This window comes from Amblyomma maculatum, unplaced genomic scaffold, assembly GCF_055883805.1.
Source record: "Amblyomma maculatum isolate TAMU_Amacu unplaced genomic scaffold, ASM5588380v1 scaffold_13, whole genome shotgun sequence".
Classification (NCBI taxonomy): Eukaryota; Metazoa; Arthropoda; class Arachnida; order Ixodida; family Ixodidae; genus Amblyomma; species Amblyomma maculatum.
Genome location: NW_028146738.1, coordinates 29,423,677 through 29,567,855, shown reverse-complemented (window position 1 = coordinate 29,567,855; position 144,179 = coordinate 29,423,677). Strand labels below are relative to the sequence as shown.

Here is a 144,179-nt window from a genome sequence, read left to right as displayed (position 1 = left end):
CTTCTCTGATAAGGCAACAGAGTGCTAGAGAAAGCAGCTGAAACATCACTCTGGCATAGTACAAAGCATGGGAACTAGAATCTTCCATCCTCTCCTGCTCCGAGCCCTCAATCGCCTTGGGCATAGAGGCTTTGCAGCCATTTCTGTTATTCTTGGCAGAATACAATCATGAATGACAGGTTGAAGCGCATCAGTGGAAAGAATTGGTTGACCTGGGATTCGCATGTTCAGGAGTTAATAAGCTCTCATCAGTGACAAGTGCAATTTCTCGTTGCTGTACTTTTCTTCCTTCTAAAATAAAACATAAGATATATAATGCCTTATTCGTCTCGCGTATGAATTATTGTTCTTTAGTTTGGCTCACAACTACTAAAACAAACATAGAGAAAATTTATCTCCTTCAAAAGATAACCATTCGTCATATAGTAAATCTTGGTTACTTAGCGACCATACTCGACAAGCTCTCTAGACATATAATGTAGTAAGGATTCAAAATATGTATAAGTTTCGAGTTCTGTTATATTATTTTCCTTCCAGCTTCAGAACTCTGATTAAAGATGCCACCTTGCTGAAAGAAAATCAGCATCTAGTGAACACATGTAACACAGACAAATGGCTGGTACCATTTCTTTGCATCGACTATAGGCTGCAGACATTAGGATATACTCTTCCCTCAATTTTAAATAAAATAAAAGACATAAATCAGTCCATTAAAGCTGCACTGCATCAGCGTTTTGTAATTATGTAACCCGTTGGTATCTTCCACAGTTATAAAGTTCTCTCTTATTTTCATTCATGGCCTCTGTTATAATTTCGCACTTAAAGCATTGTTAAAGTCGGCACTATCTGCGGTCATTTTTTTTGGCGATTCTGTGAATATATCTGCTAGTTTGTTTTGCTTGCAGAACTGATATTTAGATGCTGTTGTGATATACCTATGTTTCCATTTCATTACTTACATTAGTGATCCGGTTAGCTCATTTAAGACATTAAAAAAAAAAAGTATTTGCTTCTTGATATGTATGTATATTATTTTATTGTATGCTGGCCTGCCTTATAACAGCTGCGTGGGTCTCGTCAAGCTATTTACTCGCAGCTTTTAGCCCAGGCAGCCGACCAGAACATTCTGGGAAATAAAATAGGAATTGAATTTGACTAGCAACACGTGTGTCGATGGGGCTACAGGGTGCAGGAGGTAAGTGAAGACAGCCTCCTGATGGGAAAGGGTTCTATACTTTACCGGAGAAAGTGCTGTTGTATTTGTTTTTGATGTAGTTCATATAGTGGGGCCCTGGGTAGGGCCAGGCTAGCAACACGAGTTGACTTGTAGGCCAGACCACTGGAAATTACTGCCCTTATTTCTTTGTTGACGAAGTGATTGAAGAAAGGGTAGTTCACACCATTGAGAGCTTGGACTCCATGCTTAGTCATGTAACATGGTTAGGTTGTAACCATTTAGGTGCTTAGGACCTAACCAGTTAAGTAGCAGAAAGTAGTTGTTTTTGCTAATTCAGTCTTGGTCCTTCCAGCTTTACTCTGAAATATATTATGCTCTAAATATATGCTCTGCTACCATCATCTTCAAGCATGCCTCCTGGTCTTCCATGTCGAACTACACGACTGATATGTATTCTGGTGTTTGTTGAAGATAACATCTTTGACACTGAATGGTACTGTGCTCCTTGCTGAAAGTGAGGGCAGGGCCACTTTATGTGTTTGTCATAGTGTTCAAAGATCAGGACACAGAATAACAGTGCAACTGTCACGGAGAAAACTAGTTTATCATTCCGTGGTTTGTAACATAAATATTTCATGTATAATGTCTGAGTGTGCGCTCTTATGAGAAAACAACACAGTTCCTGCTCACTGGAAGCTGATCGCTGCAATGATGGAGTTGTAGCAGGAAACCACTGCTCTAAAAATTAAACATTGATAATACTCATGTGTCAACCCAAAGTGAAAGCTTGAAGTGTGGCTTCAGTGACAGTGGAAACACTATGTTCCAGTCAAAGGCTGTGCTGATTATGTTTCTATACGTGGTAAGTAGTTTCGCCTTTCATATAAGCTGCACGGTAGAGCAACTAATAAAATTTGTACTTATGCTTTATGGTACATAGCTGCCATATCTTTTGTTCTTTCTTTACCTGATGCTCATTTATAGTTTCACACAACTCGAACAATGGCACGCTTGCTGCTGTTGCCTACATACCTTCAAAAGATGTAAACTGGAAAAGTGAGAATGGTGCAGAAAGCAATAAGTTTCAAGAGAACTATATGTCGGGAACAGACTCAGTCATGTACAGTATGTTGTTACTATATAGACATTGATGCAATAGTGCTTTGTTAACACAAGTGTGCAAGTTTACTGAAAGTAGTTTGTGACACCTTTCAGAGCTAATTTGTTGCCGAGACTGTGTGGCTTATTTACCACTTAGCAGGATGCAACAAAACGTGCGGCTGGGTGTAAATGTTGAAAATGCTTTGCTGTAAAGAGAGCAAGCAATCTGATATCAGGTGCAGGAGGCACACGGCAATTACTGCTTGTGCCAGATGATATGCCTTCAACCTTGTATTTAGCAGTCTAAAAATAGAGCATTAGAAAAGTGACATATGAAAGTGTTGGACATCTAGTATCAAAGAAAAACAAGATTTGAGGGGAAGCCTCAGTTCACAAGCAAATATTTCAACAAGAGGGCTTCTCTCCATCCAGGTGAAGACCGATCCTGCTTGCATGTAAACTGATCGCTCATGCTCAACCCTTGTTTGGTTTTCTTTGATGCTGTGTATACATCTTGCCTTCAGTCTGGTGAGTGCTTATGCACATTTGCGATACTCTTGTGCACTGCATATGCAGAAAAACGTTCAAGTTGTGGAATTACGTAAATACTAGCTGCTGCCAAGAAAGCCATCTCCTTTAATAGTATGTCATCAAACATGAAAAACTAATGAGTGCGTTGGCTTGTTCGTACAACTGATAAAGCTCCTCTAGACAGCTGTTTTATGAAACAGCCTTTAGAGCAGCCGCAAATCGTTTCTTGCAATGAATTGTCGGGTGTCCAAGAAAGCACACTCTACCTATATGCAAGGAAGTTTGTGTGCATCAGTTTTGTATGGCCAATCTGCATTCACTTTCACTTATCCATGGGGGTTATTTATGCTGCAGTTGACGAGGTGTTGTGTGGATATACCTGCAAAATCATTCATTTGTTTTATTGATATCCTTTTCTTAATGTGCAATGTTTACTTCACTTTTTCTTCAGCATATATCACATGTATGGAATATCCTAGAACTAAACTTGATTGTGGCAAGAGGTATGAAGGGCCATCAGGAGCTTGACTTCAAAAGATGAGCTCATCTAAGTTGCATTTTGAGCACAGATAAGCTGTTGATTTCAGCATCATTTTGAGTTAATTCAACGACCCCTTGATTGTTTAATATATAGTAATTAAGCTAATTCTGGATCTGATATGTATGTATATGCATGTATAACTACATTCACTGCTGCTTTGGTAATTGGCGAGGTGTGATATGCATGCGGGCACTTGACCAAATGAGCGCCCTGAAGCGAGCTTTGTCCCTGGCGAATTACCGTTTGTTTGAGAATACATTAAAAAAAAAAAGGTGCCACAGCTCGACCGGTTGACCGCGCGTAATCGTCACAGACCTGCCGACAAAACTACACCGATTCAGGGATCTTATTCAAGTGTGATAAGCTGCAACGCGGAAAGTGAGCGGCTGCACATAGGCGAACGATCACGCAACAGGCCCAATTCTCGTAACGTGCGCCATCCAAGATCGAGCATAGTGTCGCACGCTTCAAGGCCTACAGATCTCGAGATGCCTGCTTGACGGGGCGAAGAATTCAGCCGATTGTCGTAGACAGCTCCCTTAAGTGCATTTGCTGATGACTTCCTTAGCAGAACGAGGTTAAAAAGTGCCATGATCAAGCTGTCACGACTAAGAGTTGTTCATACGTGCGCTGATATCGACTTATGTATGCGACGCGAGAAGTTGAGCTGCGTAGTACGTATTTTTTACTGGTACTTATCCGTAGGTGTTCCATGCCTGTAGAAGGCAGTTGATACCAGGAAAGAAATTGTACAACAAAAACTGACGAGACTATATATAAATTGTCGACGGCACTTTGCGTTCCGCGGAGATTGGAAATGCATCAATTCTCCGGCGCCGATCGCTAGAGCACGAAGGAAATACATGAAACTATGTGCCACTGTGCTGACAAGCACTGCGGAACTCTGCTTAAGGCGGGGGTCCCACTCCGGCAGCGCGAATGTGCCATTTTAGGCAGTGTTTGCGTGAGCACTCTGCGAGTTATTTTTCGAACATCACACTGTAGGCATCATTCGAAAGATTAATATACGCTCTGTCAAATGATGTGCGCTGCTTTAGTGTGCCAACGTTATCAACTGCATGAGAGGTGGTATTGCAGATGACAAATTCGCTAGCGTCATTGACATACCCTACTTCGGATCAATTTGCTGAAGAAACTGCTGCACTTAGAACAGTTTCCTTTGGCCTACACATAGAATGGGTATATATTTTGTTTTATAGAGCAAAATTCTTTTAATTTAATCAGTATTTCATCGGCTGCCTTTTAAACATGGTAAAGTTTGGCTATTTTGGGCACGAATAGCTGCGCTTTATCAATGTGCACAGCAGTAAAATGTTTACCACTTCGGGCGCACATTATAATAGTTCAGTGTACGAAGTTTCATAGAAATTTATTTGCTAGTTCGTTTTTTATTACCTTTCCAATTTGAAGATTTCCGTAATACTGCCTCACATCGCATAGCTTGACCAGAAAAACCGCTCATTCTACAGCCTAGGAATCATGCATGGTGAAACTAGAATAGTAGTTCTTGGTCCAAATAAGCGTAAGTTGTGCTTTATACAATTAGCATGATTATACTGAGCCTTCAAATATAACCAATTTTTCCTACACGACATTCAATCGAGAAGGCCGCCATACTCAACAATGTGAGCCTTGTTTGAGTCGGCTTCCTTTTAATATTGTATTACTGTAAAATAAAGTTAAAATAAGAAGCACGAACCATGATAATTAGTATTTGCACCTGTATTCGCTCATTAAAGGTTTTTTGCTGCTAGTGCCATCTAGGTAAAAGCAGCGAAATTGTGAGTTCATTCAATTACCAGGAGAGGAGCGCGTGACTACACTCCTTCAAAGTACTGAAGCCAGTCAAGAAACCTAGAAGTCAGCTTCTCTGCAGTGCAAAAACCCCTTCACCATGGCGGCCAAACCTGTTTTGGGGGCAGAAATCAGGTGCAGTGCAGGAGACGTCTATTGTGGCAATAATGGCCACCTCCATTTCCTGCACCCCTCTTCTTCTTGTCTGAATTCCCCTCCGTTTGTGAGTGCCATTCATAACACCTCCCCTGCCCCTACCTCCTCCAGGCTCTCAATGTTGAAGGAATTCTGCTCAACACGTTTGCGCATGACATCAGGCTGGACATAGAAGTATTCTGCGTTGCACCCAACTTCTGCCCTCAAAACAGGTTTGGCTGCCATGGTGAAGGGGTTTTGCTCTGCTGACTTCTAGGTTTCTGCAACCCACCTATTACTACTTATGTGCTGTGAAGTGCTGTGAAGCATTTTGCTTGTTGCTATTTGCATTGCTTTTTGTGAGGTGAGTGTCACACCTTTCAAAAATTCATTGCCTCTCGAAACAACTTTTTTCTGCAGCAGATCGGGTTTCAAACATTCCATAGAGGAAGAATTTCGACAACTGTCACCTGATGCAGAGGCTACAATTCGTGATCTAGAGGAAAGCAGAGAGTGTCAGTGGAGTGAAAAGAAAGAATGAATACCTGGAGGCACCACTCGATCGAGACCGTGGTGCGAGACACCGCTAGTTCTTAGCACAAGGAGACGCATCTACTCAAAGTGGAAACACAAACAGTTCATTAGGGAAGGACCGCGGAGTGAGTTTTTTTTAGGTGACAAGACATGACACACATGCTGCATGCGTGCACGTTTTGCGCACATACATTGTGGTTTATGCAGGGGCTATTCGCGCACACGAAGAACCTGCACATGGTCACCACATCAACCTTCGCACCCCTGTATTGTGTGCGAACAGTGGTAGCTGCTAACCTTCACGCCCAATCGCTGAGGGGCTTTGCGCTATTTTGTGCTTTTCTGAATATACTTCTGGTCCTGTACTTTTTCCCTCACGCATTCATATTTCGCTAGGCGCTTCAGGCTCGGATAGCAAGTGACACGGCTAGCAAAAACCAAACAGAATGCGCAGAATCTTCCAGTAAATTTACATGTCTCGGGCTTGCTTTTTGGCTGGCGACAAAAGTGCAAATTTATCAAAATTAAGACATGCCTTGACAGATTGCAGGTTGCTTGGACAAGGTTCTTCATCCGTGCGCGCGGTTGGTCCAGTGGAATTTCTTGCAAAATCTAGACATTATGTGTTTGACAGCGAGTGCTACGGATATCGCCACATTATGCTGCATGGTGTGCAGGCAAAATGTTCGCACGTGACATCATGATACGCCAGCTGACGTACCACGCGTATGATCCACCGTTTAGATGTTATGTGCATCATGCGACTCTCAAATATTGGTCGAAAAAGAAATAGGACAGTAGACTAAAAGAAATAGTTTCGGCCAGCGGCATCGAGCGGTTGTCTCCTTCACATCTTCGTTGGTGCGTGCTCTGTTCCCTAGAGCTTTCAGTGGCACACGTGTGCTTAGGTGCAGCTGTCCTCTCAGAAAGCACCGTTTTGAATGTAGCTTCGTAGCCGCTACAAGAAACACAACTGCAAAAGGACGACGTCGCATACGGAGTACAGATGAAAAAAAAAAGAAACGAAGGAATTCGACGCTGCTGAACCGAATGTCGAGCATTAGCTGAAATGAGAATGTACACTGTTTTGGTTCAGTGGTTTTGTCATGCTTATAAACATTACAAATATGTGCTCAAAGATAATCAAAAACCAGACATCACCGATAATCACCGTAATGAAGCGATAATGAAACATAAGAGCCGTTGTACGTCTGTCTAATTGTATTTGGTCACTTACGAAGCATGTATGGACATCTTCGCAAAGGTGGGACAGTTTACCACACTACGCTGCGTGGAAAGAGAGAAGTTTCGACTGCAGACAGCGTAACATAAACAAAGTGACGCCGAGAGGGCAGCTGGGCACATTTCACTGTGACAAAAGAAAAGTGCTTGCCTACATGTAAACCAAATTACCGGATTCCTTCGGCGCACACGCAGTGGCATTAGTGGGGCCAAGTAGGGCTAATGCGCGTGTGCAGCCGGCACTCTACTCTGTGCGTCTACGCTATGCTCAAAATAGTAAGCCTCGAAGCCGTGGATTTATATTTCAAGGCCAGGGGTCTGTTTTAATATTATTATTATTATTATGCAATGCACCGTAAACGCTTTCACGGACATTTAGTGCATGTGGTCGGTTGACGGAATGAAGCGCGTGTCTGTATCGGGCGGTCGTGCAGAACTCAGTACTGATATCCATCGCGGCACACGCACATCGCCGCTGTTTTTAGACTGCCGCAATAAAAAAAATCGAACGTATTTATTAGCCCAATGACAGCCTCCCTTTATGAGCGCACATGGTCATTCCCGATTAGTCATCGCGGTGAAATTCCAAGCTTTTTGGGTGTTTCTTGCACCTCATTCTGGTTTTGTACCGAAAAAAAAGTAAATAAACGTTGCGTGTGGTTTTGACATAGGACATCGTTTTCTTCACACCTTCGAACACGTCAGTTGGTTTTAGTAAAGTAAGTAGAAGAGGCTCAGAATTTTTGCCTCCGAATGGCTGAATGTCGATTGACACCACCGAAATGAAATATGCGACGATGTGTGGAGCGGAAATCCCATGACAGTCTGATTCGGCGCGCAGTTCTGACGTCGAGGTCACCAGCGGCATTTTTCTTTTTTTACTGAAAGCATTTCCGGTAACAAACATGCAAAGCAGTAAAAGAAAATAAAACCAAAGACTAATGCTTTGCTTAGCATCAAGGAGCCACGTGGTCTTACTCAAAAATATTCAGAAATATAAGCGTAGTAGCACAGCTAGCAGTGCTAAAGCAATTCCAAGCAAACACGCAGAAGACACGTGGCAAGAGCTACCAAGGCAGCAGTTGTTGCTTCCCTCAGGAGATAGGAGTCTGAGTCTTGCACGAAGGCACATTCACGAACTGGGCTGAACCTGTTCAATCCATTTCGAAATGATTTTTGATAACAATACCACGTCAATTTGATGTAGACTGCTATATGTCGAGACCTTGCGGTGAAACCCACCGTTGACTGCGTCGTGTTATTGAAATAGCTTCGTTCCCACGTGTAGCGAACATCACCCATTTTTGCTGTGCACAGATAACAAACGGCGACCATGCCTTGCAGACTTTTTTTTTAGTGATTGAAAGGCAAATTTCCACTCCTTTGCAATGATAAAATCGGAAATAAATGGGAGAGAATGGAACCATAATGTTCAAAAAACGAAATGACTTGAAACAGCATCGCCGCAGAAGAAACTGCATAAATATTCGGAGCATCTGCCATTTTCTTGGTTTAGACAAATTGCTTCAAGGGTCTATCAACTTGCATCTTGAACGTTCATGAGCATACTTCAGCCGACTGATTGGAAAGTCATTCTAAGGAGTTCTTGTGTGGACAAAAAAAGCAGGAGGATAAGGGTTAGGTGTAACAAGTGGCCCTGAACCAGCTCTGCCAGTGTTCAACTCAAATCTTGCTGAAACGCTGCATGACATACTGAAACAACAAAACATTGGGGTGAGGTCAACGAATTGCCACCATGATTGATCTCATGATAGAGGAAGAGAGAAGGACAGGGACTTGTCATTTTGGGCAAGGGCTCAAAATATACAGGCACGAGGGACAGCTAAAGCGCTCTGTCCCATGTCTCTCGACCATCCCTGCCTCTTTTTTGTGCTTTGTCAAAATGAGCAAACTCCACCAACTAGCCCAAGAAACAGCATTGCAGAGAGACCGTGTGCCTAAAGCTCACAGACACTTTTTGTAAGCCTACAAAAGCTAGTAAATTCAGACTAGATTGACCAAAATTGACCACAATAATCTGGGCATGCACTGGGAAAATGTTTTGTCAAACATGAAAATGAACACATTCCGATGCCTGTGCTGCTTAGCATTTGTCAAGTTTTTTCTCTCAGTGTGGCGATTGAAGAAAGTATAAAGGCATACCACTTCCCCAAAGTACATCCAAAATTGCGTCATGTTGGGGGTATAAGTGGCGTGGTGTGAAGGGAACTACTGGAATACATAAGCCCCGACTCCAAACACACATGCGTCATGCACTGCGACGCTAACGTCGTCGCACGCATCAGCCAAAGCCGGTCTGCGCATGCGCGCAGCGCCTGCGTGCATCGCGAGCTCTGATGCTGTGATCTGTCGCTACCAGATATCTGGCGCGTGCTACACGCGTCGGAAACTAGCGAGGGGTTGGGACCGCGCGGCTGTCCCCTATTCCGTTCTCATCCTGAAGTCCACTTAGCTCCCCCTGCTTCTTTTCTTCACAGAATAGTTTTCTTCAGGGTTTTCAAATTTTCTCAGTCTGCGCGAGAGGGTGAGTGAGCCAGCACCACAAACATGCAGGTGCATTCCCTTTTTGCGACACCTGCCGTGACGGCGGCGTTGACGTCGCGGCGCATGGAAAAGTGTTGGAAAACCCGTTTTAGTTATGGCAGTTACGAGGGTTTACCTACCGAAGGAATGTGAGGATTGACGTTTGCAGTTCTTCGATTTTCCGTACTGTTTCCTTGGGCTGTTTTTCTTTTTTTTTTTCATCAATGATGAAACAAACCCTTCACACATTGTTGGGGACAATGTTTGCAAACAGTGCAGGTTTGCCAGTACTTGTCTAAATGGGGCGATCCCACCCCCTTCTTCCCCCGTCTTCATTGGAACCGCAGATAAATCAACAAGGGTATCTTACTGTACGATCCCCAGACATGTAAAAAGAATTCCGGGGCTGCTAAATTTCAAATTATGAAATCATTGTCAAGAAACACACGTGCTAGTTGCAAAGCGGTGCATATTTAGATAACTGCTCGTGATGCCTCACTTTTCTGGTCGTCTTATTGCTCAGAATATGTTTATTTTATTTACATTACCCCTCAGGGAGGCATTACATATATTTTGCATATATTTCAGAAAAATCATGTTGCGCTCACGCTCTCGAATGCTGCTGGTATGGCAGTCCGCTTTCTCAACGTACCTTATAGCTAAAAATGTCGCAACAAGAGCGCAGACTGACTTGAAACTACAGCTCGCGGTAGTTATTATAGCTGGAGTATCATTACCAATGTATGCTTACTACCAGCGCTGGTGCATTCGCCTTCAGCCCACCTGCTCATGTTGCTATATATAGCCCAAGGAGCTCAATCTAAAACATCAATCTATTCACTGTGTCGTCTTCTGACCTTGTGCTCCCGTCCACATTCCGCGCTGTTACCTCAAAATGCATATCCAACATGCCCAAGCTGCTATTCTAAATAAAAATAAAAATGGGGTAGGGGGAGGGGCGGTTAGCTTACCGTCAACACTATATAGCCTCGTGTGTTTCAATGAAAATGCCTCCACCTCCCCCCCCCCACCAGGGAAAAAAGAAAGCGGTCAGCGCGTTATGAAAAGGAAAGTATGCACACCCCTATATATCAGCGCGCGCGTTTTTTTTTCTACTTTTATTACAACAGAAAAATTACCGACGATTATGTTACTTCCTAATGCGAAATTTGAGCATATCTCATTGGCTGTTCCAGCTTTTCGATAGATTGAGGCAAAGATTTCGAGCAAGACATGTATGTACAGTTACAGACAACTTTTTTATTTTTCACACGTATTTCTTCAAGAAACACTCCACTAACAGTTTTTGACTGTCATGAAGGAAGCTTTGTGGATCAGGAGTTCGCGGAAGGCAGCGTGTGGACCTGTAGGTGCGTTGCACAGCGAAGAAATAGCAGCGACTGACTGATGCCGCTGACGCCGCTAGCGAGTCAAGTCAACGTGGCTCTGTGTTTCGGCTTAGGATGTATCCACCGTGATCCACTTACACTTGAGAATACCGTCGCCGCCACAAAGGAAAAAGGTGGGGGGGACACGCAGCGGCGAATGGTGGCAGGAGCACGTGCTGCCCTGGCTACGGAGCTGGTTACGAGGGACAACGCAGACAGCGACGCGAAATGCAGGAACGGGTGCCAAAGAGCTGGGCTCTAAAACAAAAAAAAAGAAAGCTGTTCAGCATGCCAAATCGCCACATCAGGGCAGCACGAGGAAGTACATGTCCGGACAAATTCTAGGGGCAGTAACCGAAGGGACGTCTTGCATTATTCTTTTGTTGCACATACGACAGAAACGAATCCTTTGACTCCAAAGAATGCCTCAGTGGCAGCCAGTTATGCATTTTACCGTGGTTAGCACAAGTGATTGCCGTTCTATGCTTGTTATGAAAGCAGGTGAGGCTGGTAGTGAATAAATAAATAAGTAAATAAATATATAGAAAGTACACTGGATTCGCAATGCAGCAAAGACGTACCTCTAACCAATGAAGAGTACAGAGGAGATTTAAAGGGGAAGGGTCGAGAAGGAGCGGTCTAACGCGCTTGCGAAACTAACCCACTTCTACTGGCGACGTTGCCTCATAACTGCCTGCTACCCTCCCCTCTCCACTTCATTTCCCCCAAAATTTAGCCTGAATGCATTGCGGCAGCTGCGTGGTGCTTACCCTTTTGGTAGGTATTTCACACCTATTTTGCAATGCTGACTCTCCTCTCTAAGGTAAAATGAAATTGGCCATCGCCCTTTTCTCAGCTGATTAGGTTACCAACGTCAGTTTCTATGGTTAAAAAAGCCCGAACTAAAAAAGAGAAAGAAAATGATTACTGTTGATTGAAACCGACTTTATTGCAATTTTATTATTTGTAATAATGTTTGATAAAAGTAGTTCTGTGCCAGACAGCTCGCAAGAATATCCTACTATAATTTCTATAACTTCAAATGTGATAACAGCTCAAAAGATGGGTATCAAAGGAAAGACAATACAGGTGTCGATTTCAGCCAGAGTTTATGACAAAACCACCAAAGATGTATACTTCGTCTCACAAAATGTTTTTAGTACTGCAAAAGGCCGGGGCGCCATGGACCAAGAGCACTTGGACACTTGCGCGCGAGCGAGGCAAACGCATTTCCCTTTTTTTTTGTACTTTGTAACTAATGTACAAAGCTCTCCTTGTACTTTCTTGCTATAGCTCCCCTCTGCACTTCCCCTCGCTTTCCTCTCCCCATCATTTTGCTTTCCCGCTGGCTGCAGCATGGGCGCTTCAGATTTTAGATAGCAGTTGAAGCGGCCGGCAGCACTCTTTTCCTTCCTTTTGTTTGAATAACCACTATCCACACCACCTATAATAGGCAATTGTGCTCCCACTGTCGCCCTTGCCAATTCGAGGGGTGCACCGGAGCACAATTACCTATTACAGTGCGCATTTGAATGGGCTAGGGAGCCCGTTTTTCGCAGTGGTGCAAATCTCTTGTGAGTCAAAGTATAGTATACAAGGCCCACATAAATATCTTCCATCATATCGCACCTTTCCATTTTTGGTATCCACTTGAGCTATCGTGAACATATGTTGACGATGTATCATCAACTCGCTCAAACTTCCACTCTATCCAGAACAGTGAACAACAGCAAAACGAGGTGGTACTTTTCATTTACGTTACGCACATTTGGTCATGGCCGAATCGAACGGCAGCAGTCCGCGTCGCCGCTCAAGTTCAGCCGCGGTAAGGCAAGCTAGCACCCTGCAGTCCTGCTATCCGCTGTAGTCAAGCTAAGAACAGGTGAACGCTTCCCCCTGCGCACGGCGGGGAGACGAATGGGGCTTTGAAAACCCACCCTCCAACAAAAGAAAGCTTCTCTACAAAGCAAAGGTTGGGTCCCTCGGCCAACTGGGGGCAAGGCCAATAGGCACTTTCTCAGTCCTGAATAAGTGGCGTAGCCTGGTGGCAGAATTTGAACTAATACCAAGATGGCCACCGTGGGACCCCCACCTTAATCAGTTTTCCGTTGTTTATCTACATTTTTCGCGGTGCTACGAGCGCTGTGCTAGCGGATTTCCATAGCGCAGGCGAGGGGCGTCTGCTACTGAACCTCTTTGGCGCGTTGCATGGTTTCGCCGGCAGGTGCCGCATGGATTGCAAGAATCGCGAATTCCCATCCTACCACATGCTCAGAAGTAGATAAGACCAAATTTCTTGCCATGATTAACAAGTCCCTGCCAACATGTGACCGTTACAGTTTAGTAGAAGTTCTGTCAAAACATACTGCTGGATTCGATTTCTCTCGGGACTCACCACCACGGATTCCTATTTCCCGTACTCCGCACCGAATCAATACTGGGACTGCTGATCCAATCCGTCAGAAGCCTTATTGTGTATCCCCATCAGAGCGACAAACAATCGAAGAACAAGTTTGTGATATGTTGCATAAGGGCATCATTCAGGAATCATCTAGTCCGTGGGCTTCCCGTGATACTTGTTAAAAAGAAAGACGGCACATACCAATTTTGTGTTGATTACCGACGGCTGAATACTGTTACCAAGAAGGACGTGTATCCCCTGCCACGTATTGATGACGCCATTGATTGTTTACATTCTGCCTCCTATTTTTCCTCAGTTGACCTGCGATCAGGCTATTGGCAGATCCCCATGCACTCGGAAGATAAAGAAAAGACGGCATTCATCACCCCAGATGGGCTGTATGAATTTAATGCAATGCCGTTTGGATTATTTAATGCTCCAGCCACGTTCGAAAGATTCATGGATACAGTTTTGCACGGACTTAAGTGGCACATTTTTATGTGTTATTTGGACGATGCAGTGATATTCAGAACTACTATTCGTGAACACAACAGTCGATTAGAGATTGTCTTGGAGTGTATTAGAAGCTGGTCTGGTACTCAATTCCGAGAAATGTCATTTTGGAGAACGCCAGACTGTGGTACTTGGACATCTCGTAGACAAGGATGGAATCGGGCCTGGTCCGAAAAAGATCGAAGCTGTCACTTCTTTTAAACCGCCGAAATCGTTAAAACAGCTGAGGAGATTTTGGGACTTTGCTCCTATTTCCGGCGTTTTGTTCCGAAGTTTGCGGACCTAGCATATCCCCTTACTTGTCTTCTGCAAAAAGATGTACCTTTCAAGTGGACTGCCGATTGTGACTCCGCCTTTCGCTAGTTAAAATTTATTTTGACATCTGGGCCTGTACTACGCCACTTCTGCCCATCAGCTCCAACAGATCTTCACACCGATGCCAGCGCAGTTGGAGTTGGTGCTGTGCTCGTATAGTGCCGCAATGGCAATGAACATATCGTTGCATATGCAAGCCGTTCTTTGAGCAAGGCTGAGCGTAATTACACTGTAACTGAACAGGAATGCTTAGCTGTTGTTTTCGGTGTGCAATGGTTTAGGTCATATCTTTATGGATGTGCATTTAAAATTGTGACGGACCATCATTCCTTGTGTTGGCTTGTAAACCTTCGTGACCCCTGTGGACGCCTTGCGCGGTGGGCTTTGCGCCTGCAAGAATTAAATTTTACTGTGCCTTTTCACACCGGTCGTAAGCACGGCGATGCTGACTGCCTGTCAGGGTTGCCGCTTGAAACTACTGATTGCGACAATGAGATCTTGGACGAATATATAGCTGCCATCTCTCCAAGCTTCTCCGATGATGGTGAATTCAAGATTGCGCAGCAGAACGACGAGGAGTTGGCACCACTTTTTGATGCAGCAAGTTCCCGGAACCCTCCGCCCTCATTCTGCATTCGTGATGGTCTACTATACAGGAAAAACTACTCGTCAGTAGGTGCGCAGTTTCTTCTGGCAGTTCCTACAAGTCTTAGGTGTCAGGTTCTTCGGGTAATACACGACGATGCCACAGCTGGACACTTGGGTTTCGCCAGGACATTGCACAGGACTAAAAAACGTTTTTATTGGCCGAAGATGCGTCAAACTACTCAACGTTATGTGGCCAGCTGCCTCCAGTGCCAGCGTTTCAAGCAGCAAACCTGCTCTCCGCCAGGCCATCGTCAGCCTATAACGCCACCACGAACCCCATTCGAACAAGCGGGAATTGACCTTCTAGGACCATTTCCTCGATCCTTTAATGGAAACCGCTGGGTCATCGTGTGCGTAGATTACCTTACGCGGTACTAAGAAACTGCTGCCATACCGTCAGCCACTGCTTCTGATGTCTCGGCTTTCCTCCTACGGTCTATCATTCTTCGACAAGGGCCTCCTCGTGTGTTAATAAGAGACCGTGAGCGACAGTTTACGGCAGAAGTTGTAGAGGAACTTCTTCACCTCTGCTCATCCCATTTTCGCCATTCAACTTCTTACCACCCACAAACAAACGGTCTTACCGAATGCACCAATCATACGCTTAGCAATATGCTCGCAATGTATGTCGACTCCCGCCACAAAAACTGGGATGAAGTCCTTCCGTTTATAATGTACGCCTTTAACACTACTAGGCACGAAACGACAGGCTACAGTCCGTTTTTTCTTCTTTACGCACGACCTCCACAAATTACTCTGGACACGTTTTTACCTTTCTCACTCCCTGCTGAAAGTTCCCTCACGCATACTCTCTTTGGCTGAAGAAGCTCGTCGACTCTCTAGAGTTCGCACACTTGCCTCCCAGGAACGCTATAAGCAATGTTACGACAAGCGTCATCAAGATGTTAATTATACTCCTGGTGATTTGGTGTGGCTTTGGATGCCACTGCGTAAGCGCAGCTTGTCCCAGAAATTGTTGCACCACTATACTGGTCCGTTCGTTGTACTGGAATGCCTCAGCGCGGTCAACTTTGTAGTCTCTCGCCTGACCACCCGAGGTCGTCGTTCTCAGAAGACTCAAATAGTCCACGTGGCCCGCATGAAGCCCTTCTATCAAAGTGACGAACCTTGACACGCCCGGTGGGCATCGTCTACGAAGGGGGCAGTGTCACGCACTTCCTGCGGTCCTATATTGGAAGAATAGGTTTGGCGGGATAAGCAGAAGAGGAAGCTGGTTCTGCCCCGCTCTGGTGTGCTAATCTCTAGCGCATCCTAAGATCTGTCTAAATAAACCTCGTAAAAATATAATTTATGGACATTATATGGATATCAGATATCTTCATGGCAATATTAGGTGGATGTACAGAGGATACCACCTGGTTGTCTGGGTTAAGGTGAAAGCCTTTATTGCCTCATCATTGTCGTCAGCAAAAGTGTCAGGCTTTGGACATCCACCTAATATTGCCATGAAGATACCCGATATCCATATATCCATAAATGCCCACATGATGTCCACAGGACATCCTCTGGACACGTGTTTTGTCACAGAATGGAAATCCACATGTCCTGGGAAGACCCATTAAGATGACAAGAATATCCTGTCAACATCTACAGAACATATTTGAACTTTCCATGCAATGTCTTACTGACATCTGTTCTTAGTCTTCTGGATGCCCAAAATGAATGTTCTGGACATGAAACAAACGTGTATTCTGAACACCCCTTCGAACTTAAGCAGTTACTTCATGCACATATAAAAAACGTGGACCAGCTAAAATTCGTTTGAATTTTTTTATTTACTGCTGCTCAGTTCTTTTGCTTGGTCCTTTGCTTGCTCCATTTGCTTCATTCACCACTTTTAGTGAGCTGCGAAAATAATAAAAATCACAAACTGATGACAAGTAAGCCATGGAGGAATTTTAAAGTAATGACTGATTCCAGGAAAAGAGGAAAATTGTTAATAATATTAATAATAAAAAACAGCCAAAACAATCCATCCCCTTCCACCATGTTCTTCTTGCCTGAAAGACTGCGCACCAGCTTTTTTACTGAAAGGTCCCCAGAAAGGGGTCACCAAGAAGGGTAAACAACGCCATAACACTGATAGTTATTGAACCACCCATCATTCTCCCGCAAAAATTTTCGATCTAGCTTCTGCAACACCAGAGATATCGGCGATTAAAAATGACCCTTCCAATTTTCCCTCTCAACTCGTACGCCGAAGGGAGCCATAAAAAAACAAAGAATACAAGCAAGTTCAAAGCTCCACCCAGACATACGTCACTTCGACGAACTTCCGGTTGCCGCGCGCTCGCTCTCTGGCGTACTCTGCGTACTCCGCCAACCCGTCCTCGCTTGCACACGCCTGAGGAGTTCGCCAGTTCGCGCAGCGACGGTTAGTGTAACCGCGAACCCGTGGTTATCATATGTTACACGGCGGACCAAACCATGGTTGCACCACTAACCGCGGTTACCGCAAACCGAGCTTGATGACCTCGGTTTGCGTCATTAACCGAGGTTATGACGGCGTCTGTTGACGGAAGCTACTCGTCGGCGCCCGAGTGCGCGAAATGTACGAGCGGGTCTGCTTCACAAAGTTATTCATTTGCCCACTGTATCACGTTTAAAGATCGATGTATAGATTATGGTGCCGCCCGACGTCTTCGATTACGGCCGACAGCGCAGCGACTGCGTACTGAAGCCTTGTCGTGCCTACAGTATCGTTTGAATGGCTTGTTGCTGAGCAGAACGCCAAAAAATACGCGGCCTTAGCTATGAAAGTAAACGAGTTTGCAACGCTTGCAGCACGGGATGCCGTGAGCAGGCTGAGGTAGTACGTTACACAATTACCGCGGGGGTGGAACGTGGGAGCGCGGCGAACGCCGGCGCCGTGCGTGACCGTCCCTAGTCGTCGCTAGGCCTATTGTTTCGCTTCGAAGCCGCGGCGGTCGACGCTTTGGAACATGATCAACGCTGTCGTAAATAGCCTACTTATGAAACTGCCTTATAGTGATTCCTATCCTGCCATAGTAAAATAATTATAGGATTAACTCTGCCAACGCATTAATCGCAGAGCTAGTACAAGCAGATCGGATCAGCCGAAATGCACCAGCGGCAGCTGGCTTGAGCAGAAACTAGCTTGTATCACTGCTATCGCTCTTACCAGCAATTTGCTGCTAGTCAGCGATCCTCACGAGGGCTTCATACTTGATATTCGGTTCAGTATTCCAGACGCCAACAAAGTTTAGCACGCTTTATTTCGGACATCGGCGCTAACGATCCGCCGTGTCGTTCGCGAACGGCATGCGGGAGGAGGGGCCACAGCGGCGGTGTTTACGGCGGTCGAGGAGGTGCTGCCATCGTGCGGTGCTTGACTGTGCTATTGACGCCTCGTCGGACGACACTCCGATACTCCTGAAACCACATTATATAAATAAGATATTTGTAAATGCAGCTTCGTTCTGCCGATCCCTGTGTCGCTTCGGTTGTTGCACTTAATGGGCAATGGCCACCTAACCGATAAGGGCGGCGAGCTGTAACAGCCCGCACAGAGTTCGAGCAGACGACTTTCGCAGCTACCGGAAGTGTGTTCGTGACGTCATGGTTGCAGTGACCGCAGCGAATGGCAGCTTCTAGCAAGCCTTGCCAGTCAACCGACCCGTGACGTCACGGGATTAGGAAATAGTTCCATGCGACACCGCCAAGCGACATTTCCTCTGCCCGCAAATTTCAAAAAACGCTGTTTTTAAAAATTAATAATAAATCGCTGGCTTTGTTCCAAGGAGTTATACTTTGCGTTAATGCTCAAAAGGATGTGTTCTACACACTGAACACGTTTATCAGTGGTTTCTTGGGGGCCGTTTCCGTGGACCTTGAAGTGAACTAGAAGCTGCTTTGCAGCTTTTTTGTCTTTCCCCTCGTTGAGGTCACATGTCCAAATGGCGGGAAAACACCTCCCGCGGGAGCAAGACGCCACTCACTCAACGGCCAGCCTGTGCAGCCTCCGTGTGGGCGCGATGCTTAATGCCTAGTTTTATCGTCAGCTTTTATTTCGCACAAATTCAATCAGTCTCAACCTCCTGCAGCAGTCACCATTCAAAAGAACAGCCCACATGTGCAGCTGATAATCACAGCCTCTCTGTATGGATTCTTCGTGCCGAAGTTCATCAAAACATGTGTAAGTACATTATCTTTCAGTCTTTTAGAAGAGCTTTTTTGCTCAATACGATAATATACTGCTTTGAAGCATATGCTGACCTTGTTAATCCTTGCATCTTTTTTTTTTTTAAATTGGAGTGTGCGCTGATTGCACAGGAAGACGTGCTGAACCGATTTGGAAACAAGGCCACCAAGCTGCGGCGGCGGCAGAATTGGCTCATTTCGCTGCAGTCTGTGGACCTTCCTATCGATCAGTTAAGTCCAAATTGCCCAGATTTTGTTCGATATGGCAATATACTAGCTGCAACTAACAACTGCTTCTGGAGCGTGTATATATATGCGCATCTTAATTGTTACTACGTGCATTTTTTTTCATAATCACTATGTGCACATTTTGCTCTGATTGTGCTGGAAGGCGTGCTGAGTCGATTTGAAACGAGCTACGTAAGTTAAATTAGCTCGTTTCACTGCAGTCCGAGGTCCGGTCTCCTCTGCCCCAAAACACGCATCTTTCACTTCTTCCTACGTGTATACCGATTAGGTAAGTCAAATTAGCGCTGATTTTCTTTGATACGACAATGTGCAACTAATTATGTATTGTGCTGAGACTTATGCGCATGTTGTTACTGTAAATGCATATTTTGTTATTGGTATGCGGGCTTTGCCGCTGATCGTGCAGGAAGATATTAGCCGATCTGGAAACTGGCTGCAACAGTGGAAGCTCGTTTCGCCAAAGCCTGAGGTCCTTGGTCTCCTGTATACCAAACTGCTGGCTTTTACTTCTTCATGGCAGTGCACTTGCCGGATAGGTATTAGCACTGATTTTGTGCAGGAAATTCGATGTTAAACAGGGCGCCAAAAATTATCCGACTCCCATCGATTGAACGCATGCAACCCAGTTAAATGTCAAATGCTATCATTGATGAATATTGCAGCACCCCTCGCCATAGGAGCGATCAGAAGCTGTACAAGGATCATCGCTGCTGCCAAGCCGAAGCTCTGTGCCAGGGTACAAGATTTATGCAAAATTATTTTGTATTTGCTGCTGTAGTGATATATATAGACAAGCGTCAGTCCGTGACTTTAGTGGAGATGCGGTGGCACTGGCAACAGCAGTGACTTTTGGCTGTAGGCAAAAGGCCGAGCCGTCTGCATTGGATGCGCGGCGTTTGCTGTGTTTTGGAGCATAATTTGTGATATATTCCTGCAACCTGCGGTGCGTAGGTTACGCCACTAGGCAAAAATAAAACGGCCCCTGTTTTCACATGTTTCTTGTGGTCGGATAAAGATAAGAGCGGAGGGCAGCAGCGTTGAGCACTGCAAGTAGACCCTTCAGTGACGGATTGCCTCCGCGGCTAACGAGCGTTGCATGAACGTGATCAATTCGTCTGCAACTCTTAATTTTCATAGTTGCTCTTCGGCCGCACAACGAAGAGTGCAATAGCAAATGCCTGCAGCTTGTACACATTTTGTTGTATATATTATCAAGTCATAAGAAGTTCTGACACGATATAATGTGTGCGTATGTTCTCAAGCAAAAGTGCAGGAAAGCCATGCTGAGACACCCCATTCACCTGCAGTACTGTCCAAGTATATGTTCGTACAGAGAAGGACGCAAAAGCTGCTACAAGGGAGACTGCAGTTACTCTGAGCGGTCACTGCAGCACGATATTGCGGAAACAGGCCTGGTCTTGTGAAGTTAAGCTCAAGATCTGTTTTCACTTTCGTGAGTTTCAACATGTGACTTCATCACCGGTCCACAGAAAGTGAGTAAACATCGTTAGGATCCCGGCAAGGTCACGCAGCGTTTTCAGATTATTAAATTTTCTTTTGAAGATGATTAGGAACCTGACGAACGAATTAAATATTGACATACAACCTAGCACTGATCAAGCAGGATTTAAGTATGGTATATATTATGGTGTTTCATGTCCCAAAGTGGATTTGGCTACGAGGGGTGCAAAATAAGCAGAATAAAATCACATGGATTTAAATAAAAATGTTCCAAGTATATGAAAAAAAAAAGATCAACAGATTGCTTAAATTTCATTGCAAGCGATAATGGAGAATGTTGCATTTACACTCATGCACCTCTCCTGTAAAGCAGAGAGAACAAAATGAGAGCATTCTTAAGAACCTTCGTGCATTTATAACCCTGCGAGTGACCTTGATGCATCCATACAAATCGAAACAGGCGTGAAATTTTTTTTTTCGACCAGGACAAAACAAGTTGACAGCGCGAATGCTACAAAGAAGATTGAGTCATTATGCGATGGAATTCTGTCACTTAAGTTGCAGGTACAGTGAGCTAGAAATATGATTTCTAGTTCCCTATAGTTACTGGCAATATTTTCTTCAGAGTGAAGGTGCTTGGAGAAGTGGAAAGTCCATCTGAAGAGTCTTCATATGAAAAACGTGAAGAGGCTCTAAAATGTAGCTGCTGATGATGAGCAGACGAATTATTCCCAACCAAAAGTTATTTGTTATTATTATTCTGCAATTTACAATAGTGAAAGGCTGTTATTAGTGTTAAAGGCCGGCAAAAACGTCAAGTTTACTGAAAATTAGAAGGGCACTGATGCCAGCCTCAGCTTAGCTGATACTACCAGCTGCGAAACTTCCATAGACCTCATGTATCAAAAAGTGGCAGTTTTGATTGGTCGAAATTTGGGTGTATACGAACAGTGGCGGCACCTGCAACCATTAAAGGTCCACAGAAAAGGTCACCAAGAAGGGTAAACAATGCCATAACACTGATAGATATTGAACCATCCATCATTCTCCCACAAAAATTTTCGGTTTAGCTTCTGCAACACCAGAGATATCAGCAATTAAAAATGACCCCTCCAATTTTCCCTCAACTCGTACGCCGAAGGAAGTCATAAAAGAATAAAGAATACAAGCAAGTTTAAAGCTTCGCCCAGAAAAACGTAACTTCGATGAACTTCCGATTGCTGCACGCTCACTCACTCGCTGGCGTACTCGCGTCAACCTGTCCTTGCTCCCCAGTTCGCGCAGCCCCTGTTCACAGGCAGGGTTAACCACGGTTACGCGAAACCGTGGTTAGCCCATGTTACACGGCGGACCAAATCCTGGTTACACCACTAACCGCAGTTATTGCAAACTGAACTTGGCGACCTGGAACTTGGTGCGCGAAACGTATGAGTGGGTCTGCTTCACAAAGTTATTCATTTGTCCACTATATCATGTTTCAAGATCGATGTATAGAATATGTGGTGTCTACTGTGCCGCCCCACGTCTTTGATTATGGCCAACAGCGCAGCGACAGCGTACTGAAGCCTTGTCCTGCCTGCAGTATCGTTTGAACGGCTCGTTGCTGAGCAGAATGTCAAAAAATGCGCAGCCTTAGCTGTAATGAAAATACGAGTTTGCAATGCTTGCAGCACGGAATGCTGCGAGCAGGCTGAGCTATGTTATACAATTACCGCGGGGGTGGAGCACACGAGCGCAGCGAATGACGGCGCCGTGCGTCACCGTCCCTAGTCGTCGCTAGGCGTAAATGTTTTGCTTCGAAGCCACAGCGATCGGCACTTTGGAACTGATAAACGCTGTCGTAAATCGTCTACTTATGAAACGCCCTTATTGTGAATCCTATCCTGGCATAGTAAAAGAATCATTCGATTAACTCTGGCGACGCATTATTCGCAGAGCTAGTATGAGCAGATATCAGATAAGCCAAAATGCTCCAGCGGCAGCTGGCTTGAGCAGAAACTTGCTTGTATCATGGCTATCGCTCTTACCAGCAATTTGCTGCTAGTCAGAGATCCTCATGAGGGCTTCATACTTGATAATCGGCTCAATATTCCAGACACCAACAAATTTTACCACGCTTTATTTCGGACATCGGCGCTAACAATCTGCAGAGTCGTTCGTGTACGGTATGCGAGAGGGGCCACAGCGGTGGTGTTTACAGCGGTCGAGGAGGTGCTGCCATCGTGTGGTGCTTAACCGTGCTGTTGATGCCTCGTTGGACGACACTCCGGTACTTTTGAAACCACGTTATATAAATAAGGTGAGTAAATGCAGCTTCGTTCCGCCGACCACTGCGTCACTTCAATTGTTGTACTTGGTGGGCAATGGCCGCCTAACCAAGAAGGGCGGCGAGCTGTGTAACAACAGCCCGCACACGCCTGAGCCTGAGGCGCCTGAGGAGTTCGCGCACAGAACGAGCAGGCGCCTTTCGCAGCTACCAGAAGTGTGTCCGTGACGTCATGGCTGCAGTGGCCGAAGCGAATGGCAGCTTCTAGCAAGCCTTACCAGTCAACTCACCCGTGACGTCACAGGTTAAGGAAATAGTTCCATGCGACACCGCCAAGTGACAACTTCTCTGCCCGGAAATTTGAAAAAAATGCAGTTTTTAAAAATTAATAAATCACTGGCTTTGTTCCAAGGAGTTATACTTTGGCTAATGCTCAAAAGGATTCATTCTACACATTGAACACGTTTATCAGTGGCTTCTTGGTGACCATTTCTGTGGACCTTTAAAGGAAACTGAGTCTAATGACAAACTTTCAGATTGTTCATAAATATGCAATTTGGAAAATAAAATTAGTTTAAGGGGGGACGCGGGCTTTGAAAGTCGAAAAATCGCGAAAAAGTCGGCTTTTCAAAAAGTACATATCTCGGCTGTATATGTTATAAACAACCTTTCCTAAAATTATAAATGCCTAATTTATCGTGGAACTGCTTTAAATTAAATATACAACTGGGCGCGGCAGTCCCAGAGTCGCAAGCGAATGACAAAAGTACCCAAATTCGTGCGCGCGCCATTTCTCTGCCGAAGAACCGAGCGCCGCCATCTTGGTCTTGTTTTGTTTGTGAATGCTTGCCCTTTTCCATATTGCCTTCGCCGACGGCGTCCGCAGCGTAGCAGAAGCATGGCTCGCTTGTGATTGGGGGCCTCACAGGGGTTGTTGGGCTTCCCGCGTCTCGAATTCGGGCTGTGATTGGACAAAGCGCGCGCTCCGTGAGAATGCGGGGGATCGTGTGACTACTATTGGCTGCTGCGCGCGCTGACGCAGTGGCCCCTCCCCGGCGCGTCGTCTGCTCCGGCTGCCTACTGAGCTGGCGTTCTTTGTGCGCTCGCCAAATCGCTTCACGTTTCACCCTTTTGAGATCGCCGTGATCATCGCTCCTTACGAATTCTGGTGGCATGTTTTGAACGGTTATGTGCACTTTGTGGATTATTGCACAGTCAACCACGATGCACGCTAAGATGTTCAAAACACTGCGTATGTCGTCGTTCTGTGAATGCCGTCCGAATCGTGAAGTTAGCGAAGGGCGTTGCCAACGGGCGCAGAGACGCTACTATTAATGCTGCTTCTGCTACATCACTACTAGGCCGACTGCGCTGCCACTTCCAACTGCTTATCTTTCGCGTCAACGTAAGGAGCTGGCGTTAGAAGCGTGCCTGCTGTACCGACCATATCAACCTCGGCGTTCTCGACCTCCCGTATCGCGTCTGTCATCACAGGCGATAACGCGTCGTCAGTGTCGTCCGGTGTTTGCATGAAAATGCACTTTCCGAGGGAATCGGGGAGGTGGAGGCACAACGTGCTGCAGTGAAAAACAAACTTTAGACTTGAAAATGCTGTTTTAAACTTCAAGGGCCATTTTCTCAGAGTGAATTTTTTTCATGGTATGGTTGCTTATTCCCGCAGTATTTCTGGAACTGCTAATCGGATTCCCACCTGTTTTTTTTTTATTGTGTGCCTGAATAAATTTCCGAGGGCAAGACAAGCTCATTTTTTCAAATTATTGAGTCTGGAATTTATCATAAACAATCAAAATTAGGCTAATGCAAGTCCAATTAGTGGCACTAACCTCAATGCACTGCTAAAATTTTTTGCCAGGGAAATTAAAAAAGGGGCTCTGTTTTGCCCTGTGGTACCTATCAGGAACCTTCATAATGAATTTCATAGTGCCAAAACATTTTGCAAGTTCACCAGGCATGGTACAAGGAACCCATGTGAACCATTCTGATATACTTCTCTAACTTGAGTACGAATGTGTGCAGCTCCTTGAAACTTTGCAGTTATTCAAATGGCTGTGCCATGAGTCTACCCTGAAATTTCAGTCAATTATCTAAGAAACAACAAAGTTGGTATTCAAAGGTAGCCTCCCCCTTAAGGCTTGCAGTAGCGAAAATTGTTAAAGATAAAAGCCATGGAGTTAAGGGGAGACGCGAGTCTTAGAACAGTCGAAAATGGTCAAATATCGATTTCGAGAAAAAGTCATTTTCGAAATGTTTATCCTTTCGAGCACCTGGACTGATATTATTAATGTTGAATTCAGTCAGGAAATGTGATATCGGCTTTCAATACCTCATGCCAGCCACGAAATGCCCCTTAAAAAAGGAACTTTGTTCGAAATTCCCACGTGCGCTGTGGGCATTGCAGTTGGCCGCTTGCCGCCATCTTGAGTTTCTTTGAAGTTTTCTTTGTGCGCAATTTGCACTACCTCAAAATAGCATCACTCAAGCGTACTGGCTGCGACACCAGTTTTTCCGAAGGCTGTTTATGGTCTGATTAGTTCTCTGGCGGTGCACTTTTAAGACCCTTCTGTTGGGCACCTGGATTTTTTCCGAGCGTTGGCACGCATATGCCAAAAGTGGCCTAAGCACAATGCGGTTGTGAAGCACTACACCAAAACTTGCCGGGCATGCCAACATCACCGACTAAGCCAGCCGGACTACTCCAACCAATTGATCAGCCATAAGTCCCATTCTATCAAGTCAGCATAGATTTATTCGACCCGTTTCCGGAGTCCTCGCTCGCTAACCGGTACATAGTGGTTGCCACCGACTATATCAGCAGACACTGTGAGACGAAAGCTCTTCCTCGTGGAACTGCTGCTGAAATTACAACCTTCTTCATGCAGAGCATAATCGTTTAGTATAGCACAGCATAGTCGTTATAACTGGCAGGGGAACGGCTCTCACCTGGGCACTCACAGGAAGTTATGCGACACAGTGGCACAAGTCACTAGAGAACAACTGCTTATCAGCGCAAACAGGACTCACCGAACGGCTTAATAAGACCATCGCCGACATGATTTCAATGTATGCCAATGAGGACCATCAGAAATGGGACAAAATACTTCCCTATGCCACCTTCGTATATAACACTAACCGCAAGAAACGATAATCTTCACTCCGTTTTGTTTAGTCCATGGTTGCGAAACCATGACTGTGCTGGATGCAATGCTGCTTCCTGATATGTTAATCCGTCATGGATGCCGATGAGTTCCGTTCTTCATGCTGAGGCCGCCCACCAACTTGCACGACAGCGTATCCGGCGCCAGCAAGAAAGACGCTCACCGGTATGATCTACACCACAAAAATGCAAGTTACGAGCCCAGAGGACAAGTTTGGACATGGAGCCTAATCCGTTTGAGGGCGGTCTGAAGAGCTACTTCATGGATATTTTGGCCCGTACGAGGTGGTCCGCCAACTCAGAGAAGTGAATTATGAAGTTCTTCCCCAAGGAGCTGTTTGTTCCTCTCAACGGCCGACATCCAAAGTGGTACACGTCATTTGAATGAAGGCTTAGCTGCTCGTTCGTTTCTTACCCCCCAGCCACCCGACACTACCGTTGTTCCTTGTTGCTCGGATCCACTTGTTAGCGCCGAGGCGGGCGCCTTTCAAGGAGGGGAGTAATGCCGTATTCCTAATTAATTTCGTAGTGCCGTCATGTGGCCGTACTGCAGTACCGGATGTTTTAGCTGGCTTTAGCCATGCTAGTGACTCCGGTGCTTTGTCTTCCTCAAGTTCCCAGCTGCTTTGCCACGTCTCAGTGCCGTGTCACAGTGATTAAACCTACCTTCTGACCTACGTTGGCTGCTCTGGCTGACAGTGACATTTGGCACGCTTTTCAAGTGGCCGTTCCATGTCTCCCATTGGCTGGCACCATCAGCGTGCCATTTTACTTTGCGTTTGCTGCCATAGCTGGCGCTTCATGTACGCATACATTTATGCTCGTGTTCCTCGATTCATCGCTTTGTGCAGTTTTTCTTTGAGATCGAGATGCCGGAAAACAGTAGAATGTAACCGTGGATAAAACGAGCCTTTGGAAGCCGTCAGGAACGGGCATGGAATAAAGACCAGAAGGCGTTGGCCACAAGCGTGCAGTCGGGAGCTGTGTTACAGCCGGTGCCAGACTTGTTAGATGTGCAAGGAACATCAACCACACTGCCCAATGAAGACACCGCCAGTTCAAATTACAGCACGAATTGCATCCTGGATCATGGTACACCTCGTGTTGACACTGCCGCTACATACTACCCTACAGTGGAGCCGGCAAAATGTCAAGTGGCCAGTGCAAATTCCGTTGACAGAGAAGTCACCTACCCAACACGAGTTTCACCTCGGCGTCAGCTTGAAAGGCAACGCCAGTACTGAGTTCGTGATTGTGGACATGAAAGTGTTAAGCAATTTGCTTGCACACACGAAGCACAGAACCTGCGACGAGATCATGAAGAGATGAGCGGTCAACCACTTGAGTGCTACAAAGGACCTTTTCAGGGCCACACAACAGTGTTTCATGGTGGGGCTCGGACCTCCTTGGCTCCAGACTGCTAGTTCCCTAAAGAAACTTTCAGGGCTAAAATACTGTGCTTGCAACTGGGCACACCTAGCCCTGTGCTCTCGTCAGCCAAAAATAGTTCCACCCATAACTTCATGAAAATGTCTTGCAATTTCACCATGCACAGATATTCAACGTTCTTTAAAACATTTCCTTGCATGAAATAGGTGTTTTGCAGGGGGACAGATAATGAACATTCAAATAAAATTTCCAGTTGACTATTCCACCTAAAAGTTTCTGCAGTCAGTGTCAAAACCTCAAATGCAATTTTCACAACTTTATATTTTTTGCCAACATGACTTACCTTACGGAAGTTTTCATTATCTTATTGTGGCATAATTCTATAAGTTTTATACTCTTGAATTTAGGGAGAATTGAACTGTGCAGCTATGCTATTTTTATGATGCTAGGTACATATCAAATTTTGGTTAATGTCAGGCTGACAGTTTAAGCGTTTCTGTGGCGGTAGGACCAGGCCGCGGAAACTCAGTGGCACTTCCGTCCCGTCTAATTCTCCCAAGCGGGGGCGAAAGGAGGAAAGAAAAAGCTGGGAGGAGGACTTCTCCTTCGCGCCTAAATTTTCCCCTCGCACTGACGGCGCCGCCGACTTCGCTGCGTGGCTTGCTTCGTCCTCGCGTGAACCGCTGCAACCGTTACGACTCCGCTCATTTTGAATTAGAACCGTCGTCTGCGTCGGTCGTCTGCGTAGCCTAGCGCTGTGAATTCTCTGCGTGTTGGCTTATCGGCCAAAGTCGCGATTTTTCGTTGCTGTTCTTTTACTCTGTGCATCTCATTCCTGCTGGCTTTTCGCCCCTTCGTGAGACGAGAGACTTGTCTGTGTGCAGCTCCAGTTCCATGGACCCATCTCGTCTGCGATTGTGCTGGTCATTACAGTCGGCGATATCCGCTGTGGTTTGTGTTGTCGAACTTGTTACCTTCATGTGCTGTGGAGAGACGTAAGTGCGTTTCGAAGACGGTTCTTCCAGGAAGGGTAGTGTAAAGTTTTAATCATGCCTTTTGGTTAAGTATAGCACAGTGACATGTGATTACTTGCATCAAATACCAACCACTAGGTAACTACTAGAACGTAGGTATTTGCTCCATGTTTCTACATTGGTTTGATGGTATGGTATGCATAGAATGAATATGTGCATCATTTATTTAATTTCATATCAACTGTATGCATGCTGACAGAAGCAGTGCCGGCAAACTTGGTTCTTTTGTAGAGATAAAGCAAGCATGCAAAATTACAATGTTAGCGCAGAACACAGAACACTACCGTAAACTGTTGGCTATGTAAAGTGTGCGTGTGTGTGTGTGAGGGATACCTCGTCGCATCTTTTCATTTTCTGTTTCACGTGCACTTAATAAAAAAGGGAAACAATATCTGCTGTTCTCTGTGCTATTTCTTGCTGCAGTCAGGTATGCTTGCTCGCGAGCGCTTGCGCCCTCGAGAGCGCTATGCTTGTGGTTTTTCTTTCCATCACACTGTTCCTGCCGCGAGCCGGTCACGCCGCGGCCCAAAATGATGCGGTAGAAAATACACGGGCACAGCGTTCTCCTGGGCGCGGGCACACGCGAGCGCACGACCCGCGTTGCTTGAAGCAACCTACCAACACCCCCTTCAGCGCACCGTTTTTTTGGACCAGTCTGCTATACGGCCTCTCCCGTCAAGTCAATTTTTTATGCGCCCCCTCCCGCTATAATCCTATAATGGGGAGTTTGGCGCTAGCGTCTGTAATTCGTGGCCGCTGGGAGGTATAGGGAGTTTCACACCCCTGGTAGGACCGTAAGTACTACATACGCACTCATGCACGTGTGAAGTGTAAACCTGATGTCTGCGCTTGCTGGCATTTTACGCAGTTAACCTTCGTGATGAGCAGGCTTCTGGAAAGGCTGGAAGTTATGGAGTCAACAGAGGCTGGCTCTTTTGGCAACTCATAGGTCGGACATGTCCACATCGGCTCCCGACAAAAGGGTCCGTAGCAATCCCAACTTCCATCGGACCACGTCCAAATTACCAAGCAAAGATCAGAGATGACAGGAATCTGACAATATTAAGTTTTTGATGAACGGACCACTGCTTTTTCGATTATAGCCACAATTCCATCGACTATGCCAGCATTAGGCTTAGGTACGGCGGCAGAGGAGCGGGACTATGGGCGCCGGCAGGCGGCAGCCACCGTGAGGGTGAGGATCTAGATATGAGGTATATCTAGGCCAACATTTAGATCGAGAATGGACGGTACCTAAGGCCAAGATTTATCGACGGACACTACGCTGTGCCCGAACCTATCTCCATCTGACAGGGAAACAGGCGGTATGCCGGCTGCCAAGACCAGCAAGGCCTAAGATACAAATTACATGGACAGCACCTTTCAAGGCAAGTGGAAAATCGTAGTTTTGAGACTATGGCAGAAAAAAGCAAAAAGACAGGAGCGGCAGGGCAAGAGTACAGAGAATATGACAGGAAACGCTCAAGTGGGCGAGACGGCGACGACAGTGCTGCCAGCCAAGATGGCCCCTACGGCGGTACATGACTCCAAGATGGCAAGCGGCACGGAGACTAGCCGGGAAGGCCGCGGAGGTAGCCCCACCATGCAGAACTCCAGCCAAGGTCACGGCGCACCTGCTCCAAGTGGGCGCTATGAACCCAGTGGGGAGGGAGCGCGAAATTCAAAGCGTATTAAAGGCAGAGTGGCGACTCAGGTGCTTCAGACTACTGCCGATGAATGATGCATAGATAATCTTCAGACCCCAGCAGGGCCTGGTGGTGAAGAACTTGACGACACCCGAAGTGGCTAGAGCTATAGTGCAAGCCTGTGGAGGTCCACAGGATTTTTGTCTAAAAGACTTGTTGATCCATCTCCGACCAGGATCCAACATCAGTCAACAGCACCCCAGACATGCAGATAGCGGAGCACATGATGAGCATCCGCAGCTTGAATTTCGAAAGAGGCCACTCGGTCAACGTCTTCATGACTACCGGAAGAGTACTTCAAAGGGGTGGCCCGCAGCATTAACTCCAGGTCAACATAGCAAGAAATAATGCAGAACCTGTTCGTCATGACCCAGGGTGTGAAAATAATTGTGGCCAGAGCAATGGGCAAGTCCAATTCGGCCCTCATTATCATTGAGGGGCCAGTCGGATCGAAGTGAGTGTACTACTATGGGGCAGATCTCATGCGATCCGTACAAGCCAACGAAGCATTTTTCCACACCTGCCAAAAGCCAGAACAACAAGCAGATGTATGCTCGAACACATTTATCAGCGCATGCAGAAGATCCACCAAGCAAGATCTGGAGGAGAGTCACGAGTGCGAACCCCAATGCGCTCAAGGACATCCCAAAGAAAACACAGGGCCACGGCAGAGCCGCACAGCGATGAGGGGCACCATGAAGAAGCATCAGAGGTAGTTCAGTTTGGATGGGGAGGAGACAGCGTGAGCGGTCCAGGACTCAGTCCAGGTCGGAGATTAAGGCGAAATCCAAGAAGCCAGCGCAGAAGAGCAAGCCAGGCGTCTGAGAGAAGAAAGAAAAGATATTGATCGGGTGAGTTTGCCAGCATTGGCCTCCCAAAAACAGCTGGAGGAGGAGAGAACAGAAATTCTAGCCGAGCTAAAAGGAATTAGAAAGGAGAACACATTAGGAACAATTAGATCAGATGCAGAAGCACACTAACATTACACAAAACAAGTTAAAAAATTTACACCCTCAGTAAATCAGACTACCGAAGCTATAGGAAGGAGAGTAAGGAGTAGCTAGCACAGCTGCTCCCATACATAATTGAGCAAATACCGAACAAAGCCATGGAGCAAGTCACAGCCTATATAAAGTAAAAGTTACAGGTGATGCAAATCGAGATGACCAAACTGATTAGGAAGCAAACATCAGCCAACATAGTAAGTGAAAGGGCTGAGAAGCCAAACCACAGGCCCAGACTGACCAACTTGCAATCCGAGTCCAATCATGACTAGACACCAGAAGACGAAGCAAGACCGCCTAGAGATTGGCAGTGGAATTGTAGGAGCATCAGACGCAAGAAGGGGATGCTGTCACAGCTGCTGACCTCGCAAGCAGAACCATCGGCTTCCCGGGTATGAGGTCTTTGCTGCCGATGGCGAGAGCTGGAAGGTGGCGACAATGTTGGAGAAGATTTATGGCCAATGCAAAGGGATTGAAACACCCTATCTGGTGGAGGTGGTCAAAAAGGGTGACAAAAACAGCACTTTTGTTCTAAATCAATACAGCCCCTCCTCCTAGTGGAAGATTGACTTTGACAGGCTCCTCGAAGAAGCATTGAACTTGGCAAAAGGACATCAGCTAATTATATTAGGCCATTTTAATGCAAACGACCCGAACTGGGGTCTTGTGAGACAGGACAAGAAAGGACGCATTATTAGAGAACTAATAGACAGGCATGAACTGATACTGATAATGGACCCAGGAGTGCCCACGAGAACGGTCAAAAGTGTGAGCAAGGACACTACCCCGGACCTTACAATGGTCAAGAACTTCAGCGACATTGAGTAAACATGCTTAACGATCTCGGTAGTGATCACCATACAGTATGCACAACCATCCGCATGTACAAGATTAGGCGTCAAATCGGTGCAGCCACGATTACAAACAACCACGATTACAAGTTCAGAGAAGCGAGGAGAAGAACCAAGGCGAGATCGAGGATGTTGATAGCTGTTGCGGAGTACTCCGGGAAACAAAAAGAGATTTACACAATAGACAAACACAAATGGGGCCCCAGAAATAGGCGCCCATCTCCCTGTGGGAAGGTAGAAGGGGACTGTTAGGAAGATGGAAGAAACAGAGGCACATCGAAAGCTTAGGCTGAAGACAGTTGAGATCAGACAGAAGGTTGCAAAGTACGCCGAACAAGCGAGAGCCAACTGGGGAAAATTCTGTGAATCACTGCAGGGGACACTTAGCACTTCCAAGACATGGTGAATCCTAAAAGCCATCATGGACCCCAAGACCAAGCAAGAGGGGCAGAAGTCACTGGAGTGGCTACTACACACATTGGCTACTACTACAAGCATTGGGAAGCAGGAAGGGTGCCAACGCAGTAGAAACACTTGGTGGCCAAAATGATCCCGAAACCAGGGAAGAAATTGGCAATAGAAAATTTTAGGCCCATTTCTTTAACTTTGTGCCTGGGGAAGATTTTCAAGAGGGTTGTCAATAATAGACTGCAAAATTGCTTGGAGGAGAGCGCTCAGATGCCGGACACCATGTTTGGCTTCAGGGAAAAGCTATCAGCCTAGGACGTTCTCCTGCAGAAAAAAAGAAGAGGTCCTGACAGTTATCCCATGCTCGGCAGAACACGTGGTTTTGGCAGTGGACATTAAAGGTGCATTTGATAATGTTAGTCACAAGGGGATCTTGGACAGTCTGGTAGACACGAATTGTGGAACCAGTCTACGAGTGCGTTCAGAGCTTTCCGAGTAACTGGACGGCCGAAATCAAGACTGGCAACATAAAAACAGACACCTCTCCGCCCAACTGAGGGACGCCTCAAGGAGCAGTCATTTCGCCCACACCCTTCAACGTGGCAATGATTGGCCTGGCCAGGCGACTCGAGAAGATGGAGGGCATACAGCACGCTATGTCGCAGATGACGTCCTGAACGACCACAGCATCACTCGGGCAGAGGTGAAATTGCAAGAAGTAGCATCTGTCACAGAAGAATATCTAATGCAGAGGGGCTTGTGGTGCTCATCAAAAAAATCAGAACTGATCAGATTCTGGTGAGTGAAAGGCAACCAATCTGTTCCCACAGACCAAGGCCAGAAGCTCGAGATCCGGCTACAAGGAGAGACCGTGCCCGAAAAGCAACCGTAAGGATCCTGGGGATGTGGCTCAAATCAAATCAAAAGTGCCAACACAAACTTAATTTGCTTAAAACTGTGACCCAGCAGGTCGCCAGAATGATGGTGTGGGTGACCAGCAAAAAGATGGAGATGATGAAGCCGGACACTCTGAAACTGGTCCGGAGCCTTGTGATAGAGTAGCGTATGCGCTACCCTACTTTAATATTGTTATGTTAGGCGATGCATGCACTAATAAGCGCATAAGAAAAAAGAAGAATCTGTAGTTTGTGGCGAAGATGACGACGTTCGAGCAGTGTCGGCTGGTGCTTGCAGGAAAGGCTTGTTGTGTGAAAGCCTCGTCTCCACATCCGCTCCCTGCAACCTCAAGCTGAACTACACCCCGTAACATCTTGGTGGAGGTGCTTTCGATCCCCTCGCCAAAGCTACTCGTATTTCCATGGCAGAAACCTGGATTTGCGCAGTGGACGCCATCTTCCCGAGCTCACCCCACCGACTGCCCCAGTAAGCATAGCATCCCAGGACGCATCACCCGCTATGCAAACTCCCCCTGCCCCCATGATCTTAACCAAAATCTGCCATCCACCTATTTTTAACGGCGAAGACAAGACAGATGTTGAAGATTGGCTCGATGAATACGAAAGGTGCAGCAAGAACCGGTGGGATGCTGGCATAATGCTTGCCAACATCATCTTCTACCTAGCGGGAATGGCGAAGACCTAGTTTACCAACCCTGAACAGCAGATGCCTACTTGGGACATCTACAAACAAAAACTTCAGGACTTGTTCGGCAAGCCGATTGGGCGAGTTCTAGCAGCCAAAAAAGAACTGGCTACTCGTACTCAATCGTCAACCGAATCATACCTCGCCTACATACAGGACGTCCTCGCCCTGTGTCTAAAGGTGAACACCTCCATGACCGAAGATGATAAAGCGGGCCATATACTTGAGGTTATCGCTGATGACGCATTCAATGTACTTCTCTGCAAAGACTGCTCTACAGTAGACTCAGTCCCGCAAGTCTGTCACTGCTTCGAACAGGCGAAGCAGCGCTGCATCGTTCATCAGTTTAAGCGCCTTCCCAACACGGCGACTACATCCTCATGTGATGATCTGCCCACTTTGCAGCAGCCTTTAAGTAAGAAAAACCTCACTACCATCGTCCGCAGAGAAATCGAGGCCTCGACTTCTGTTACAATTACATCACCTCCTTCAGAGCCAACAATAGATATGATACAGGCTGTCATCCGCCAAGAACTCGCGAATGTGGGCCTCATCTCCAATCCTACCACGCCACCCCCTGCACCCCAGCCAATACCAATGGTTGCTGCTGCTGCCCCAAGACAGCCCTACACACCGCGCTATCCTACCCACAATCCTGCAGAGTGGCGCACATCTGACGATAGGCCTATCTGCTTCGTCTGCTGTCGGGCTGGCCATACGTCCCGCTATTGCTGCAGCCGCCCGGCTCCCCCCTCTCGCCCCTATTAGAGTCCTGTCCGCCATGACTACTATGCCCCACGGCGCGTTTCTGTCACTCCAGCACAGCTTCGTACCGAGAACAATGAGCAAGCCCGTCATCCTAGCCGTTCACCATCGCCTAAAGCCCACCATTCCCGATCACCGACTCCTCGCTGCAGCTTGTCCCCAACGTACCAAGGCCCCTACTCGGGAAACTAGGCAATCCTCAACGTACCAAGGCCCCTACTCAAGAAACTAGGCAACGCAGCGGGCGGACGTGACACTGCGTTACCAAACCAGACAGCCAACTGTGTTTCGACCATCGCACCACACCACAACCTGATCAATGTCCTTGTAGATAGAGTCCCTGTTCCCGCTCTCAGTGACAATGAAGCCCATATTTCAGTCCTTAGTTCTTCGTTCTGCCAACGGCTCAAAAAAGTTCTTACACCCGCTAACACCTCTGCAGTTTGTGTTGCTGATGGCAACACTGCTACCATCATCGGAATGTGCACTGCACGCGTCAGCATTGCCTATTGCTGCCACCATGTCCCTGTGCTCTTTGCCGTCCTTACGACGTCAAGACATTATTTTAGACCTAAATTTTTTAATAGCCCATTCCGCTCTTATTGACTTCCTCCGGACTTCTGCACCTAGCCCTGCCCCATTGTGTTCACAACCCTAGTGCTGACCATTCCCAGCCTCGCCTCCGCTCCAGTACATTTACTCGCCTACCTCCCGAGGCAGCAGTATAAGTGCCCATGTCACCTTTTCCTTCCCTTCCTGATGGCGACTACGTTGTCAACCCCATCACCAACGTCACTCTACAGCGCAACATCATCCTACCTCATAACATTGTACACGTCGCAAATAACCTCACCTACATTCCCGTACTTAACTTCAGCACGTCTTCGCAAGTTCTCCCGGAGGGAATTTTTCGTGCTGAGCTGTCACCTTTGTCCAACTTTACTATATCATCAGTGCTGTCCGACCGTCACGCCGAGGTACCTGCCCAACCAATCCCGTCACATGGTTCGGAGGACCGCATCTCAGCCACGGTTGCCTCTGACCTGCGTCCCAAATATGCCAGTGCCCTTGCCGGCCTTTTGCAGTCATACAGCGACATTTTTGATTTCGGTCACGGATCCCTGGGCCAAACGTCCGTCATCACACATCATATCGATACTGGAGATGCCCACCTTATTCACCAACGGCCTTACAGAGTTGTTCTTTCCGAACGCCGAATTATTCAGGAAGAAGTGGAGAAAATGTTGGTCAGCAATATTATTGAGCTGTCGAGCAGCCTCCGGGCGTCTCCAGTAGTACTCGTCAAAAAGAAAGACAACAGCTGGAGGTCTTGCGTAGATTATCGATACCTAAACAAGATAACAAAGAAAGACGTGTAGCCTCTTCCAAGGATTGATGATGGCCTCGATTGCCTGCATGGTGCCAAATACTTCTCCTCCATCGACTTCCGTTCTGGATATTGGCAGATCTCTGTTGACGAAAGAGATCATGAAAAGACGGCTTTTGTCACCCCAGATGGCCTCTATCAATTCAATGTGATGCCTTTCGGCTTATGTAATGCCCCTGCGACCTTCGAGCGCATGATGGACTCCTTACTACGTGGGTTCAAATGGACCACATGTCTGTGCTACCTTGTAGCCATCATATTTCCATCAACCTTTGAGGGCCACCTCCATAGTGTTATTCTTGGCGTTTTCCGAAGAGGTGGCCTTCAGTTGAACTCCAAAAAGTGTAGCTTTGGTCGCCGGGAACTCTAGGTCCTAGGACATTTAGTCAACACCCACGGCATCCAGCCGGACCCCGACAAAATTCGCGCTGTAAGTGGTTTTCCTATATCAAAATCTCGCAGCGACGTGCGTAGCTTCCTCGGACTTTGCTCACATTTCCGGCGATTTGTACCAAGCTTCGTGAAAATCGCCCGTCCACTTACACAGCTTCTGAAAAAAGGTCTCCTTTTTCTGGGGCAACCAACAATCGGCCGCCTTCACCGCTCTTACTGGCCACCTCATCAGTCCGCCAGTGTTGGCTCCCTTCAATCCGTCAGCGCCCACAGAAGTACGCACCGACGCAAGTGGTCATGGAATTGGTGCCGTTCTCGCACGTCAGCTCGGTTCCCCTCGCGTCATCGCCTATGCCAGCCGACTCCTCTCTGCGGCCGAACAGAATTATTCCATAATTGAACGTGAGTGCTTAGCCCTAGTTTGGGCCATTACGAAGTTCCACCCTTACTTGTATGGGCAGCCATTCACAGTAGTCACTGACCACCACGCATTGTGTTGGCTTTCTACACTCAAAGACCCTACTGGCCGCCTTGGACGTTAGACCTTGCGCCTCCAGGAGTACAATTTTTCAGTGGTCTGTAAGTCCTGCCAGTTTCATCGAGATGCCGATTGCCTGTCCCGTCATCCAGTCTACCTACCAAGCCAACCTGAATGTGACGACGCTTGTGTGCTCTATTTTTACTTTTCCAACATTCGCCATGAGCAATGCCAGGACCCTCAGCTTCGTGAAATTATCGATCGCCTCAGCGCTGATCGCCATGACCCTTCCCTTCGTTTGTGCTCCCCAATGGCACCTTATACCGGCACAATATGCGACCTGATGACCCCAACCTTCTACTAGTAGTCCCTCAGCACCTCGCACAGCCATCCTTGAACAGCTTCACGACGTCCCAACAGCGTGTCATCTAGGCGTCTCTCGCACATACGACAGTGTGTGCCATCGGTCCTTTTGGCCAGGCCTATACCGCGCAGTCCACCGCTACGCGGCTGCTTGTGACCGCTGTCAACGCCGGAAAAAGCCATCATTTTTACCAGCTGGACTTCTGCAGCTGATCGACATCCCCATAGACCCATTTTCTTGAGTGAGTCTGGATCTTTTATGACCTTTTCCACTGTCCGCATCGGGCAACAAATGGATTGCGATGGCCACTGATTATACCACATGCAACGCGGTCACATGAGCAATACCAACCAGTTGTGCAACTGATGTAGCTGCTTTCCTCCTCAATGACGTTATACTCGTCCATGGAGCTCACCGCCAACTGCTCACCGACCGTGGCCATTGCTTCCTTGCGCGTATAGTCGAAGAGATCCTACGGTTGTGCAATGTTCGTCATTCTTTCACAACTGCCTACCATCCACAGACGAGCGAGCTTACCGAACGCCTTAACCGGACATCGACTGATATCCTGTCAATGTACGTTTCTGATGATCACCGCGACTGGGATATAATGCTGCCGTTTGTGACATTTGCATACAATTCGTCGCGTCACGACACTATCGGCTACTGCCCCTTCTATCTTCTATACAGCCGTGAACCTCTGCTTCCTTTTGAAAGCCTGCTTCCTTCTGTCGCCACTGCCAGCTCATGCTCGTGACGCCCTAGCCCAAGCTGATGCTGCCCGCATTATTGCTTACAACCGATTCGCAGCCTCCCAGCACTCCCAGAAACTTTGCTATTTCTGGCGTCGTAACACCCATTACTCTTGCGGGTCTCTCGTGCTGCTTTGGACCCCAGCTCGCTGCATTGGCCTCTCGGAAAAACTTTTGCCCCGTTATACAGGACCCTACCGTATTTTACAAGTGACCCCAGTGACATACGAAATTGCGCCCTTGCATCCCGCACACCATACCTCTACACCACGCACCGAAACAGTCCATGTTGCACGCCTAAAGTCATACTACACGGATCCGGGTTTGGATGCTAGTAAGCACCGGGACGGTGCTTTTCAGCCGGCGGGGTAGTGTTACGTTAGGCGATGCATGTGCTGATATGCGTATAAGGAAAAAGAAAAACCTTGGTAGTTTGTGGCGAAGACGACGACAACGTTCGAGCAGTGTCGGTTGGTGCCTGCAGGAAAGGCCTGTTGTGTTAAAGCCTTGTCTCCCACATCCGCTCTCTGCAACCTCAAGCTGAACTACACCCCATAACAATATGACCAACGGAGAGGAAGACAGAGTGGATGCCATCATCAAAATGACAATCAAGACCACACTCAAGCTCCCCATGAACACACCAAACCACAAGCTGACAGCCCTGGGTTGACACAATACAAATACAATAATTGGCAGAAGCCCAGATCAAGTCGCATCTAAACAGACTTCTGCAAACAAGGACGAGAAGACGGGTGCTGGAAAGGCTGGGGTAAAGCACTCACCTACAGGCTTATAACAGGACAACAGAGGTATCGCGGGAAGCCAGAATTTGGTACGGAGTTCGGCTCATAACAAGAAACATAGACCCCCACCTACACCCGGGAAGGAGGCAGACGAGCGCAGAATATGATGAGAAAACATTCGGCCAAGCCACGTCAAGGTTCACTGACGCACCAAAGAGGGCGGTAACCCCGGTCATGGACTGCGAGGGCCGCGAGGTAGTTAGCGCCTCAATCCAAAACTGTAAGGTCACCGAGGCAGAAAAGGCTATATCGCACTGACCATTAGGCAGGAAAGAGAAACGGGGGAGAGTGACGATAGTTGGATTCTCAATCTGCATGCAGAAATTTTCAACGGGGCAAGATATCCAAGACAGCACACCAAATCCCGACTTCCACAAGCGAGCCAACAAAACCATACATGCAGACACTAGTGTGGATTCTGGGGCACGTAGGGATCACGGAAATTTTTACGCAGAGAGGGTGGCCAGAGGACATAAAACCTACTGTGCACCTAACAGTTTCGCATCAGAGGACCTGATTCCGCTTGATCCCAACTACACCATAATACTGCAGCACTACAGAGGCTTGCGGGAAGTATATCTAGAGCCACATAAAAAATGAGGCCATGGTTCTGAGGCGGCTACAGACGGGCACCTTCAATATTTACACATATTACACAAGATGCATACCACGACATTCAGAGATGAATGCCCATGGTGCGGGAGGACTCCTGCCCTGTACCACATAATGTGGGAATGCAGTGCACATCAATTACAAACCATTCCAAACCAAAATGAAAGGCAGTGGGAGGCTTTGCTGGCCAGCACTGACCAGGAAGCTCAGCTCTACTTGGTCACAAGGACTCGCAAGCTGGGGAAAGCCAGTGGTGCCCTGGACTGGGGGTGCCAAACGCTCGTCAGCCTCAGCTGAAGAGGCGAAGAAGATCCCCAAGCATTTCATAAGTTTACTCACTCACCATTGAGTCTACAAAACGCGATTTGAAGCCAGGAATTAAAAACTTCAGTATTACATTTATTGTCTTGGAAATAGGCCAGCCCCAATGCGACCAAAGGACACGAAGTTCCGACATGCAAAGTGGCAGACCAATCCGGGTCAATAAATGTTTGTCTGGGATGAACTGGGCACATGCATTCAGCAAGGTGATATTTGCAAGCTTACCTAAGGTTATGCATCACTGTGGAAAGGCTGCCTTACACTGTACGAAGTCTGCAAGATTCAGATCGGTTTTTCCTGCCACTCAGTGAAGCACCATTCATGAGTGAACCTAATCTAGAGTTCATGCAGCAGTTGCAGTTGAGATTGAATGCCAATGTTGAACGGAGGCGATCGCCAACTTCACAGGCAAATGTGGCCAGTAGTGATCCCATGGGTAGCGCAGCCTTGCCCATTCCATCACCAAGCAATGGTCACCCTGGTGTAGTCGGCTGGGGCCCATGAGGACGGGGCCACCAAGGAATGCCCTAAAAAGCTCCCTGCGCGTTGCCCATGACAGTGGCATCAAGGCTTAACCAGAGATATGTGCCCTTTTTTAGATGGAAGCAGTGCTTAACCACAGCACTTTTTAAACCATTATGCTCAGGGTTCTCCCCAGAAATTCTCGACTACAAAAGCTGTTGGACATTTGGTAGCAAAAAAAAAGGAAGATAGGATCAGGGGGGCGGGGGATGATGATGATAATCGCCTTTGACACCAAAGTTGATCAGTAAATCTGTAGTCATTCGTAATCAATCCTGGCTACATTTCAATGGCGGGAAATACAGTTGGCCATTTACAGTGCAATGTCAGTGCACGCTAGAGAACCCCGGGTGAGAGAAATAGTCCATAGCCTACCTCTGCGGCGTCCCTCAGCCTCAGATCCCAGTCGTGGCCCAGTGGTTTGGTCACCTGCCTCGGCAGCAGGAGGTGGATGGTTCGAATCCGCCGCTGGCCATCCGCTAAAAATTGATACAGGCTTCCTCCGACCTTGCAGCCGGGTTCTTCAGGAGGAGTGCCTGGGAGGAGGCTCTTCAGATGCGGCTATGGCTTGTGGAAACAGACTCGGTGTAGAAACTGGTGCATATGTGCAGTCACTGTTCGTGTCCATGTTACCCCTCTCAGTGAGGCCGACCCAGATTACGAATAGCCAAGTAGATCCCTGTGAAGTTGAGGCCGGTTCATTGCCGTAGAGTAAAAAGCCACATAATGGGCTTTTGCCATGCTAAGCGAACTTATTGTTGTCTGATGGCAGAATGGATCACTGGCTATTGATTGGCACAGCTATTTGGGACCTATGACCCCTTTCCCAAGAAATTCACCCCAATGAGCCGAGCACCAGGCCGGGAGAAAGCTTGTACCCATTGAAAACTGGTGGGTACTCGGCGGCAGCAGGGATTGAACCTGGTACCTTCCGAATACGAGGCGGATGCTCTAACACAAAACTATCGCTTTGGCCTAGTGGTTAGAGCGCTCGTCTCAGCTGCGGGAGGTGGTTAGTTCGAAGCCCAGCGCCGGACACCCACTGGTAAAAATGGGTACAAACATCCCTCGGCCTGGTGCTCAGCTTTTTTAGGGCTATGCGCTTGGGAGAAGCTCCGTAAACCCTGTTGAGCCCCTGGTGGGCCAAACCCAGTTTCGAACAAACACACAGCCTGCAAAGGTGGTTTATGTTCATCTTGGTTCTCACTTTGAGCCTTGGGTGCCGCAGCAGTCAGCAGCAATGATAAATAAAGCCACATATGGGCTTCTGCCGGGCGAGGCGGGCTTATGGTCGTCAAATGGCGAATCGAATCACTGTTCCATCGGCGCAATTATTCGGGCCATGACCCCTTCCCCAGGAATTTCACCCTAGAAGAGCAGAGCACCAGGCCAGGGGAAAGCTTGTACCTACTGAAAACCGGTGGGTGCCCGATAGCAGAGGGGATCGAACCTTTTACCTCCCGAATATCAGGCAGATGCTCAACCACAATGCCACCGCTTTAAAATTATGGGGCATCGGCACAATAGGAAATTTTTATATAATAATGCATCTCACTGACAATATAAATAGCATAGCTCCACATGGCAGGCCATTTGGCTACAGCTACATTTTGATCAGAACAAAATAATATTGATGGTAATGGTCTTAACGACCTGTAAGAAATTACCTAATTAGGCACCAGTTATGTTCCCATAGTATGAGAATTAAGACAGAGTGAAACAAATTACATTTTTGAAAACAGAAGGAAGAAATACACCTGCATGCCAAATCTGATTACAGCATCTAATAAAAATGCAAATAAAGATGCAAAAGAAGAAAAAATTAGTGCCAATTTGCATGTTTAATGAAATGCAAAGGTGCGTAGCACTACTTATCCCTGCTATACATTTCCATCACTTGCAGTCGTGCATCCCGTTGTCCTTGAGTTTTTACCACACGTTTGTTCCTCTTCATTTCGGTATCCATTTCACGACGACGTTCACTGTCGAGCAGTTTCCTGAGCATGCTCAGCACATTTCCTCTCTTTGTGCTTCTAGATTCTTGCACTATTTAGCTGCAATATCAGTCAGTAGACTCACAATCCCATTGTACTTCAGCACATTGTGCACTGGGAACCTGCGTTGCAGTGCTTGACGGCCCGACTTTGTTCATTACGATGAGAAGCAAACACGTGGCACAGCCGCATACTCAGCTTTCTTTACACCATCTTCAAAAATGAGTGAAAACAGGCACAATGTACCCCTTTACAAAACACTGCTCTGCAGCCGAAAGGTCTGGGGTGGGATCATAGGGGGAGAGAGGGAAACACTTGAAGGTGGAGGTGAGCGCATGCTGCTTCACAGCGCGGCGAGCAGCTCAGAGCCAGGATTTAGGAAGCACCGCGAGTGAACGTCTGCTGTCCATGACGGCTAAGGAGTGACTGATTAGAAGGGTGAGATGCCGAAGTTGAGGACGCGTGAACGACACAAGACTGCTCACTGCGGAGCAGCACACACCTGTGCAACACTGCCCAGTGACAGCTGCCACGACTGCAACAAACACGCCCCTCTTTTACTGTTTTATTCTCTCACTGGGTGCATCTATGTGGCTGCTCCGCCCCCTCAGTATTAAGTCGTGTTATGCGGGCGTCGCCACTTTCCCTTCCTCCTCTTCAAGTTCACGGAGAGACGGATGGATAGAGAGAGAGCGGCTTCTGCTGTAGCTGTGCAGCCGCTCTACCTTCTCAATGCTGAGCCGCGCCTGTTGCCCCCCTTCTTTTTCTCCATTTCACGTTCACTAAAAAGAGAGTGAGCAGCTTCAGACATAGATGAATTCCGTGATTGCGGCTAGTAGTAATATGCACTAAAAAGTGATTTCTAACAGGCAATAATGGCAACAGCAGAAAGCCCCCATTGACTGTTTCTAAATGGTGCAAAAATTCATAAGCACCCGAAAAATGCATACAAAAAAAAGTCACTTTTTGAGCGGACCTTCCCAACTGGTATGATCCCAAAGCTCCGAGCTTCAGAGCACGCGACTCGTCCACCCCGGCAAAAAGCCCAAGCCAGTCCAATACAATATGGCTGCACGCACGCATTTGGCAGCACAGCTCACCGATCACTTTTGCACTGGCCTCTGCTGATGTGGTTATTCCTGCTTTTTGTTGCATACTACTCTCAAGCAGCGCTTCCCTATATTTTATTGAGTACTCAACTCTCGTGCATATTGGTTCTTCTATTGTGGCAGCTCAGCCATGCATTGGCGTGAAAGTAATATATCGCGTCTCGTCTTGTGGTGTAGCCGGGTAGCAGCCGCGCGCTCATTACGAAAAAAAGTCTGCATGAATAGCATACTTGCCATGTGCCAGCTTAAAAAGAAAATGCACTGCAGAATATGATACGTGGCAAGGTGAGGCCAAGAGATTAGTCCAAGATGACACAGCACACAGAAGCACAGCAGTGTCAACCAGGCACCAGCCGACACTACTCGAACGTCTTCTCCAAAACCCACGAGCTACACTGAAGGCCAGCTCGTTGGAAGACGCCAATAGCCGAAACATGATGGAGGTGGTCATCAAAGGTTGATGAAAATATGATGTCATCGAGGTAGCACAGACATGTGGTCCATTTGAACCAGTGTAGTAGAGTCCACCATGCACCCGAAGGTCGCAGGGACATTACATAAGCCGAAAGGCATCACCTTGAATTAGTAGAATTCATTCGAGGTGACAAAAGCTGTCTTTTCACGATCTCTTTCGCCAACAGAGATCTGCCAATATCCAGAATGAAGATCGATGAAGGAGTAGTTGGCACCATGCAGGCAGTCGAGGGCGTCGTCGATCCTAGGAAGAGGGTCACGTCTGTTATCTTGTTTAGATGACGATAATTTACGCAAAACCTCTAGCTGTTGTGTTTCTTTTTGACGAGTACTACCGGAGACACCCAGGGGCTGCTCGACGGCTCAATAATGTTGCTGGCTAACATTTTCTCCACTTGATGAATGATTCAGCATTCGGAAAGAGCAACTCTAAGGCCATCGGTGAATAGGGCTGGCATCTCCAGAATCAATGCGATGTGTGACGACAGACGCTTGGCCCAGGGATCCGTGACCGAAATCAAAAATGTCACTGTGTGACTGCAAAAGGCCGGCAAAGGTGCTGGGACATACGGGACGCAGGTCAGAGGTCACCATGGCTGAGATGCAGTCCTCCAGATTATGTGACAGGACAGGTTGTGCAGGTAGCTCGGCTTGACGTCGGATAGCACTGCAGAAATAGTAAAGCTGGACAAAGGTGACAGCTCGGCAAGGAAAATGCCATCCAGGAGAACTTGCGAAGACATACTGAAGTTGAGTACGGGGATGTAGTTGAAGTTATTCTCGACGTGTACAATGTTATGAGGTAGGACGATGTTGCGCTGTAGAGTGACGTCGGTGATGGGGTTGACAACATAGTCGCCGTTCGAAAGAGGGGAAAAAGGTGACATGGGAATGCATACTGCCGCCTCGGGAGGTAGGCGAGTAAATGTACTGGAGCGGAGGCGAGGCTGGCAATGGTCAGCACTACGGTTGTGAGCACAATGGGGCAGGGCTAGGCGCAGAAGTCCAGAGGAACAGTCAATGAGAGCGGAATGGGGTGTAAAAACGTCTAGGCCTAAAATCACGTCTTGAGCACAATAGTAAGAACGGCGAAGAGCACAAGGACGTGGTGGCCAGTGATGGTGACGTGCGCAGTGTACATTCCAATGATGGTAGCAGTGTTTCCATCAGCAACACGAACTGTAGAGGTGTTAGCGGGCGTAAGAACTTTTTTGAGGCGCTGGCGGAACCAACGTTAATAGAACTAAGATCAGTTGCCAAACTGAGAGCTGTTTCGCGGCGCCCTCACCGCTGGCTGCTTTGAGTGGCGCTGCAGTTCTACCAGGCTCTCGTCGGCCCGAACGTGGGCTGAACCTGTGCAGTGCGGGCAGCATGAGTACAGTGCGTTCCCGACTTGGCTGCTGCAGTGATCGTTTTTTGTGCTACCTCTGCTAGCATGCAAAGTTGAAGGGGCTACAGTAACCATGCAGACGTGCTGCGTGCCGGGCTGTGCGAGCGGTTCCAAGAGCGACAACACTGACAACACAGCGAGGCATTTTTTCTCGGCTCTGCGTGACGCGGATCTCCATGCGGCATGGGACCGCACAATTCCGCGTGATGACAGGAAACTTTCTGACAAATCACGTGTGTGCGATCTTCATTTCTACAATGAAGACATACTGAAGATGTACAGTCATATCATTAATGGTAAGGAAGTAAAAATCGATAGGGGCAAATGGAACCTTGCTGAAGGATGTGTACCGAAGGTTTTCCCTAACTGACAAGCGCTCATTTGTCCCTGGAGTGCTCAAGCACCCTTAAGCTCCCTGACTGAAATGGTGACTGGCATCAAGTCAGTGGTCGAGCGACAAACAAAGAAAAAGTTTTTGGAAATCTGTTCTGTACCTGCTTTTGTGCAGGAAGCTACCCCGAATAGGTTGTAGCCTGCACAGTTCACTGTGCAAGTGGTGAAGTTTTATTTGGTAATGCGGATGCATTTTTACACACGATTCCTATCTGAGAGGAGCAATGTGAGCCAGGTTAAAAATGCAAGGAAGAAGTCTCGCCGGCTGTAATTTGTGCATTCAGTAAAGTGTGAAAAAGTGCTGTGAATAAAATGTAAAATTACATTTACTTGTGTGTCTATCTGTAGCCCACTGCGTGAAAGGTCGCAAAAAAAAAGTACTTGCGACGCGGGCGCAGGCCAGTAACGATAAACCCACAGTTGGGAATCCCAAAAAGACTAAATTTTATTGTCTCGAGTTGATGGCGTCTAACCTCCTGTGTAAGCTCTGTTCTCTTGCTGGAAGAAAGAAACCGACAACTCAAGAAGCAGAAGTTCGCTCTTTTCGCGGCACAGATTGCGTGCGGCACTCGGCTAAAAGTCACATGCATGCTTATTGACAAAATGAATGCAACGCGCAAAATTCGCTTATTCCGTTAAACTGCACCACAGACAATGCGGCTCTTTGCTGCAAAAGCGCTGGTAATTTGTTTTTTTTTGTTAAACATATGCACATGCATGCGGTTGAGCAGAAACTGCAGAAACATACTTCGAACTGACGATGAACCTTGCAATGATCTTATCTCTAACATTATTGCACGTTTCTCATATGCCACTTCGGGGAAGAAACTAGCAAAACAACTTTCCTAAAAAACAAAACAACAGTCGCGCTGCCTGAGCAGCGCTCACCTGTATAGCTCGAGTTGCTGCAGTAAAGTTTTGCAGCATGCTCGCCACACACGATTCAGACTTGATTGGTCACTGTGAGTAATTAACGATAAGTACGGCATTTAGGACACAAAGTAATTTAACATTCCCGAATGCTACATGCTACGCAGAACGGCCGGGCCCGCAGCATTTGATTGTGCTTCAACAGCGGCCAAGCAGCGGCTAGATAGAGCCTGTTTCGACGGCAGCGCCACCTCGCGTTAAAATTGACGCGCCGCTTAAGCAGCATGGAGAACCCGGAGAGTTTGGCATCTGATCTCTATTAGCGTTGGGCGGAACGACGAACTAAGGACTGAAATATGGGCTCCAGTGTCAATAAGGGCAGAAACAGAGACTCCATCCACAAGAATGTCAATGAGGTTACGTCTGGGTGTGGGGGTCAGTTCCGAGTTGATAGTCCGGGTCGGTAATGCAGCGTCACTCCCGGGCGCTGCACTCGCTAATTTCCCGAGTAGGTGTCGGCGTATGATGGGGAGGAGCTGCGACGAGGCACTGGTTAACAGGATCGATGAGCCAGTGGGGAAGGAGTAAGGCTGGAGCGACGGGCAGTGGGGACGGTTTCGTTGCGAGGCTGATCTGTTTGAGGAAGATAATGTCCAGGTCCATCATAGGTGGGGCAGGGCTCCTTTGGTTGGGCAGGGAAGCGTCGAGGTCCACTGTAGTATCGACGGTCGGCGTTGTAATAAGAGCGAAAGGTGAAGATACGGCTATGGCAATATCACGATGCGTGGCCGGCGCAACAGCAAATGAAGCAAATTTGCCTGCCGTCTGAGGTACGCCACTCTAGGATTATGGCTAAGGTAGCGAAATGGGGAAGCCTGGCTGGCGGTAGCAGCAGCCACTACAGGAACAGGGCGCGTTGGTGACGGTGGCGGCACAGGGCTGGAGGAGACGCCGACGTTGGCAAGTTCGAACAACGGCCTGTATCATGGCCATGGTGTCGAGCAGCGGAGACGTGAGTTGCAGGAGCCAAGGCCTCGAGTTCTCTCCGGATGATCCGAGTGATGTTCGCTGGATGAGAAGGCTGTTGCAAAGACTCCAGGTCAGCGCAGGATAATGTAGCCGCTGTGTTCGGAAGGCGCTCAAAGCGATGTATGAGACGTTGTTTAGCCTGTTCAAATTTCCGACAGACTTGAAGTAACGAGTCGACGGTAGAGCAATCCGTGCAGAAGAGGATGTTCAACGCAGCATCCGCTATACCCTTGAGGATATGCCCTATCTTGTTCCTTTCCGGCATGGAGTTGTTCACCTTGCGGAACAACGAAAGCACGTCTTGAATATAGGCAAGGTAGGACTCCGTGCGAGATTGGGTGCGAGTAGAAAGTTCTGTTTTTGCTGCGACAGCCCGCCCAATCGGCTTTCCGAACAAGTCCTGAAGCTTTTACTTACAGATTTCCCAGGTCACTAGCTCTTGCTCATGATTTTGGAACCATGTTCGAGCTGTTTCCGCCAAATAGAAGATTACGTTCGCCAGCATAATGGTCGTGTCCCAGTGGTTGTTTCTGCTGCAGTGCTCGCACTCATCTAGCCAGTCGTCTACGTCTGGCTTGTCTTTGCCATTAAAGATGGGAGGGTGGGGGATCTTCGTGAGTACCACTGGCTGCACCAATGTTGCTGCGATGGTAGGGGCTGCCTCGGAGGTCATAGTTGTCGTTGCTAATGCCGTTGTGAGCCCAGGTAGGTGGCGGCCACTGCGCAAATCCAGCTTTTCCTGTGCTGTTTTGCTCTTCTATTCTATTCTGTGCACAAGGGGATCTTTAGCAACCTCCACCAAGATGATACGTGCCAAGGAAGGTAAGGCCAAGAGATTAGTCCAAGATGACACAGCAGACAGAAACACAGCAGCGTCAACCAGGCACCAGCCGACACTACTCGAATGTAGTCTTCTTCAAAACCCACGAGATACTTCTTCCTTATGCACATAAGAGTGCATGCACCACCTAATCTAACAATATGCCATTCTCCCTGACTTGGCGACATTTTTGATGGTTTCCCTGACATTTCCGCTTTTTCCCGGTGCATGAAATTTCCCTGACAATTTCCAGTTGCTAGACACCTTGAGCCTTGTGCTCCCTCAATCTTAACGCAGATGGTTCTGGTTTCACATTATGCATGGCCAAACCAGGCAAGTGCTACTTTTGAGCTTCCTAGGCAACAAAAGCGACAACAATGCACAAGCTTTGTGTTGAGGTTCACCTCAAACGTCTGGTTTAGGCAGGAAAATGTTTCAAAACAGTTTCAATAAGTTGCTGGTAGCCATGTGAAAACAACTCAAGACGAAAGCTCCCGTAACAAAGTTTCCGAGCACAGATTGCTAGTAGAGTGTGCACAAGGAATCACAAAACCTAGATGTGCTGTACATTAAAGATATATCACAGAGCACACTGGAAAAGACTGCTGCAAATGAAAACTTCATAAACCACAGCATTGAGAGGCAGGTAATGTTCAGAGTAGACTAACACGAAGCCTACAGTAAACAGTACCGCATTTAAATACAGCTTTGACAGGCACACAGAAATTTGTTGTTAAATTCAAGACTGGGCCATCAAATGGTATGCTTTCTGTGCAGTGTCTGCAGATGCCCTAAGTCATGTCTGTGATGGGAACTAGACCAACAGCCCTGGCTTGTTGTAAACTGTGTCCTGCACCATATCAATATCTCTTTATTGCCAACATTATTGGCATGTCAATTCCATTGCTAGCCGATGCAGTGCAGTGTATAAGTGTGGCTCTAGCGCCCAACTCAAAACTTGATAACCTGCATACACACAGCGAGACCAGTCTCGACATGTTAACACTGCTCCGAGACATATTCTAAATAGTTGCTACCTTCTTTAACAATTCCAAATTTCAGGTGCAGAGAAAGTGGCCTTTCAGATTGAAACGAAGTCTTGAGGCTGTTGAGCATCCTGTGTAGTATCCACATGAAGGACACTGCAAAAGGGAAGTAACAGTCATTTTACTCACAAGTCAAAAACAAATAAGTAACTGATATGTGTCAAAAAAGTGTTAGCATGGACAAAAAGTTACCAAAACCAGAGGTCCACTTAATTTACTAGCTTCAACGAGAGGCAACAAACACGTACAATCAGTGTAGGTTGTTTAGACGTGCATTGGCCACCAAATAAAGAGACACCTTGATGCAGTTACTAGATTCTAAAGGCAATATTTGTGCAAAAGCACAGCAGTTTAGGCAAACAAAAAGCTGTAACTGACATGTAACCACAAAGCCGCCAGCTCTCTCCGAATTTTCATTTTTAGCAACTGGTGCACACTGCTTGACTGACTGCGACATCATTTAAACCATAAGACCCCCCCCACACCAGACAAAATAAGTAAACACACAGGATGAAACACTGGCACTACTGACAACCGATTTTTGAATGAAAAGAGCCAAGGTATATATATGTATGCTCGCAGACATGTAGAGGCTTAACTGTACATTAATCCGAGAAATCAGCTTTTTAACAAAAGGCACGTGAAAAAACTTTTATTTCTTTCGCAGAGGGCAAGGGAGCTGTCGCTTAAACATTCATATCCCACTTTCCTCATCAAAAATGGCTCTAAGTTTCGCGAGCAGTTGTTCAGACCTTCTGTGTTTGAATCTTAACTGGAGTTTCATAACAACCAACAAACAAAAGCAAGCGCATTTCGTCAGAAAATGGCACCTAGCAGGGTTTGCTAGTGGCCGCTGTCGATGGCACAGGGTTTTTAGTATGGTCTTGCTGCAGCCAAGCTTTTAGGCTATCAGTAAGCTAGCATCCCACAAAGCCCAAATACCAACCCCCAAAAAGCACAACTACCAAGAGAGTGTGAGTTTGTTGGCCGGAAAACTGCTGCATATACAAGGCTCGCCAGATCACTTCATGTCCCCTCTCCAACAGCTGCACCACTAGCGGCACGCGCTGTCTCTATATAAAATTTTGGCTGCAGTTTCATGACCATAAAATCATGTGCCGTCATTGTGTGTTGTCATCATTGTGCTTGAATTATCACAAGCATTGAAGGACTCTGGTTATAATAAAGGAACCCTGACACGATAATTAAGGTAAATTTTGATGCAAGGAATTCATAGATGGTTTTGTAAAATTCAAGTTAAATTTAAAAGGTCAGGGTGGAGCCTATAAACTATAAAAAATTTTAAAAGTTACTTGGCATCCTCCTGCAACCTATTATGGTGACACGTCCATGCATGCCCCTTCCTACTGATATCGTTTCGGCTTTCTGGGTGCACCCACTTATCTGACAATCCCACATGAAACAAACAGGATGGGTTGTGGTGGGGTATCATCACAGCTTGTCTTCTTAAGCCAGAAGCCTTAAGTCTCATGCCACATAGAGCTGATGTCATGAGTAAAAAATTATTTGTGCTATTTAGGCTAACAAAGAGGGCTAGGAACAAAAAATGGTAAGGATAACGTAGTAAGTGTGCAGAGTGGGTCAGAGAAATCACTCGAGTCACTGACATTCTAGTGGAAATCAAGAAGAAATGGGCATGGGCAGGACATGTAGTGTAAAGAGAGGATAACTGATGGTCGCTTAGGGTTGGATTCCAAGGAAAGGAAAGTGTAGCAGGGGGCGGCAGAAAGTTAGGTGGGCTGATGACGTTAGGCAATTCGCAGGGGTCAAGTGGATGCAGCTAGAAGAGCACCGGGTTAGTTGGAAGAATATGGAAGAGGCCTTTGCCCTGCAGTGAGTATAGTCAGGCTGATGATGATGAATAAGGCATAAAGTGGATAGGAATGTAGTGTTGTAACTAGAGCTAATTAAGGCTGCATATCCAATCATGCCTTGCTATTTGGTCAACATCCGTTAAGGTCCACTCATACCTTAAAGTCACCGAAGCAATGAGTGGGACAAAAGCGTAAACAAGAGACACTCCTATGGCTGGGCCTATCCCTCCTTGCTGCCTCTGTCATGCCATCTAAAGGCATCACTAACAGACACCAGATTTGACTTTACGTATCAAAATATTCATGCAAAAACTGCCTTCGTGCAGCTTGCCGCATGGTGTCCTACTATTTCGCTAATTGGCATGCATCTGCTAGTCAAGTTAGTGATAGGGATTCGAACCAACATATGTGCTTCCATTTGTATGCCCTAATTACCTCCCTATGCCATATGACCGAAGAGCATTTTCAAAGGTTAAGTGAAGAGGGAAGTGCTAGAGAAGCAGAATGAGCACAGCATCAAGCTACAGGTCGCGTGGTGGCATGCACCGAAGGAGAAAGCACTGGAATCAGGCACTGCTGCTGGAGCGAGTTTTCGCATTCATATATGCAGGCAGTTCTAAGCGTCTCGAAATATATTTTTCTTTTTGTGTCAACAAATGCTGAGATCCGGGAGTTATTTTTCATCCCTGATATGTTTGGCATTATTGAAACTAGTTTGAAAAATGTAATCAAGAGTTCGACGAAACATCGTCTGGTCAGGTGGTGACAAAGAAAATTAAAGGGTCACTGACCAAGTAAAAGTTTAATAAAAACGAAATGACGTTTCGGAAGCCCTACGGCTTCCTTGTTCACAATGGGGAAACCAGACATAAAGCATGCGTTTATAGCTTCTTTAAAATGCATCGTAATGATCTAGCATAATCAGATGGTAGATTCCCCTGCGTCCGATTGAGCGTGCCATGAGTGCTCTGAATCATCAAAGACTCTAGATACAATCGTCCAGCAGCGATCCGTTCTCTGGCAAGCACACGTGCCCCGTCCCAACTGATGGCGTGTCCAGTTTCTTGCACATGTTCGGCCAGAGCGTTAGTAGCACTGTGTCCTTTCGCCACATCATTTTTGTGCTGCTGTATCCGTTTGCACCAGTTTCCTGTTTCTCCGATATAACTGCGGTCGCAATCTGCGCACGGAATCTTGTACACGACCCCAGGATATCTCTTAAGGGGAAGGGGGTCTTTCACATTGACAAGCTCGTGCCTAAGTTTGCTCGTTGGAACGTGGGCAACTTGCACGCCGTACTTTCGGAATACCCGACCAAGCGCTTCACTAATCTGTGGGATGTAAGAGATGCTTGCTCGTTTTGGCTTAGAGGCATCGGAAACGTCAGAAGGTGGCGGTCGCTGTAGGAGTTTCTTTTTTGTGTTTGCCACAAAGCTTCTTGGATAGCCATTTCTCGTCAAATCCTTTTCGACAGTCTTCAGCTCTTCCTTGAGGGATTGCTCGTTAGAGCACGTGTTTATTGCTCTTTTGATCAAGGAGCAGACAACAGATCGCTTGTGTGCCATCGGGTGGACAGAATAAAAGTCAAGATAACGGCCTGAGTGTGTAGGCTTTCTGTACACGGTGAAATCCAGGCTTGTGGGTTTTCGGATCACACGAGTGTCGAGGAACGATATACAGCCATTCACCTCCTCTTCTACGGTGAAATTGACTGAGGCTTCTATGCCGTTCAGGTGGTCCAAAAAACGCTGGACGTGTTGTCTCTTTAAGATGCAGAAACAATCGTCCACGTACCTGACGAATAATTTAGGCCTTGGCTCGAATGTTTCAAGGGCTTTTGTATCGATGGCTTCCATTGTCAGATTAGCCGCCGTCACTGAAATTGCTGCACCCATGGCTGTGCCGAAGGTCTGCCGATAATAATTGCCACCGTACGAGAAATAGGTATTCGCAAGGCAAAAAGAAAGAAGCTTACATAGGTCGGGTACCTCGAAAGGTGAGCGCTCTTCAAGAGAGGAGTCCTCGTTCAAACGAAGCTTGCAGGTTTCCACCGCCAGGTTAACCGGAATACTCGTGAAAAGGGAGCAAACGTTGAAGGAAACCAACACTTCATCGCTTTCAAGTGCGACGTCTTTCACTTTGTTAATAAAGTCCAATGTGTTCCGTAAATGCGTCTCGGTCTTGCCAACTAAAGGCGATAAAATATTGTGCAAGTAGCGAGACAAACTTTGCAGTGGTGACCTTGTAAAATCCACAATCGGACGCAAAAGAACCCCTTCCTTATGAACTTTCGGCAGCCCGTAGATAGCTGGAGCCGATCCGTTTGTGCAGAGTAGCTTGTAATATAGGCTTCTTTTGACGGCGGAAGAAATTGAAAAATCGTTGAAAGCATCTTTTGCAGGTCCCTCTGAACTTTAGAAGTGGGATCTGTAAGTTGTCGGGTCCTGCAGCAAGTCTTCAATTTTGGCTTTATAAGATTCACGGTCGAGAACAACAGTGACGTTTCCTTTGTCGGCTGGTAGTATCGCAATCGTCTGGTTGCTGCGTAGCTTTTCTAACGACTACCGCTCTTCTGGGGATAGAGGGCACTGAGGGTTAGATTTGCGCATACGTGAAAGTATGCCTATTGCCTTCGTACGGACTTCATTCCTGAGACCAACGTCTAAAAGTTGAACAGCGCTTTCAACAGCAGAAATCACTTTTCGTGAATCTGGTGGTTTCCCTTGGTTGAAATTCAGTCCGTGACTTAGAACCTGGGCTTCGCTCGGAGTCAGAGTGTAAGACGAAAGGTTCCGTATCTCAAACATTGGTGTTGTCCATATGCTCCTTTTCTCAGAGGTGAGTTTGTCGAGCTTCACTTCCTGAGCCCTCTCGTGCTTTTCCTTCGTCAAGCGGGCTTCTTGGTTTGCAGCCAGTACAATTTCTTGGAAAACATCAGGAGCTGCAAGCTCTAGGAGGCGCCTCTCAGAGAACACATCGCTGTCAAGCCGTTTCAGAGCAAGTTTGCACTCTTCAATGCGGGCTTGGATGAGAAGGCGCTCCGCTTTGTCGATCACTTGATGTCCAAATGAAAATCTTACGGGTCGGTGCAGACGCAGTGATCTCGGCGTCACACGATGAACCTTACAAGCCAAGTTGAATTGCAGATGTGTCCGGAAAGCCGCCAGTTTTGACGAAGTACAAATGAAATGGCGAATGCTTGTAATGACTGGCTGCCCATACTGTTGGCGTATGTTGATGTAATCAAGAGTTCGACGAAACATCGTCTGGTCAGGTGGTGAAATAAAGAAAATTAAAGGGTCACTGACCAAGTCAAAGTTTAATAAAGTTTAATAAAGGTAAAGTTTCGTCGAACTCTTGATTACATCAACATACGCCAACAATATGGGCAGCCAGTCATTACAAGCATTCGCCATTTCATTTGTACTTCGTCAAAACTGGCGGCTTTCCGGACGCATCTGCAATTCAACTTGGCTTGTAAGGTTCATCGTGTGACGCCGAGATCACTGCGTCTGCACCGACCCGTAAGATTTTCATTTGGACATCAAGTGATCGACAAAGCGGAGCGCCTTCTCGTCCAAGCCCGCATTGAAGAGTGCAAACTTGCTCTGAAACGCCTTGACAACGATGTGTTCTGTGAGAGGCGCCTCCTAGAGCTTGCAGCTCCTGATGTTTTCCAAGAAATTGTACTGGCTGCAAACGAAGAAGCCCGCTTGACGAAGGAAAAGCACGAGAGGGCCCAGGAAGTGAAGCTCGACAAACTCACCTCCGAGAAAAGGAGCATACGGACGACACCAATGTTTGAGGTACGGAACCTTTCGTCTTACACTCTGACTCCGAGCGAAGCCCAGGTTCTAAGTCACGGACTCAATTTCAACCAAGGGAAACCACCAGATTCACGAAAAGTGATTTCTGCTGTTGAAAGCGCTGTTCAACTTTTAGACGTTGGTCTCAGGAATGAAGTCCGTACAAAGGCAATAGGCATACTTTCACGTATGCACAAATCTAACCCTCAGTGCCCTCTATCCCCAGAAGAGCGGAAGTCGTTAGAAAAGCTACGCAGCAACCAGACGATTGCGATACTACCAGCCGACAAAGGAAGCGTCACTGTTGTTCTCGACCGTGAATCTTATAAAGCCAAAATTGAAGACTTGCTGCAGGACCCAACAACTTACAGCCGCCTAGCCAAAGACCCCACTTCTAAAGTTCAGAGGGACCTTAGAAAGATGCTTTCAACGATTTTTCAATTTCTTCCGCCGTCAAAAAGAAGCCTATATTACAAGCTACTCTGCACAAACGGATCGGCTCCAGCTATCTACGGGCTGCCGAAAGTTCATAAGGAAGGGGTTCCTTTGCATCCGATTGTGGATTTTACAAGGTCACCACTGCAAAGTTTGTCTCGCTACTTGCACAATATTTTATCGCCTTTAGTTGGCAAGACCGAGACGCATTTACGGAACACATTGGACTTTATTAACAAAGTGAAAAACGTCGCACTTAAAAGCGATGAAGTGTTGGTTTCCTTCGACGCTTGCTCCCTTTTCACGAGTATTCCAGTTAACCTGGCGGTGGAAACCTGCAAGCTTCGTTTGAACGAGGACCCCTCTCTTGAAGAGCGCACACCTTTCGAGGTAACCGACCTATGTAAGCTTCTTTCTTTTTGCCTTGCAAATACCTATTTCTCGTACGGTGGCAATTATTATCGGCAGACCTTCGGCACAGCCATGGGTGCAGCAATTTCAGTGACGGCGGCTAATCTGACAATGGAAGCCATCGAGACAAAAGCCCTTGAAACATTCGAGCCAAGGCCTAAATTATTCGTCAGGTACGTGGACGATTGTTTCTGCATCTTAAAGAGACATGTCCAGCGTTTCTTGGACCACCTGAACGGCATAGAAGCCTCAATCAATTTCACCGTAGAAGAGGAGTTGAATGGCTGTATATCGTTCCTCGACACTCGTGTGATCCGAAAACCCACAAGCCTGGATTTCACCGTGTACAGAAAGCCTACACACTCAGGCCGTTATCTTGACTTTTATTCTGTCCACCCGATGGCACACAAGCGATCTGTTGTCTGCTCCTTGATCAAAAGAGCAATAAACACATGCTCTAACAAGCAATCCCTCAAGGGAGAGCTGAAGACTGTCGAAAAGGATTTGACGAGAAATGGCTATCCAAGAAGCTTTGTGGCAAACACAAAAAAGAAACTCCTACAGCGACCGCCACCTTCTGACGTTTCCGATGCCTCTAAGCAAAAACGAGCAAGCATCCCTTACATCCCACAGATTAGTAAAGCGCTTGGTCGGGTATTTCGAAAGTACGGCGTGCAAGTTGCCCACGTTTCAACGAGCAAACTTAGGCACGAGCTTGTCAATGTGAAAGACCCCCTTCGCCTTAAGAGATATCCTGGGGTCGTGTACAAGATTCCGTGCGCAGATTGCGACCGCAGTTATATCGGAGAAACAGGAAACTGGTGCAAACGGATACAGCAGCACAAAAATGATGTGGCGAAAAGACACAGTGCTACTAACGCTCTGGCCGAACATGTGCAAGAAACTGCACACGCCATCAGTTGGGACGGGGCACGTGTGCTTGCCAGAGAACGGATCGCTGCTAGACGATTGTATCTAGTCTTTGATGATTCAGACCACTCATGGCACGCTCAATCGGACGCAGGGGAATCTACCATCTGATTATGCTAGATCATTACGATGCATTTTAAAGAAGCTATAAACGCATGCTTTATGACTGGTTTCCCCATTGTGAACAAGGAAGCCGTAGGGCTTCCGAAACATCATTTCGTTTTTATTAAACTTTGACTTGGTCAGTGACCCTTTAATTTTCTTTATAGTTTGAAAAATATTAGTATTGTGGAGGGGACTGATAGAGTACCTGTTGCTCGCTTGTATTTCTGTATTTAGTAAATAGCTTCTCATGTTACCCTTAATTTTAGCACTTCATTTTTGCAGACAACTTGAATTGCTACGAGAAAATGAAACATGCTAGTGTTCATGTCTCAAAGTAGATTACATTGATTGTCCCGTTGGTGGGGTTTATAGGGCCACAATCATTTTTCGCAGTAATATCAGCCTGCAAGTTACCATGCAGTTGACAACTTCAGCAATCTCATTTTGTGTTGCAAATAGTAAACTGGACTAGTAATTCTCGAGATTGGCAAAATAATTACATATCTATTAATCACCTTTTCTAGGGTCCTCTACAAGCTAGCTAAAGACATGTGCTTCCAGGTCTCCAAGAAAACTGCAGCCCCTGCCATAGCATTCCAGATGGAAGAGCATGTTTTATTTTGTACACTTTGCATATACTTGCCTTTGTTTAATATAACATTTAGCTTTTCTGCAATTGCATATGCTGCTCTAATTTATGAACAAATGTACCTCATTTGTTTTCATCTACATGCGTGTCTTTCATATGCATGTGACCAACACTGACATAAACTTGTAAATCCCTTTATATGTTCAGCATTGGAAGCATATATAGGAACATTGACACAAGCAAGGAATTTTCACTAACAGGGGTGCACGTTGGGCTCTGCTTGGCAAAATACCACTATGGTAAACGATGTATGCTTAGCTGTCATTGCTTGTTTCTAGTCATCTGTTAATGTGTCACCTTACAATGTTCTGAGGAGCAAGTTTCAGAATATTTTTCATGTTATTCCAGGGCTATATCTCATTATGATTTGCTTACATGTGAGATTCAAATTTCTAGCAGTATTTGAAGTCGTGCATGGCACAATTAAGCACTACAGCAAAAGATGCATGCTTAGCTGACATGCCTTTCTAATCCTCTGAAACTGCTGAACAAGTGGGCACATTTGCAGAGGGATAGAAAGGCATGTCAGCTAAGCACGCATCTTTTGCTTATTGTGCCATGCACAACTCCAATTTTGCTTGAAATTCCAGTATAGCATGCGAGGAAATCAGCCAGAGATAGTCCTTGAATGAAACGTAAAAGATCCTGAAACTTGTTCCTGAGGAGATTCCGAGGAAGTGCTTTGGATGGACAAATGGATCTCATATGGACTAGTTTAGAATCATTTGAGGACTACCTAAGGATGTCCTAACATTCTCTGAACAACTCTGCATTTATTGGGTTGTGTTGAACGAAGACAGCTCCAGAAGAGCCCAATTCGAAGCTGTGACTGATCAGCCTGCGGCCAAAAGCGAGCGTACAAGAACAAAAGAAAAAACAAAATGTCAGTTCAAAGCAAACACAAAAAAAATATGACAAGAAAAAAAACAAAAAGCGAGCAAAAGCAAAAACACAAATGCTGCAAGGATATCACAAAGCAAAAAAAACAAACGAGTGTGTCTTTGGCTAGTGATTTATGCTTTCTAGGGGCTGGTGACGACTTCGAATATTAGGTTATATATTTCAGGCATAGACCAGATTTTACAGTATTTCACTGTTCCAGCCTCCTCAAACATTAATTTTGGCAGTCATGGGCTCCACTGCACCGTTATGGAATTCAAAATATAAGGCTGGTGTGCATTTCCTGATCTGCAGACACCCCAAATAAATTCCACACGTACCACCTTAAGTTATATTACCACAAACACAGAAGCTCGTAACTGATGCACCTCCTACACTATCTGACGAAGGGGACATGACTCTATTGAAGAGACAGCATAGATACATGACTGTGCATCAGTGGCACAACAAAATACCAAAAACTTCATAGAGCTGTATAAAAAAACAAGCGATACATCCCTTAAAAGCATGTGCTGCTCAAGACACAACTGTACTAGTAAAAATACACCCCACTAATTTCTGCGTGCCTGTTCTGCCCCTTCAGCAAAAAACCCTGTCAAACGATGACACAGACAAATCTGGCAGCAGATATGCCTGCCGAAATGGACGTGTTAATTTGCAGCACCTGTCAATTAGGTCTGCATCGAACACACAGTTGGCTCAATAAAAATCTGAACATTTAAGACAATCTCTGTGTTGACAAACACCCATGTGCTTTTCCTAAGTTGCATTAGTTGTGTTCAGGGTTTTCCAGAGAAAATTTTGAGAGGTGGACATTTGAGGACCAATAGGGTGGGGAGTGGTGGTATAACCTGAATAATGACAACACAGCCTACATCTTGAGAGAGAGAGAAAAAAAATCAGATACAGCTGTGGAGCTCTTTCTTTTAATAAAGTAAAATCTCATTGATTAGGCAGTCAGAAAAAATGTTCGAATTAGGGGATAGCCTAAAAAGCTGCCAAAAACTGTTTGCATCACAGCAACTTTTTCTAATGAAGCCCTGGAATACGGCTGTGATATATTTGAGATGAAAGCTATGCAACAGTGACAATGTTTCGTGAATTCATGAAGTGCTTTGTTTTGTGCACACTGTACAGAGCATTCACAATCACCACTGTGGCCCTATTCGCAGTGCAACGCAGTAGCAGTGGTACGTTGTTACAAACAGCCCCTTTGCATTATGAAGCCTCTTTGCATCGCATGCACTGTGACCCCTGCAGTGAAGCATCCTCAAATCACAAAGGTTCAGCATACTCGAAAAGCAGAGCAAGTATGTGGATGCAAAAAGTAAAATATGAGCAAGTGTTAGGACAGCATGACACCTTCTCAAAATAGAACTTAAAGGCCAGTGACGCATGCTGCAGCATCTGAAACACCATGACTGGTCCCGTAACAAGTCACAGAAAGTGGTCTCGGAGTATGGCAAATTTTTGCGGCTAATGGGAGCATTTTGAACAGCGTGGCACAAATTTAATATATTCCACTCTTATGGCGCAGCTTAGCACAGAAATATGCAGCTGTCAGTGCTGCTACTGCCAAACTGTGATTTGGAGCAACTTTTGAAGCAGTAAAAAATGAACTTTGGAGCACATTGGAGCAGCTTGACAAGTGATTGGAGCACTTTGGAGCACCTATGTGTTGTTTCTAAAAGGTCCGCTGCTCACCAAGAAGCCAATACATCAGCTCAGCTATTGTGAACAAATCGATTTACATCTACTATCTTGCCATTGCCTTCCCTGTCCATTATTTCAAGGTGTTTTGCAGCAAGGAAGTGTAACACTAAGAAAGCCAGTATTACATGCATTATCTATACCAATGATTATCAGAAGTATTTATTCAATCAAAAACAATGAGCATGTGTTATCATGAAGCATTTTATTCAAAAGAAAAACAAGCCCAACTTTTCCAGATATTGTTCCTCCAAAACTGCAGCACCCTAAAAATGCTGTTTCGACAAAACAAGGAAATAAAATTACCAGGGACTTTAGCGACTAAAGTAGTGAAAGATGAAAGCCTGAGAAGTCTCATCTTGTCTAGCGTTCCTGCCATCTGAAATTCCACACTTGAACGCGCGCCAAGGAACGCCACACGACAGCCCCTGGAAAAGCGGGACACACTTTCTCCACGACAGTATGAGCCTTAAAACATGTCAGAACCTTAAAACATGCCAAAACATGTAGATTTAAATTATGGCAAGGTCTGACATATCAATATGATATGAAATGGTTAGAAAGTAAATTAAAGCAAAAATAATGTTCTATACCAATTTGAGCCAAAGTTAGACCATAAAAAAAAATCTTCAAAGGGAATGTTTATTTTGGTGCCAAGACAATCGTTTCAGTAAATTTTCCCGTATGGTTATTACATTTATGTTGGAGTCAAAAGATACATGAGGTTAGCTTTCTAGCGAAAGAAAATAACTATAGCAAGAGCAGGACCAGAAATATTGATCTGGTGACTGTCCAAAATTGAATTTTGAGAAATCAGTGAAAAACATTTTGGGCATATTTATTTAATTACTAAAGCTAACAGCAACTCAATATGTTATGACTGGTTTTTGATGTGAATGCACCGTTTCCCATTGAGATAATTGCCCCTGCACCTCAGAAGCAAATTTATTTCGACAAAGTTTGCGATTCCACATGCTGCGCGTGACGCCGTTTCGCGATCGCCGCTGCCGCCGTGCAACCGGTCGTTTGACAGGTCCTGATTTGAATTAAAGAGCACCACCACCACCGCCGTGCAACTAAGTTTTCCGAGTGCTCGATCTGTCGCGCCACTGAAAAGTGCTTAGATATCACTTTTTATATGCATCGCCATGATTACGATGCTTGTACGTTGCAAGAATCACCTCGAGGGAATCGTTCTCTCTCTTTCTGTAGTGTCGAGCATCACCGGCTACGCCCTTGTTGGCCCATCCTGGAGTGTCGCCGCTTCGTCGCTGGTAACAGGATGCCGCGTCACCAGTGCGCCTCTTATCTGTACCTTTCTTCGGTTTTTAAGCCAGTATAACGCTCAAACCTAAATGTTCCCCAATTTACACCGTGGTCGTCACAACGGAACATCGCTAAACCAGCTAGGCCTAACGCCTAACTACGCGACCTTTTCAAAATGGTGCCAAGCCATAAGCAGTTGATGCCGGCAGCCAACCAAATGTGGTCATTTTGGTCACATACTTTCGGAGCCCAATAGCAGCGTGTGTTTTAAGCTAATTTGTCCTTTTGTTTTCCACTTAGTGTGTTTGCTCACGGATGCCTATCGTGACATGGGAATAACATGAATCACGACCTTGAATGAGACCGAAATTATGCCGGTGGAGAGCATATTCTTGATATGCAGCCAATAAAACTCAGTGCGATTTGACCCAATTTAAAGGGCCAAATGTTCAGATTTGCAGTTTGGAGCGCTGTAATGTGCTAAATATGCAGTATTTTTCAACCAAATATGGAGATAGTTGCGGAAACATCCTAAGACCCCGAAAATGCAGAAATAAAAAAATCCAATTCTTAGACCGATTTTTGGCCACAAAAAGCCGTGTCCTCCCTTAAAGGGGGCATGAAACGGCTAGAAAGGTCACTGACAAACGTTTTCAATGTGCAGAACAAATGCTTCCGAGCATTCGTTCAAAGTAAAACTCATCGGAAAAAATCCAGCGATTTGGTTAATTTTTAAATATAGCGTTTTTTTGAAATTCGCGGGTTGCGCCATTTCCATGTGGCGGCGAGATTTGGGACTATTCTGCCATGATTTCCTACATCACCAGTCCCAGAGTGACAGGCCACGACAGGCTGCCATTGGCTGCAGCCGCGACGCCCTCTACGTCACTGACACACTTCCGGTAGCTGCGAAAGTCGTCTGCTCGAGTGCTGCAATGCATGCGTGAACCCGAGCTTGGCGCTTCGGTTCGCGATGTTAACCGAAAAGGTGGTGGCGTCCGACTGAAAGTATGCGTCGGTGCAGGAGTGCGAAAAGAGCACTAGCTGGTCCGATTTAACACTGTACCGATTAAATAGGCAGCATCAACCTTTATGTACCGACCGACGGCGCAGCAACGTACTGTAGTCCCGTCTCGTCTTTGCCGCATCGACCATTTGTGCGGCGTGTTAATAATTAAATGGAACGTGCGTCAAAAAAAGGTGTACCCTCAGCTTCATCGCGAAAGTACACGAATTCGCACCGCTTAAGTGCAGCACCCGATGCCACTCCGGTCGTGCGCTGCTCCCTGCTCGTCGCTAGGCCTTGTTTCTTTCGCATCACAGCCACGGCGGACGGCATTTTAGAATCGTCCGCTTCGCTGCGTCTCTAGTGTAGTCGCTCGCATGCTCCTGTGCACGATTCTTGCGTGTAGCTTCGGAAAACAGTGACAACCTGCGCTGCCGAACTGCATGTGGCGAGCTGCTTTGCTCATGTTTTGCGCCGTTGTTTCTGGATCGGCCGATGCGTACACATGAGATAAAACACGCGTGCACGTTACGCACTGGCACTTCCTAAACTATGTGCGTCCGACTGAAAGTGCGCGTCGATGCAGCAGTGCGAAAAGAGCACGCAGGTCCGATTCAACACCGTACCGATTAAAAAGGCAGCATCAACCTTCGTGTAAATGAAACGTGCGTCAAAAAAGGTCTGTCCTCAGCTTCATCGCGAAAGTACACAAATTCGCACTGCTTATGTGCAGCACTGGATGTCACCAGGTTACCGCAGAGATGCCGTCCGCGGGCGCTGCGACCGACGGCACTCCAATCGTGCGCTGCTCCCTGGTCGTCGCTAGGCCTTATTTGCGTCGAAGTCACGGCGGACGGCGTTTTGGAATCACCCGCTTCGCTGCGTCTCTAGCATACCGCTCGTATGCTCATGTGCGCGATTCTTGCGTGTGGGTGCGAAAATCAGTGACAACCTGCGCAGCCGAACTGAATGTGCCGAGCTGCTTTGCTAATGTTTTGCGCCGTCGATTCTAGCTCGGACGATGCGTACACGAGATAAACACGCGTGCACGTTGCGCATTAGCACTTCCTACACAATGTGCGAAAGGACGTCAAAAAAAAAAAAGAAACACTACACTATCCTTTTTGTTAATCTCAATTTTAAGATTCGTGGACGAATAATTCGTGCTCACCTGTCATCCGATATCCAAACTCTGTAGCAATCATCAGTCCGTGCTCTCGTCGGTGATACGTACGCGTGTACATTCCATTCGTTATGCACAAGAGATGCCTCTCGCCGACCATAATGAAAGCAGCTCCGGACTAAAAGTGACGACGACATGTTTGCACGCGGGCAACTTGCACGCTCGATCGTCTGCCAGCATCCATGCAGAGTCGATGCTATCGCGTCAACTCCGCGAGGGGCCACCGGCTGCCGTTGGTCACACCGCAGAAGACGGCACCAAAGAGACTGACCCAGGCAGCGCGAGAGAAGAAAGCGGTCTTGTAGAAAGCCGTGCTCGGCAGGAGTGCACGCTAATTTGCGCTGAATGGGACAGGGATATGAAGGAAAGTGCTCCCTCCGCGGTGGCCGCCGGTATGTGTGGACTCCCACCTGCAGGTATGCGCTCGCGAACGACCCGAGTCGTTCGGGCTGCTGTCGCACACAATTCCGAGAGGTCAAGAAACTGAAGATACCGGCGGCCGAGGAAGACAGCAGACCAGGTTGAAAGCTATGCAAATGCAGACGGGACGGGAAAGCCAGAGACCGTAAATGCCGTGAATGCATGGGCGACGCTCTTGGGAAAACAGGCGCGACGACCGGAAGTCTGAGAACCGAGCGTCACCCGATGACGCTTCGTGGGCGGGGCTAGCGGGGCGGAGTTCCCAAGCTGTTTTCTTCGTTTTTTTTCTGGTGTCTCGGAGTGTTGAGTTGAGGGGAGCGAGGAGGAGTGCCATTTTTAATCGCCGATATCTCTGGTGTTAATGAAGCTAGCTAAAAAATTCTTGCGGTGAATTGACCTGTGAGGGAGTACCTATCTCTCGACCGATTTGCTTTACCCCGTTTTAGGCACTGCATGGCCCCTTTAAGGAGATTGTACCTGCGAAGCACATCTAATGTGTGGCCTACAAACATGGACGCCTGACTAACACAGCAAAATAATGTTTAGTACTGGAGGCACAACAAATAATTTTGTCAAACTGCCCTGCTGCTCCACGATATTTCATGAATGAGTTAAACCGTCTATTTTTTTCTGAACATGACCGGTAACCCGAAGCGCACCCGGGAACAAGCCACCATATCTGAGTTTTTTTTTCGTCAACGGCGTTTCTGCTAGCGTGCAACAAGGGTGTTCAAGCAGCAGATGCAGGAAATCACAGCACCGATAGGCCAAACCACCCCAATCACGCACTGGCTTCCTTCATCTGCTGCCACCTCATCACACCTCCCTTTCTAACCACCCTAGCAAAAACTAGCAGCACCATGTCGGCGGCGTCAAAGCACCATGCTTTATATATTACCTTACTCAAATGGCTATGTACGAGATTGTATTCAATGCAATAGATGACGCTACACAACTACAACTTATCATCACCATCATACTCCGGTCCACAGCCTATTCGCCTCGACTCTGGCTGCTCTGATCTCTCTACAGCCCTGTCGTTATCATCATTGCTTGATAGATTCATTTTGGAGCACTTTGGCACATTTTTGGCAGTTTGTATCATGATGGCGCAGCAAATCGCATTTGGCACAGAATGGTGCAATTAGGGCAAGAGTGGAAGCACTAAGCTGTATCAAAATGGCACAACTGGCGCAGGTGTTGCCCCCCTGCCTCTCCCTCCCTCCTGGGCCACCTTAGGGGACCGAAGGGCAGGAGCACCGTTGTGCAGTGTGAGCCTTCCGATTGCCTTTCAGCGTGCTGCAAACAGCTTGTGGAGGAGAGTGCATGCAAGTAGGCACCCTACAGTTGCAGTGCAACAGGTGCTATGCTTGGCTGCTTTTGTGTCTCCTCTTGCCTGGCACCCAAGCACTGGTTTCGGTATAGCCTAGGGTACCTTAGGCTTGTGTGGCATTGCGCAACAGCAGTAGAGCTCTGGTGGAATTCTCCCGTTTCCCAAAAATATTTGCAAAAAAAAAAACTTAGAGGGCACTAGCATTTGTTCACAGCATGCCGCTTTACAATCAGAATTCGAGAAATTTTAAGGCCCCCACAAAAATTTCACAATTCTTAAGGTTTTCAAAGACCTGCTAGAAACCCTTGGCAGAGTATCATGTAAGCTTACTGGGTTTAACATCCCGAAGCAACTCAGGCTATGGTGGATGCCCCTGCGAGTCCTATTACTAAAGTAGCAAGGAAAGGGAGCTTTACACTAAAGAGTAAGGCACTGCAAAGTAACATCACATGAATATGTTCCGACTACGGGTGCACCAACATTTAAAAGTTCAAACAGCTTTTTGAAACGTGTTTGGTATCCTTTTGATTTGCACCATACTTTTACTATTTGAACCTTCTAAACGTTTAGACATTACAAATTTCTAGCTATATACACTCGCAGCGAAGCATTGTGACATTCTTGAGTGGCCGTTACCTTGCAACTGTCACACAACTTAAGCTGGCTCTGTTCCCTCAATAACCAACTGGGACACAACAAAAACCCACCAAGTGATGGCTGTGACATCAAAGTGGGGTCACATGAGGGATAAAAAAACCTGCAGCAGAATCGTTGCTTCTCCCCCCTTTGTGATTCCAGTTTTCAAAGGCTGGACATATAGTGCTCTGGTAAATAAAAAGGGCAAAGTATCAGTTGTATCACACGTTTAACGTCCCTCACATGACCTAGACTGCAACTCTGGCCTCGCAGCCCTTCCTGGGCTGTTGAAACTGAAACCTAAACAAGTGAGAAATCATGGTGCTGTGGACGGCATTTTAGAAATTATGCTTCATCATGAGGCATCGCGAAGGAGCATGAAAGGAATGATGCCCCTAGCACTACTGCTCAAGTTGATGCTCTATGGTTCGTTTTGTGATTTGCCTGGTCGCATTTTTTAAGTGTTCTGCATTACCGTAAATCGACTGCTGATGTCATGCCTCCAGTGCAGAGCGATTCACCTTACAATGTTCCATTCTCTTTCTATGTGAGCAGTCGATTTGGGACATTAAATTTTTTACACTGAAAGCAACTATTATGAAATAAATGCACACAAGGTATACAAAATATGTAAACTATAGTCCACTGCTATAACTACATGATCCCTGCTTTTTTAATGCTTGGTGGCCTTACCACAAAAAAATTATGCTGATGGAAGAAATTTTTTTTGTAATGTCTCTCCTTACAGTGCTGCTCTGTAAAATAATGTTGCTATTTACACTAATTTTCCAAAATATTTGAAATCTGAAAATGTTCCATTTGCAACCAATTTTTATCATTCAAAGCTGTTTCGCATGCATAACTTTTTACAGTAGTTCCCCGTTATTATAGTAAACTCAGACATAGCAAAGATAAAAAGAAAAGACTATAGTAAAGGGCATCTGGCTGTGGTGACTAACTTCTCGTGGAATGCTGACATTGTGGCTCGAGTGCAGACTGGAATTGCTAGGCTGAGAATATTGAGGAGCAAACAGATACTGGAAATAATAAAATGGCGCTCTTTGAGTTGGCTTGACCACCTCTCTTTTAAGAGATGAGCAGAAGCCATCTTTCCAATGGTCTTGGGCATGTGAGGCAAAGCGCACAGGACCCATGGGCAAAAAGCAAAAATGTCCCATGGCTACAAATGCGATGAAGGCAGCACGGGCCTATAAGAATGTTGACAGAAAGGGCAGTAAGGAGAATAAAAAATAAAATACAAAATAAGGTCTGCTGTGCTCGAATTATTGTGCCTTTAAAGATTGCCTCTGAAATAACACTAATGCTACGAAAGATGACGCGTCCATGCAAGCTTTGGTTTTCATATGCAGTCAAGCTGGCATTATATTCAGGGAAACGGTGCCTTCACAAGATGTAAATGGCAGTGGAAATATGGTAGCATAATATTTTGCAAAGTAGCCAATTACTTGGAAAGCATTTGGAAAGCATTTTCACTGGCACACCATCACTAAGAATTGATATAAGAAAGAAATCAATACAGCAGCTGACACATTTTTCAAACTCCAATAATTCGGGCTTGCACGCTATTTTAGACTTTATTCAGGAACCGTCACATGGCCCATAGCAGCGTGTATATTTTCACAATTGATATTTTGGACACTATGATGTCCAAAAGTTCAATTTTTCGGACCAAATTTGGTGCAAGCAATACTGTGCCGATCGTGTTTTACCTGAAGGTTTATTTTTTCGAGACCACTTAGACGTGACCGGGCGTCAGTTTTGCAAACAAGTGGTTTTGTTGGCTGTGAAAGCTAGGTGAAGCAATCATTCGGACAGACTGGGGCTCTGGTTCCGGTCACTTTTTTCCCACGAGTTCCATCTCTTGGTCTTGGCTACCGTGGTTAACCATGAAAACTGAACGTTATTGTTTGGCGCGGCACATGCATTCCGTCATGGCACGATCGACTGTGTCGCAGTACATCGTGAAGTCGCCTGCACATGACAAAAGCATGACTGGCCAAGATATTTTAACTGGAGGGTTACAGCAGTTACAGCTTAGCATGTTTCACTTCTGTGCGGCACCACTGCTCTTGCGGTGACTACCTTGAGCGAGTTGCATGCTTCCCGGCGGTGCTTACGCCTGCCATGGCTGAACCAGCCAGCGCGAGCGCCACCAGTGTGCCACACCCACCATACCAAATCACGTGAGCGTGTACACTTGGGCGGCATGTGGAAGCTGATCACAGTAGCAGATAGCGCTATAACTCTGTTATCGGCATATAAGCGAAGCATGAGAAGCAGCGAAGTTCGTGATTCAGGGTGTCTAGCAAACCACTATTTTCAAAATGCCCGACTCTTCCACGCTTTCCCTGATTATTTCAAGTCAAATTCCCTGACGAGTGAAGAGGCTCAAAATGCAGCTACTCATGATAATGAGCATAGCCGAATAATCCCCAACAAAAAGCTATTTATTAAGCATATTCACCAATTTACAATAGTGAAAGGCTATTATAAGTGTTAATGAAGGGTAAAAATGTCGCAAGTTTACTGAAAAAACTGCACTGATGCCAGCCTCAGCAGACTCTTTGATACTAACGGTTGCGAAAATTCTTATAGGCCCCATGTATTAGAAACCGCAGTTTTGATTGGTCGAAATTCGGGTGTAATAGAATGCCTCGATGTGAGGCACCCTAGGTCACAGCCGGTCTCGAGGGAGAGCGCGCTCTCCCTCACGACTAGCCATGCCTAAGTGTATAATAGTGGCAGCGCCCGCGGCCGTTAAGGGGGGACCAGGGTCTTAAAACTGACGTTTTTAGTTATGGCTAGAATCTAACGAAAGTTTGCACACAGGTGTGGTTTTCTCTCCTGATTTCAAAAATGTGATTATAATTGGGCAGGTGGTCTTATATCAAAAGTTATCTAACAAAGTCCAGAGCATAATTAGCGTATTTCTTACGCAGCTTTAATGAACCTTGTCATTGCATTTCGTTGCTTTTAAGGGGAGATGTGCCTCGAAAACACTTTTTCTTTAATAATCAACCTAAGGTTATGAAACTGGCCATTTATAATGTTTTTAATGCTGATTTCAAATGTGTTTATAAGTTTCTACATTCCTTTATTAGTTTTTGTGTAAAAGTATCTGCAAAAGCACAATATAGGGCCTTTTGTGCACAGTTTTTTGATAATGAAATGTATGTTAAGACCTGCTTGCAATAGCTCATTCTGTTGCTTTGGTAATATAGCATGTTGAAAGCTACTTCAAATTTATTCATTTTAACCTATAATTGTAAAAAAAATTCAGGAACACCAATGTGTACATTTTTGGGCACCATGTGTCAACATTCTAAATTTTTTTGAAAAAAGGTTGGAAAGGTTTTATAATCAGATAGATAACATTCTACATACTTTGAAGAGGCAGCGTGCAAAATTTCATCCATATCTGACTTGAAAGTATTTGAAGTTTGTTGCACAAAATGTAAAAAAAGCTGAAAACTACAAATGGAGAAAATTGCATTTGAAAGTTTCAAACATCTGTATCTTTTCATAAACACAAAAAAAGAACATGAAACTTCTTGCCAAAAACGAGAATTCAGTAGCAAACACTGCAACGTTCATTAGAACTCCCTTGGCCCATAAGTTGACCCCTAGGGATTTTCTCGAAGTCTGTAAGTCGAGCTCTCTCACCATATTACGGCGATGCGCTCGGCCACAGCAGTCTGGCAGAGTGACATTTTTTTCACCCTTCTCTGGTCCTGGGAATCACCCAGGACATCAAGCTCTTTTGGTGACAGCACCCCAAGCTCCTGAAGTACTTGTTCAAAGCTTGTGTGTCCTCTAATATACCATAAAACAACAATGGCAGTTGCTGTTTCCACAGCAGTTCTGAAAGCAAACCTGGTCTTTGGGCACAGTAGCCAGATTTTACTGTGCAGAGACTATGCCGCATTTTGGGTTTTCCCCTGCAAGCTGCGAGTAGCTTTTCTTTAGTGAAGTGCTTGTATATGGTCAACAGAGCTAGCCCCTGTGCCTTTGTCAGAAGTGGGGTGTGGTCCAGTGCAGACTCTCTCAAAGCTTTGACCTGTTGGTGCTCGCACCACGATTCCACTCCTTCGGGCAGAACCTTAGGCTGTCAGCATTATTTGTGGAACAGGAGTGAAAATATGACGCCCAATTGCCACGATACATTTTCTGGACATCACCCCTGTTGCTTGTGATAGCAATTCGATAGTAATTTTGCAACTTCTAAATCTGCCTAACACTCAACTTCTCACCACGTGGTAGAGGTGTCTTCAACTTCCCAAGTGGCGTCCCTAGGCGCTTGGCCACATGATTTGTACAATCCTCCTTCTCAATGGAGGTTCAGCCATATACTTTTGCCTGAGAAACAGTACTAAAGGCTTTACTGTCCCCGTCACTTAGGAATTTGGTGAAGCACAGTGGTGTCTTCTGTGAGTGGGTCCGCGTCCATATGCGCACTGCTGGCTCCGTTTCCATGGCGTGAGAGGAGCATTCGGTGTTTTCCTCGCTAACCGGGCCATTAAACGCCAGCCAGATTTCTTCGCTTCCAAGGTCTTGGTTCCGAGTACACGTAAGTTTGACAGGACCTAAAAGAGGCACGAACCACTGTCTGTAGACACAGAGGTGCCAATGCCGTTATTGCTCTTGTGGCCCCGTTTCTGCCACGTACCGTTAAACATAACGGCAATATCTGTGTCACTCACCCTTTCTTTTGTGAGAACCCTAGCATTCTCCATATTTTCTGTCACTGCTTTTATGGCCGCACCATGAACTTTTTCGCCGATCGCAGCAAAGTCCTTGTGGTGTAATGGGTTCAGCAGGGCAAGAATAGCACAAAATCACGACAGCTGTTCGGGCCCCGATGCCAATCGCACGCGCAGCCACCACCACCTTTATGTTGACGCGAAGCTGTTGCGAGAGCTTCCACTCAGATAGTCCAGATTTCCGTTGTGGGATTCGGGCTTGCTGTGGCTGCCCTTTGCGTGGCCGCCGCCCGTTTCCTTGTTCTTCTGCCTAAGGTGGCGGAGAGATGTCAAGATGACTTGTCGCTCGGCCACAACTCCGCCCTGGCGTCCCAGTGGCTGTTCTCATTGGCGCCTTTTGGCAGGAACACGACATCGCTTTGACGGCCGCGCTCGCGAAACCTCCGAGCGGGGCCCAGGGAAAGACCCCTCCGAGACATCGTACATTGTGTGTACACTACTGTTCGTGTCTGCCGGCCTTTGTCCGCACACACCAGAGTGTACTCGAGTTCGTCCGCTCTGGGTCGTACCTGAGAGCGCAGCTCCAGCCTGTCGATCGTATCCAACGATCCACGACAGGCATACCTTGCGGTGGTTGCCCACTCTCTCTCAAAGGAACCCTTTGGTCACCGCGAAAGAGAGATCACAGCACGCCCTTGCGTGCTTGCGGCACACACTCTGTGTCACTTTGTGCGTGCAGTGGAACTTGCTCATCGCGCGCTCCCGGGACACGGTGACTAAGTATGTGTGTGTATGTGCATTGTGTACATGTGTGTGTGTGTACCGCTGGAGAATGGCATTTCAATAAACGTCTCCTTTGTGAACTTGGAGGTTTGCATCCTTGCAGTGAAGTGCTCTCCTCCCTGTGGAGGTTGAGTGCACGCTGCGGTGTTTCAGTGTGCGCGTGGTGACGGCTAATCGGAGCTTCGGCTCACGCGACGCTCGAACCCGCGGTGGTTGGTGGCCTATGCCCACGTAGAAACCACAACTGGCACCTAATGTGAATTGTCCCTGGCTCCATGAGTCATTGGACAGCACGTCAGCCGAGTCGGTCGCCTTGACGATCCAGGTCATGCGCCATGCCTGCCGCTCCCTGCGCGGCACTCGGCAAAGGCACTGAAGCACGCTACATGGTTCTTTCGACCACCCTGCGGTGCGACTGTTGACCATATGCCTCCACTGTTTCAGATTTACGCCATTGTGGAAGCAATGTACGCGACGCCGCCGCTGTCAGTATCTCCGCACAACAGCACCCGTACCCCGCTAGCAGTCATTTTTGTTTGGGGAACGGCGAGGCGTCGGCCAGGCTTACTCCGGAAACCGCGCTAACAGCGCGCTCAGTTGGCTGATGCGGCTCCGTGAACTTGCGAGCCGGCTGGCGCGCTATTCTCTCCTGGTACAGCATTTCGACTTTTCGGTGCAGTATCAAAAGGGGAGAACGAATGTGGTAGCTGACGCGCTATCCCGTGCCCCACGCGCCCGTGGCAGCGTCTTTACGCCGGCAGGCGAAGGGGGCGAAACAGCGGACGAGCCGCAGATCGGCACGGAGGGGACGCTCGCAGATGGGTTCCCCATTCAGCTATCCAGGTAAGGAGCGCTTCACAAAGCAGGCGAGGGTGAAAGCTTTTTGTGAGCACCTCTGAGACGCCGATGCCAGTGGAAATTTTGCTGCGAGCCTGCGAGGGGACGAAACCAGGCTCTCCTTTGGGATGACTGGGATCGTTTTCAGCCAAGAAGAGCTATGATGGTCCAGCAAAATGACCCGTTTTGTCGCGATGTCAGCGACGGTCTCTGGGAGACGAAGCGCCGTTACGCTGCTTGTATTGAGCGGGCGCAGGGGGGCACGAACCAGCGTGTGTCGCGGCGTGCCTCGGGGATTCATATTTGTTGGGGCATGACGAGCTTGCTCTGAAACCCATAGCCACGGATGACGAGTCCATGAACCATTTGAAATGGCTATTCCCCAATGTCTGAGCAGCGCCCTGTTGTGTTTCTCTCACGACAAACCATTGGCTGGTCATCTGAGTGGCTCCAAGGTTTTAAGAAACTGAGTCAATGGGTGACTGCAGCCCAGCATGAAGCACATTTTACGCTGTTGCCATCCCTGCCATATCTGTCAAATGGAGAAGTCGAGGGGTGGCAATCCACCGGCCATGACGAAACCAACTGACAGTGTGCGTCCGCGGCAGATGGTCACCTGCAATTTCATGGGGAATTTCCCCAGGTAACAAGCAGGGGCGCATTCCTGGAGAATCCCCCTACAGGGAAAGCCAGCCGTACATTGCAGACCTAAAGGCCTATGCGTAACGGTCTGACGAGCTTGCGCTGGTGCCCATTGTCACCACAGGCAAGCGCCAAGGCACACCCGATGCAGTGGAATGCAGGCGTGCCCCACACCAGTACAAGGTGAGGCGACGTTCACCTTTGTGATTGATGCCGGACGGCGGGCCTTTTCCACAACCGAAGGCACACCGCCTCACCGAGCGAGCTTTCTCGTCGAACCCTACCCGGAAGCAAGGGTGGTCCTCCCCTTTTCTGGCAGCTCAGTTCCAGCCTGTGTGCTTTTATTTTTGTTCGTGTGTGTGTGTGTCTCTTTTCACATTTTTCGCTTTCTTCTGTTTCCGTTCTCGCTTCCTATCTTGTAAATATTGTACAGTGAGTGTCTTCTTTTGTACAGCGCGTCTTTTCTCTCCTCTTTCCGCTTGAACTTCTGAGTGTTTCTCATTAGGCAGCTCTGCCTTGTGGCTGTCCCTGCGTGTGTGGAGGAGACGGGGTCATTTGGGGATGGGGAGCATGGATGATGCCCCCTTTCACGGCTGCCGCCACTGCAAAGGTGTTTGGGACAGGTCCGCCTCTGAAGGTCGACGCCACCCTTTGTGTGGTGTGTGTGGCTGTGGCTGTGTGTGCGCGTGCCAAGAGTGGAGGCATCGACGTTGTGCCGTGTGTGTTTGCCAGCGTGTGCTGAGCGTGGAGGAAAGAGCCCCGCGCAGTCACCACATGAGCCCCTTGGATCACCGCGGAGTTTCCACGCCTGGGCTCCTTCGGCGCATTCACTGTCCCTGCACCTAACCTGTACCGCCACCGACGGAGATCGTCTGCAGCCAACAATTGCCAACTGGCCACCCAGAAGTCGACGTGCAGTGAGTCACCGGTCATCGCTGGCTCCCTGAGCTGCACCGACGAACTTTGGGACTTCTGTACATAGTTGTTGTTACTTCGCCTTCGGAACTTTGTACATTATTCTTCATGCCATCTTGTTCTTTTTTTTTTGTGCGCCTTGCTAATGTTTGTCTTTCTTGAGTGTGTCTTTTCGAGATCTTTTTGGCTGGATCTGAAGAGTAGTTTACTTGTTGCGTGAGGATAGCATTCATTTCTTCATGCTGGAGACTGCCACGTGCTTTCGCTGATGGGTAGGAGGGAAATTAAGGAGAGAAAGATGTGGAATTCGGGCTTGCTGCGGCTGCCCTTTGCGTGGCCGCCGCCCGCTTCCCTGTTCTCTTTCCCTTCCTCCCGCCTGAGGCGGCAGAGAGATGTCCGGACGACTTGTCACTGTCGCTCGGCCACAACTCCGCCCTGGCGTCCCAGTGGCTGTTCTTATTGGCGCCTTTTGGCGGGAACACGACACCACTTCGACGGCCGCGCTCGCGAAACCTCTGAGCGGGGCCCGGGCAGAGACCCCTCCGAGACATCGTATATTGTGCGTACACTACTGTTCGTGTCTGCCGGCCTTTGTCCGCACACACAAGAGTGTACTCGAGTTCGTCCGCTCCGGGTCATACCTGAGAGCGCAGCTCGAGCCTGTCGATTGTATCCAACGATCCGTGACAGGCATACATTGCGGTGGTTGCCCACTCTCTCTCAAAGGAACCCTTTGGTCACCGCAAGAGAGATCACAGCACGCCCCTGCGTGCTTGCGGCACGCACTCCGTGTCACTTTGTGCGCGCAGTGGAGCCTTGCTCCTCGCACGCTCCCGGGACACAGTGACTGAGTGTGTGTGTATGTGCATTGTGTGCGTGTGTGTGTGTACCGCTGGAGGATGGCATTTCAATAAATGTCTCTTTTGTGAACTTGAAGGTTTGCATCCTTGCAGCGAAGTGCTCTCTTCCCTGTGGAGGTAGAGTGAGCGCTGCGGTGTTTCAGTGTGCGCGTGGTGACGGCTGATCGGGGCTTCCGCTCGCGCGACGCTCGAATCCGCGGTGGTTGGTGGCCTATGCCCACGTAGAAATCACACCACTGGTGCTATCCAAAAGTTCACCAGGCACAATGCAGCTCGAGCTGTGCACAGCAGAAAGCACTGATGCTGGGCCCTCACTATTTTTACAGTGCAGCTCAAGAAAAGCCAACAGCCCCTTTCGCTTTTCTGCCAGTTCGCGTACTGCAAGGGTACCGGTGCAGTATCTTTACCTGCAGCCTGTAGGGCAAGCAGCACCGCTTACCAACCCCATAAGCGCTGACCTTGCATATTGCAGCACTCATAGAGTGACGACGACTGCATGCTGCTATCTTCCTTGAAGAGTCCAATCTTCACCTCCGAGGCACTCACAAAGTTTACCATGGCATCAACTCGTCCAAGTGCTTGTTGGCCTGGCTAGGGTTAGCTTGCGTCGGGTGACTGCTTTTTGCTGCAGTTTTCCGGAGAGGCCCGAGACGGCATCCTCGGTACAAGTTCTTTATCCGAGACTTTCGAGCTCGGAAGTCATGCTTTTACGTGTCGTTCATCGCGAACTCAACAAATGCTGAAAGGCCGCTGAAAAGAACTAGCAGAGCACGATGCAGCACGATTGAGATGCTGTACAAAATGAAAGCAGGAGGTAGGCTTCACCACAGCGTCGTATCAGTCAGAGCCAATGGCAGCCTCTCTAGAGCACCACGTGATTTAAAAGGCCTAGTAGGAACTCTCGAAGCATGCATAAAAAACGTTTGTTTATTATTTTCAGCTGAGATACGCAACTGCAGGAGATGCTACCTACAAGAAAAAGGTTTACAAAACCTCTCCAAGCAAACGACAATCGCGGGCGATACAGCGTTCTCGAGATTCAGGCGCTCGAAAGTTGGCGATTTGCGTGGAAAATAGCACTTTCTTGAGCTACCGTAGTTGAATAAAATGAACTTTTTAAACTTCGCGATCGAATTTTGCCTTGATCTTTCAGGAAGTTGTAGCTAAATGTCCAAAGATAATTTTACAGGCGAAAACTCAAATCTGAAAAATTACTCGGAAAACTCGCTGTTTCGAGTTTTCCGAGTAATTTTCCTCTAGAAAAAAAAAACAGCACTAGGCTTAGACAATGTGCACTACACTATGCTTGCCCATCTTTCTGAAGCTTGTGTCGAAGCGCTGCTGAAATTATTTAATAGGGGACATCCCTCTTAGAATCACTTTTTATTTGTAGACATATTTGCACCAGATTTGCATTGTTTGAATATTTTCTTGCGCCGATTCTAAAACTGCAAACTGCCTAAATACATTAAGGAAAGCTGGTATGTCTTCAGATTTCCTATGTTTTCATGCAAAACTGTTTCAGAATTACGAATTTCTATATAGCGCATATATCAAAATAATGTTAAAGAAACATCAATATTACGAATTTGGCTAAAATTGACAGTGCCGCAGATCGCAATCGCAACTCTCATATGAAAGGCAAACTGCCGTTTCTATGTGTATAGACCTCCTTCACTCCGGCTACGTCACGAAAATGCGGTGGCGCTGTCGTCGTTAGTGACTTTCGCGTGGTAGGCAAAAACACGCTTCAGTCGCTTTGCCTACCGTGATTGTGCGATGGTTGCTGCTGCCGGGGAATGCAGAGCACCATGCCGACTAATCGCGTCGCTATGACATGTGTTGAAAGACACACAAGAGGAAGTTTAGTAAGCTTGCATAGGTTTCTTGCCGACAACTGGCCGCCGCGGTGAAGTGCCAAGGCTGGATACCGACGCCTGCTCATCGAATATGCGGCAAATACTTCGTCACGGCTAAGCTGAAACTTATTCACCTTTACTCCAGAGCCTACCGGATCAAAGGTCGCGAATATCTCGAGTTTGGTCTTTTTACGACGCGTGATGGGATCTTGGTACTGTTTTAGTGCTGGTGCGGGCGCGGGTGCGCAGGTAACATATGTACCTGCGCGTTTCTTTGTTGGAGCATGCGTAGATGTTTACCTTTGTAAACTGTTCCTCAAGCCCGCTTTTTCGCTGTGTATGTAAGCGCAGTGAGCTGCTACGCAAGTGATCTGTGTAGCACTCCTCGATCCGTGATGTACCATATTGCATGGCTAAACTTCGCCGCGTTCACGCCAAATTAATTTAATCTACTTCCTGATGAAGATTGCCACTTCACGTTGACAGCTACTGATTTGGATTGGAGGTGCATTTTGTATTTATGCCGAGCGCTTTTATTTGTATTCACAGCGGCTGATTGTGAATGCGAGTTGTGGGGTTTATCCTACATTGAAACGCGGTCACAGTGGCCGAGACCGAACTGGGCCGCCCTAACTACGGAATCACGGGTGAAGGTAAAAACGACCCCAGAAAAGAGTTCCTCAGAAGATACAGTCCCGAAAAAAAGGTCTCTGAAATATATAGCCCCGGAATAATCGTCCAGAAAGGTCCTATCAGGAAGCGGCCCCTAGGAAAAAATGTCACCGAAGAAATTGGCTGAAAATCTGCCCGGAACTCACTCCGCGAAAAATTTAACATCTTATTGGACGCCCTCTTTTTTTTTTTTTTTTTTTTTTAGAATAGATGTAACTATTGTTTGGGCAGTATGCCCTCTGTGTGTTTTACAGGTTTACAGGAACTGGAGAAGGCTTGGCGAGAAAGCACTGCAAAAAAAAAAAAAAAAAAAAAGGAACCCCACCACTATAACATCCAGCGAGTGTTATACAGTGCATAGTTCCAAGTTTCCAAACTGGGAAATATCGCTCTTTAATATAGGTCTAATCACCCGGCTAATATTACACATTCGAGAGACGTGTTTGCCCTCGACAGCACAAATTTCGGCGCCATAACGTTTTTTTTTTCTTTGCGAACACACGGCATCAGTGCCATGTTTTGCAAATTTCAAGCGGACGGGTAGAAAGAAGCACTGTAGCATACATTATGACGGATAGACACAAGGAAACTCCGTCTACGTTTTTAGTAAACAGAACTACAGAACGTAAAAAAAAAAAAATAATAAAACGGCGGGGTTCAAAATATACATAATGTTCGCTAAAACCATAAACACAATGTAAGATAAAAACAGTGAAAGTTGATTACAATGAGCGTAATTCATCGCTGATAAGCCAAGCACCAGGCAAGGGGAAAGCTCGGCTTTGCAGTACGTTTCACTGCATCTGTTTGGAGAGGTTTTATCCGGGGCCATTTTTTCCTGGGACGTTTTTACCGGAACCCACGGAACCACAGTCGCCGCTGCAGCTCGTAATTGTAATGCAAGCTAACAGCGCAACTACCCGTAATAAAATTGCTACCTTTAACGACGACAGCCGCCCACGAACAAAGCAAATATAACAGATGCGCAGCGTTGTGATCTCAACCAATAACGCAATGATACGCAAACCGTGCGGTGTCAAGGCTACCGTTGCCACGCTGACCTAAATCATCTTAACCATACAGCCGCTCGACGCTAGCGAGGTGCTTCGTGCTTACCAAGAACGCTCATTTGCCGCTCGGTGTGAAGAATCATCCGATATGCTATGATGCTTCGAGCGGACTATTCGGTTTGCGAGCGCTATTTATGAGCGAGAAAAATCGCCGTCAGCTTACTCGACTCATAGTACTTGTAAGCATCCGAAGCTTTGTAATTTTCGATGTGTTCCATGCATAATTTTCTGGGAGAAAACAGAAAATAGATGCCAAAGTCGCTCATTTTCCTCGGCTGGCAGCAACGCTTCTCTTGTGCGCCTTGAACCCAATCCCCATCGGTACGGCGTGCGGGTCCGTACGCTGCACGCCGTGTACGTAGAGTTTTTCAGTGTATCCCTTCTGTTCTCACCGCTGAGGCTCACGAAATACTAGCACATATGGTCACTTCGTCTGCCTAGAAGGCGCCTGCAAATCACAATAACACGGCCTTGACAAGCTCGGCCACAGTGACCCGGCTAGCCACTGTACACCGGCCGCGGTCGTGCTTTTTGCCTACCATGGGATCGCTGACGAGAGCAGCGCCACCTCGATCGTCTTGTTTGTTTGCAAACATGAAGGAGGTCTATAGTCTGCAGGCTGTAGCTATCATCATCAGCATATCTAGTGCCAGCTCCTACCGCCACCATAAAGCTATGGTTTAATATGCAGTAGCCAGCAGACCTTGCTGCCTGTTTTTTTTTTTTTTCTTCCTGTGTTGTGTGTCATTTGCCGGTCAGTCACTCATGCCATTCCTGTGTGTGGGAAGGTCTTTTTTTTGTCGCAGATTATCTTATTCCGAAGTCTGTGCGAGATCTGACGATGACTCCAACCAGCAAAGGTGCCAAGAAGATAAGAAAGCAGCGTTCACTACAAGAAATCGACACAAGGAAGAAGTGAATCAGCCTCTGCAGACATTGCCCCGAATGCCGCTATCATTTTGAAAGACCAAGATAAGATTTTTAAACTTCGGGGAACATTGAAGATGAGCTCATATCAAACTCTGATGTTTTTGTTCACATGGACAGGGTACTTTCTTTGCTCGGTGCATTCATGCATCCGATGAGGCATTGCACAAAGTGGAAAGTGCATGTGCAGTAGGGGTATAATGTAATATGTGGACGTGTTGCTGCACGTGCCAGAAGAAAATAACTGATTTCTTCAAATAAAGCAGCTTTGGAGTTAGCATAATATTTTCCTTTGAGCTTTTACTTGTCTACACATGTGCCTACTGCCAAGGTACATCATTTTCATACTTAGGTTTGAGCACAGGCTTATAATCGCAAATTTTTAATTACAATATTTAATATAAACTATCTTTTGCGGTCCCGCAGAATTCATTATATCAAGATCTGACTGTATCTGGACTTGATTGCAATAGAAAAGCTAAATGTCTTACTGCTCGACCAAACAATAGGTTGCAGCCACAGCTTCAATACAGCATCATGTCTGCATACAATGGACAGGCTATGCACGGCTGCTGCTGATATAGTTCTGAAGTTCTGTCCCCATTAGAACTGTAAGATACTTTGGTGCAATATTTTTCACAAACCCTGATACACTGCACTATACACATAGCATGGCCATTAAAACGAACTCTCAGATAAGATCAGCAATGTAAAACCATTTGGCAAAATCCAATCAAGTTTACAGCTTTGCGGGTATTTAAGTCAAGATGAACTTTTTCAGCAATGGCACGCAACAGCCATCCTTTGTCCTTCATAGGGCGTTTATGCGGCACTAGAGAATGAAAATTATCAGGGGTCTGAGAATGGTATTTACCATTCGATGCACATGCTCAAAAATTATGGAATGCCCTGTGAATTTGCAGCCAAACATTGCAGTGCATTCTAACTGCATTTGGCAGTTAGACTAACTCGCATTACTTTAGCTACGTGCCGTTTACTTACAGATTCTTAAGCTGGGACGCGGCAATGATGAATCTGGCATAAAACCGATTCATTGACAGCCGTTGCAAAGTGGCCGCCGTCAAAAAACGAAAAGACTGCACAGTGCTACGCTGCAGTTTATGAATTGCTGTGAACATGCTAGTGACACGTCAATCGACTGCCAGCAATGCTCTCATTATTGATCACAACAATAAGAGACACAGTGTGCACACAAGCAGGAATTGCAGACCATAGCAGCAAAGTTTCATCTCACTTGGCTGTGGTCGTTTCCCAGAAGCCACTGCCATACCTAAAAGTTATTGTATATTAGAATCTGGGAACTGCGCATTTTGGCCACAGGGGATAAGAAACATGAACCCCGAAACTAGCGTGTGAAACTGCCCTGAGTACCCCACAGCCTGTGTGCAGAGAAAATGAAACCATGTCAGCCACTGGGCACAGTTTTGTTTTCGATGCGTTGGCCTTTTTTTTGCAAAACATTTGACATCAACGCTGCTACGTAACATCAGCAAAAAATAAGAGCAGGAAATTCTGAGTTTTTGAGCAGTAAAATCCAAATTTGGAGGTGAGCAGAAAAAAGCTGCATTTTGGAGCAAAAATACAAAGTCTGGAGCAGTTTAAAAGGGAAGAAATGTTACTTCAAATACAAAAATAAAAATGTGAATATCAGGCTACATGAATGTCAACCATAAAACCAAGGAATTTATTTTCTTTTAAATATGAGAGTGATAAAATATGCTTCCCTCCCTGCATCTAGTGTGCCTTGACAACCTTAATCACAAAATGTTTATTTTGCTCGCATGTTTTATGAGTCATACTCATAACTTAGAACAGCAAAATTCAAAGCTGTGACTGGGACCAACCTCTGCCTAAAACTGAATGCAGTGCGAAAGCAAAAGAAAAAGGAAAGCGACAATAAAAAAACTGGACAGAAAAAAAAAATGGGCAACTGAGTAGCAAGGTGATAATCGCATTAAGGTGCTTGAGGGCGAACACAGAGACAGAACAAAAAAAAAAGCGAGCAAACGCAGATTAGGAAGCGAGTTAAGCAAAAAAAAACTGCCGCGCTTGTCTTTGGGCTGTTGTTTACGCTTTCTAAGGATGGACAATTACTCAATTGTTTGGTTATTTTGTGCCAAAGCATACATTATAGTATGGTCAAACCCACTTTTAACGAAGCTGGTTTTCACAATATATCGGTTACAACAATGAAAAGCTACTGCACTGTCCACTTTTGTGTTTTCTATGGTAAAATAACCAGGTAACTACAATGACCCCATGCCGCATTATCGGTTATAACAATGAAGTCTGGCTCCTCAGTGCTCATGCCAAAAGGTAGTGGAATGCAAAATCCTTGAAAAGGAAAAAAAAAAAAGAAATTCCAGCAACTGCACCGTCCCTGCCGCGCGCTCATACATTCGAACCTGTTTACCAGCCTTCGCATCGCCAGCCTCGTGCATCTCTCCCGTCGCCCTTGCCCCCCCTCCGAGCACAAATTGGCTGCAGCTATAGCTATAGCGAAACATGAATGGACCTCGTCAACGTTCCGACAGCGCAGATCTGCTTGTTCCTCCCTCATTCTGCGCAGTTCTGCCAGCAGATTTGGTTATGTTAGTTCATTGCATCGAAGTCACTCCTGGCTACGCGGTTTCTCCGTCTCATCTGAATCACCACCGAAACGGAACATGGCTGATCCGCTAACTGATGCACAGCTATCGATCTGGAGACGAGGCGCAGTATTGTGATGGACTATACCAGTGCCTCCTTGAGTTATCTGTGATTGCAGCGTTGCGGGTTTTTCCTCCCACCAATCCCTCTCCCTCTACTACTACTCCCTTTCCTAATAGGGCATAATTTTGGCTCCGCCACGCGGCTACGTCGCGAAGATATTCTCTAGCAGCATGGCCACCGAAATCCGGAGGACATTCTAGCAGACGCTCCTCACGCCAGAGGAGCAGCCGCTTGCAGGCAACTTCCGCAAATTTTATTGGTCTTGAAGGTGTTTCAGACTAACAGAAAATCAAAAAAGGGCTACGAATGCAAAAGCACACCTGCATATGCTTCGCATGCACGTAACACATGTATTGAGCGCCATCACACAGTCCCTCAGCGAAACAGATCGTCAATTTCAATACTATGGAGCCAGGCGTGACGCTGCAGGCACTGTTCTCCAGGAGGCACTGACTATACTCCATCCGAGTAGTTCTCTTCAGCACTACCAAGGCTACGGTGAGTGCTGAGGCAGTGTCCTTATGCTGCGGAAAGTAGTTCTAGAATAAAATTCTCCTCCTTGATCAGGGAAGCGTCATATAATTGTCTTTTAAAAGTTTGTAAGTTCACTAAAACTTGTTAAGGCTACCATCGATGGTCAGCGAACAGCTTTGCCGGTCGCCGTAGCGGAGACAGGAATAATCGGGGGGGCGCAGCAGCAGTGTCTGCGTGCTGTTTGACTTGTACTTCACATTCGTACCAGCAAACCAAAACAGTAGCATTATCAGAAGGACTGCCTGCTATACTCGTGTAACAGCAGCATGCCTGCACAAGTGTGCAGCTTTCGGCAACGGCGCCTCCCGCGGGTGCGCCGGGCGACAAACTGAGCTGCTCCCCACCTGCCGTAGTCGTCGCTAGGCCTACCCGGTTTCGCTGACCGGCACTTCGTGACGGGTCAACATAAACAAGAGCAGAGCAATCTTGCTAAGCTGAAGAGATAATGTCCGTTTAAATTTTCTAGCTGTTACTAGCGCCACTTCACGGGCAGCGGTTAACAGCCGTCGTGCATACCGGCTGGCCGACTGCATTCACGTACAGAGGCCACGTCCTTTGCGCTTGCCGTGTAGTGGCGCCGCTGCTCCTCAGTTTTGCTCCTTTAGTGCAATAAACCACCTTTGCAGTCAAGGCCTTGGAGGACTGCCGTGTGACTGGGGTGCAACACGACCATCGTGCGCAGGCTCATTCGTATCTGCTGTCCTCGAGGTGGGCAAGCTCATGACCACACACTCTCGTCTTCATAAATATTTACACCCCCACCACGTAAAAAGACGACGTGCGTCCTGCATGATAGCTGCAGTGTATAAAAATTTTTGCCCTGCAATCAGTGGCAGTAAAGTACACTAAGGACGGGTGCTCATAAGTGTTCGGGAACAAATACTCCAAGCGCGCTAGCTGTTTTCATCGACCCATGCATGCCCACACTGTCGCTCGCACGTATAATTCCACTGCACACGCACCTAAGGCAACCTTTAACATGTGATTAATACATACTACTTCGTGATGTAGCAGAACACATAGCGTGAATGCTTACCGACAAACTCGACGGCAAGACAGTTAAGGCTGTCACACCACATATCGCTGCTTTCATGCCAACATGGATCCATATACAGACTTCATCCGACCGACAGAGCGCAGCATGCGCTTTCTGGTAGGAAACATTTAATATGCAAGAGTTCTACCTTACTTCAATGTGCAGTAATGACCACAAAACACCTGTGTTTGGTGACAGACACAGCCATATGGGTACCACTAAGTCTGTACATGCACACTCATATAACCCTGTTCCAGATCTCTGCTGCATACTTATTGATGAACGCACTCTTGATATAAAAGTGCTAATATCACGTTATTGTTCATTCAGTGTTCGCTTAAGGTAGTAGGCTGCATTGATTTAAACTATTTTCAGCTATATCTACATAAGCCACAAGCAGACGACAAGCAGACAACGAGGTGCGGAGGAGCATGTGCCCTCCTGACTGGCCGAGAAAGTGCCTGCCTTTGCCAGTGCTGAAGCTGAGTTATGGGGTGGAGTATAACTCCAAAGACGGTAAGAAAGCGTGCGGCTTGGTTAAGAAGCATGCACTATCGCAAGCGACGATCATCCGCTCCATTGAGAAGTTCGACAAAAAAAAAGAGCTCGCTTGACAGTGGGCAAAAATGCGTTCGACAAGGTGCCTTTAAGAAGGTAGAGAAGGCCCTCTACGAATGGTCTCTTGGTGCCCGTGCCCAGAGCTTGCCTATCACCGGGCCTATTTTGGCTACAAAGACAAAGCAGTTTGTCCTGCTGATTAGCCAGGTGGCAGCTGGATACAGCGCTTCAAAGGGAGACATGGGACTGACTACAAAGCCAACACCGGCAAGGGAGCTTCAATGCTCTTAATTGGGCTAGTTGGTGAGCGGTGCTAGCACACAAGGCAGGGGAATAGGATTAGCGTGTGTCCTTTTTGTAAGGTTACGTATACATGTGCGAAGAAGACTGGACACAAAAAAGGCACACATACGACATGTACGGAGCGCAACTTCCAACTGGTTTAATTTTGAAAAAGCCGATACATTATACCGGCGCTGTGCAAACACAAGAAAAATGAACGCACTGCCCATGTAGCGTCCCGCCGCCAAGTGTTCCGCCAGATAGCAAACGTGTAAAACTGATATCCTTCGATATACAGTAATCAAATACAAGAAAAGGCCACGACACGGATAAAAGGGAAGATGAAGAATGAAGTGAACGATGAACATATAACATTTCTTAGCAAAAGCAGTGTCAAGGAAATAAAAACGAAAAAAGAAAAAGAAATAGAAAAAATAAAAACAAACAAAACAGAAAAACCGGAAAATGTGTAAAATTTGCTCATCGTAGCAATAGCAGTGTCAAAAAGTAAGACATAACTAGATGCCAAAAGGGCAGAACAAGGCAAACACGGTGGGAAAAGGTTTACCTAAACAGCAAATGAAGGCTAGTCCAACAACCCACCAAAGCTAAGGTGAGGCAAACAAGAAAAAGAATTCACACGTGTCCATCCAAGAATGTTATATCTTTGTCCAGCAGTACGACAGAAGCAGTGCTAATGCATTTGTCACCAATGTTAGTAATATGATAGGCTTCTATTATTTCTCTACTAATTTTACTTTTTGCATGTGCCAGGATCGAGGTACTGCTGAACGAAGGCTTGCATTTATGAGTTGCGACATGCTCTGGTAGGCAGCGTCTTTCACTGTTTTGCACTGTCCTTTCATGTTCCCGCAGTCTGTCAACACATTTTCCAGTTTGTCCAATGTATACACAACCACAAGTTAGAGGAATGCTGTACACTACGTTGGTGGCGCAACTGACATATCTTTTGCCATGCTTTTTCTCACATGACTCCCACTTCCTGGACAGGACAGTACAAATACTAGATAGACGAGAAAAGAACCTTTACATCATGTCTCTGGCCTATCTTTAAGTTGTGTGAAATTTTGTGAATATACGGAATAACCTTCATGCGTTGTCTGGGAACTGTGGGTCTCGAAGGCTTCTAACTTTTAACTTTAGCTTTTAACTTCTGTAGAAGACTCACAGTGACACTCCTGATGACATTGTAGGAGTACCCTGCTTTCTCGAGACGGGCGACCTGATTTCCGAAGCTGTTTTTCACGAGGTGCGGACAACTTCTGAAGAGCGCTGCTCGAAGAAAAGCCATAATTATGCCACGTTTTATCAATTTAGAGTGGGCACTCTCATACGGAAGGAGACTTTTCTTTGTGCATGGGTTGTATTTGTAGCACAGAAGGCATTTAGAATCACCAAAGATGATCTGCATGTCAAAGAACTGGATGCAATTGTCTTGAGGGAGTTCCCAGGTAACCTAAGGCCTTTGGATTCAATGGTAAACAAACTGACGATCTCAGACACCAAATCATCAAGATTGTATCCTGACGGAGCACCTAGCATAACTAGGTAGTCATCAACATACTTCAGGATTTTGAGTACTGCCGTACCTGCAATGTTATTCTTGATCCGGTTGTCCATGGAAGACAGGTATATGTCACAGAGTACCGGTGTGACTGCAGATCCAATGCAAATTCTATTTTTCTGCACATAAGATTTGCCATCGAAGTATATCACTGTCGACTGCAGGTAGAATTCAAGGAGAGTGATGAAGTTGTCTGTGCTGATTCCGGAGCAGTTTTGAAAGCTTAACTCACTTGTGTAACCTATCTTATCCCTAACTGCTTCTAGAAGGCCTCTGTGTGGGATAGAGTAGTACAGATCCTCGACCTCTATTTAAAAAGCTGAAGTGGCGGAGCCGAGGGTTTGAAAAGCAGTGATGGCCTCTAAAGAACTTTTGACCAGAAAGGGATCCTCTAGTGGCAGGCTCTTGAGTTGTAGCTGTAAAAACTTGCTGACTATGGCTTGCCAAGTGCCTTGTTCCGAGGCTATAGTCCTCAGGGGGCATTCTGGTTTATGGGTCATACCCGAGAAGAAAACCTCCAGGAAATCTTTCTTTAATTTTTCGACATGAGTTTTTACTCTTTCGAGGGAGAGCTCCCGTAGCATCTGCACCGCAGTCGATTTCTGTTTCTTCGGGCGAAACTTCACAGAACTAAAGTTCTTCAACGCTGCCAGTGCTTTTTCTTTGAAAAATGATTCATGCATCACAACAAATCCCCTTCCTTGTCCGCCTGGAGTACGGTGGCACCACAACGCTGAATCGCCTTTGCTGTCTTCACGATGGGAGGCTTCCTTTTAGTGCCGGCATCAGCCGTCCACATGAGGCAATCGACACCATCACAAATGACTCTCAACTTGTTTGCTTCAGAAGCGCCGGTAGCCACGTTCCTCAAAGGTTCCAACAGTGAAAGCTGCTGCCTGCCAGAGCATGTCGCCACTCATAAATGCAAGCCTTCGTTCAGCAGTACCTCAATCCTGGCATATGCAAAAACTAAACTTAGTATAGAAATAATAGAAGCCTATCATATTACTAACATTGACAAATGCATTAGCACTGCTTCTGTCGTACTGCTGGACAAAGAGATAACATTCTTGGATGGCCACGTGTGAATTCTTTTTCTTGTTTGCCTCACCTTAGTTTTGGTGGGTTGTTGGCCTAGCCTTCATTTGCTGTTTAGTTAGATAAGCCTTTTCCCATCGTGTCCGCCTTGTTCTGGCCTTTTGGCATCTAGTTATGTCTTACTTTTTGACACTGCTATTGCTACGATAAGCAAATTTTACACATTGTCCCTTTTTTTTCTTTTTTTTTTTGTTTTCATTTTTCTATTTCTTTTTCTTTTTGTTTTTTGTGCGCCTCACTGTGTTTTTGCGTGCCTACATTGACGGGAGTGACAAGCACCCCGCTGCTTCCACGGTGCTGCCAGGATACCAGTACGCTACCGTAACAATCGCAAGGCTTGGATGATGCGAGAACTTTTTTGCGAGTGGCTGTTGGCGTTTGGTTAGCGCATCGAGCGATCAATAAGGAAGGTGGCACTCGTCCTGGATAACTCTAGTGCCCATTACTCCAAGCTCAATCTCTCAAACATTAAAGTTTTTTAATGGCAAGCTTGCAGCCCACAGATGGCGACGTGATTGCCAATTTTAAGATTATGTATTGTCGTCACGTCCCGAGCAAGGTTAGTCTTGTTGATGGACATAGCCCGCGCAGACAAGCAGGGAGCAAATAGACTTGAAAATTAATCTGCTGATGGCCGTGCAGTTTATATTTGGTGCGTCGTCCGAAGCTGGCGCTTCTATGGTGCGGAACTGATTTAGGAAGCCATGCTTTGTCTCAGGTAGGAGTGAGACGAAGCCTGCGAAGTTCCCATCAACGAAGTGATGTCACAACTTTGGTTCGTAGGCTATGAGGATGCTTCACGACTCCAACAGTTTCTGCATGCGAACGAGGCATTATTAACATCAGAACTTCTCTCCGATGAGGCGATTATCATGAATGTACTTGAATCGGACAGTGACGACGACGGCAGCGATGATGCGGGCAGGCTGCCTAAATGTTGTCCTCGCAGGTAGCCCTGCAGTAGTTGATTCAGTCCCTCTGGAGCTTCGTTTTCGCGAGAGATATTCTGCTGCACTACGTGGAGTACCTAGATGCCATGGAGAAGGATGTCAGCAAGCTTTGCATGAGGTGAGCAAGGCTGACGAATGGGGCTTTCACGTGCATCCCAGTGAGAATTACGTGGCGTAATGCTTGTGGTAATTTCACCCCAGAGTTTCTTCCGGATTTCTCAACCTGAGAGGTGGCCATGGCAACTTTGTTGTATTTTATACAAGGGCCCTTTCGGGCCACCAAAACAACGCCTCGGCGGAGCTCGCATGTCACTTGCCGTCCGTGACCCCTCTGCAGTTATGCTTTTTATCGTGCAACTCATTTACAACAATTATCGGGAATAACAATGAACTTATGTGGCGCTCGAATATTGTTATACATGGACTCGACTGCGTTTCACTACTCCAGTAGCTGTAAATGTCATTTTTGGTAGCGTTAGGCTTCGTTGCATTACTATGGGATTGAAATTCTGACTTTAAAACCGCTGCATGTTTACCGACCCACCGCCAGCAATAAATATTACCAAGATCTCCCTCAAGTTATATAGCCCAAACCCAGATGTTACTGATGCACCTGCTACATTATCTGGCAATATGAATGTGGTTCCAACTATGAAAAAAGGTAAAAACAACCTCACGGTGCATAAATGATGTCACAGAGCACTGGCAACTTCGAGAAGCCACATAAAGAGACATGCAAAACATGCATTAAAAGCAAGTAGCACTTAAAACAACGACCGTACTAGTAAAAATATAACCTGTTAATTTATGTGCGTCTACTTCCCAGCTTCAATTAAAGCCTTGCAATGAATGACACCATTAATTTTGCCGTAAGATAGGCATGCCCCAATGTCAGTGTTTGTAGCACCTTTCAAATCAATCTCCATAGATCCCACTGATGGCACACACATTTTTGGAATAAAGCTACCCATTTAAATGGACCCCCGAATGCTAAAGTTGAATGCCAATGCTAAGCAGCATAGCAAACAACATGGAAAAGTAACTCAAGGAAAAATAAAAATTCAACCAAGACCATTATTCGGTGTGAAAAAGTATGCACATTCTTTCCTTTATTTCATTAGTTGCGACCCCACGACTGGATTGAATAAGTCACTAAATAGAACAGCAGGTTGCCAACATGGCTTTTATTATTCACCAAATCTAGTACCCTTCAAACTTCTGTGGCTAGTCACAGCATTTTGGCATGGCGTAGCACAAAAATATTGTTACGAATAGGCCCGCTGGCCATTAAAGCAGATTTCAACATCATGTCATCACGTCGTTTCTGTTGTGTTGTGTTCCATCGCTTGCCATATGCCACCCAGCAACATTTGGTTGGAGGTGCGGTTCATCCCTATCCTTGCCTTGCACCGTCGACGCCAACCGTATGCCCGGTCCATCGGCCGAAAGCCCGTGGAGGCCTGAAAGACAGCTTCTTTCTATCCCGAAGGAGGGAAGACGGGAAGGGTTGGTCGCCGCTGCCGGAAACAAAGCGCCACTCCCCCGCCATCGCCGTCGCTTCAATGCAATTGGCAGCAGTCGCACGCCGGCGCCCGCTAGACCCGTCTCAATCTTCAGTTGCTGGATAATCTGCTCCAAACTTCGGCTGGAGCCCCATTCACAACAGTACCAACACAGCGCGGGACGAAAATACGAATTTGTAGCAAGATTTAACCGATGATGCAGCTAGTCCAAGTGTGCCAGCTTTGCACTCAAGCGCGAAGTTTTGAACGCATGATAGAGAACATACCGGTACGTCAGTGACACTGAGGGGGGGAGGGGGGGGAGCGTAAAAACATACTGGTACGTTTGTGACAGCGAAAGGTTTGAGGAGGGACACGGGTCAACGGCCATTGGAAAAAAACATTTTTCAAAATGTTTGTTCGCTTGAGCACCTGCCTTGTAAATATTAACGCTGAATTAAACCAGGAAATACGGTAAAATCGACTTTCTAAACAGCACTGGAGCCACGAAATGTGCGAAATTTGTTCGAACTTCCCGCGCATGCAGCGGGCAAAGCACCCGGCCAATCCCCGCCACCTGGGGCTCGTTTTGAAATTTGTTTCTTTGTGCATAATTTGCGGCATCTCAAAATGGCATCAGTCAAGGAAAGCGAACGCCCTCGCCAGTTTTCCGAACGCCTTTCTTGCGCTACTGATTGGCCGGAGCTCTCGCCCGCTAGGCGAGCCTACCGTTCCAGGTCTCCCATTGGCCCGACCCGACCAGCGTGCCTTTTTTGTTTGTTTTCATTTTGTGCTTTTGCCGTCGTGATACTCGCTTCGTGCACCTGACCGCATCTCTTTTTGTGCAGTGCTCGCTTAGCGAAGTTTCACGAGATTATTTTAGTTTCAACGTTCCTACGTCGCATACTTTGAGGGTACAAAGTAGCGATGCTGGGAGATGCGCCATGCATTTGGGAGGAAGAAGCGTCGGCCACCCAATGCGAAACGCGGTTTGACGTTGGTATGTTCAACCGTATCGGATGAAAATGGCTCGCTGCCACAGCGAGCATCGCTTGCCCTGTTGCCTGCCCGCTGTTCTACCATGCCGGATGATGAGTGTTCCCAACCGCAGCAATTATCGCCTGCCCTATCAAATACCCAATGTTCGAGCACAACGAAGGAAGATTGTTCGAAGCCGCAGCTAGCGTAGCCTGCCACATTGCCTGATAACTTGCTCCAGAATCGAGGCCCGGTCCCAGCACGTCTCGTTGACTCGACACGGAATTTTACACAGCGGAGAAGATTGCCACACATACAGAACACGCAGACATGGTCAAGCGCAGCATGGATGCTAGGCCGGCAACGCAGTGCAAATTCCACCTCCTTGAAGCGCATCTGGTGCACATGGAGGAGGCAGAATCGAGAAGTTTATCGTGGTGGACATGGCAGTTCTGAAGGAGCTTTTTGCGCAAGTGTGGCAAGTGCATGCTGTCTGCACTCAATCTGAACAAGTCCGACAAGCAGTACGGTCTAGCAGTGAAACTGGAGGTGACGTGCTCGGCGCGCGACTATCATGTGGCGCGTATTTCATCGCCGAGCGCTAAAGGACCTTCTAAGATCACACCCTTTGAGGTGAACATGAGGGCCATGAAAAGTATCCAGAGCATCGGAAAAGGTGTTACAGCCTTCTCTGATTTCTGCACCGCAATGAACCTCTCACACAGAGGTCTCCACCATAAAACGTTACAAGCCCACCTAAAGGAAGTGGTTGAGGTTTGTGAGGGCACTGCAGCAGCCTCTGAAACTGTTAGTGTTAGTGTTTAATATCTTGTACAAAACTCGATCAACTTAGAAATAAGCATTTCCCACAATTCAATGACAACTACATTCCCCTACACCCTAGCCTACTCTTAGGAGAAAATTCACTGGTTAAAATGTCTTCTCTCGTTGAATTCTTAAAAGATGCAAACATCCTAAACCTACTCAAGTGTATTAAAATAATTACTTGCTTCCTATCACCAAACAGATATGTAAACCTCGAGTTTGGCGCATGGTGGCCTTAGCTTTAGCTGCCTATGTGCCATAAAACAACATCACACACAAAATTCTTGAGGATGCAGCCACTTTTCGCCTTGGGAACAGTCACGTGAATGCCGCTCGCGCGCGGTGGCTGACGGGTCTTATCGGGCAGTTGATTAATACCCCAGTCAAGCGTGCAAGTTAAAGTGCACTTCCGCAAAGTGCACTTCGCAGCTTGAGAGAGACTTTACGCTACGCAGAGCTAAACGGAAAAGCGAAGTGCACTCGCATAAGCACTCGTTGGTACGAAACTAGCAACTGAAAAACATGTTTTAAAAAAGAAACTGGAACCTCCAAGCGCAAAGTTCAAGGAACTGCTTTTTATAGTAAAACATTTATAAAATGCTTAAAATTTGACACCGGGCCATGATTCATAGACCCCTTATCAATGAACACCATGAACAATAACAACCGCCCCCTAACTGAAAATGGCGTAGCCGCAGTGGCGCACCACTCATAAAGTGGAAGTTGCGTACGCGGTTACATCACGTTTCTGTTATTTGATATTTTGCCCGTCGCTATTATAAAACATTTCATGAAATGAAAGTATGTACAAAACATGTAAAATCAACTTGTATACACATCTTATTACATAATACATTTGTGACGAAGACATTTCTGCCGGCGAGGCTACGGGCTCAGCCCTCGAAGTCTGTTTTGCGAACGCACTCCGACCCGAGTACACACTTTGGCAAGTGCACTTATGTTACGCTGTTTAGCAGCGTAAAGTGTACTTTTCGTATGTGACACTCGCCGTAAGTGCACTTTATTTCCCACTTCCCATTCCCACTTCGAGTTATAGATCAATTCGCTCTCGCCCTACCGTCTGCTTTGCTGACCGTCCTGGTTAGCTCAGTCGGTAGAGCGACTGCCCCGGAAAGGCAGTGGTGCCGGGTTCGATTCCCGGATCAGGACAAATTTTTCTTTAACTACGAAGTTTCTGAGAAAGCTGTATAGCTTTCCTTTGTAGCCATATGGCTGCGCTCGGGTGGATGCAATGAGTAATTACTCCCTTATTACAAATCTACTCCACCTTGGGGGATTTCCCTAAATATTTGACCAACACCATTCCCACTTCGAGTTATAGATCAATTCGCTCTCGCCCTACCGTCTGCTTTGCTGACCGTCCTGGTTAGCTCAGTCGGTAGAGCGACTGCCCCGGAAAGGCGGTGGTGCCGGGTTCGATTCCCAGATCAGGACGAATTTTTCTTTAACTACGAAGTTTCTGAGAAAGCTGTATAGCTTTCCTTTGTAGCCATATGGCTGCGCTCGGGTAGATGCAATGAGTAATTACTCCCTTATTACAAATCTACTCCACCTTGGGGGATTTCCCTAAATATTTGACCAACACCATTCCCACTTCGAGTTACAGATCAATTCGCTCTCGCCCTACCGTCTGCTTTGCTGACCGTCCTGGTTAGCTCAGTCGGTAGAGCGACTGCCCCGGAAAGGCGGTGGTGCCGGGTTCGATTCCCGGATCAGGACGAATTTTTCTTTAACTACAAAGTTTCTGAGAAAGCTGTATAGCTTTCCTTTGTAGCCATATGGCTGCGCTCGGGTGGATGCAATGAGTAATTACTCCCTTACTAGTTCTTCCTTCTAAAATAATAAAATTCAGTTTTTCCTGAGAATTCTTTAGCATTTATTACAAAAGCTCCCTTTGTGCAGTGAAGCGTCGACGGGCACGACGGGCCGAGGGCTGCCAAAGCAATTTTGCTCGTCGCTGTTGCGCTAAGGTTCAGGGTTTTTAGAAAATTTCGCGTGTCACCCGGAAGCAGCTCGCGAGACAGCCAATTGCAGAAGGCTTTGGGCTGCTCAATTTGCGTCGTGGCTTTTTTTTTTTTGCGAGCGAAATTTGTTTTCCTAGTCTGGTTTGAGTGAAGAACCTGTAGAAGCTCACTTCGCCTGATCCGTGTATATATGAGCATATCGAAATAATTCAGTAAAAGCGTGTTAGGGTAGTGAAGGAAAATAAAAAGGCTAGTGTGGCTAGATATTGTTACTTTTCAAAAGGAGCAGGAGAAAGCCACTGCTGGCAATGCAAGTATGCATCACTGTGTAGCAGCACACTGCTGCGACCTTTTTTTTTAAACGCAATGCGTAAAAAATTTTATCAGTGTTATTGTATTTCAAGCTGTGTAATGTTAGAAACACGATATAGCGTAACCGTACTCCCCTTGACCGAACAACGACGGGGTGGTAACAAAGCAACGCTGAAAACGCGCCTGTGTCGCAGAGTCCCGTCGCTCCGTGCGGCGTGCACCAGTGACAACGACAGGCATTGGTGGCGGCATCGCGCGACGGATCGCCAGAGATTGTCACCAAAAATTTGACAATTTGCTTAACTCTAAACTCCGCTTATCTCGCAATTTTTCATGGATTTTACAACTTCTAGTTAACGAGGGTTTACTGTATATAGCCTTTCTCATAAAGAACAAAGCCTCACAACGATTTCATTTATATTGCCATAGCTCCAGTGTAGCAAAAGGCAAAGGTTCTCTCAAATTGAGAAATGGTTTTTCTCAGTGCTCTTTCAGGACACTGTACTCAGCCTTACTGGGCTTTTTCTCTACATTCTCAATGAGTGACAATGGCAAACTTAATATCACTGCAGTCATACTGAAAATATCAGTTAATGATCCATTATGTACATCACTCTGTCGAGACTTTCCAATTTGCCCTAACCCTTTGAGGGTTTTTGCCAGAAAAGTATGGCGATGGTTTTCCATCCCGCAAGGTTTTTGTCGAACCGGTCTAATGATGATGCATGCTCATTGGGAGGTGGTGCCACCTCCCAAGACTTACAAGAAGCGCTTAAAATTTATTTCGCTGCCTTCTTGCGAAGATAAACAGACGTGATTGCTAGCTGCAGCGTGTCGCCCAGTCTGCGGCAACGCCACCGCTCTATCGCGGTTCCGGTTTCGCCACGTGATGGCAATAGAGGCGCAAAACTTGATTTATATATTTATGGGCGCTTCCATAATAAACAGAACTGATTGCTAGCTGCAGCTTGTGGCCCGGTCTGCGGCGAGGCCCTTGCATGGTTTCGGTTGCCCCCCCCCACTCCTGTGATTGCAATGAAGGCGCGCAAAACTTGATTTTTATCCTTATGGCCACTCCTAGTGAAGTGGCCACAAAAACCGATTTCCATCTTTATTGGGGCTGCTGTTAGCTTGTCTATCATCGATGCACGCGAGGTATTTCTGCTCTCCTTGCAGTTTTCCGAGGTTCCTGAGATTGCAGTGTCGAGCAACGTTGACTCCAAAATACGATTCCTAATATTTTTCTACAACTGTTCCTTGACTTTACTCATATGGAACTTTCAAAATCCACAATAAAGTAATTTGACCCTGTGCGAAAGTTTTTTTTCTTTAAATTCGACCCTAAAAGGGTTAAAATATTGCATGTCCAAAATTTTGCTGATTTCCTAATGGCATACACTATCTGGGCCATGGATAATGGTGACTGCTTTAGTTTTAGTTTACATAGTCAAAATTCAAAGACAGTTTTGAAAATGGGAAGAGCATGTCATTTTTGCTCAGAAATATCACAGTGAGGCTACTGATCATTCGTTATATGTGGTCAAGCTTCAAATGCCGTTTTCTCAGTTTCATATTTTTGGTTGATCTCTACAGTCTTACACAGGGTTTTGATAGCGTCTTTTTAGTTCACACAAATAACTTTGGTACCATTTTTTTCAGGGAAAATGAGTTACCCGATGACATTTTTAACTTTTTAGTTTAGGCAATGGATAAATATCAATCTGGGATTAGCTTAATGAGTCCTAGTGTCAAATAATGAAGCCTTTTACTCTCGAGACATGTGAGGATGACGTGCCTTTAGAGGCAAATGAAGGATGTCATCGGGAATGGGAAGTCATTGGCTATCAATCCATGCAATTAAAAGCAACGAAATGCAATGACAAAGTTAAATCTATGTAATAGATTCCCTAATTATGCTCTGGACTTTGTTAGATGACTTTTGATCTAAGGTGCTTGAGCACGTGCTTGCCAACCGGTGGCAGGAGTACCTGGAAAAGGAAAACCTATATCCGGATCGGCTTCAGGCGCCGACTCAGCACACAAGACGCCATGCTACAACTCAAGAAATAATCGACAACAAGGCACAAGATAGCAAAGTAATTCTGGGACTTGATTTACAAAGTGCATTCGACAAAGTCAAACACTCAGCCATATTAGCACAAGTATCGAGACTCAACATGGGGGTAGCGAGCTACAATTACATCCAAGACTTCTTGACCAACCGCACGGTGGAACTGCACGCCGGAGACCTTAAGTTCCCCGAACACAAGCTCGGAAGCACGGGTACCCCGCAAGGTTCAGTCATCTCGCCGTTGCTCTTCAACCTTGTCATGATTGGGGTAGCGAGGGCAGTAGAGGGGACCGGCGTCCGGCATACGATTTACGCTGACATTACCCTGTGGGCGGCAGGCAGCACCGACGCCACCATTGAGCAGCAGCTCCAAGAGGCTGTTACTGCCATTGAGCAAAACCTTAACGACACAGGCCTAGTGTGCTCGCCCGCCAAATCCGAGCTGTTCGTCCTCACACCATTACAACGGGGACGAAAACGCGCTCCCCCTCGGGAGTGCAATCACATAAAGATCGTGGCTGCATCGGGGCAGCGCATCCCCGAAGTTCCCAAGATCAGGGTCCTGGGCCTGCTACTAAACAAGAACGGCCGCAACGAAGAGACCATCAACAAGATTACCACCAAGGCAATGGACGCTATCCGGCTCATACACCGAGTCTCGACACGATGGGCAGGCATGCGTGAAGACAGTCTTCTGCGCCTCGTCCAGTCGTTCGTGATCAGTCACATCGCCTACGTTGCGGCCTACCTCAACTGGCAGGCCACTGACCGGACAAAGATAAACACGCTGATCAGACGGGTTTACAAGATGGCGCTGGGATTAATGGGGACCACGAGTACGGCTCGGCTCCTGCAGCTCGGCGTCCATAACACCTTAGAAGAAATAGCCGAGGCGCAGCTCATGGCGCAAATGGAGCGCCTCTCTACCACCAAGACAGGCCGCAGTATACTGACGTCCCTGGGTTACAAGCTCCCAGTCGGCAATCGTGCGAGACCAGCGATGAGGCGTGAGCCCACATCCGCGTGGACCCCATCCCGAAAAACATGCACCCCGAGTACAACCAAGAAAGGCAGCAGGCGCGGGCCAAAGCCCTCGTCGAGCAACACGCCCAGGACCCACACGCCCGGTTCGTGGACGCTGCGGAATACAAGCGAGAAGGATTCGTGGCAGTAGCCGTTGCGGCGGCTACTGGCATCAAAACAACGGCAGCGAGCGTGCGGTGCACGGACGCCACAGACGCCGAGGAGGTTGCCATCACTGTGGCGCTCTCGGAGGCCGAGTGTCGCACCGTGCTCAGCGACTCGAGGAGTGCTGTGCATTGCCAAGGGGCGAGTGTGCGCGCCGGCGGCCGCCATCATCAGTAAGCTCCAGCTTCAAGACCGCGGCAACACTATCCGCATCAAGTGGTTCCCGGCGCACGCGGGAAATTGTGCATCCTCGCCGAATCACAACGAGACGGCCCATTCGGCGGCGCGAGCGCTTACCTTCCGCGCCCCCGAGAAGGACCGTTCCGAATGGTGGTTCGAAACAAAAGACCGAATGACCAGTTATGAGGAAGTGACAAAATTTTACCGCCTAGCTCGACGAACAAAGCCGCCGCCTCACCCGGCCCTTAGTCGGGAGGAGGCGGTCATCCTAAGGCAAATGCAAACCGGGTCACTCCTAGCCCCAGCAGTGCTACACGTCCTCCACCCAGACATCTACACGAGTGATATGTGCAGTGTATGTCAAGTGGGTCCGGCGGACCAATGGCACATCATGTGGGACTGTGCCAGGTTCCCGACCGAAGCTGCATCCAGGACATATCAGCCGGAACTTCAAAGTGCTGTGCAGAATACAGACAAGGACATGCAACTATGGGCCGTCCAGCAGGCCCGGGGTGCGCTCGAAAAGCACAAGCCTCACAACCCACCACAAACGGGCTAAATGACGTAGTGCAGAGTAGGGCTTAACCCCGGGTAGGCGCTTGGCCAGCGTCACGACGCTTTAACCCGTCGTTTGCCGGCTCCCTAATAAAGTTATACATACATACATAAGACCACCAGCTCAATTATGATTACATTTTGAAATCAGGAGAGAAAACCACATCTGCGTGCAAAGTTTCGTGAGATTCTAGCCATAACTAAAAACTTCAGTTTTAAGACCCTCGTCCCCCCTTACACCCAAAGATATGTGGGTCTTCGATACTGAGCACGTTCACTAACAGAAGGTTCAAGAGGCGGAACTAGAAATAACACAGCAATAACAACCTTTCAGAAGCACAAGCAAACAATGCGTGCTGTACCCCGATATATGTGCAGTAAATTGCCAGCAAATAAATCGATTAGAAAAGGCAAAGTTATGGCCCCGCATGCTGTGAAAGAGTTGATGTCAAGGTATACGCATGTTATGGCACGCCAAGAAGGTGAAAAGTACAGAGAAGCACATATAGTTCAACTAAATATTGACGCCAGCATCAAGCTTCCCTCCGGCGAACGCCCACCTGCTGCACCACGGGCTGCGACGCAGCACAATACAGAGAAAGAATCCCGTAGGCAGGTGTCGCACTATTTTTCCACTGCTTAGTCATCAAAGAGAGTGAGAATGAAGGGTACGGGTATTCTCTCAGCGCATACCCTCGGCACCAGCACGCAACGGAGTGCACATCTGATAGCTGCGCCGTGATAGCGAAAAGCAGCCGCTCCCTGGCTATCCAGAGTGGCCTAGGAAAGTTTGATTAACCCTGTATATTACCATGAACACAGACAAGGGGAAGAATGCCTTTTTAGATGAAGCATCAAAATCGTAAACTACCTGTCAGCATACACTGAAACTTTGGAGAAAATTCACGATGTGATGAAATAGTCGAACCAAGATATATTGAACTCAAAGGGGATCACAAAATAGTTCGATAAGTCAATAATTCAACATACAGAAGTCAACTTGAGACGCCACTTGTGATCGTGAAAGATGATACCGTATTTGTCGCGTAATCAAGCCACTTGCATAATGAACCCACCCCCACTTTTGCCCACAAGAACTTTAAAAAAAAAATCCTTCGGTGCCACATCCCTCCATTACGGCCATCGCATCCACAGCTCATTTACTGGCAGTAGAGTCCCTAGAAGTATTTGCTAGTCTGCCGTCCGAGCAGGGTTCCCTATGGAACCGGTTGGCCGCTTCCCGGATGAAAGCGCAGGGGGCGCTGCACGCATTTGGAGCGTGGTCGCATTGTGTACGTGGTGCTGTGGCGGTTGTGCCGTACTGGCCGTACTGCGAGTCTGCGCCGCGCTGATCCGTTGGTGCCGTGGCAAGGCTCGTGCACCACGTGCACTTCTTTTCGCTCGCGAGCCGGAATGCGCGCAAATTAGCTAGCATGTGTGCAAGTGTGCCTTTTTTATGGATGTGTGATCGCGTCATGTCCAGAAAACGGGGTAAGCGTGATGGCACGTGTTTCTTGCCCGGGTGCAAGAGCGGGTAGCGCTCGTGCAAGATGAAATGCTCTCTCTTCAGGACACCGAAAGACGCAGGGAAGAGGCAAGAGTGGGAGCGCAACATCGAGCGCGACAGCAAAGCCAATAACATTGTTTATTGCCTCAGCTAGGGCATAAAGGAATATGTAAAACGAAAATTAAAAGGCGTAATAAATGGAAGAAAATAGGTTGGCTGTGCTCTAATAAAGTTCAAGAGAGAACGATGATAAGGCCCTGCCGATATTGTCGGCTCCAGTGGCGGGCAAACCCACAAGGGGTGAATATCTTCCTCATTATTTGTGTTGCAGACAGGAAATCCTGGACGTTGATATAAATATCGGTATATATAAATATCGGAGGATCCGGATCGGGGTTGCCCTCACATTACTGTAACACGAACAACCTATAGTGTCGGCGTTTGTGAGCGACACCTCAAACCCTGCTTTATTGAGCGAAGTTTTAAGACAGGTAAAGGTAATTGAGATCCCCCGGGATGTTACGCAACTCACGAAGGATACCATCTCAATGCTGTTTCCTGACACTCCAAAATACTTGTTGAAACCCCTGCCTCTCAAGAGAAAGGATCACTTGTACGAGCAAAAACAGTCAGCAGGGAGACTTGCAGAGAAAGAAAAAAAGCGCACTGATCCTGAAGCATCAGTGGAGCCAGTTGAAGAATACAGCGGTGGTGGATCGTGTGACGCGAGCCTGCCCCAGGAATGCAGAAAGCTGCATGCCACCGCCACTGGGGACAAATGTCAATATTTCTGATGTTGAGCAATTAACATTCGCATAGTGCCACTCAAGCGAGGACGAATCTCCGGAGGCAATCTACGCAAATCGGCGAGTTCTGTTCCATCGCAGTGATACAGGTGAAGCTGCCATGAATGCTGTTGTGTGCATTCGAGGAAACAAAGTCAAGTATATAGCTGTAAAGTCGACAGAAGAGGTAATTAATTTTCTGCAGGACATTGCGAAACTCAGCTTGTGTCCTGGCAGCGGATTGAAGCCTATTACCAAGACCTTTCCCCCCTACAATGGGCGTTACTTAATTTGCGACGAACTGTACCAATATTTTTGATGCAGCTTGCATATAGCCTGCAAATACTTGCGAAAGTTAACTCAGAACGCCCTGTCAAGAAGAAGAAAAAAATTAACAGACTTCTAAGTCTCGAGCAGTTTGTCGTACGAAGGACAAGGTGGCAAAGCTGGTAAAAGCTCCAGTAAAATGAAAAATGAAAAGGAACACCTTTCAAGGACAGAGTTTGAAAGAAATGTTAGTGCCCTTCCTCTCAACTAACAACTGACTGTTAAAATATGTTTCAGAGGTTGCAAAACACAAGTCAACAAAAGTGATGGCATACTCTGATGAGTGGCTACTAGGCTTCCTAAGCACCAAAGAATGCCTATCAGCAGTTTGCCTGAAGCGCGGTGCGAGTTGAAGGGCTCGGGTTCCCATCTTGCGTGCTTTAATTGTGCATGCATCTGAAAGTTTCTAGTTCTACATACGTGTTATAACTTAGCTAAACGTCCGAAGAAGTTAAGATGAAACTACAGCGTGAATGAAAACGCCGGCGACAGCGCTCTATTGCTTGCACACATGGTCCTTGGAGCCTAGAATGTGCGTCTAGTACAGTCCTCCATGCAAGCGCAAACGTTTGCACAAAATCCTCAGAAGTCTTCATTACAATACAGCACGGCGGTAGCTTCAGCAGGCTAATAGGGTATAAAAAGCAGCTTCGTTTCTACATCGGCTCAAAGGCATGCGCGCAAAACTTCGCTCACGAAAAAAAAAAATCGTATCCTTGGTTATGCCAACAACTCGGCTGCGAATTCAATATTACGACTAAACTGAAATCAAAGACTAAAGAGCGGCATCGCATGTACAAGGCACCTGACAATGAGCATATGCAGCGAATGCATTTCGAAGCGCACGGGCGCGCGCGTCGTCTGCTCCGCCGGCAGTGGCACTCCGCTTCACCGCAGCGCCACCGCAGCGATCATTCAGCGGCAGCCCCCGCCGCGGCCGGCGGACGACAGACTAGCAATATTTCTAGGGACCCTACTGGCAGTGCGCTAAGATGCTGTACAGCAATAGCATTAGGGCGTGTTTATCTTTTGACTATACTTTTGATAGATTGTGCGGTGACGGGGAGTGAACTTGGCAGAGTGCCCATGATGACTTGATTGCACAAGCCTGGTTAGATTTATCACGCCACGCTTGGAGCGGGCGTAGTCCACTGCCACAAAATCACTGGACAGCGTGATAGCTGCAAATGCCATTTGAAGCGAACAATGCTAAAAGCCGGTGTTAGCTGACCTGGTGCTTTTGTTGATTCATAGATGCAAGAGTGAATGACTCGTAAAGAAACAAATCTGGCGCTTCTTAACGTCCGCAGCTGCCATAGCTTACGTTGTGCCGGACGTTCAGCCCGACAACAAGGACGAATCTTGCAAAAGGAAAAAAACATTTTGCTGCTTCTTAATATCCGCAGCCGCCATAGCATATGCTAAAGGACACGTTCAGCATGACAAGGATGGTCAACTCTTGGAAAAAAAATGCTGCTTCTTAATGTCCGCAGCCACCATAGCACAAGCTACGCCGGACTCACAAAAAAAAAAAATCTGCCGCTTCTTAGCGTCTGCAGCCGCCACAGTTTATGCACGTTCAGCATGACGACACAAGACGTGCATCACACGCCACTGCCGCGCGCAGAGCGTTCACAACATACACTGGAGAAAGCGTCTGCCACGGGCCGAGCTGGCTTGTCCACGCATATGTAGTGCGTGCTGCTGCGAACGAAGACCGGGAAAGAAAGAGGAAGGGGAGAGATAAAGCTTGGCAGAAGAGTAGGCATACCCTTGCACTTTGCTCTATGATGTTTTTCCCCTCTCTTGAACACTACAGCTGCATTGGTTCCCTCTCAATCCTTCACCCACATGCCTTGCAAACGTCACGTGCTGGCAAGCAGCAAACTATCACCGCAGATGCGAGCACCTGTGGGGAAAGGGTGCGGCACTGCCCTAGACCAGCCGTTGCCGAACTGTACCCTCTCATTCCTTCCTCCCGTGGCTTGAAAATGTCATGCGGCAAACGGCCCAGGGTGATGCAATCGTCTTTGGGGAAGGCACACCGTCCAGTATGTGGTATGGAGTTTGATATATCGAACGACCGGTGAAATTGAGTTCTATATACGACGCAGCTTTCCTATACTTTTACATGGGATTTTCAAGGGGATATTCCGTGAGTTCGATACAACCAAAATTAAATTATCTGGGTTCGACTGCATTACTCCCTGCAAAAACTTCATGCAGTCATCCTGAAAGAATGCTACAAGAAATAAGTGCATCGAGAGTAGACTTCTACCTCCCATTCAGCTAGAGGACCTACAAGGCACTATGACTGCCCATCCAAATGTATCTGTGTCGTGAAATTAATGAGAAGCTTTACTCATCGTACATGGGAATCAATAGCTGTCTCTGACTCTACTGCAAATGTGTTTCCTGGTCGGGCACGAATGCAGAACTGAAAGCCTATGTTGCAAAGTATGATTCATGCCTAAAGCATGAGAATTCCCAGAGCAGCAAGAAGCTATCATCCACACCTGGAATTGAGTTACTCGAGGAAACGAGTTAGATGTGACAACTTCAAATAAAGGAAAATATACCTTCAAACCAAGGTAGAAAAAGCTTACGTTGCCAGATATGGTGTCCCAAGAGTGCTAGCAAAGTTACAATGAACTGCAACTGCAAAAATGTGAAAAACAAAAAAACAGAAGAAAACAGGTTAAGGGGAAATGCAGGCTGAAAAATGCGGGTTTTTTCGAAAATGACTGATTTTTTGTTTTTACTTGTTTTGTCAAGTTTAGTGTCTACTTTTAAGAAAATACAAATCAAAGCTGAATTTAATCCGGAAATAGGCTGAAATTGTGTTTAAAGAGCACACAGTGGTTGTTGAATAACCGAAACTACGCTATTTTCAAGCGTCCCACGACCGGTATGGCGCGGTTCCTCGCCGCTGCGGATCGCGTGAGATTAGCCAAGCCACATTCTCCCAATCACCAGTTGCCCGGCATCTACAGTGCAAGAAATAAAAAAAAGAGCATGCTTTCGATCGCGTTTTTCGAGCGCTGAGACTGGTTTTTTAAATCACGGGGTATGAAATGGGCATCGCCATTAGCGGCCGTGCGCGCGCATGTGGCGAAGCCCACTTGCTGGCTCCATGCTACGTCGAGGTGCGTTTTAGAGTGACGATCGTTCGACAACATTATCTTCGTCATGGATGAAGCACAATCGAACCAGTGCAGTTATCGAGGAGTGAAATACCGTTCTGTTCACAAATATAGAGAATGTTGGCAAAAATCGAAAGCGAAGGCTTGTCCAGTGACAACTCGGCCCGTGGCAGTTAGGCCTAGTGAAACTAACGCCGATCACTCCAGCATTTCAGATGCCTCCGGGGAACTTGAAGTGGCGTTAGATTGTGTGAGTGCCTCGGAAAAAAAAAGTTGGGCATTTCTAAAGTGAGAAAATAGCCTGCGATGAGGCGTCATCTGTCATTACTGACTTGACAGCGCTGAACGTTCTTGTGGGCGGCGCGATTTGCTTGCGTTCAGGACTTCCCGTGTCCGGGAAACGGCCTCAAAACGTAGACTCGCTTCGTTCCTTGAACTACTCTGTGAGAACTCTGCCTGCCCGCAAAGTGTCCTTTCCACAACATACTGATCACGGCGAGTTGCGCCGCGCACGGACGCGAGCAAGGATGCGAGCCGAGATTGACAGCGGGAGCTCGGATTAAACCTTCGCGGTCAACGTCAAAGCTGCTGTGGCGGCCTGTTTTATAGGAATTGCATACGAGCAGCTAGTGCGATTTCCCTCAATTATTGAACTCCACAAGCCGATGCATCAAAGCTTGGCACATACAGAGAAATAACAATGCAGAAACAAATGTCCTTGAAGCTGACTGCGGAAGTGAATGCAAATCGCCGCACACTGAATAAAAAAAGCACAGGGGGGGCGAGGACCAGTCAAGCTGCGGCCGCAGCTTTTAGCCTCGTCTCCCTCCACCTTTGATGGAAAATAAAGCTTATCGTAGCTTATTGTACATGTCGGAGTCCACTCGCAGGGGTCGTGAAGGAGCAACATATGCTGCAGAAAGTTTCTAGTGCCAGTGGCTGCTTTATGGACAATTTTCTTCTTTTTTGCCAAAGTTTTATAAGAATTGAAGCCCTCTTTTTTAAATAAACATGAAAATTTAACTTCAAGCGCGTTTTTCTCAAAATGCAATTTTGAACAATTTTCTGAGTTTGCCCTTCTTGTTTTTGGTACTTCTGATGCTTATATCTGAATGAAATTTTGCACACATTTTCTCTGAGGTATGAGGAGTGCAGTTATCTCTTTAGGAATAAATACTGTTTCGATATTTAGAAAAAAAAACTTAAACACCACATGGTGGTGTCTTGAAAATGTAGACTTGCCAGGTTCAAATTTTTCACATCATTAGCATACTTTATATGTACTTTATTATTAGTTTTTGGCACTCTACAGTTTATATGAATCAAAATGAGCCATCAATGATGTCTGTTTATGGAAGTTTAGTATGACAAAGAGGGGGGGCAAAAGAGTATATTTTACACACTGTCACTGAACAGAACAAAAACTATGCAACTTACAATAAAACTAATTACAGATTTGAAATCAGCATAATAAACCGAATTATTAACCAGAGTTTCATAGCTCTAAGTCAAATATTAAAGAAGAGTCTTCGAGTAGCATCTCCCCTTAAAACCAAGGTTGGTTGGTTGGTTCATAGGAAGGGAAAGCCGCAGTATCTGTCACACTTGCTCTGTGGACACCTGAACCGCGCCGTAAGGGAAGGGATGAAGGTGGGAGTGAAAGTGGATAGAGAGAAAGGGGGGCCGTAGTGGAGGGCTACGGAGTAATTTCGACCACCTGGGGATCTTTGACGTGCGCTGACATCGCACAGCACACGGACGCCACTTCGTTTCGCGTCCGTGTGCTGTGCGATGTCAGCGCACGTCAAAGATCCCCAGGTGGTCGAAAATTTAGCATTTTTTAGATTGTTAGGTTTGGTTTATAAGGTTTAACATCCTAAAGCAACTTAGGCCATGAGAGACACCGTAGCAGAGGGCTCTGGAAATTTCAATCCCCCAGGGTTCTTTAACAGGCACTGACATCACACAGAACATGAACATTTTTAGAGTTCCAAGACACAGCACTACAAAAGCTAAATACCAGCCCGGTATAACTGCTTGTGGCGATGCATGTACCCGCACCAGCCGCATGCTGAAAAGAAGGACGCAGCGCTGGTACGAGTGCTTCAGAACACTCTTGGACTTGCGTCTCAGCCAGACACTGCCACTCCTCCAGCTTTGATTTAATGAACTCTTGTATCCAGACGCCAAGCCAACAGGAATAGGAGGCTTTATTCCGAGGTATAAGCTCGCAGCCTCAAACCAACAACTACTGTACATGGAGAGCGCGTGCAGTCTTATACATGCGTGAGCTGCCGGCGCATGCCCAGACATGACGAACGCGATCAGCCACAACAATACATAGCGAGCGTCCTACTTGCGATATGACACCACGCTATAACACTCCCTTCTTTTCACAATTCTAAACGATTCGGCGGCCATCGCTGTCTGGTGCTCTTTCGCAGTGGCACCGGTTGGCCGCCGCTTGTTTACTGTGCTGGCAACGGTGACGGGGTTGATTGAGCAGATGCATGTGGCAGTTCCACCTCAGGAACTCATCTTGCACTCGACGTAATGCAGGATCGTCGCAATTGGCCAGAGTGCACAAACCGCACTTTGTTTCTCACACACACTAAATATCTTGTCGGCGATTTCACTTGCGTAATTCGTCTCGGCCACCATTTCCCCCCGTCATCACGCACTGATCGAACCCACACACGATCACCAACAGCACACAACCTCTGCGTTTATCAGTAGACGTTTTTACTTTGTCAGCCTATGTACTCATTGCATCTATAGTGCTCGGTTTTAGTAACAACAAGCGAGTCCACACTTTCCTTCGTAGAAATAATTCGGCGGGTGTTCTTCCCGTGAAAGTATGCGGTGTAGTTCTACAAGAGAAAACAAAGTTATCAATTCTGTGCTGCAGTGACCTAGAAGTGCCTCTTCATCTTCCAGCAGCTACTTAAGCAATGCCTTCTTGACTATTTGTACTGCATGCTCTGCCGCTCCATTAGATTGTGGGTGTTAGGGTGGCCTGAGTGTATGCTTAACTCCGTTTGCTTTAAGAAATTCTTGGAATTCAGCAGTTCCAAACTGCGGGCCGCTATCGGTTACTACTTCTACCAACCCATGTGAAGCAAACCAGGAACGAACACATTCCACCATTTTGGCAGCGGTTGTCACTGTCATAGCTTTGATTTCTCACCATTTGGAGATGCATCAATTGCAACAAGGAACAATTTCCCTTCTTCTTCCGCAAAATTCAAATGTACATGCTGCCATGGGTTTTGGCACAGTTACCAGGGGGCCAAAGGTATGGGCTGTGTGGAGGGGAGAACAGACTGGCATATCTGACAATTCCGCACACTATGCTCAAGCGCATGATCAATGCCAGGCCACCACACTATGGATCTTGCTACAGCTTTCATTCTGGTTATGCCCAGATGTTGTTCATGCAATACATCCCAGCACCTGATTCCGAAGCGATCTGGGATGACTACTCTTTGTTTAGACCAGGCATCCATTGTCTATATTGAGCTCAAATCTGCGAAAGAAAACTGATCGGACACAGTTCTAGGCCAGCCATGCCATATCATGTCCCGAACCGCACTCAGCAGTTTACCTCACCCAGTTTCGCAATCCACATCCTCTGCCGTCACAGGCAACTCATTCAGAGATGAAAAATCAACGATTTCCTCACACTGGTCCCCTGAATCGGGTAGTGGCAAGCGAGACAATGCATCCGCATGACTGATAGCAGATCCCGGCTTATGCTTAATCTGGTAGCGATAGCTTGCCAAGAATGCGAGCCACCGATGCACTCTTGCAGTGGCTACCGTGCTGCCCTGCCTTTTCAGATAACAGAATATTGAGTGGCTGATGGTCAGTCAAAATGTCAAACACCCGTCCGTACAAGTACTTGTGAAATTTTTTCACAGCAAACACAATGCTTAGGGCTTCTTTTTCTATTTGCCCATACTTGCTTTCGGATAATGCCAATGATCGAGACACAAATGCTATGGGTTTTTCATTGCCGTTTTCAATGTGCGACAATACTGCGCTGAGTCCCTACTCGGAGGCATCACATGTGATCTGAATTTCTTTTTTGGCATTATAAAGCATCAAGACACTTTTATCAGACATGCTTTTGGCTAATTTGAAAGCCTTGTCACACTGATGTGACCAGTGCCATTTGCTCTCTTTGTGGAGCAAGTCGTGAAGTGGTTCAAGAACCGTTGCCAAATTTGGCAAAACTTTGGCATAAAAGTTTATCATGCCCAAAAAAAGCCTTCAAATGGGTCACATTTGTTGGCAGGAGTGCTTTTTTTATGGCCACCACCTTTTCCAGTGTTGGATGCAGGCCATCCTTACCAATTTCATGTCCCAAGTATGTTATGCGTTGCTGAAACAAAGCACCTTTTTCTCATTCACACGAAAGCATTCACTGAAAGCCTGTAGGACCTGTTCCACTCTTTCGTAAGCCTGCCTATAGTTCTCGCCTGTGATGATTGTCATCCAAGTATTAGGCCGTCCTCGGCATACCATGAAGTTTTTGGTCTACAACAGCTTGGAACGCTGCCGGTGCACAAGATATGCCATACGGCAAGCGACAAAACCTAAACCCACGTGCGTGTTAATAGTCAGCAGTTCTTGAGCTTGCTCATTTAGCTTGAGTTGCAGGTATGCCTTCGATAGGTCAAAAATGGAAAACACTGTTCCCCCTTGCAAGGCTGCAAAAATGTCTTCACACAGCGGCAAGGAATAATGCTCAGCCTCAATTATTGGATTTATGGTGACCTAGTAATCACCACAAAGATGCAGCTCTTTGCTGTTCTTTTTAGGAACTATGGCCAGGGGTGTTGCCAAACTAATATGCCTGACCCAATAGATGACACTAGTTTTCTCTAAATTCGCCAATTCATGCTCAACTTGCTCACGTAAAGCGTACAGAAGTGGGCTTGCTTTAGCAAACACAGGGCATGCATTTTTTTTTCAAGACAATGCTAGCTTTGAAACCTTTGATAACACCAAAACCAGTCACACACATGGCGACATTTTTTTATGAGGGACGTCTCCCTTTCCACTGCCTGCACAGTCATTATTTCGTGCCAGTTCAGCTTAAAGGGACACTAAAGACAGCCAAAGATGGTATGAAAATCTAATAAACTACATTTGGTGACACTGTCGCCGCATATCCGGCAGCAAAAAATCGAATAATTGCTGAGATATTGCGATAAGAAGTTGAGGTTTTTTCTTGTTCCCGCCGGTCGAATTCAAACTGTGGCCTCCAACTACGTAGTTGGAGTTGAGTGACGCACACTATGACGTAAGAGGAGACTCCGTGATAGCTAGCGAGCCGGCGCGGCCCGCGGCGTCGCATCTCTCAAGGGCCAACTTGGCAACAGCGTACTCGCAATGACGGCCTCAGCCGAAATAAAACGATGAAGAGAGTAATTTACCGAGCGATGGGCCCATAAAGGAAGAAAAAAAAACATAGAGCGCTTGTAATGCACAATACTTTACATGTTTCTCAAGCTTTTGCGCTCCTTCTTGCACTGTGTATAAACAAACCGAGCCCTCGGTCATCGCAACGCTTCCTGACATGTTTACATACAAATAAAATTTAGTTACCAGCAAAATAGTGTCCTCGCTGCTGCGCTTGTCAGTTTTGAAGCTTCGGCGCACTTTTTTCCTTCAAGGTTTGTGCTACAGCTCCGTGTTCAGCGAAAATTACGTCCACGGTAGTAGAACATGACCGAAGTACCGGCGCCACTACATTTGCCAGCGCTGTGAAATTCCACATGTTAAAATGGATCCAATGCACAATATAGTGCGCATAGGCATCCAGAACATTAGTTGCAAGACGTGAGAGCAGGCAGCATGCGCCGATGATCAAGAAGTTGTAATGTTTTAGACCGGCAGCAGAAACACTTTATTGTAAATGTGGCCATGACATAAAAACAAGAAATATTCCCAAGGTTCTTGTGACGCGGCGTAGCCGAGCGGTTCGCGCTGGACGTTACGGAGCAAGCAGTAGCGAGTTCGAGTCTCACCGCTTCTGGCGGTTTTTTTTTTGTTTTTTTAACAAATCGTTTTTTTTTTAACCTTTTGTAATGTATTTCTGGTGCTTCGTTATTTTTAGTTTTTACTTTTTACCCGAGGCCCTTTTTTTTCGCCGGGCGACGAGCGCAATATATCGACGCTCTCCTTGGAGCGGCAAGTATGCCCCTTTTGTTTACGACGCCTGCAAATAGCACGTTGAAGGTCTTGTTGACGCAGTATATGTTGGTCAGATGAGCCATGATTTAGTGAACAATTGAATGATAATGCGTTTTTCCTTCGGTACTTAGCATATGTATGCTTTTCGTGGCGTACGTAGCTGCAGTCAAGCGGTCAGGTCGCAGTCGAAGCGGCAACGGCGGCGATATGTTGGCGCAGAAGTGTGAACGAAGGAGAGTGTCGGCGGTAGCGGATTTCGCTCGCTCGTGCCTCCGAATGCTCAAATGGGAACCATCAAGGCGCATCTGCTGCTCCAAGCTCGTAATCCAGGCGCTGCAGGTTCAAGCAAACTATCCTAGTGCGCACGAAATGCCTGAGCCGAAACATAACCAAAACTGAAGTGGGCGCCTGTGGCGCCTCCAAGTATATTTTTGTATTTGCCTTGCAACGTTTACGTTGTCTTTTCGCCGTCGTTTACGTATGATAAAAGCATGTTATCATGTTTGAGAAAAAACGTACTACCGCATTCAAGCATGCAACGTAATTCGCATTTGTCAGCCTCCGGGATCCCTAGCGCGTCACGTGATTTGTAGTTGCGAGCCTCGGCCGTTTGGCTGTGGTGGCGATATCTGTATTTCTGTTATTCTTCTTTACTACCTTATAACAGCTCTGTTTTCAGTAAGAGTGGTCTTTTTGTAATCAGGAACTGGCATTCTATCGATGCAAACCCACTTCCTTTCTCTCTTTAGTGTCCCTTTAAGTTTTGAAAGCCATTCTTGACCTAACAACGTGGGCATTCTTGCACCCTCCATTTCTCTTGCAATAACTAGCGGCAGATCAAAACACTGATCTTGATACTTTGGCGTCCATGACTCCAGCAATAGGCACAGGCGTTCCGTTCTAAGTGACCAATTTCACATTAGCTTGTAGGCATGAGGGAAGTGTTTTGCCCACACCTTTTCAGACATAATTGATACAGCTGCATCTGTATCTATTTCCATTTGAATCGCTCTGCCATTTATCGTAACAATAACAATGGCAGATGCGCCAGCCTTAAGCCCGTTTCACATGGTGACGCGCACGGCAAAATTCGGCCCAGTCACACTGTAGTTGCGAAGGCAATCGCAGCAGCCCGTTTCACATGCTTGACAGCGCCCTGCGATTTATGTCGGTGTGGCGTGAGCAGCCGATGATTCCGAAGAAATTATTTTCAGGAAATCAATGTCAAACAATGTATTGTCTTTATTTTATTGTACGATATCTTTTAATTCATATGCAACCTACATTTGCGCAAAAAACTATTTTTGAAACTTTCGTCAGCTTCGATGGCTTCCGCTCCGTCGTTTCCTGTGATGTATACGTCGAAATCCTATTGGCTGACGGAACTCGTTGGAAGCCCGCCACAGTGGCTCTGCAACCAGAGCAGCGAGCATTTCTGTCGCATTGCGGCTAAAATCACACTCTGCTGCGGCAAGAATCGCATCATGTGAAACGGGCTTTAGTGTGACACAGAGCCCCTCTACAGAGTGCACTACTTTAAATCTGTACACTTTTGCAACATGACCTCTTGTTTAACATTGGAAGCAGCGTCTATTTACAAAAGGGCAACTCACAGGTGAGTGTTCGTCTCCGCATCGGCAACAGGTTGCGTTGATCCCTTGCGACGCACGCATTCCTACGAACACTTGCTGTGGCTCCTTGCTTGACAGCCATTTTTCCGGTATGCAAGTTCTCTTGTTTCACTGTTTCCTGCTTCCAGTAGAATTCGGTGTTGTCCGACGCTGCTGCTTGGTTGCTCGACGATTTCAGCATGTCCTTAGTGTCCTGGCTCACGGCTTCCATGGCTATGGCCACATTACACGCTCGGTCCCGTGTTATTTCATTGTCAGGAAGGGCCAGCAGTCGGCACCGTATAGCTTCGGAACGCAATCCTGCAACGAGCCTGTCCCGCAGAGCCTCGCTCAAAAATGTGCCGAATTCGCAGGCTGCCGCTAGCCTCCTCAACTTGACTATAAAGTCCGCGATGTTCTCATGGGTTTCCTGCCTGCGCTGGTTGAACTGAAAGCGTTCGGGAGCGTAGTGCTTATTAAGCGCACTTACTACTTCCTTAAATAAAGAATTCGCTGGCATCTGTGGCAGCAGTAAGCTCCAGAGCGTGACATAGGCCTTCTCGCATATAGCGGTTAAGAAAACTTGCAGTTTCTTGTCATCTGTGACGTCGTTGGCAGCAGCGAATAACTTTGAAGTCGCCGCTGTCCTGCTGAAACTCCGGTAGATTTCCGATGGTGTTGGTCATCTAGCAGCCTGGCCAATCATCCCATCCTTGTCGCCAATTGTTGTATCCAGACGCCAAGCCAACAGGAACAGGAGGCTTTATTCCAAGATGTAAGCTCGCAGCTTCAAACCAAAAACTACTGTAAATGGAAAATGCGCGCCGTCTTATAATACGTGAGCTGCCGGCGCATGCGCAGACATGACGAATGCAATCAGCCAAAATACAGTAGACTCCCTTTAAGACGAACTCCAAGGGACCATGAAAATTGTTCGTCTTATAAGAAGTTCGTCTAATCAGGAGTGCTTCCAAAAATGATGTTTGAGCATGCAGAGTGTGTCCAAATACCTCGTATATGAGAACAAATGAATAAAATGGCTTTTCAGGAAAATAAACTGCAATACAATATTTATTGGACTAATGATTGTCTACTACACTTTGCAGTAGTAAGGCATCAGGCATTGTTGACTGTTACCCAGTGTGTTATTTTTTTTGTGTGTCATAAAAATCGACGGCCTGCTATAAAAGCAGACATCTCGCTTAGCTTTAGAAGATACCTTTCAGTGCCCTCACACTGTTAAAAAAACTGCACTAAAGTGTCTAGGCAGGCATCAGCTGCATCACAGGTAACTAGTGCAGATACAGGCATAACATTCAAGCTGTCATCTTCAGCAGCAGTTTCCGATGGTAGGTCAAGCACTTCTTCAATCAGAGTGTCCAGTGTGTCAGCCCTACACGTTTCCATACTTTCGTCAATGCTGACATACGCACTGATGTCAATGAACACACCCTTACTGCTCAACGCAGAAACAATGCATCTATCCTCCAAGTTCACAGTGTGGTCCTCATTCATAGTATCCCTGTCATTCTGCACTGAGTAATCACTAAGCGCCACAAATCCTGCATGGCGGAAGGCGTTGGCAATAGCGGCTCGAGTAACCTGCTCCCAGGTGCTCGTCAGTAAGTGGACAGCACTTAACAGGTTAACTGTGTACTCCTTACTGCTCTCCATGCAAATCAGCATCTTTTGCAGCAGAGAGCGACGATAGTGCTTCTTCAAGCTACTTATTACTCCCTGGTCCATAGGCTGCAGCTTCGCCGTTGTATTCGCTGGTAGAAACTCCAGTCGGATGGCATGAAGTCCGGCAACGTGGCCGTGTCTGGGACAGTTGTCAACAACAATGAGAACTCTTCTCTTCTGTCTCTGGAAGTGGCGATCCATCTCTTGAAGCCACTGCTCGAAAAGTGCCTGCGTCTTCCACGCTTTTGAATTCGTCATGTATGTGACCGGCAGCGTTTTTATGTTTTTAAAGCAGCGTGGTGCTTTAGATTTGCCAATCACCAGCAACTTTAGTTTGTCAGTCCCAGTCATATTTGCGCCCACGAGGACCGTTACTCAAAGCTTGCTCCGTTTGGCCGCAACACAGTCGTCACCAGCAAATGCAAGCGTTTTATTCGGGAGTAGCTGGTAGAAAAGCGCAGTTTCGTCCACATTGTATATGTCTTGAGGGTCATATTCGTCCATGAGTTCAGTCATCTTGTTCTGCCTCCAATCGCTGCAGACCGCTTCATCCACTGCAGCGGCCTCGCCGACAACACAACGAAAGGCCAGTCCATACCTTTTCCGAAAACGGTCGAGCCACCCATCGCTGCACGCAAACTCGACATTCAGTCGCAGGGCAATTTTTTCCGCCTTAGCTTTCAGTAGCACTCTATTCACTGGCAAATTCGCACTGTGTGCTCTCTCCACCCAGGCAAGCAGAACGTCTTCAAGGTCTTTGTGCTTAGCTGTGCGCATCCTCTTCCGCTTCGGCGCAAACTCACCATCTTCCAAAGCACTGGTAATCCGCACTTCGTCCTTCACAATACCGCTCACGGTACTTTTCGCGATGCCGAACTTGCACGCTATTTCAGTCTTTGAAAGCCGGCCGGCGCGAACTTCGGTCAAAACTTCGGCCTTCTCACGAAGCTCAAGCGGCTTTTTTTGAGTTGTTGGACGACTAGCCATAGTAGCAACACGGCGAACATGGCGCGCACGAAAACAAACAGCACACACCACGAGGTGGCAGCGTACAGCCTGGTAGAAAATTGCGGGACACGACGCGCACACCCACCACAAACAATGGATCTGTGCATTGCGTAGTAGGCGTCGTTGGCGGTCAGCAAAGGCGCGAAGCTTGGTAGCACTGGCATGACGACACTATCAGGTGATCACCACTGGGAAACGTCATTGGCTGTACCTTTTTTTTCTCGCGTTTCGCTAGTTTTGCTGGCTGAGCCGCGCATGCTTTATTTTTCTCTCTCTTTCTTCCTCTCTGCGCAGCCGGCGCGACGCGAAACGCGAACCTACTCCTACTGCGGGGACAAAAGGAGTGAGCGGGGGAACGGTGGGAGAGGACGAGCAACGGCACTCTTCCGCCTTCGTAGAATCGCATTTTCGACGCCGACGTGCTTGGGTCTGCGTGCGTCGGCAGCACGGATGGTCGTGGCACTGAAAAGCTTTTTTTTTTTCTTTCCGCTGAAGCGCTGCTCGGACAGTCGAGTAAGCTGTGCGGGTGGGGTGCGGCCGGCCGTGAAAATTCATCTTAACCGATTAGCGATTGCAAAGTGTTCACCTTAAGTGGATTTTTTTGCATTGACTCTATGGGGAACCAAACAAACGACCTCCACTGTTCATCTTAACCGAGGGTTCATCTTAAGTGACTTCGTTTTAACAGGAGTCTACAGTACATAGCGAGTGTGCTACTCACAATACGACACCACGCTATAACACATACGTGGCCCGGTCGTCCATCGACCTCCACAGTTTGCGACCTAGAAATCCATACCTTCTAACGCAGCAGCATCTCAGGATGGCAGGCTGGCAAGAGCCAGCATCCAGTGTTCTGGACAGCAAACGTCAACATGTGATTCGCTCAACTGAAGGCTGTGATGTCCTTGAATGGCATTACGATTCAACCATGCCGTCCTCAGCAACCTTATCTCACCCCACCTCCTGTGTTGACTCACTTGCCCTGCCTCAGGACGCCGCCCATATGATGAACTGTGCATTGCCATCCTGGCATACTTCATCCTACCCTGCTGCCACTCTAAGTACCTGCTTTCACCCCCCTCTGCGACAGCATTGCACTCACCTCCGGCTGCATCCTGGGGGCACAGCACGCTGTAGCCATCAATAGTTGGTGCCCTACCACTTCTGCCAAGCGTCTCCGATACTCTTGCAAGAAACGCATTGGGCGCTGCCGCAATGTCACCGCGGCAGCACATCCTCGTGGTCCAAACATGCCTGCAGGACTTTTCAGTGGCTTTAAGTCCACTGCCAAGCCCTGTCAAGCTGGGTGAGGTGCCTGGCCTACTGAAGTTTGCCATGCTGGCAAACGCAGTGATGGACGTGCCTCACACAACTCTACTCAACTGCACAAATCTGCCTCGCCTGAACAGCACCACTGGCCAGGCCATTGTTAAGCTTGATAGACCAATGGCCTCTGGAACCCTGCAAGGCAGTTCGTTTGCCTGTAGTGGTACCGCTACCTCTCGAGCTCTCCCATAAAGAGAGCCCCATTCCTTAGCTGCCAGTGTCTGAAGCATCACCTCTGCATCTCTGGTTACACCTTCCATACGCAATGCCATCGGCCGCGCAAGATTATATGTTGCACACCAAATGTTGCCCGCAAATCCCAATGAAGGTGCATTCATCACTGCAGCATTCCCCAGCTAATTCAATGGTCAGAGCCAGGCCCTCAAGCTTGCCCTTCGATATGCCCACGAACAGCGTTTATCATCCTTGGGTGAATCTTTATGCTGGTCACATCCCTCTGCGCGGTCCCCTTATGGCACCACTTGTCCACTGCACAGCAGCCAGCCTCGACCACCTGAGATTATTTACCCACCAAATGGCCCTTTACAGATCTCGAACCTGAACTGAACTTACTTTCCTTTTTCCTACCTATTATTTGTTTTGATCATGTTCTTTACCCTCCTTTTCTTGCTTCTTTTATTGCCTGACCGACTGGGGGAAGCCCTGTAACGATGCGCGTGCCAGCACGGGCCGCGTGTCGAAGAGCGAAAGAGGCAGCGCCGACACAAGCGCTGCAGAATACTCTTGAATTTGCCCTTAGGTCGGATGCTGCCCCTCTTCCAGCTTTGATTTAATAAATGTGGCCACAGTGGTTGCCCTATCCAGTGACCTCCCCATGCCAATAGGTTATTGCACAAGAATGACTTCGCTGATGAAAGCACAGCTGCTGCATACCAAAACAATGAATGGGAACTACAAGAAACAGGCAAGAAAGCAAAGAACAATCTTCGACCATAACAGATATAAAATCTCTCAGGAATTGAGCATGGACTGAGGAAAACGTGAAAAAAAGATCCGATGACAGACAAATGTGCTTACTGAATGGAAAAGCCCATGACAGAGGTCAGCCGGAGAGTTGACAATCTGGCATGCTACTCTGCACAATGCAAGGAGAAAAAGAAGAAAAAGGGCAGTGGTGGGTGACGATATGATTTAAGGTTAAGGGGGGCCACGGGTCTTAGAATAGTGAAAAATGGACAAAAAGACACAAATTTGAGAAAAATGCATTTCGGAATGTTTGCACCTTCAAGCACGTGTCCTAAAAATATCAACGCTGAATTTGACCGAGAAATACAATAAAACTGACTTTTAAAGCACCATGGGAGCCGCTAAATGGCCCAGAAGGAGCAAAATTTGTTCAAAATTTCATCGCGCACCGCGGGCGAGGCAGCCCGCCGATCGCCGCCATATTGGGCTTGTTTTGAAGCTTGTTTCTTTGTGAGCCTTTTGAGGCATGTCAAAATGGCGTCGCTCAAGCAGGCCGACTGCCATCGCAGGTTTTCCGAAAGCCGTTCTCAGCCGCTGATTGGCTGGCGCGCACACTCACGAGGTGAGCCCCGCGTCTCGCGCTTCCCATTTTGGTCATTATGAGCCATTTTCTTTTTTGTTTAGTTCGCCATCGCGGCGGCCACTGTGCATGTTTCCTTCCTGCCCTTGCGATCGTATCAAACGCTCTCGCAGTCGCCAGTGACCTTCTAGACGTACGTCAGTAAAGAGCATATATATATATATATATATATATATATATATATATATATATATATATATACAGTCGTGCCTCGCTAATATGGACACTTTGGTTTCCGACCAAACCTGTCCATAAAGCGAGTCATCCATAATAACGAGTCATGAATAAAAACAAAAAGAATTTTATTGAAAAAAAACGAATTGTATTTAACGACTGCTTTTGTAATAACAGTGTGCACTGGACTCAAAATTTCACAGAACACCGGCAATTTTCAGTGCATTATCCTTGCCATCGTTGTCTTCGAAAAATTGTAGTGCAGTCTGAAGCGACTCGCTTACCATGACACCCGTGATGTTGGGCTTTGTGTAGGTCGAACTTTTGAGCACGAACTTCTCGCTCGCCGATGAATCAGCGTCTGATTCTCTACTTACCGCCACTTCCAAAATGGCCTCTTCACTGAGCAAAGTAGCCGCTAAGTAGCTGCTTGAGATTCTCCTGAGGCGAGGAAACAGCTGAGCTGTCGATACTAGTCCCTCGCAGCTTGGATTGACTGAGATAGCTTTTGCCGCTTGTATTCACAGATTTCTTCGTGCCTACGTTCAGCTCTGTTCTTTTGCGTTTAACTTCCGCCATGCCAAAAGCCAGACTCAAGTTGAGGGTTACAAGCTCCTGATGCTGTGCACTTTTTTGCCTAGTTAACCTTTCTGCTTTTCCGTTCTTCTGATTCTTTCTTTTTTTGCCTTGTACTGTTTCTGTAAGGAAGCAAGGGAGTCAAGTTGGCAAGCTGTTATGCAGAGGGCTATCGAACATCCCATCGTCTTGGCGCCGTTTTTATGTGTTCCCATAAAACAAACACTGCAATCTGAAGTACAGTTTAGAACGACGGCTAGCCGACTACGAAGAGCTCAGACCTTGTCAAGGCCGCATCGTTGACTCAAAGCGATGCCGACATGCGGACCGCCTAGTGTGCAAAATTTGGCAGTTCGGCAGCGCAACAGGGATGAAAACCAGGAGCATGAGAGGGAAGTGCGTCCAGGACGGGACGCCCGGTCCCGGTTGCGTGTTTGTACGTTGCCTTTCTTTTGTCGCTCTACTTTGTGAGTGTGTCTTAACTCTCACCGAAAAGCGTTAATGGCTTCATGGAACACACATTGCGCTTTGGGAAAGAAAACTTCTGTTCCCACTGCTACTGTAGGCACTTGTCTCTCTTCCTGTCATTTCTTTCTTATGCTTTCACCGGACTCTCTGTTCACGTTCAGCAGAATTGCAACCACATGTTGCTGTTTTCCCGACTGCGGCGGCACTTCTGCTGCACCCAGAAATCTCCTGGTTCCCCCCTTTCGGGGTCTATCTTACGCTGACCCTCGGTTTGCTGTGTACATTCCTCTCCACTCTTGCGCCCCCCCCCCCCCCCCCCTCCCTTAGAACGGCGGCACGCCCGCTTTGGTTCTTTCCAACCCCACAGGACTCGTTCAGGCATCCCGCCGTATGGGCTGTCACGTAGGTTCGCGGGTGGCGCGCCGTTCTTTAACTTGCGTTCGGACTCCTCTCCTTTTTTTTTCAAGCACTGTCCATATTAACGAGACAAAAATACATGGGCCCAAGTGAGGCGCGTGCATTCTTCCCCTGTCCATTGTCCGGACAGCGAGTTTCCATATTAACGAGGCATAAATACATTGAAAAGGTTTCGTCCCCAGAAAAACTGTCCATAATTCGAGTCGTCCATATTAACGGGGGTCATATTAACGGGGCACGACTGTATATAAAAAACGAGAGCATCCGGGGAATGCTGCATGCATGCACCGCTTAAGAACGAGCATAAAGCCGGGCCGTCTGCCACTGCGGCGCAGGTTCACCTTGCTCGACGTACTGAAGTACAACAGTTATGAAGGCAGTGGGATCGTGAGTCTACTGATCTTGATATTGCAGGTAAACGGTGCAAGAATCTAGCACAAAGAATCAGGAAACATGCCGAGCGTGCTCAAGAAACTGAGTGTCATCATGAAATGAATGCCGAAGCGAATAGGAACAAACGGGCGGTAGAAACTCCAGGACAATGGGCTGTGCGACTGCAAGTGATGGAAAGGTATAGGAGGAATAAGCAGAGCTACACACCTAATTCGCATTTGATTAACTATGCAAATTGGCCGTAACTTTTTTTTCCCCCGTGGTGCGTAATAAGAGCGGCAAATAATAAATTTCGCACTGCAGTATGCAATGGAGTGCAAATAGAAGCTTCTGCTCCAGCAAAGGGCTCTGCACATGGCTCTGCATCTGAACAGCAAAGTTTCACTATGGAACAGTGACCAGTTTATTAGGTCAATTTGAGAAATATATGCCAATGTGTTTAGGCCTTTTTGGGAAATTTTATTAACATGGTGATACTATGTTATATCACAATTTTAACTATTTCTTTACCGGGTAGGGCACTGGAAAAGGCATGTGAAGAAATAAATGTAGTTTCTTACGCTCATCCTAGAAGTACATGGCTTTATGTCAAGCTTTTGCAATTTTGGGGAGATGGTACTGTCACATATTTTGTACAGACTTTCTCTTGAAGAGCAGAGCTACACACTGATGCCAATTACATTGCTATAGCTGCATTCCAGAAAAGGCTACAGTTGTTTGAAGCTTCAAATGCATTTTTCTCATTTCAGTGTTTTTGGGCACTGCACTCAGCCTAGGGGGGCTTTTTTCTATGTTGTTTTTAAGTGACACTGACAAATTAGGTATCATTGCAATCGCACTAAAGATATCTAGGGAGTGATGCTATACATATTGCTCTGGTGCAATTGTGCTAATTGCAAATTAGCAAGGTAATGAAAGCTAATTAGAGAAAAATGTATGTAGTAAGAGTTGGTCCTTTTTCTCACCTATAAGTTGCTTTCAAATCAATAAAAATAGAACCACCCTCAAGAGCATGTCTTTAGCATTGAGTCTATGCAATTATTTTTTGCGTTTGGCAAGGCGAAATTGCCAAAAAGCCCAGTAAGAAGTACCCTTGGATTATTTTTTAAATCTATAGCAGTCCCTGAACCAATGTAGCTATCAAAAATCCAAGTAGAGACTTGAAATCAGCATGAAAAACTGCCCCAGACTGAAGGGGTTCCAGTGCCGACAAGAGGTTCCGGTGCCAAGATGTGGACAAAAGGCTCACATCTGCTCTTTTTTCAGTTGTTTCAGTTTGCCTTAGGATCGTTCGGCACTGGCTTTGTTTCAAGTCAGCTTGGAGAATGCGGGGAGGTCTACAACGCATGCCCAGATGGAAACATTGCAGCGACTGCGAGGCCTCATCTGCATGAATTCATGGAGCGTCAGAAACAGCAACGTGCCGTGACACGCACGTGCACAACTTTCGAAGACGCCGACTCCCTCGAAGGACAGTGTCCGGCTGTAATCAGTGACCGGTTGTTATATGCATATCTTAATGCATTTTCAGTGCCCGGCGTGATAGCAGTTGCCACTGTCGGCCATCGAGGGCGCTCGCGGTGGAATGAAGGACTACTTGCTGCTACAGACAAGGCCTTTGGGTTCCGGTGCCGAGATGCAGACGAAAGGCTCATACCTGCTCTTTCTTCAGGTTGGTTTATTTTACCATTATAAGCCAACTCGTTCGCGTGAGAACTCAGTACCGGATCCCACCTGGTCTTTACGGCAGTGTATGCTTGTCTGTGCCAGTGTCTGTCTATGTGCTAGTGCAATGGATTTTTGGTTCAGAATAAGACTGTTGCTAGCCGGGGATGTAGAAGAGAACCCTGGTCCTCTGTCAGATGTACATGAACGTGAACTCATGGAAGCAATACATTTTCTGCCAAAGTTATTGGCAGGACAAAAGAAAATAGTAAAACAGTTAGAGGCTCTGGAAATGCAACAGAAACAAAGAGATAAGAAATTCGAGAATTTAATTTTAAAAACAGACAAATTAGCAGAGGATCAATGCGCTGTATCTGCCCATGAGGATAGAGTAGAAGTGCAGGCTCAACACAACCAGCTTTCAAAAGCTATGCAGAATGTACTAATCTATCAGGACGATTTGGAAAATCGTTCCCATAGGAACAATTTGTAGTTCTTTGGAATAAAAGATGACAATAATAAGGAAACATGGGATGAATCAGAGGGGAAGATTATATCTGCCTGCTGGGACAAATTAGGCGTCACTATTGAATCATCAACAGTCGAGAAAGCTCACAGGATGGGGAAGTATAAAAACGATAAGCCAAGGCCTATTATAGTGAAGTTTGCGCTGTTCAAGGACACACAGCGTCTTCTTTCTGCTGCTTAAAAACTAAAGGGCACTGGTATGTCGATAAGTGAGGACTACTCTCAGCAGGTTCAACATTGTAGAAGTAAACTTATCGCTTTTGCGCGAGAACAAAACTCCGCAGCTAAATTTAAACTGAAGTACAAGATGACTTGACGGCAAGACGCATATTTACAATGGTGCAACCGATTCCGTAAGGGAGAATACGCAATAGTAAACAAAACATGGGCCGCCGCGGCTTAGAAAACACTTATCAGAACGCCTATTCATCGTTGTTATCAACTATGGGAGCCTGAAGAATAAGGTAGATGAATTTGCGAGCCTTCTGCGCATTTCACAACCTGATACAGTCGAACCCGGATATATCGAACTCGAAGGTGATCGCGAAAATGTTCGATATATCGACAATTCGATATACAGAAATTGGCTTGTGACAGCACTTACGATGCGAAAAAACGATACCGTATTTGCCGCGTAATCAACCCACTCGCATAATGAACCCACTCTCCACTTTTGCACCCGAGAATTTGAAAAAAAAAAAAAAATGCATTAAGGCCAGCTCGCTCACATGCAAGCGATTGAGCGATTTCAGCGATGAGCGGCAGCGACAGAGCGAAAATTTTCACTTGTTGGAACGTCCCTCTCGCCGCTCGAGCCACAGCCACCGCCACCGCGACAGTTCAATACAAGGTTTCTGTGTCGCTGCGGCAGAAAATCGCGAGCGTTTTCGCTTGCATGTCGATGGCGCGTGTCACTCCATTTCGGTCGTCGCATCCACAGCTCATTTCTTGGCAGCGTGCCAAGATGTTGGGCAGCGATAACGTCAGGGCGCGTTTATCTTTTTATAGCTGCTCCGGTGGCGGGGAGCGAACTTGGCAGAGTGCCCAAGGTCAATGTACAACTGGTCGCGCAACTTGGAAGAAAACGCGTGCAGCTGCCTACTGCCAGCGGCATCAACTCGATGATGAGGGCTCCTGCGAACTGTGAGGCAAATTACTAGCGCACAGAAAATAAGATCTGCCAGAACTCCAAAGAACTAGAAAGTAAACATAATATTCTCACTCAGGAATGAATGCAGTTTTTGTTTCTTGCGTAAGAAAAAACGTGTCACATTTTTAATAATATTTTAACTTGTTTCTAACGGCCTCTCTCGGCCACTTATTATCCGCTGCGTAGTTGCCCAAAGCTCAGACATGGCGGCTTTTTTCATCCGCGGGATGGGTGCGTCATCGGCCCCGGTTCAACGTTCATCGTTGCGCGCTGCGTACAGAGTGGGTTATCTGTAACAAACAGTCAGTATTTTATTATGCTGGTTGTGGTAGAGCTTTACAGCAAGGCGAAGACTGTGTGTGCTCGATGAGAAACTGATTGCCGCTGCATGTGCGCATTTCCGGACGATGGGACAATGCTGCGTCACAGCTCGGCGGTTCGGCTCGGCCTCCCAGGCATGTCGCAAAAGTGGTGGCTTAATTGTTTTACGGATACACGTCTGCATGAGCGGCGTATCGCTGCATGTTTTAATTGAACGGTGAAGGTGAGATTTTATTGCCCCCAAGATGCGTGTCGCATTGCTCAAAGCCTTCCGTTCCGCTCCCTTTGCTGCGTGTTTTGCTTACTGCGTCGTATTACCGCACCAACGTTCGCTGAACGTGCTTTAGCTGTTATTACAGTGATGTTCCTATTGTCAATGGGATCTTTCTCATGAACATGTTAAATGCTTAAGTGGTAAATTTGTAACCTCACATTGACTCCTCTCAGTGGCAAATGAAGCGCGAGTAAAATAATGGAATCATGAACAGGGCGAGATTTATTGGAGAAAAGCTATATCGTAGATATTTTGACTTCTCAGCCGCATTAACTTCTAAATACTAGTAATCCCAATTTGAATTGCTTACCTAAGCTCTTACAGGTTGGCGTTCTAGCGCTAGCGTTAGTTATTCCGTTCGTTTGTTTTTGTTTTTCTTTGACACTGATATGTACTTTGTTTGTTAGCAAGATTTTTTACCCTTTTATAATCTCACCGCGTCTCGTTAGGAGACCTACGCTGAGGTCATTTTGTTATCACGAGGATTTCATGAAGACCGTGACGAATGAGCGGTGGTCGCTTTCCTACACTTAAAGATTTCATTGTCGTGAATCGTCCATGTAAGTAATCGTGAATTAATAAAGCCTGGCTTTCTATGCAGCACAGCTTCACTCATTTATGCCCTTAGTGAAATGCCTCAAGCCACGTGATTCTATCCATGTGCTTGCCGAAGCCCCAGAATGCGTTTACATGACGCGCGACGAAAGACTAGGCTAACGACGACGGAGGCAGAACGATGCTATGATAAGGTGGTTAAAGATGCCGTAACATTTCAGTTAACGATTAACCTTGCTCTTGGCGCATGATAGCCTCAGTTGCTTATGCGCCATAAAACCCCAATACAATACAATACAATACAATCAGTTAACGTAAAACTTGACTGTAGAAATCCATGTCAAGTTGGCTGAACAGTTACGGTGTCCATTTTTCTGCCTTATCTGAGCATCGTTCTGCCTCCGTCGTCGTTGGCCTTGTTTTTCGTTTACAAGTAAAAAGACGATCGAATTCCCCGCCAAAAGTACGTCCCTGTGACGTCACAAGCAACGTCACGTGTTTGTTGTGCCTCACAGTTCGCAGGGGGCGCTGGGAAACTAAAGCCTCGCTCAGAGCCGACACGCAGGCTTCTATGGGAGTTACGCTACCATTTGTTCTTCTACCATGGAGTGCCCGTGATGGCTTGATTACAAAAGCCTGGTTCGATTTATCACGCCGCACTTGGGGCGGGCGTCATGATCGCAGCAGCTGACGGCGTGCTTCCGTTGATTCATACATGCAAAGATAAACGGCTCCCGCCAAAAAAAAAAAAAAAAGCCTGCCACTTCTTAACGTCCGCAGCCGCCATATCTTACGCTTCTTACGCTACGTCACACGTACAGCACAACGATAAGAAAGAATGACTTTCGCAAAAAAAAAAGAAAAAAATAAGAGTTGCCGCTTCTTAACGTCCGCAGGCGCCATAGCCACGTCAGTCGCCGCCGCGCGCAGAAGGTTCGCAACACACGCTGGAGAAAGCGTCCGACGTCTGTCTGAAAACGGGCTGAGCTGGCTTGGCGCATGCGTAGCGCGTACTGAAGGAGAGAGCTCGGCAAAAGAATAGGCACACCCACACACATGGCTTGCAAACGTCATGTGTTGGCGCGCGAGAAACGATAACTGCAGATGCGCGCGCCTTTGGGGAATGGGCGCGGCGCTGTCCAGAACTGTCCCCTCTCATTCCTTCCGCGTGTGGCTTGAAAACGTCACGCGGCAAACGACCAAGGGTGATGCGATCGTCTTTGGGGAAGGCACACTTTCAGTGCATGGTGTGGAGTTCGATAAATCGAACGACCGGCGAAATTGAGTTCGATATATGACGCGGCTTTCCTATACAGTTGAATCCCGCTATAACGAAATTCACGGTGCACGAAAAAAAATTCGTTCTCGCGGAACTTCGTTATCGCAAAAATTTGACGTGAAACGCAGAAAGAATTGCCCAAGCAGCAGCAAAGGCGTTTAATGCCAAAAATCTGTAAGCTTGGTTTGCTTACGCTTCACGGCGAGCAACGCCATCACGCGATTTTCGCACTCGGTCAGCAAACCCATTGCAACATCGTCGTCTCGGACAGCAACGAAATTCCTGATGACATCAAAAGCGTCCATCACCTGTACGGCGGTTGCCGCAGCCGGCGCTTCCTGTACGTCGTCGTCTTCTTCATCGGAAGAGTCCTTATCATTCCGGGCAGCTATTATGATCTGCTCATCACTCACATCTTCGTGAACAACAACACAAGCGTCAGCGCCGATGTATTCGTCGAGCTCGAGATTAGGCGGCACGGTTCCTATTTCTCCCAGCGTTTTCCAGGCGGCCGCGATCCCCGGAGCCGGTGACGCCTCTTCGTCGTCGTCTGTAACGCCTGGTGTTAGGCCAGCAGAGTGTACGGGTCGACCTTCGGCAAATCCGGCGTGCCTGAAACAGTTCACAATTACTGAGCGCCCCAGTGTGCTCCAGGCAGCAGACATAATCTGCAGTGCCACGTACAAGTCCACCTTCGTGTCTCGGCCGGTTTCAGTGTTAAAAAGCAGCCGCTGAATTAACCTCCCGCGGTAAGCGCGCTTCAGGCTAAGAATCACGCCCTGATCGAGAGGCTGTAAGACAGACGTGCAATTGGGAGGGAAAAACCTCAGCTCCGTGTTAGTGAGCTTGACTTCGTCGGAGTGATGCGCTGAACAATTGTCCAAAAGCAAGCAAACTTTACGGCCCTGCCGCTTCATGTCGCGGTCGAATGCCATCATCCACTCGGTGAAAATAGCGCGGGTCATCCATGACTTGTTGTTCGCCTTGTACTGCACAGGTAGGCTACGAGTTCCCTTAAAACAGCGCGGCTTGGCACTTTTGCCTATGACTAACGGCGGACGCTTGTCCGAGCCATCCATGTTTGTGCAAAGCAGCACTGTGATGCGTTTTTTGCTGTGTTTGCCGCCGTGACAGCGCTGCCCCTTGAAGTCGAGCGTCCTAGCCGGCAACATCTCGTAGAATAGCCCGGTCTCGTCGGCGTTGTAAATGTCTGCAGGCGCGAAGTTGCTTAAAATTCCGGCCATGTTACTCGCCTTCCAAGCAGCTGCTCCGTCCACGTCTGCTGACATTGACTCGCCGCACAACACTTTTCCAACGATGTTATGGCGGGCCTTGAAACGGTTTAGCCAGCCAATGCTGGCTTTAAAATCAATGCCAAGTAGGCATGCATAGTTCAAGGCTTTCTGCTGGACGATGCTTCCGGACAGGGGGACGTTGCTGGCTCGTGCTTCCACAAACCACGCATGCACTGCTTTGTCCAACTCTTCATGGAGGGGCCGCGTCACCTTTTTGTGCTTCGAGGATGTGCCTGAAGCAAGTGCCATTCTCACGCTGTCCTTATTGCCTAGAATCGTTGACAGCGAACTTGCAGGAATTCCGAAGTCTTCAGCAATTGCCGCTTTCTTCCTTCCGCTTTCTGCTTGGGCGATTATTTGAGCTTTTTTCTCAAGGGAAAGAGTTTTGCGTTTTTTCACTTGCGTTGCCATCGTGTCCTGCGGATGAAAACTCGTCGTTGTCGAAGAGAAAGGCAGCGAGTGAACAACGCGACCACGACACAAAGCCAAAATGGCGGAACTGCAATCACGTGATTTCATGCTTAATGTGGCTTTGGATTTGACTTGGACTTCTCGCCAATAAAACTAGTTTCGGTTTCGATTTTGAACGCGAAAATTTCGTTGAAGCGGAAACGCTCTGCAAAAATGGTTCGTTGTGCAGAGAAATTTAGGCCATTAATTCTTATAGGATACTCGCGGGGAATAAAAAATTATTCGTTGTCGCGGAAATTTCGTTGTGGCGGTATTCGTTGTGGCGGGATTCAACTGTACTTTTACATGGGATTTTCAAAGGGATATTCCGTGAGTTCGATATAACCAAAATTCGATATATCCGGGTTCAATATAACCGGGTTCGACTGTATTGTGATCAGGACTGAATCCTGGTTAGAGCCTGGCATATTGGATTGTGACAGGTTTCCATCGGAATATTTAGCTTATCGGAAAGATCGTAATAGGCAGGGAGGAGGAGTGTTCATTCTTGTGCATAACAGAATACTGAGTGCGCCGTTACACTACGATGACGTCTCTTCAGAATGTGTTTGGTGTAGAATATTGCTTTCTAGCGGTAGGAGCCTTGTGGTGGGATCGTTTTACAAGCCACAGTCGTCAACAAGCATAGAGCCATTTCGTAGCCTTTCACAATCACTGTCAGCATTGTCATCGAAAAACATTCTACTTAGAGGTGACTTTAACATGCCTGAAATTGTATGGCGTGACCGCTGTCCTGTGGCAACAAGCAGCTCTGGCCTCAGTCTGCCTTCTGTGAGGTGGTACGGAACAATGAACTTGTCCAGTTTGTTAATTTCCTAACACATTATGGCTCAGCTGGAGGGAGTACATTAGACTTGTTTAGTAACAGTGAAGATTTGGTGGAATCAGTTAGGGCAGCACCAGGAATAAGTGAACATGAGCAACAATAGTATGCAAACAGAAATCGTCAAGAATTGCCCTAGACAGATTTTTATATATGAACAGGGTAATTACGAGGCCATAAATGAAGAGTTGGAATTATTCCTGCCTGTACTTCTGGAATGTAGCAGTCAGCACAATGTAGAAACATCATGGGATATGTTCAGAGACAAACTGCTCTCTTTGGTCGCTAAATATACTGTATACACGCATGTAATGGCCACACTTTTTTTTCCAAGATTGGGGTGAAAATCAGGGGGTGCGGCGATTACATGAGAAAAAAGACAGCGAAAAAAATAATTTGCGGTGGTACCTACCTTTATTATTGTCAAAAAACTCCTCGTCCTCCTCCGCTAAACTCGTCGGGATTTCAGGCTCGTCCCGTGTCTAAAACATCACTCCTCGTCGTCGTCCTCCTCCGAACTCATCGGGACTTCAGGCTCGACCTTGTCCCAGATGAGGTCATCCTCCGTACCGTCCAGCCTGTTTGATATCCCTGTTACCTTGAAACTTTTTTCCACAGTCTCGAACGAAATCGTGGCCCACGCTTTGAGTATCCAGTGGTAAACGGCCACAAGCAATGCCCGTTTCAGTCGGCCGGTTGGAGTCTTCTGGTGGAGGGCCGTTGCCATCCACTCACTGTACGCACGGCGAAATCCACACTTAAAGGGCGGTTTATGGAGACGTCCAGCGGCTGAAGCATGCCGGTCATGCCTCCAGGTGTGACGGCCAAGTCCGTGTTAAATGCACGGAGCTGTTGCCGCACGCTCTCTGTCAGGTGCCCCCTGAAGCTGTCTAGGACGAGTAGAGAATGTGTCGCAAGATTCACCCCTGGTCGCTTCTTCCAAACACACTTCAACCGGTCTGTCACCAGCTCATCCGTCATCCATCCTTTGTCCTGTGCACGAACAAAGATGCCATCAGGGAATTTCTTCGCAGGTAGACGTTTCCACTTAAAAACTACGTAAGGCGGTAGTTTTCGTCCATCCGCTGTGATGCAAAGCATGACCGTGCATCGCTGCCTTTCGCTCCCCGATATAAGCACACGCACGCTCTTCTTCCCCTTTGCCTCGACTGTCACATTCTGGGGTGCGTCAAACCAAACTGAGGTTTGATCGCCGTTACCAATCTGAGAGAGAAGGTGATCATGTTCTCTGCGCTTGTTGATAACAAACTTGTGTAACTGCATAAGCTTTTCACCATACTCCTCGGGTAGACGTTGACACATCGTCGTGCGACGGCGAATGGACAGGTTTTTTCGCTTCGTGAAGCGCGAAATCCACCCATTGCTGGCTTTAAACACGGTAGCCGCAATCCCCTTGCTACGTGCAATGTCTAGCGCTTTCATGCGCAACATCTCAGTCAAAACAGCAAAGCCATTGCGCCGCGTCTCCGTCACGTACTCGAGAAGTGAGTCTTCAACTTCCGGAAACATGCTCTGCTTCCCTCGAAAAGCGCGCCTCTGAACATTTGTTTTCCTGACGGCATCTTCTTGGGAGCACCATCGCCGTACACATTTTTCGTCAATGCCGAACTTTCGTCCAGCTGCTCTTTTTCCTTCTTCTTTCGCGTAGTGAATCACTTTCAGCTTAAAGTGAGCGGTATAACTAACATATTTTCCAATTGAGGAAAAAAAAAATCTTCAGCTCACGAGCGCAGAACAAATCAGGGCAGCGACGCGTTCCAATTGCGAGATTGCACGTGATACGCTTTGGGCAATCGAGGAAATGGCTGTAAAACAGAGGAGCGAGCAGACTTGGACTGGATTGGATTTGCTGGCCTCACCCTTTGTACCGGGCGGGCATCGCTGCGGCTAGGAGCGCCCCCTTTGTAACGGAGGTGGTGGCCGCTGCCCCCATGCTCGACTTTTTTTTCCCTCAAATATTTTGTTCTTAATTCTTATTGGCTATTCTACTTCTAACCTTACGCTTCATTTTGGCTTTCACTTGATTTTTGGGCCCCACCTGGTGGCAGTAACCACAAAACGTTCTGTATTTCTTGTACCGCACAGTAGACGGCACTGCCCAACTTCCTGAAACTCATGGTGCGGCTTTTACTCGGGAAATTTTTTAAAAGTTTTTTTTCCCAATTTTCTTTCTAAAGTTCGGGGTGCGGCCATTACACGCGTGTATACGGTATTCCCTCTAGGGTCGTATCATGTACGCACAGAATGGACAAACAGTGGATTAACAAGGAGTCGCGTTTATCATTTAGAAAGAAAGCAGGGGTATACAAGGCTTTCTAAAAAACTCCTAACCAGAACTTGTATGATAGGCTAAGAACTAAAAACTTGAAGCAGTAATTAAGAACTACAAAAAGAACATACTTATTTATCATCCCCCTAGCGGATAAAATAAGATCTAACCCAAAAGAATTATGGCGATACGTCAAAAGTAACAAAAAAAAGACAATGTTGGTGTTCCTGCTCTCAGGCACGAAAGGAAATTATTAACAGATGATACTGAAAAGGCTGATTACTTCAATGAATATTTTCATTCTGTTTTCACAGCATACCGTCACACACCACTACCTGAAATACATGAGCAATTACCTCAAATGGAGGACATTGTTGTGAATGAAGCTAGAGTTAGGGCGCTCTTGAACAATCTAAACCCGCATTCTGCTCACGGTCCAGATGGCATGTCAAATCATGTCTTGAAGCGCTGCGCCCGAAGTATTGCACCTTTTTTGGTTGATTTATTTAGCAAGTCATTATATTCTTAACAACTACCTAGTGAATGGAAAATGGCAAATGTAACTCCTATTTTCAAGGGTGGCTCTCGTGATTTGGTAATCAATTATAGACCTCTGACATCTTTGACATCTGTTTGTTGTAAAACGTTGGAACATGTGTATTCGGGGCTTATTAAGCACCTTGATGACCATGATTTTTTCATCCCGACCCAGCATGGGTTTCGCTCGAGATTATCCTGTAGCACACAACTTGTAGAATTCATTCATAATGTTGCATATGGTTTTAACAATGGTACACAGATAGATGCTATTTTTATTGATTTCAGGAAGGCGTTTGACGTAGTCCCGCATAACTTACTTCTACACAAACTTTCATATATTGGTCTTCCTGATTCACTTTACAGCTGGTGAAAGATTACATGTACGAAAGGCAGCAAAAAGTGCCTCAAATGGTGTGACGTCGCAAATGGTTGAAGTTTTTTCAGGCGTGCCACAAGGATCCGTCCTGGGGCGCTCCTGTTTCTTGTGTATATGAATGATTTAACTGAAAGCCTTGTTTCGAATGTTAGATTATACGCTGATGACTGTGTCGTGTATAATACTGTGCCATGTGCAGAAGATATGAGTGTGTTGCAGTCTGATCTCGAAAAAATCTGTTCCTGGTGTGTTAAATATAAAATGGACCTGAATGTTGCAAAATGCTATCATGTGCAGTTCCCGAACAAAAAGCAAAAGTTCTCTAGCTCATACTTCATAAATAATGCTTGACGAAGTCAAATATCTGGGCGTCATTGGACTGGACAAATCATATTCACTACATGCGCTAAAGCATGTTGCCTTTTACATCTTGTTTCAAGTGTGCACCAAAAGCACTGAAGGAAACATTGTACCTCTCTAATATCCTACCGGTGTTAGAATACGCGTGTGTGGCTTGGGACCCCTTCACAAAAACCTTTGAAGATAAGTTAGAGCGTGTTCAAAAAAGGGCTGCAAGATTCGTCACGGCTATCTATGACTACAGAATTAGAGGTTCTCAAATCAGGGAAAGTCTAGGTTGGAAACTGCTCTCCGTATGCAGGAAAAGCTTCCGGTTAACTTTTGGACAACATTAACAATAGTAACACAGGAATTGATAGGAACACATATTTAAAACAACCTCATTATTAGTTTAAGAGATGAGACAATTCCAAAAATGTCAGGCCATATCAAAGTCGCATAAATGCGTTTAAGTTTTCATTCTTTCCGCGCTCAATTTCAGATTGAAATTTACTCCCGGATGAGGTCGTATCTGTGTCCAATTTTTCACTAGCCATCGAGAGCATTATATGAATCTGTGTTACATTACAGGCAGTGTACTTAATTGTGAAACTCAGTCACAAATTTTTGCTGGGTGTGTCTTTTACACTTGGCATTGAATGTGCTTCAATTTTTTTTGCTAAAACGTGTTTTTGTTTTTTTTTATGAACTGATTGTATGCTTGATTGTATGAACTGATTGTATGCTTTCGCTTCAGTTTTTCTGTTTGCTTTATGTTTGCAACTAACCCCCCTACAATAATGCCCAATGGGCGCTGTAAGTACTTGTAAAAAATAAATAAATAAAAAGTTTCACTCAGATTGGACAAATAATAAAGAAAATTATTTTAAGACCCACATCCCCCCTTAAAGAGGTAGAATGCAAATATACAGGCATAGTAATTTGTCTCACAATTTGTATAACTATGGAACCAGAGTCAAAGGAAAGGGATGTTGAAGATGGAGCAAAGCAAACGAAGGAAACTAAGGAGCAAGGAACGTAGCAGTACCCTGAAGTGACTCAACACATCAGTGTCAACCATAACGTCAAGACTGCTGGCGACCAACATGAAAAAGTGCATTAAAAGAAGCTCTTATCAATGGTGCCAGCTGCATCAGCAATGCATCAGATTTACAGTAGATTTACGGGTCTTTGCGGCCGAAAATCAGTCCAAAAATCTGATTTTTATTTCTTCATTTTTGCGGTCCTGAGACGTTTCCGCAACTATATACAAATTTTGGTTAAAAAATACCACCCAATTTGCATGCTACAGCGTTCCAAACGTTTGGCACTTTAAATTGACATCAAATCGCGCCAAGTTTTGATCGGCCGCGGATCGACAAATATGCGCTCCATCTGCATCATTTTAGTCTCGTTCAAATGATCGTGATTCAGGCTATTCCCATATCCAGATTGGCGGCCATGAGCTAACCTCTGGAAAGAAAAACAAAGGGACAAATTTGCGCGAAACATGCGCTACTATTCGGTTCCGCAAGCATGTGACCCAAATGGCTACTTTTGGTTGGCTGCCAGCATCACCTGCTTGCGGCCTGGCACCATTTTGAAAAGATCGCATGGTTAGGTCTAGCTGGCTTAGCGACATTACGTCGTCCCGACCACAGCGTAAAACGCGGAAAATTTAGGTTCGAGCATCATACTGGCCTAAAAAGCGAAGAAAAGTAGAGATAAGAAGCACGCCGATGACGCGGCATCATGTTATCCACAATGTTCACTTCACTTTAATGCCTTAAAGACCCTCATTAGAGGGTATTACATAAGGGGTGGGGCTGCCAGCGACGAAGCGTCGACGCTCCACAATGAGCCGATAAAGGCGTAGCAGGTGGCGCTTGGCACCAAAGATAGGAGAGCTAACAATTCCCTCGAGGAGATTCCTGCCATGTAAGAGCATCGTAATCATGATGATACAGATGAAAAAGTGATACCTAAGCAGTTTTCATGGGCGCAACAGATTGAACACTCGGAAAATTTAGTGGCGCAGCTGCAGAAGTTATCGCGAAATGGCTACACGTAAGGCATACGGAATCGCAAAACTTGAAATAAATTCCCTTCTGAGTTCAAGGGCAATTATCTCGATGGAAAACAATGCATTCACACTAGAACTCATTTTATAGAGTTGCTATTAGGCTTGGTAATTCAAAAATATATCAAACAAAAACATTTTTCGCTGATTTTTCAAAATTGAATTCTGGAAAGGAGCGTTATCTCAGCTTCTACAGCAGCTATTGCTATAATTCTTTTTTTGCTAGAAATCTAAAATCATAAGTTCTGTAATAACTGTTTTTAACCATTATTTGCCATACTTACCAAAATAAATCATTTGGCCCAGTCAACAAAATGAGCTTTTTCTTTGGCAAGTTCGGCAAGCCACAACTTTCTTCCAAATCATCCTAGAATGCTCAATTATGCTTTATTGCAGTCTTTTGTGATTCTAAACTATTTAGGGATCAAAATTTTCTCCTCAAGATCAGGAAAAAATGGTTCTAAGAGGGGTGTCCCCCCTTAAACTGAAAATTTAACTCCAATTCGTTTTTTATATTTTTTTCAAAATGTACATTTTGCCTACCCTTCCATTTTGCAAGTGGCACTGTGGCTCTTCTATTCATTAGATTTTATTGTTTCTTTCATTAACTGGCTCATGATTGTACAAGGAACACAACAAAGCTATTTGTAAGAGGTCTGCTTTGCATGAACATTTTGAAAACATATGAAACTCTAGAAAGGGGGAAGTTGTATTTGCAAAGCTTAAACTTCAAACTTGCAAAACTTTGGCTGGAAGTAAGGCAGGTCCATAAAAGTAGTTTTATTGTATTCCTTAGACATTCAGTAACAGATCCTTAAAGCTTTTAGCAATTTTACTTCAGTAGATATTTCTAAAATCGTCCCGCAAACTTCGAACACCAAGGTTATTGTAACTACTAAATACATTTATGTAGAAAGAAACTAACACCATATTTGAAATCAGCACAAAAATTTACATAGACACTGCTGATTTCATATTATAGCAATAATAATAAGAAAATTTTGTTCAGCAACATGCCAAAAGCATCGACCAGCAGCTGCCATCTTCCTCCTCACCATCAAGTAACTCACGTTACACGTCAATTCTCAAGCTGCTATACAGAACATCCAACTCTGTATTCCTGTAACCCCAATTATGTAGCCTAAGCTGTAATTAAACCTCAGTTATCCCCATGCAAAAGAAGTTGTTAGTTCATTCAACCAACCGCTATGAGACAAAGCACCAAAAGGAATGGCCATTTACAGTCGTTACTTCACCCATTCAATGAACATACAACTGTTTTTCCAATACTGCCTCAGACACCATCACTGTGTCATACGGAGCAATGTCCATAGCCATAAATTGAGTTTAGGTTAACAGTTTTGAAAGACGGTTCTATATGCCATTTGCTAATTTAATTCCTAAGTCGAAAATAGGGAGCCCCAAGGAATATTGCGTAATAACTCGATATTCTCAGAAAGAAAAGAGCAGACTTTCCATTCAAATTAGATGCAAGACTGCTTCTTAGGAGTTGCAGAAAAAGAGGCCACAGCTCTTCTTCTTTTATGATGGCAGTCATGTAATTCTCCTGTTTTGTGACCTACACAGCTTAGAATCCTCTGGCCATTTCCTTGATTGCCACCAATGTCCTGGTAGAGGTCACGACGGGTCTACGTGAGTGGCATCTGTATCTTTTCCTAACTTTCTCATATGCTCAGTTGATATGCCTCTCTGCTTTATTCACTTTTGATTAGTTCTGACCTTCATCTGGACATGATGCATGCTTACTTACCTTAAAAGAGTTGGTCTGAGCAAAGTCCTTCCATGTAGCCTTGTTGCAGTTGGAAAATATGTGTCCAACGTTTCCAGTACAAATCCAGGTGGCAGGGCCTTTTCAGCGTACACTATGATCTCCTGAAAAAGGCCGGAAGGTTAAAATATAATTAACAAAGTATGCAAGTGAGCCACACAGAACTATGCTGCAGAAGAAACAGAAAGCAACTGCTGATGTACAAATGCAGATAACTGTTTTAAAGCTTCAGGGTAGCCAAATACTTTAGCCTTTTGCCATTCTCTTCCCAATAGTGCGAAGACAGAAGCTGTCATCGTTCCTGTGGTGCTATTCCAGAGACTAGAATGAGCAGTTTGCTCATTGCAAAGTCGTAAGCCAAGTGGTCGAGGATAGTTGATGTTCACAGGCTTGCTCTTCTAGCAAAGCTCCGATTTCGGCAAAATGAGTCTACTTCACATCATTGGAGGTTAATTTACGCATTTACATTGACTTGACGTTGAGGTTTGCAGTCCTTTAAAATATAGTTAGTATAGTAAGGGGGCAATTTTCTAAAATTAAGGGACCAAATAACAAATGAAGAAAGCTAGAGATTATGCATTTCTTTTTTTGTAAGGCTAAAGCCTTTCTAGCCTCATTGAAATCCCGTGCATGGGATCTGTACACTGATGTGTTACTTGCAAATAATGAATGTATGAGGAGGAAAATTAGCTATCAATCATAACAGATGTATGAGGAGGGAAAGTAGATGTCAATCATCCTGATGACGTCATCCGAAAAAAAAAATCCTGTCTCCACCGGAAATCGAACCACCACCCCTTGTATCCGCGGCCGAGCGCTTTGACAAACAGCAGCACACCTGGGATCGTGAAATGCACATCATAATTCTCCTTGTCTACCATGAGGACGATAGTAGTGATGACAATGATGCTGGAATTAGTGATAATGATGGTGCATTTAGTTTATAATGGCAATGAGAGCAAAAGCGGTGTACCGTGTGCAGCAGCAATGCTCCTGCTTTCGCATTGCTGCAGCTTAGATTCCACAGTGCTCTCGGAATTTTTTGTTTTTTATTCGAGCGAGGTTTGACAACCTCAATCACAAGATCTTGTCTTGCTTGCACGAAGAATCATAAAACAAGGTTTATTGTCCACAAAAATCAACATCTTGCATCACATGAGGGCAGCTCCAGAACAGCCCAATTTCAAGACAGCTGTGATCAGCCTATGCCCAAAAGCAAACCCACTAAAAGAACGGAACAAAATGCAAAATGTCAATTTAATAGCGAACATAGAAAACAAAAAACAAAAAAGGCAACGGGGCAAATGCTGAAAGCAGATAAGAAAGCAAGTTGTAAGCAAATTACAGGTGAGCATGTCTTTGGCAACATGCTTTCTCGGGGCAGGCAATGCTGGGCATATCAGGTTATATACCTTGTGCTCATTTCAGCAGCTTTAAACTTTTTTTTTGGCGGACTTGGGCTCCATCACGGCATTATAGAATTGAAAATTTAAAACTGCTGCACATTTTCCCGACTGGCTGGCACGTGAAGCGAACTTTACATGTGCTCGTTCCCCCCTGCTGATCTTTGTCAAACTAACCCTTCTGAATTTTCCTGGTGCTAGCATGGGCAGACACTGTGTGCCATGCATGACGGTTTGGTTTATAGGGTCTAACATCCCAAGGCGACTCAGGCTATGAGAGATACCATACTGGAGATCACAACGAAGTCCGCAGCAAACACTGGCATGGTTAGCTCAAGAACAATGGTATCAAACTAATGGCGGTAACACGATGGCTTTGCACAATGCAAGCCCATTTTACACGAACCCAGCACACAGCCCCAACGCAATGCTACAGCCATAGTCAATGATGAAAAAGAACAATTGCTTCCACGAAAGAAAGCCATTCATAGAAAAAAAAAGTATTTAAATGAAAACCAAGTTTCACTTCAAAAAAATCTGCTTATAAAATGCACTCAAATTACGATTAGCAACAATTTGCTTCATGGGCTAGGTGCCAAACTCTAATAGGGTGGAGCAAGCCATTAACAAATCTGATGTTACCTAAAAGTGCAATCACCTCCAGCACCACACCATGCTAACCAAAGGGTGCCAGACCATGGTATGTTTGCTGTGGCTGGCAGTTCAGTTTGCCTGCATTTTCGCCTGTGTCCAATCAGTATTCCTACAACAGGCTCATGAAAGAGGTACTTTTCCATATTTCACCTCTGGTTGTGACCTTGTGCACTGAGAAGACCTAGAAAAGCACTCCCTTCATAAGCGCGTTGTTCAGGCAGCGATCCGGTACAGGAGAAAAAAGCAGCCAAATCAAACTGTGCATCAGCTATCATCAGTCACTGCAGCCAACCAGAAAGAAAGCATGGTCTCACAACTAGTAGCTAAAGCTTTATGGCAGTGATGTCAGTCTATGCCATATTGTTGGCTGTACAGTAACTTACACTTGTGTTACCCACATATGAAATAAGCATTTCAGGATAATGAAAACTTGAACAACTACTGACAGCTTGACTGTCTATTTTATGTAAATGTTTGGCACATCAATAGTCCCCAATATTTGAAAAATAAATAATCACCTGAGCATGTCAATACTTCTTGAACACAAAGAGCACACAGTGAAAGGATAACACATACCAAAAGCCGGGCACGCAAGATGAGGGGAACAAGAACCTTCTAGCACCGCGGGGTCCCAGGTGGAGATGGTCTCGTAAGGGGAGGTCAGGTAGCCATAGAAGATGTGCACCAGGTACTTGGGGCCGAAGAATGGCGAGCTCAGTGCACACAATAGTTTGCTTGTTACACCACCCAGGGAGTGCTGCATAGAAATGAATCACCAGGGACACACACAAGCCTCAAACCTCTGCCATACAGGCACACCTATTTTACTCAAGGCAATTATGTACATAGCAAGTACTGCTATGTGAACAGTGGTTCAACAATGTTACACAGAATGCACAAAATCAAATGCATACAAGTAGACTACTCATGCACACCTTTCAGTATTCTACTTAAGTCTACATGATAACAATGGGCAACAAGTTTTTGTTATTGCAACTGTAGGAAGAAGGAAAATAAAATGCACGGGCCTGCTACTCGCTCTGTAGCTGAGCCACCTCCACTGCCTCGTGTGGACAGAAGAGAAAATAAAGAAAGTAAGAAAAAAAAAGGGAAAGAAAGACAAGCATCGCAACAGCCGTTGCGGTGGTGGATGGCTGCCTCCGTCGCAGTTAAGCGGCGGTAACCTACCAGTCCAGGCCCCGTAGGGCCAGGAGCAGCCACCCCCAAGTTGCTTATGCATTTAAGTGCAACTCTTGTTGCCGCTCACAGCCACTTGGCCGCAGAGAGAGAGACAAAAAAGCTGTCTGCTTTTTTTATACAAGATTTTAAAATGGTTGATAATGTTGATGATGTTTGCAATTGTGTTTGATCCAATTAACTTTTCAATATCTGCAATAAATGCCATTGATTTCACATAAAAGCTTCCTTTAACTAGCAAATAATGTATAGCATTTCCCCAACCTGAACCAAAAAAAAGACAGGTCTTTAATCCATTTCTTTGTCCACGTAGCACGGTGCACCTTACACCTGTCTGCGCTCATCGCAAGCACATTGTAGTTACTGTACAATGCTCTCACGAGGTTACAGGTGCACAACCGTTCGTATCTCAGGCCCAAACGCATTTCATAATAAACTTATAAGTGGGCGAACTCCCCACAACACAATTACAGTCACAGCATAGTTTGTAAATTACTACACATGCACTCCATAACGTGCGCCTCATGCAGGCAGAACGGAGTCCAAAGAGAATACTGGCGTGGTTAGCTGGAGAACAATGGTATCACACTAACAGCGGTGACGCGATTCCTTTGCACAGTGCGAGCACATTTGCATCAACACTGCTCGGAGCCCCGAACGCAATTCTGCAGCCACAATAAAGCATTGCTTACTCAATAACAGCTAATGAACTAGAATTTCGCAAGCTCACATGCGTGACAGCGAGAAACACGAACATGAACGCCATACCGCGTTTTCCACCACAGCGCAGGGACAGCAAAGTCAGTGGAGCTTTAAGGCCCGAATTCTGAAACACTCCTAACCTGCCTCATACACACGCCGTAAGGCGACATTTCAATTCTGAAACGCTCGTGATTTCCCTCTTCGAGTGCTCGTTACCGTGTGTGCGCTTGCGTCTGGACCACTTCTCGACGCCACATTTTTGCCCTCACAAGGACGGCGATCGCGAGTGCATCCAATTACATCTCTGACCCTCAGGAAACGAGCAATGCTGCCGACGCCGTTTGTCATCGAGGACGGCAGCTTCGAAAGCTGCAGAAGGTTTACGCCGCGCAAATGAACATTTGCGTGGCCGTGTGCATGAGCCAATTTAAATTTTCTGTTTCGTCCCGCAATTTCTTCAACTGGTTTACCTCACGTGGGCGCACGTTTGGCATGCTGTTGTAGTCGGTGCACAAGCGCTCCCACACTTTTGACTTCACGTTGAGCAACACGGCGTCGTCTTGTTGCTCTCGACCGCACTTTTGTACTTGCGCACCAAAGGAGGTCTTTCTCCTCTTCAGAAAAATAGCTTTTACCTAGTATGACAGCACATATGTCATGAACGCGCACGTGCAGCAGGTGGTCGCTGTAAACATTGGAATGCTCCGTCGCTTTTGCGCATGCGCCAGCTGAAAGAAATGAGGAGGAATAACTTGCCGGATGTGACGTATGGGCCGATAGCTATGGCTATGGGCCGATAGGCCGATAGCTGGTCGCCAGTGTCGCCGGCTCGACCTATCGCTTGAAACGGCGACGAGAAGCAGTAGACATTTTACAAACAAAACAAAACAAGGCTACGTCACATCCGGCAAGTTATTCCTCCTCACTTCTTTCAGCTGGCGCATGCGCAGAAGCGACGGAGCATTCCAATAAAGAAGGTCTCTGGTCGCCAGTGTCGCCGGCTCCGTGATCGCTCGCAAGCCGGACATGGCTGTGGCGATGGTGGCGGACGGGTTTCTTGGCATTGTAGTTTGAATATCGTAGCCGTGTGGCCGTACGTGTTCCTTTCCACTTCTTATAATACTCCTTGAGCTTCGGCCTCGCGTACTGCTGTTCGTCAAGCAGCATGCTGTGATATTCCCATGCGTTCTCTTAGTTACAGATAGCACCATCTCCGACCTGTGGACTCTGCGACGGACTCTGCGACGCTAGTTCTGCAATGCGTGTCAGCCCGCTCTTGTCGATGGAACATGCCTGCAGTATGTCGCAAGTCAAGTACTTACTTGCATTTCCCGAAATTTACGAGAGTCACTGCCTTTGGATCATCCGGAAGTAAGGTGTACAGCGCAAGTAGCGCAACACATGGGATGCGACAAACTCGTCTCCGGTCGAGTGCGTAGTCGAATGGAATCTCGCTGTCATTTTTATCGTTGTCCTCGACTTCGACACCACTATTTAGTAGCAGTGGTAAACTTTAATCACCTCGAATACCAGTATAAAAAGGGGCGTCGTTCCGGTTGGTGTTCCTTCAGGATGAACGTTAGTCACTACTTGACTAACGTTCTTCTTGAAGGAACGACTCTTCATGTCAGTTCTAAATCCCGGATCCTAAGACGTGTGTATCGTGGAAGCTGGCCACCTGCCGATAATGCTCAATGTATACATATGGCTGGACCTTGTTTGCAACATTTCTAAAATGTTTTGTTCGTTGTAAAGTTCTGCATGAAATATATGCGTATAACCTTTCTTGTATTTAAAACAGCATTTCGTGCACCAAAATCATCTACTACAGGTCAGTGCTCCATAGATTCACAATTCTCTCACCTTTTAGAACACTGCAGTGCCGTTAATTTATGACCTGATTTATTTGCAGCTATGAAAATAACTGCTTTGAAAGGGCTCGTGTTGTTATATACCATTCGCGTATGCCTGTGTAACTTTGATGCCACAGTTCCTTATTGCACATTTTCTTGACTCCTCCTTCAGTTTAAAGCATCTGAGCAGTTAGTGGCGATGTATGTACCGAACCATCGCGACCCGCCAAAGCTTATTAAGACGAATAAATGACTGAACCTCATTTTCAGTGAGTAGGATTGTTTTATTTTCTCTCAAATAGTCTGGTAAAAAAAGAAAAAAAAAATGCACACCTCATTCTCCACTTACCAGAACTACGAACTAAGAAGAGAAAACATTCTCCTCAACATTGTTTAGCCACAGTGGCTGTTGGCTACATAAAGAGCTGCCGATTTCCTTTCTGTTGTCTGGCCAGTAACTTAATGACAGCTTCTGTTCTGGTAGTCTTGATGCCATTGGCACTATAAGGAGGTTCTCACACTGCTTCGCTGTTTCATCACATTCCACATGACAGATACGGTAATGCTGGTAATTCTGCATCCGTTGCTGTAGTCAAGGGTGGCACTGATGAATACGCTCAGTGTTAAGATAGATGTCTCCATAGCTCAGTTGGACGATCCATGTCTGCACTTTGGACTTGGATGTAGGACAAACTGTTTCTCAGGCACGAATGCAGTCGGTACTCAGGCATACTGCCTTTGGCAGCATTGCATGTTGTGTATGAAATGGCATTTTCTGTACAATGTAGCAAATGCTTCACATCTGAAGGACAGTCTGCTGACTTTTTTCAACTATATTTTCTTTGTGGCAGTCGAACACTCCGCGTCCAGATAAAAAAAGTATACCTAGATTTAGGGGTAAGAAACACGGCAGGACATTTTAAAATGTAAATTTTCGAAATAGGAATGTTGCTCTGAATATCTTTGAAACTTGACAGTAAAAGATGATGTAACTGCCCGCTGCCTAGATAGCGGGCAGTAACGAGCCCACCATTAAAATGAAGGTCAGTGATGCAGTGATGCCCAACACACAACCTAAGGGGTATGTACAGCCCCCTTGTTTTTCTAAGATATTTTGTTATTTTTTTTTTTTTTTTGCACACTACTGAGAATTTTATAAACCCTTTCGCTGTCGGGCATTTCTGGCCGTGACACACCCCTAGTGTCTGCTTGGTTTCAGGGAACTAGCATATCTGGGAACGAGCAGAGCGATTTATTTTTGATTATGATTGCTATACAAATAACATAGTCAATGGAATATGCACATTTCAGCGTTCTGTAGATGCTGTTAATTAATATCATCATCATTACTAGCCTGATTATAAATGAGATAAATGTGGATAATATAAGAAAAAAAACTGCTCGTTACTTCTCTAGAGACCGAATCCGAGCTCGACACTCGTGTTTATAATCAAAAGAGCCATCACTCCAGTCCGCAGTCGAAGATCCCGCGCGGTGAGCTATCCAAAAGTAACCGTGCGCACGGAGGGCGTACTTTCGGTAGCTCGCACAACGGAGATAAACGGCACGTTGTGAAATCAAGATGACAGAGAGAGATTGACAGAGGCTAAAATAGCCTCCTTTTCTGCTGCTAGCCGCAAGCAAGAGCACGGCAAGAGAGAGCGAAAGCAGCAATCTAGTAATGTGTCGAGAGGCAACGGCGCGAGCCCTTGAACATGACGCGTCGTAGCAGACACTCTAACAGAATAAAAATAAAACCTGCAAGCCTGCGGAATATGGCAGAACAACCCTTGAACCCGTAACCGCACGCACGCGCCGCAAGATCGCTTAGCGCGATACAGTAGCGCGCGCGGAGCAACCGCACCCCCGCAGCAAAGAAGGTAGCGGGGGTGGACGTGGTCGCTCCATACTATTCAGTATATACATATAACACAACGCGGGGCGAAAATACGAACTTGTAGAAAGATTTGACAGATGGCGCAGCCTGTCCAAGCGCGCAAGCTTCGCGCTCAGGCGCGAAGTTTTTAATGCACAATAGAGAACGTACCGGTACGTTGGTGACTCTGTGGGGCGAAGTGCGAAAACGTACCGGTACGTTCGTGACTGCGAAAGGGTTAATAGCGCTGGGAGACGAGCATGTATGCAAAGGGACACATTGTCTTTAGCTGGCTTATGGTGGAAGAAACTATGACTTCCTCATGAAAGAGAGTACGGCGAATAGAATAACAATCCTAACTTCAAAGCGACAGAGCCACGGTGCAAGTATAACAATCATGCCACAAGATGGAAGCGACGCTATGTGATCCCCAGTGGAAGCCTATGCCTTGCTGTTTCACGGCGGCATAAGGCAGTATGTTTGCAGTTGTAAGGATTTCGCAATGTCACGCATACAATATTGCATCATTGGATGCTCATGCACCTGCGTGAAGTGCCCACCAGGGGTGAAATTCTACCGTTTATTCCAATAGCAGCAGGAGCACTGGGAATTTCTGTGTGCATTGCATAAAAGGCTGCACGTGTATAGCTTTATGTTGATCTGTTATATCATGGTGCAAAGGTGCACATGTTTTGCAGCATTCTTAGGTTTGCTAGTAACCTGAAATGCCATATAGTTTCTCAACACATTTTATGTAGTCCTTGTTCTTTAGTTTCTTTTTTTTTTTTCATAAGTACGACCTCTGCCCTTGTGTAAAGTGTTCATTTGCAATTTCTCATCAATGTCGGAGTCATAAATATTGCTTGTCCTATGCGACACATCAACAAAAATAAATATAACAACTGCTTCCCCTCTATAGTCTCGGATACAACTTAAGTCTGCAGTAACTGCCATGCACAATTTCTTCGTAACAGAAAATAGTCTGTTTAAGGTCTTTCTGGTTACCTAAATAAGAAGCTAACCATAGACAAAATTACCAGCTGAAGAATACCATCAATGCTTCTTGCTTGTTTGGTATACTTACACATCAAAAACTGATTGTTTACCGTTCAGTGGAGTAAAACACATGCCGGGAAACATTCATTGGTCATTGTTAGCAACTGCTGTTTTCTTTAAGTTCTATCCTACTTATACCATCCATGTCACACCCCCAAACCTAGATATTAAAAAAAATTTAAAAAAGTAATAAAAAAAAACCAGGCGGCCGACACCACAGCTCCGAGAACTGCTCGCTAAAGAGGCGACATGCCCGCTCCAGGTGGAACCAGACCTCCGTCCATACTCTTGCAAGCACTTCGTGAATTCCCAGGTTTTGGCACCTCTCCTCTCCTCTAATGTTAGTGCGTGGGGGAGCCCCTGAAGGTGATTTAAATAAGACGAATAATGTTTCATTACAGCTATAGTTTAAAGCACTCAGTTAGTAATTTAAAAATAGCTATTAGTTAAATAAG

The 144,179-nt window shown here is 46.6% G+C and overlaps 1 long non-coding RNA gene, 1 other non-coding gene and 1 pseudogene across 2 annotated transcripts; 2 read left to right on the top strand and 1 right to left on the bottom strand.

Moving 5' to 3' along the window:
• Nucleotides 1-30,109: 30,109 nt before the first annotated feature.
• On the top strand, nt 30,110-40,621 carry LOC146172482 (SOSS complex subunit B2-like; annotated as a pseudogene).
• An 8,431-nt stretch (nt 40,622-49,052) lies between these two features.
• LOC146172480 (uncharacterized) lies at nt 49,053-137,793 on the bottom strand. Its single transcript, XR_014702553.1, has 3 exons — nt 137,617-137,793; nt 134,966-135,087; nt 49,053-49,833 (listed from the first exon to the last, which is right to left on the bottom strand). It is a non-coding gene; the product is annotated as an uncharacterized LOC146172480 (long non-coding RNA).
• Nucleotides 92,826-92,899, top strand: TRNAS-GGA (transfer RNA serine (anticodon GGA)). Its single transcript has one exon. It is a non-coding gene; the product is annotated as a tRNA-Ser (tRNA).
• Nucleotides 137,794-144,179: the final 6,386 nt, after the last annotated feature.